This window comes from Antennarius striatus, chromosome 22 (genome assembly GCF_040054535.1).
Source record: "Antennarius striatus isolate MH-2024 chromosome 22, ASM4005453v1, whole genome shotgun sequence".
NCBI classification, from domain to species: domain Eukaryota; kingdom Metazoa; phylum Chordata; class Actinopteri; order Lophiiformes; family Antennariidae; genus Antennarius; species Antennarius striatus.
The window spans coordinates 2,503,911-2,648,089 of NC_090797.1; the positions used below are offsets into that span (position 1 = coordinate 2,503,911).

At 44.5% G+C, this 144,179-nt stretch overlaps 1 protein-coding gene across 4 annotated transcripts; it reads left to right on the plus strand.

The window, feature by feature from the left end:
- Nucleotides 1-13,665: 13,665 nt before the first annotated feature.
- Nucleotides 13,666-84,401, plus strand: dock4b (dedicator of cytokinesis 4b). Of its 4 annotated transcripts, none has more exons than XM_068306503.1 (52): nucleotides 13,666-13,883; nucleotides 34,509-34,592; nucleotides 36,294-36,334; nucleotides 36,632-36,687; nucleotides 36,769-36,865; nucleotides 37,197-37,345; nucleotides 38,674-38,758; nucleotides 41,975-42,126; nucleotides 45,750-45,831; nucleotides 45,910-45,970; nucleotides 46,091-46,223; nucleotides 46,686-46,774; nucleotides 50,046-50,171; nucleotides 52,630-52,754; nucleotides 53,086-53,248; nucleotides 54,966-55,072; nucleotides 56,286-56,439; nucleotides 57,568-57,665; nucleotides 57,780-57,863; nucleotides 58,551-58,651; nucleotides 59,020-59,101; nucleotides 59,627-59,797; nucleotides 60,156-60,348; nucleotides 60,504-60,655; nucleotides 61,590-61,724; nucleotides 62,147-62,245; nucleotides 62,358-62,452; nucleotides 62,553-62,628; nucleotides 62,708-62,808; nucleotides 62,888-62,946; nucleotides 63,032-63,180; nucleotides 63,274-63,359; nucleotides 64,646-64,741; nucleotides 64,813-64,873; nucleotides 65,644-65,737; nucleotides 65,825-65,973; nucleotides 66,808-66,894; nucleotides 66,966-67,070; nucleotides 67,249-67,390; nucleotides 68,047-68,213; nucleotides 70,094-70,180; nucleotides 71,271-71,447; nucleotides 73,418-73,501; nucleotides 73,661-73,780; nucleotides 73,877-73,998; nucleotides 74,533-74,644; nucleotides 76,073-76,154; nucleotides 76,749-76,858; nucleotides 77,535-77,607; nucleotides 79,449-79,565; nucleotides 80,244-80,305; nucleotides 82,295-84,401. In XM_068306503.1, the coding sequence occupies exons 1-52, from the start codon at nucleotides 13,847-13,849 to the stop codon at nucleotides 82,748-82,750; spliced, it is 5,925 nt and encodes a 1,974-aa protein (XP_068162604.1). In that variant the 5' UTR covers nucleotides 13,666-13,846; the 3' UTR covers nucleotides 82,751-84,401. The 4 variants fall into 4 exon arrangements, with proteins under 4 accessions (XP_068162604.1, XP_068162605.1, XP_068162606.1 ...); XM_068306504.1 differs by having other exon boundaries at nucleotides 80,247-80,305; XM_068306505.1 differs by lacking the exon at nucleotides 79,449-79,565.
- Nucleotides 84,402-144,179: the final 59,778 nt, after the last annotated feature.

The following is a 144,179-nucleotide window of genomic DNA, read 5'->3' on the forward strand; positions in this document are numbered from 1 at the left end:
AAATGGTGATAACCAATGCAGGCTTTTATTGTATGATTGTTTCTACAGTTCTTATTTCTTTTCGGAGGTTTCACAGGATTTCTCAGGGCAAATATCCAATCAAAAGGATACTTTTTGCTTCACGTGCAAAGATTTAGTCACATTTTATGATTTCAGCTGGGAGTAGCAAGATGGAAAAAAATAATCTGACGTAGATCTGATTTTGCTCGGGAGAGTAGGGCTCAAACAAATCCCAAACTTAATTATCACAAAACAGAAAAAAGTTGAAATACATTCATGGTAATATTTTTGATATCCTGGACCAAATGTATTTTAAAGATGCAATTTAGTTTTTGACTTAAAACAACCAAATAACAAATCCAGATATAGCTCAGTGCTGCCACTGGGGGGCGCCATTCTGTTTGAAATTCAAAGGACACACTGCAGTACAACAAGTGAATTTCTCGGAGATGTTTTTGATGCATAATTTATGGAGTCAGTGAACTGTATTCACTTCCGACCTGCATCTCTGCTTTAAAGATTTAGTGGCCTGGAGCGTGGAATGCAAATAGCCAATGTGCAAAAAGCAGTTTCTCCCATATTGAGAAATTAAACCAATCATGTGTTGGTTTGGAGCTATTTAGGCCAACGTGTAGTAGAAGAAGAAGAAGAAGAAAACCACCTGCCAGCAAACTAGTGTGGGAGTACGGAGGAACAGAGCAGCCCAGTCCGGCCTCGCTCTGCATGCCCGACACGTTCCATCAATGGGCTCCAGCTCCAACGAACCCGATGCCACAGGAATACAGATCATTAGCAAAATAGCAGATAGCAATGCAGAGAGAGGGGAGAGATGACAGCAGTTAATAGAAAACGTCTGAATATTAATTTGGTGTGCAATGCTTCTGTTTTTAAATAATTCATAAAGACGTGGCCCAGAGCAATGTGAATGGGGTGAAGCCTGCAGGGGAGGAAACAGAAATGATCCCAGGTTGATGGAAACGTGATGTCAAAAGATCTGCAGAGGTCATCTTTCAAAAAAAATAGAAAAAGTGAAGAGTTCTCTGATTATTTATTATGAAAGGGCACCTGAGTACAAAATTTTAAACCCTGTTTACTGATATATTTTTTTATCATTTCAATCAAAGATTTTTTTTAAAAAGGCGAAAGAAACAAAGCAAAGCATGAAGGTTGGATCTACAACACATTAAATCATCGCCGTCTTTTCATCTTCACTTCAAATGTAATCTCAGCTGGAGCTCAGAGTCCTGGCGTCACAGCCTCTCCGAGTTCGCTCGTCTCTCATCCAATTAAACGCCTGCATGCGGTGTTTTATCTTTTTTAAACGCTGCAGCTCCGCCGCTGTAACAAGTCGCCTCTGTTTACTCTAAATGCTAATTTAAGGTGCGCCTTGTCTTGTAGCTTACATAAAAGATGTGATCATCAATAGGTTGAAGAATCTGAAGAAGAATCTGCGTTGAAAGCGTTTTCACGTTTCCAACATTATAGGCTTATCTGACTCCTGGGGAAAAATCTGCAGGCACACAGAAACACACACAAAGATGTCATCTGGCCTTCTGATGAAGTCGATTAAAAACACATTTAGGGGCCGGTTGTGGCTCCTGATGGTTTTAGCGTTGGGTGGTCGTAGGTGGCGGGGGCAAATGGATCTACTCTGGCCTCATTTCCTGCTGGTTGTTGACATTTTCCACCTAAAGTCAATGCATTGGTAGTAAACGTCGCAAACACCAGCATGACCAAACCGGCAAACTAGAGGCAGCGCTCTGGTTCAAGATCTTCATCTTGAAGATGTCCATTTCGTAGGTTTTTCGACTGACAGATGGAAGAAGAGCCCAGAGGGTTGAATCAATAGAGTGCTAGAGCTGCAAGACAGCTTGTTCAATTCCATTTCCTCAGAAAAGCTTTTTTCCTATCGTGGGGATTTCCTCTTATTTCCCACCTTCCTCCACTGAGCAGGAGATTGTGGAAATGCTTGGCAGGAAATTACCCGACATGGGTCCAGACGTCGGTTGGTGTGAGGAACGAGCCACCACACGATTGGACCGACTGAAGATACCTCAAGTTCAAAATCCCTGTTCTTATTTTTGCAAAGGATCTAAAGTGGACACTTCGCCCAGAGGATATTCAAACAGACAAGCGATTTGTTGGAAGTCTTTAGCGGTTGACTGCACCTCGTTTTTCTATCCTTGCCACCAACGTCAAGCGTGACATAAGCTCAGCTTGTCCGACCCGAGACAGGGTTTGTTGTGTGATTTCCTTTCCGTCCGGGTTCATGAGGGCTGCCTCTGTTTACCGTACAACACAGTATGAACGCACCTGCGCTCGCCTGTACAGAGGACGTCCAGTGTGGATTCAGTTTGAAGCCCCATAATCATCCATTTTAAAGGAGGTACAGTGAACGGTTTGTTCGGCGGCGGTGGAGCCCTGTGACCCAGTGCACATACAGATCATCAGGGTGTAATGGCAGCGAAGCCGTATTGAGATATTTGAAAAACATCGCAGACAGCCCCCTCATTCATGGCAGCTAAAGCGGAACTGGACCATCACCCAGAATTACAGGAAGCTATACGAGCCGCCGTCCAGAGGCTGAAATATGGCGTACAGAAATATGCATACCTGATAATTCAATTGGGGTTTTTATTTTCATAATTTCATGGCCATAGAGGGATTGATGAAAGAGACCATTTAGAGATGGTAGCTGTTGATTGGCAAGACAGGCAGGCTTACCTGATCCAGTGTGGTTCAAACAGGAGGAAGGACGTAACTAAGAGGGGTGTTGGAGGGTCTTGTGAGGTGTAGGATTGGAAAACATCTGAAAGTTTATATTGTCTTTCTTCTTAAATGGCCACAGTTTGAGGTTTTAGTGGTCAAACTCTGACGAGTTCAGAGATTGGATGATAAATTAGGGGCAACCAGACCTTGGAATCACAAGACTCAAGATATCGGGGCTCGCTTCATTGTCCCGATTTAGTGTTTTTATTAAGTAATAGGAGCTTTTTCTTTTGTTTTACCTCCATCGAGCTTCCAAAAAAGTATAGCTGGTAGTTAAAAAAGGTGTGAAAACATTGCAGACCACTGAGTTCCTACGGTAAACTTGTAACAGGCATCTTTTCCTTTTGTAGGCATTAGCAATTAGCATGGGCATTGCTTTTTGGGCCCTCTGTGGACCGGGGTTGATATGTCAGCTAAGAAAAAATGTATGACGATAAAAGTGTGCACACCTTTTTGGTGGAAAATGGTAGGATGGCCGAATAACACAAACTATCTCTTGACGTTTGCAGAAACTTTTCTTCAAATCTGAATCTAAAGTTCAATCTCAGTGCTTTTTGGACTCGATGATTCAGATTCACATTTTTTCTTCTTTCATCTGAAAAGAAAAATCTATATTTGTGGAAGTCATGTCTGTCTGACTAAGTTGACCGCACACCGGACGGAAACTCTTCTGTCTTTGCTTCTAGCTGATTCTGCACACCCAACAAGACTATATTGTTGAATACAAAATGCATGAATTACTAACAATCACTCATTCACTGCTCTCAGTCATCTTGCAGCTACTGAATCAAACAGATCGAGGGTCATATAATAGCTGACTCTGGCTCTGCCAGGCAGGAAAATACGACTCCAAAAAGACAAGACTCGAAGGCCGACAAGTCGAAGGTCCTTCAGCTGACAAGTCTATCCAGGAAGTGCGTTGGGAAACTCTAAGCTATCATCTGATGTCCAGTGAAGTTTCTGTTCTCTTTGCAGACTTCTCCTTTTGGTTAGCTGAAGTAAACACAGATAGCAGGGCTTCAGCTCGCTCAGCGGTGCAACAAACCACAGCGATAATTAACCGGATCGGGTTTTGTGAGCGGGTGCCACAAGAGGTTGCGAGGTTCCAGCTGGGCAGACGTTCTCGGAGTTACCTGGCAACCCCTCTCCAGCCACAGAGAGCGGGAAGTATGCGCCACTTGTTGTGAGGCTTTATGCAACTGCAGTTATGAGTGTGAAGAGAAAGAAATCATCCATCCCCACAGCCTGTTCTCTTTATAGTAACAGGGAAAACAAACATGACAGAAACACGCACCAGAGAGCTGCGCCTCTCCGCCGTCGCGTTATTATGCATTCAAACATGAATAAGTCTCTTTCACAACCCATCATCACATGCCCTCAAAAAAGATTTTGCTTTATCAACCTCTCAGATGGATTTAGTCTGACAAAAACCAACTTGTGCCTCTGCTTTTGTTTTTTTTATTCTTTGCTGCAGGCAAGTATTAACTCCGCGCTGCAGGGTGGCATCCAATGAAGCCATGTAAACCAACGGTAAAGGATTGTTGTGGGGCAAATATAGTCCTTTGGGTCCCCTGAGTTAGACCCATAAGCAGTATGGAAGATTATAATACCGGGTTAAGAGAGGGTAGAATGGCAACGAAAGACTGGCTGCAGGTAGAGATGATTCCCCCTCCCCCATCACTATGCTCTAATTCCCTTGTTGGCCCACTCTAGATACACAAAGATCCACATAACTCCCTTAGTAAGATATTTATATCTATTATCCTGATTCAATATATTGCTATTTGTATAAACAAGCTGCAATTTTTTGTCCGTTTTAGCTCCTTCAAGCTCATTGTTTTGGTTGCTCATATTAACTCCGGCAAAAGTGCACAAACGTGATTTTTACATCGAATTCGTTCAGCCAGAACAATTTAAAGAGACAAGAAATGGAATATGATTGGAATATCTCACCAACAGATGCCACAAAAACAGCAGGATTTTATATTTTTGGACTTGTGAGTGCAAAATATAAAAAAGAAATTAGACTGGACATGTATTATACATGTCCCTCAGCACGCATTCATCCAGTATTCAGTGGGTATGAACACCCAGGCCTCTGGACGGCATACTAATAGCCTTAGCTGACACAGCCCTCGCCATGATCTCTGCCAGGGGCTGCAAATAAAGATAAGTAAATCAGAGCTCCATGGCATCCTGGAAACTCACCCCTGACCTTGTGGGACCCAGACAACAGGTAAATTGCAAGAGGATGAGACCAAGGGCAGGAAAAACCAAACACAACGAAGATAGAATGAAATAATTATCGGAAGGTGAAGGAGCAACGCTGAGAATGCACAAATGAGTCGCTAAAAAGAAACAACGAGGAAGATGGCAGGAAGTATGAGGAGGTCAAGTGAGCAAAGCAGGGAAGAGCGATGGATAATGACAGACAGAGAAATATAGTAATGGCTGTGGGCGGTATTTAAATGGCACTATGTGGCTGGGCAGAGCACAGATTGACGCTGAATTATAACCGCTGTCTACTCATTGGAGCTGCCTGCCTCCTCGGCCAATGGGAGATCAGGAAATCCACGACCAGGTAATACATTACTAATTGTCTTTAGGGCGATGAATGGCTTTTATGTCATGTTACCCTCGTGGTGGACAGTCTCGAGTTGGTTTTAGCTTTGTATTGTGTCTCGTTGGGTTTTTGTCTACAGACTATTGCTTCTCCTGAATTCAGGTTGAAGAAGAATGGGTTTTATTTTTGATGTTGGGTAAACAGCTGACAGAAATTGGGTTTCTCTCCCCTGCTGGACTCTTTGTTGGTTGTCTGGCTGCTATCAACTGAGGGAAACTCCAACCAGTCCTGGCATGGAGTCAACGTGGCTTCCCTGTACAAACACTTAATTATGTGTATGTTTAAAGCTGAGCTGCCTCTCCCTATGAGTCTGCTATCTTTCTTTTACTAATTTATTCTGGTTTTTTGATGCTAACACAGTGTTTAAAGGTAGAATTAATTCCCGCTGTAGCAGGCAGTTGTTGGTTTGTGAGCTTTTGTGATACGTCTGGTTAAAAAAGAGAGAAGATACTCAAAGATGGCTGATGGTAATTTGTACCAATCTCTTTAGGGTGTTTTTTTCTACTTAACTCCCAGAGTGGTTCAGAAACATCCTGCTTTTTCGGCTATAAATACCACTTTACATAAATTGTCATACCATATAGTTCTTTTTTACTTCGTCTTCTAATTTTTAATCCAAAGAACGACTGTTGAAATACATTTTCCATTAAAAAAACGACAACCCCAGGTTCCATCCACCCCCAACCTGCCTCATGTATAATAAAGATTTAACGCTCTCTGGAGAATTAATAATTTTCCGTCTCTCTCCTTCTCCAAGGTGCTCTTACCGTAAAAACCCGCCCTGGTAATGAATGCAGCCGGCACAGAGATCAAAGATACACGGTTCACGTGTTAGTGTGTGCATTCCTACATGTATGTGAGCTGCTAACAGGCATGCGTGTGCATCATCAAAACCACCGTGACGAGGCCTGAGGCAAAAGGGCAAGCCATCCAGGTTTAGATGTCAGATGTTTCTCCAGCTTGGGCTGTCTTCATGGCTTTACATTAATGTGGAGCAGCAGGAAGGCGAATCATTCTGATGCCTTCAGTGACCTTAAGTAAATACAGAGCAGCATCTTGCAAGTCCTACTAAAGCTGCATAAATCTGGGTTAAAAATAAGCAGAAATACATAATTGATATGTTTAGATGAAGTTGTCATATGAAAAAATATGTTTTGCTTTCTTGTAAAAGACTACAGGAAATTGATGTTTCCTTTATCTGGTATGGATTTACTCCTGGTTAGCACTGATTAGCCAATCAAAACCTGGATCTGTAAAATAAATCTAATTGAAATTTAAGGTGTTATATCTGTGTGAAGTCCTAAAACAGCATCTTTTCCCTGGGTGTCCTGTTCCGAATGACTTTTATTTTCACCATTATCAGCAGCGTCTGTAAAAAGTCATCGTTCCCGCGCGAGAACTAGCACGTATACTAGCGCAAATTCCCTCTCCTGCCCTTGAATCATTTCAGTCCTCCTCTATGGGTTGTAATGGGAAGCGATAGCAATCTGGTAGTCTCTCTGACCCGTGGTGTTCCCCAAGGATCCGTTGTTGGCGCCTTGTTTTTTCCCCCCACAAATAATGGAACCAAAAGCAGGGCTTTGGGGAACACCACAGCTCAGATATACTCTTTAAATCTCTTTAAAAAGAACACCAGAGTCATGTTAAAGTGCAGCGTACCGTTTCCCATACTACACTGCACTCTTTTCCTCGATGTGATCTTTATTTTAGAATGCCATGCGTCAGGTTTGATTAAAACCAGAGTGGGATGAGCGCTCAGTGAGAAATCACAGCGGTTGTGTTCGGAACGGGAGCAGATGTCAGAAAACAAGCAAAAGGGCTTCTAAAGGTTACGTCATCGCTCATGACAGTCGGAGGAGAAAAGGAAAATCTGCTGAGACCAGCCTTCGTCCGCCAGGCCGGCGATGACGGAGGCAGATAAAGAGAACAAAGAATGTCTCACACGAGCAACAATCACGACAATAAAAGAACTGGAATTGTTGTTAGTTTTTTAAATCTCATGGAATAAAGGTCGGACTGTCACCCGCAGGAGAAGTCTTGTCTTTTTTTTTTAGAACTCCCCCCTCACTCGCCAAAACACAAAAGTCCAAACACTAAAAAAGAAATAAATTGAAGCTGTGATCAACAAACAACCGGCATGACGGACGCAATCTATTTACTACCGCCTCTATGGGATGTGAGAGCAGAGATTGGTCCGTCCAGATTAGACCAACGCTACCCGAGATGATAAATCACAGTCTGTATATATTTCTCTCGGCCCCCGTCTTTACGTCACATGTCTCATTCATCATGTCATCTACTAAGAAATGCTTTGCAGATACTCGCTCCTTCTTCGCCACTGTATGAAATATCAAACATAAAAAAACGCCAGTGTTTGCTTTGATTGCAGGAGGCACCTGACAGTCGAGTTTCAGGGCAGCACTCGCCCGAAACAGCTCTGATATCCAACAACCTGACATTTGGAGGAGAAGACCTTTTGATGTGGGAGGTGGGATGGAGCTCTTTGTTTGTCCTGTGTGTGTGTCTCTCTCTCTCCATCATAGTGACACACACACACACACACACACACACACACACACACACACACACACACACACACACACACACACACACCCTCTCCTGTTATTGGGTATTGATTTGTTTCCGTGGCATTTATTTACTATTGACAGGTGTTGATCTGTGTCGTTTTGGGAGCTGATTCAGCTCCGGGCTGAAACGGTAGAAAACCCGTTTACGGCTCAGATACCATCAAAACCTGATGCTGAATTTATCTCCTTCGTTAATTAGGATTGATTATATCACCAGGTTCACTTCCTGTCTACACACACAGTCTTTAAGGACGGTCTCTGTTTGTGTCCTATCCTCCCTGAAAAAGCCTTGAACGCAACCCTGCTCCTGCAGACTTGGATGGAGTATCGAACCGCTAAGATAAGGGTTCGGCCATTAGCAGATGATTTAAAGGAACAGGAAGCCGTCGGTCCTCCCATGAGCTCACCAGAATAACGATGATGGAGATAATAATGTTGGAAGCAGCAGATAACGCTCACCAGCCAAACGTAATTAAGTGAAGCTCCGACCTTGGGTCATCCGTCTAAATATAAAATCAAGATCAACAGTGGGGTTAAGGGAATAAATAAGAATTAAAATACAAAACACATGATTTCATGAGGCGAACAAGGAGCCAATCAGAGCGACTCGTCAAAAGAACAATGAGTGAGTGTGAATTGGAACGAGAGTCTCGGAATTAGAATAAAATAAGAAATAATAGAATAAGAACTGGCGTCATGATAACGATTATTATAAGGAATTATGAGAGTTAGAATTTGAATGGCGCACCTAAAACGCTTTCCTCATATATGTTTTCACACACCGTGCTACTTATTCAATTGTATCCCAGCGCCACACACGAATTTCTAAGATGTTGTGCATGAAAAGCGAGATGGAAAATCCCATTTCCCGTGGATATCGCTCCTGTTTTCTCCAGAAACTACCTGCTGACTTCCCGCCGCATCGAATCATTTTCGATTACAGCGTGTAATTCCAGCCGATAGCGCCGCACCTTGTCGCAGGTGTCACCGACTATAGTTAAATAAGTCAGCGTGTTTTTATGTCATTAGTGAGTGTAAACATGCAGTCATGGTAATCACAACCCTAGCAGGTGGTTTTTTGTTTTTTTTTTTGGCCCCCAAGGGCCCGATTGCACCAGGAAAGCAGAAATTATCAGCTCACCCTGCCAGCGAATCGTATACACCACCTCTTTATGTCGATTACAGGATGGAGGTGGGGAGGGACAGACTAATCTTCACACCGACGCCTACAGATCGACAGGACGGCCGCCAAAACCCCACCAGGAAAAAAAAAAAAAAGAGCAACATGGCGTTTAGCACGTATGAGTCAACGCAGGAATGGACCATCACGTGTTAGCGCAATGCTAAACTTGGAATGTCTTCAAATGAATCCATACAAGTGAATCAGATCTTTCATTGCCCTCATTGCACTTCAGATTACTATGTGTTGCGTCGCTACAGTGTCAGGTTTACTTCTCCATTCCAAATAGTCGAGTTTAGCTCAAAATTAGCTCACTTTCTGGTCAGTAAAGTGGGAAATCCACTGCTACCGAAGCTTCATGTCCTCAATTTCAGACATTGTTGCACAAAAGCAGCGTCCAATTTGTAGCTAGGTGCAGCGTACGTCTGTATTTTATAGGTTAAATCCTGCAAATAATAGCTTCTTTGCAGATGACGTTGTTCCGTTTGCGCGTATGTGTATCGGTCGATCAGATGAAACGTACGTGTGTGGGTGTCTGCAGGGGACACTTGTGCTTTCCACTCGCTTACAGATACAGTTATTTATGACAGCCATCTGTCCTGTGTGTGTGTGTGTGTGTGTGTGTGTGTGTGTGTGTGTGTGTGTGTGTGTGTGTGTGTGTGTGTGTGCGCACGCTAAGACCCAATGATTTGCTGGTGGGTGTCAAGGTCCAGGTGGCTGCAGGCTCTAATGTTGCACCAGCCGTAGCATCTTAGCGGTAGCTCTAAATTGTTTCGTTCTCGGGAATCAGGAGGAAGAAGCTTCAGCCACTTCCTTTAAGTCCACTTGTTGGTCCACGGTTCACGGGCGTTAAATATCTTGGGGAGTGAAACAGATGAAGCATCTCTTTCATAATGCTAAAAACACGGCTGGCGGTGGTTAAACTGGATCAGAAGGAACATGTTGGGGGAACGTCGCTCCTCTTTTAGTCGTTTGATTCCGACGCTTGCAGGTGACAGAATCTTTTCCTTTACCGCAAATCACATTTTGATGCTCCTGAGTACGGTTTTGCATATCAAAACCCATAAAATGAAATAAAAAAAGACTCGGCTGTGCGTTGCTAATGGATGCTCAGGAGGGAAGTCTATTTTTACATCCAGACAAAAGACGGCTTGAAGTTGGTGTCTGCACGATGGGAGGACTCATATTCACCCCTTCAGACAGAGATATCTCAACAATTATCGTGAAATGTTGTCCAGCTATTCGTGGTCCCATGAGGATGAACCCCCCTCAATCTGGTGACGTCTGGATTTTCCCCCCTAGGGCATTTCACGTTTGTAATATTTACAGAAATGTCTCCACAGTTAAAAGATGGTTTGGGTGGAAAATGTTGGTGCCCGTTCCTGTTCTCCTGAGGACGATCCTTTAACGCAGTCATCAGGTCAACATTCACCTTTATCTAATGCTTTGAGCTCTAAATATCAAGTCGCTGACTCTATGCTAGGGCTAATTAACAATTATTAGCAAGCTAAGCAGAGCTTGCTAAATATTATACCTGCTTTACCCACTTTTAACCTTTATTAGCATGTTAATAATATGAAATCCCAGAGTCTGCACATATATATTCATATTACATTTGAATATAAATGGGTTTTTATGGGCAGATTGTCACCCAAAAAGGCGTGACATACGATATATAAATTTAAAAAAAAAAAAAAGAGCAAATGACAGCTCCTTTTTGACATCCCGGCTGTGAAACCTTCAGGTGCATCGTGTTGTCTTTAAGGCTCAGCCTATTTTTCCCGTCTATATTTAGACTCCCCGTTTCCACTGGAGGTGAGAATAATAGCTCACTGTGCGTGATTTTTTGCGGAGGCATATGTTTTCCCCATCTGACCTACACTTCCTGGTGTGAATGAAATCAAAGCTGAGAAGAGGTGATAAGCCGGCGTCTCTCGAGACAAACTAGTTCCCGCTCCAAATCCGTGGGATGGTTGGAGTTGTCGTGGTGTCATCCCGTATTATTGGATTATTTAAAAAATTACAGCTCATTTTATGTAGGAAAAAGCCACCCTTCTTCTTCATCAACAGATGTTGCGTTTATTTGCGGCTACGGGCCGGAGATGAAACGAAGCTGGTGGCCGAGTGGTGGGAATGCCCAGCGGTATTCCCAGCCAAATCTGGGATGGTGGAAGTGTCTGCGGTTCAATCCCAACTGATGAAAAAGAAAATTCACAGATGCTGGGAACTAACAAGGAAGGAGAGGAAAGGGAAGGTCCTGATTTGACCTCTTCTTCCATGAAGCCCCTCCTCTACCTCTCCTTTACTTATTCACACTGATTTTTTATTTTTTTTATTTTTTAAAAAAGGTGTTAAATTGGCTTTCCGGCGTGTGATCTTCCGTATCTTGCTGTGCGACATCCTGGTTGCTGCTGCTACTTCACAGCAAGAAGGTTCTGGGCTCCATTCCCAACTTGGGACGTTTGCTTGGTCTCACAGCATCTACCTGGGTTCCCTTCAGGAGCTCCGGTTTCATCCAGAAAACCTGCTATAGAGATGGTAAACGGTCCATAGGTGTGAATGTGAGAATAAACGTTTGCTCGTCTGCTCTGTCGGGAATAAGTTCTACACGTCGACTTTCGCGGAACACACCCCACCTCCTGGCCTCGGCCTCCTGAATCCACTGGGTTTCCATCTTATTTTGCTCCCCGGCTTATGATTTATTCATATGTGGAGTAGAACAATTCCCCAGCCTTCACTTTACACCCACCAACACCCCCCCCCCCAACCTCTCCAATCAGAAGCATCCAAGAAGGAAAGGGAAACGTGGAAATACACTTAAAAATTAATCCGGTTCTTTCTGTTTAAATCTTTCTGATTACATTTATTATTCTGGGGTGTTTTTGTTCCGCATGAAGCCTGAATGTTGAGATCTTTTAGTGCATAGTTTAGGTTTTACCTACTCAGCCAGCAGTGAGCTCCGGGTTGCTTTCCCATTCAATAATTCACCACCCAAACTACAAAAGGTGGATGGGCAGAGGGGACGGATGAGGCTCGTTCGACAAGTCAAAGCATTTTAATGCTCTGCTTTTCCAACGAGGGGGATGAATGTGAGTTAGAATGGGTTTTAACAAAGATCCTTTGTACCCGAACGCATCACCAGCTACAACACAGAACAAATGATGAGAGCCGGACGGACGGAGGACGAGATGGATGAGATCAGGGGGAGAGCTCGTAAAAAAATAGGCATTCTCTCTCTCTCACACACAAACACACACACACACACACACACACACACACACACACACACACACACACACACACACACACACACACACACACACACTTGAGAGCTGTGCCCTTTCATTTCTGGCTGTGGACTTCCTCCAGTTTTCTTCTCATGTGGTTGTTTCATGTATTTTTCACGCACCAGTCGTCCCAGTAGAAGTTCTGGTTCATCCATCCTCCTCCAGTACGCTCTTAGTAAGAATACAGTAAATAAAACCCCTCCCTTCCTTCCTCCCTTCATTCCTTCCGTCCTTCCTTCATTCCTTCCTTCTTTCCTTCCTTCCTTGAAGTTTCATGTAATGAAAATTGTAAAATGTTCTAAATGTTCTAAATGTTAAATGTGAGGGGTTTTGTTTGCAAAAAAATCTTCTTCTGAAGCACTTTAGTGCTTCATCTAATGTAAAATTGCAAAATGTTTGAATGTGATTAAAGTGTTTTTGCAAAAAACGAAAAGAAATCCTTCCTTCTGCAGAGTTACACTACAAACCCCATGATGCATCGCTCCGATGCTCTGGCTGCCCCTGCTGATGTTGCTGCATTCAGGATCCCTCCGGATTTCTTATCTCTGTTTTCAAAATCAATTACCGTAGTTAGTTGTAATTTAAAACAAGGAAATCCGGGTTTAATAGTATTAGTTTAATTTGAATTGACGTCATGAATGAAGCTAGCAGCTAATTTCGGCTTCATAGCAAAATGAAGAGTTAAAATTTAAGTTCATTATTTGTACTATTTATAAATATTATTTTAATTATTATTAAAATAACGAATTTTGAATTTCTTTTTGGGGATTATTACAGTATATAAAATCAAAAAATAAAAATATAGACGAGCTTGTTTTGTCTTTAAAAGTTAAAGTAAATTAAAACGCGGTTCAGAAATAATTTTTAAAAAAAGGTGGAACAACATCTAAACAGATTCTTTTAATTGTAAGATTTTTGATTAAATCTAATTAATTCATCTGAATATCGTCATAACAGCGTCGAACTGCGTCACATCTCGGTGGATTCAGGTGCCGGTCCGGTTCACTGACGTCAGACAACCATCGTTTTGAGCAGACCAGATAATTAACAGTAAGTTCACACATATAAACTGACTTCTATCACACACGCCGTCTAAAATAGAAACACACCCTGGTGGGCTCCATGCTCTTGTAAACAAATTATCATATGAATCCAATCTTCACGCCCCCTGTTGACGCGCGGACCTGGTAATCCTCACATTTCCGACGGCGCGTGAAGGCAGCATCCCTCCGAGCGGCGGAGCGCAGCGGCAGCGGCGCTTTCTCTCCCTCCGTTACCCTAAACAATGCCTGCCGCCGCGGACCGGGGTAAAGCACCCCGTTAGAATGCGTTCCACCGCACCGGAACCCCGCATCTCGCCTCCGATCCGAACCGTGGCGTGAACGCGCCGACCGGAAACATGTGGATACCGACGGAACACGAGAAATACGGCGTCGGTAAGTTTATTGCCTTTATGTTTGCGTCCTCTGCGCTCACTCAGGCAGCTGTAGGGCATGTGTGGATGGGATGGCGCGGATAAAGTCTAGTTTTAATTTCATTGCATTTAATTTTTAATTTGAAGCAGCAGCATCTTTATTCCCAGCTGCTCCTTGATAGGAGCTTCGTTTTTTTTTTTTTTTCTGACTGGATTGGAAGGCATCGGGTTGTCGCTCTGACCCCCCCAATGGATTGGCCACATTCTCATTTTCTCTGTTTTATTTTATTTATTTTTATCCTTTAATTATTTTATTTTTTCTTCTTTGCCCTATTCCCCTTTGCTTTGTCCAAGAATAAACTCATCTTGAGCCAGCGGTGTTTTTGCAGCTCCCTTCGCCCCGCTGTGTGCGTCTAAATGAGGTGGAGGGGGGGGGGGGGGTTGGAGCAGGAGGAAGAGGAGGAAGAAGAGCCAGTAGCTGTCTGTGTAATTTCTCTCATCCTCTGCTGGTTCTTCGAAAGGAATATTAGAAATATTCCACCCGGATCGCTGCGGATCTGGAATAATAATAATAATAATAATAATAAATAAATGTGTGGATCCTTGAGCGCATTGTTCCATCCAGTCTGTGTGGTGGATGGAGGAGGAAGAGGAGGAGGAGGAAGAAGAGGGGGGTTCTGGATCAAAATGAAGTGAAACAAACAAACGCAAATGATGCCAAATGCATCCCCCCCCCAACACAGACTGTCCTGTTGGTGTGTTTGGAATTCCTTCTCCGAGGTGTGTGCGTGTATCTGTGTGTGTGTGTGTGTGTGTTTGTGTAGGGGGGGGGGGCGTTAAACGTCTCATAATTGAACCCCCCAGGGAGACGGCTCAGCTCCGTGTGTGACGCTCCCCTCCCTGCAGACCCAATAATCATTTTGTAATCTCTGCAGCGCTTCAAACCTCTTACAACTACCTGACTTGTAATGTGATATTACACAACCCCCCACCCCCCACCTTACCCTCACCCCCTTCCTTGTTTGCATAATGTAAATGTTGCTTACTGTCCCAAAAAAAAAAATAAAGGTGCAACCTTGAAATCCAGCCCAGCCATCCAGAAAGTGACCTTTGCCCCCTTCCTCGTGTCATACTCGCCGTTCCGGTTGCTTTCTCGCCCCCCCTTGCAGAAAATCTAAGCGTCCGTATTGTGTTCCACTTAATCCTGTTCAGGGTTCAGTCCCTCAGAGACTATATATTCTATATTTTCTTGGCTGGATTAAAGGGAAGGCTTTTATTTTGAAAGTTAAATACGCACCATTGTCCCCAAACTGCTAGAAGGGGTTGTAGCGGGGGTATTAATTGGATTAAGACTCTTTATTCCATTCACCACCCCCCCTCCCAATGACAACAGTAAGACTCACTTAATTGGCTGCAATTTATTTCTTGATACGTGGTTTGGCAGCAGTGCGCTGCTTTTTTTTAGTGTTTTTGAGGAAGGAACTTGATGTGTTCCTGTTGTGAAATTCACGTCACACAGTAAGAACACGTATGCAGACGCCTGAATTTATGGATTCATCGGTTTTTGTCGGTCTGGAGTTGAGACAGTTGGATTTGGGGTGGAACCTTGTAGAAATCCAAGACATTTGCGGGGGGGGTTCCTATATCAGAACGCTGAGAAAAAAGAGGCGCAGGCTGATGTGAGGAAGTGCTGTGGCATCATGGGAATTGTTGTCCTCTTTGTTAGACTATCAATGGCAAAAAAAATTCTGTCTGATGTGACTCAGGCGGAAATACTTGCACATTAGTCACATTCGCCGACTTCCTTCCTCAAACTTGAGCCATTTTTACTCGGCGGTCATGCGATGCTGCTGCCGCGGCGACAACCCCTCTCTACGCCGCCGTTGACTTAAATCAACCAATGGGGGCTCAACACCTTGGTTTTTTTTTTTTTGCGCTAACCTTAACTACTTCTCGGAGGTTCAGAATCTCCTGGAAGTCGGACAGTCTTTCTAGTTTGGAAGACATTTGATTGTTAGCATTAGCCCGTCTATGGCTAAGCATGGTTAAAAACTCCAGGGTCTTGATCGGGATCGTCTGCAGTAAACGGGACATTATTCCCGAACTCTTTGTCCCGGCAGTTATGGCGCCCGACGGACACCCAAATTTGGCATATTTCGAAGCTTCATCTCGATGCTAAACTGTCAGTCTTGATGTTGCTGAGACGTTTACTAAAACTTGTTAATTTTTCGTGAATGACAAAGCTAAATCTACCGTCGGCTAATCCTGCGGGGGGAAAAGGATAACTAAATGTTTGTCCTTGTTTCGGAATGGGCTCACACCAGTAATGACCTTTGATCCCCCAGATGGAAACGCTGCTTAAATTATTCATACCGGCAGGAACAGCTGCTTCCTGTCCCCAGGTCTCCTCTGTTTGTAATAAACCTCCACCTGAAATGGTTCTTGGTAGAACCACCAATCCGCTTCCGATCTTACTTTCCTGCTCGGCTCCGTCGGCTCTCCCCTGCCTTTCCCTGCTATTTCCAGGATATCTAAATATTGGTACTAATATTTTCTACCTCAGCAGTTTTCACTGAGATCTCCTCCAGGTGCTTTCAGCGAACATTTTATCCCAATTTGAAAGGGAGGCCTACCGATTAAAAGGCCCTGGAAATCCCTGGATTATCACAGGGACATTTGATCCGAGGCCAAATTGAGATAAGATCAGAACAACTCAGTGTTTAATTGGGAGGTTGCCTCGTTTGAAGTCGATCCGCCTCGCTGACGAAGCGCGGCCCTCGGAGGGATAGGGGCCACCGCCATTGATTAAATATGAATGGACTCTCTTTGCGTTGACGTTAAGGCACGCATTAGGCCACCGTTGGAGTGATGACGGGGCTTTAACCCGAAGCGAGAAGGTTGGGTGATTGATGAGATGATGGTAATGTGTGACTCCTAAATAGACCTGGGAGATCGGGGTGGGACGATGTTAGATTGAGCCGACAGGGTAGACATCAAAGTCTTGTTATAGAACACAAAGATGGGGTAGGGTGGCCATAAAAAATGATGAAACCAGACAAGATAGAGACAAGGAGATGATATTACCCAATCCTGGATGAAGCTACGACCTGCAAAACCCAGTCCGGACCGGGTTGAGGCAAGTCTGACGGGTATGGAGGGTCTTCTCATTAGAGCTGCCGATAGAGCTCATCATGATTCAGACACGTAATTAAACTGTTTTAACGAGCTGGTTCTGCATGCATTTGCCTGAAAACGTTTCCACCAATGGCTGTAGAGGATCTGCTTAACATGCGATGGGGTAATGATGTCACCGTGGAGAGTACTGGTGCTCGTCAAGGGTGGGCTTCCTTGTCGGGGAGCCGCCTCCCCAAAATCCACTCATCTCCCTTATGTTCGCACTCAACAAGGGGATTAGCAGGTTGTTCTGGGGGTCCCATCCCACCATTACATCCAATGATTCTCTAATGCCGCGAGTCCCATGGCGCGGGGGGGTTACATCGTTACCTCGTCTCCATCTGCAGAGGTAGCGCCCTTTTTTCCTCGTTTGTGCGTGCACACGCTCTTACTCTCACTTGTGCTCCCCAAGGATGGGGGGTGGAGTGGGGGGTGACTGTAACAGATGTAATATTTTTTAAAAAAACCCCCAAAACATCGAGAGCAAGCGGGTTTAACTAGTCAGCCTTCTACCGCTAGACGCAAGCTGTTCCCCGGTGTGTGTGTGCACAGCAGGGTTGAATAAATCTGCATGGACGTGTGACATATGATGGGCTCAGCGAGTGTTTTATTCATTGCTGATTCACCCCCCCCCCCAACCCACTCACAATAACTGCCTTTGTGCCACGAATCCAGAAAACTCCAGGTATTAGATCCTGCAACAACAGACTCAAATAACGACTTCTCCCAGGTCTTTGTCACGGCGCTCACATCGGAGACACCCCTCCTGGATCCATTTGGACACACAGTTTGCTTTAAATGCCTGTTCACATCTATAACGAGTGGCGGACAGCTGGGTTAAGGAGTGGGGGAGTCGACTACATTTCCACTCCAGTGGTCGTCTGCAGGGAGGTGATGCCTCCACCATGAGACTGGCCAGTGATTTTTATCAGAATGCACAATGGTCGTTATTCCACATTGGCTCGGAAAGCTAAAAAAGGTTTCCAAATGTCAGGATTGCACGTTTTTCTTGACATTTACTTTTTCTTCTCCAAATTTGTTGACTCACAGGTGGACAGAAAGAAGATGTTTGTACATCCCGTGATGAGATGACATTTAAAGATTTTTGGCATTTGATCAAAATCCTTCTCTTTCTAGCTGGCTTGTAAATACTACCGACTTAACATCAGGTCTGTTTGTGTTGCAGTGCGATTGGCTCCCTCTTCTCAATATCAATCCTTGATCCCCACATGGGAGGGGTTAATGGGATACGTCCCATTAGGAATTCCGCGGCTTAACTTATCAGCGGCGCTGCTGTAGCGTGGTGGAGATTGTTTGTCTGTTTTTGTCATCTGCTTGGGTACGGTGGGGGGGGGGGGTGACTGACACGCTATTTTCATAAACGAAGGGCGTCTGCCGGCAACGATCCCTGTGATTGGCGGGCGAGGAAAGCGGTGAACGCTTTGTTTTCACGCTCATTTACGGCAGGAAAATGATCGCCGCTCCCGCCGCTGCCGGTCCGGCATCGGTTCCCCCATACGCCTGTAATCCACACTGGCATGTATTGACCATAAAGGAAGTAAGTGTGCATTGATTTCAGCCTTGCTGACCCACGGTGTTGTAATGACGTCCCGTTTCCCCATAAACCCCTGCTTTAATAATAGCTACCTCAAGTTATTGAACTCAACATGCGTGATTCATTATTTACATGCTAATAAAAAGGGATAGTTATGATCAGTGCAGGATAAATTTTGTAACGTTAATGTATTATTGATGTCTAATAGAGTGTCAAGGCTCGCGTGAGGATGTATACATAATTTAAAGACTCCTTCGGTTACCCTGGTAATCCTTGAACGTGGAACCGGCGTCGAAGGTGCTAATTCAAACGGTCACGATGGCGTTGGAAAGCATGTCCTTGCTCGCAATAATCTAATATGTATCGACACCTGTATCTTGAAGTGTTGTTTGTTAGCATAGCCTGACCTTTGAAGAGTGTTCAAGGCCAATTTTGCCCTATTTGCGAAAACTTTTTAAACGTGGCCTGAATTCATTTCGATGTTGGGATACTCTGGACTAAATTATCCCTGAAAAGGTGCAGCTCATCTGTCACGAACACCAGCCAGTGAGGTTCGGGTCAATGAGGACGCCGTCAGGAGTTTATCAGCAGGGGCGGTGGTCGGGATTAATGTCGGCCAGAGAGACAGACGGTTGGAAGAGGCTGAAAGGTCTCGCTCGACCTTGACCGAGCTTTCATCCAAAGCGCCGTTGCTAAAGTCGTGTGCTCTCTCCCTCTCCTCCAGCGATACGTTTGTCTTGCAGGACGTTTAATTGGAAACGCTTTGGTATTGACTTACTTCCCCTTGCTTCCTGTTTTCTTCCCATTTGTATCGCAAGCTGTTTCCACGGACAAGAGGTCCCACTCTGACGACCCTTATCCCGCTTTCTGCCTTACCTTTTGCTCACTCAGTCCTTTTCTGTCTGCATTTTTTCTTCCAGTCTTATCTCTGCTGCAGTCTGCTCCACATTTGATCTCCCGTCCACATTTCCTTTCTCTCCATCCACGCTCACCTGTCCTGGATATCCCTAGATACTCTATGTTTGTGTCAGAGATTGTGTTTCAATACACACATGTGTGCTCGTGGCCGTTATGTCTGTCTGTTTGCAAAGTTGCAGATGCTTATATGTCGGATTTTGTGTGTGTTGAATTTCTGGGAGTCTGTTTGCAGCAGCCTCGGCGGACTGCGAAGTCTGAAGATGATGAAGCACTACAGATGCCCTGCAGGCTGTGGAGTAGAGCTGTAGCTACAGATGTTATACGTCTTTGTTGCGGTATACACTCCACTCCGCATGAAATCGTATCAAACCTCCATCCTTTGAATGGAAGTATATCAATCCAAAATGAGATTTAGAAGTTATGCTAATTGGGTTTTGGAGCTGGACACCCAGTAGCAGCTAGCATTATAAGCTTAGCATCCACTAAGGAGAGGGATTACCCAATCATAGCTTAGCAACTGGGGTGTGTATTTAAGGGTAGTGTCTTTTTTCATCAAAATGTCAATGATAGGTTTACGTGAAACGCCAAAGTTATCTTTCTTAAGCTACGTTAGCAAGCTAAAAGCACCAACAAATTAAGCCGCACGTGTCACCAGAAATAGATTCAGTCAGGATTGCTAAATTAATCAATTTGTTCCCATCCAGCGCTTCCTACCGTTCAATACATGAAGTCGTTCTTCTATTTCCATGTTGGCTACACGACTCATTAACTCCGTCATACCGACTCGTACGCCTGGATGCGATTGTCGTCTAGCTGTTCAGGTATAATTGTGTAGCCATCAGCATCGGGGTATTAAGATCCCTTTTCTTATTTTAAAAATGAAGCACAGTCAATGCTACGTCGCTAGAAACCAAATATCTCTTTAGTCCAGCGAGGCGAGGCTTAGCAGCTAAATGACGCAGAAATCTTTGCTTTGTGAAGACCTGTCCATCAAAAGTTTATGGTTTTGAAGGCATGCAGACAGACAGATGGTGTTTTCATGTTTCCCTGGGTTCCATCACCTTTAATGGAATCGCTGTATTAATTGAGGAGGCAGCTTTTTTTCACAATGCAGAAATGACCAACCCCTGCAACCTTGTCATTTATGCGGCGCCGTCAATGACTTCCGTCTCCAATGAAATTGCCGGTGTGAAATTTGCTTTCTTCTGTTTATCCACCTTTTTATTGGCCCCATTAAGGGTCCTTGTACTCGTCTTTGGAACTGGAGCACGTTTTAGCCGTGATCATTGAAGAATCGACTATGAAAGGGACAAACCCCAGGGGTGAACGGGGATGCGTAACACGCGCTGCAGGTACGCGACGGCAGCAGTGGATATTGATGCTGGCCTCAAGAGCTGTGTCAGTGACATTGATCGGTTTCTCAGTCTCCGTAATTGAACTGTTATCCAGTCGTCTTCACTCCCTCCTCTTCGACTCGCATCGGGAGGATCAACTGCTAGCTCTCTGACCTTGGCTTCCATTGGCCGCCTTACAACTCAGTGTGTGTGTGTACTCGCAGTACATCGGCGTATCTTGCGTTCGACCTTTGCCCTCTGTGAGTTTCCTGCCCTGTGATGGCTTTCTGCCCGTCTTCCTCGCCTCTCCCCCACTTCCTCCCCCTGCCTGCGCTCAGGAAAGCCAGTTAAATGTCAGGTTGACTTTCAGAAGGGTTTTTTGATGCGGTTCTTGTTTTTTTTAAAGTCAATTTGAGACCAAAGTGTTTAGACTGATTGCCATTGATTTTTTTGCAGCCGAAAGATTAGAGTAGCTCTATTTTATAATAGGAGAAGGTAAAGGATGAATAGGACTTCTATTTCTTTGCATTTATGTGAGAAAAGGAGTTACAGCTTTGAAAATGAGATGGAGTTTGATCTGTGTGACAAATCGCTAAAACTGATTGGTTTTAGCCAAATTGAACGTTTCTCATGAATTTCTAAATTAATTAGAGGGGTGTTGTAGCGCTCAGATAGTCTTTTAAATTCATCAGGTTGTCTAAACCTCCAACGGTGACCCAGTTCACTTCATACGTCTCCTCAACTTAAGGGACTCTTCGTATTTGGGATCTTTATCCTGTTAAGATGAAAGTCTTTAGTCAGTTGAAAGACAGAGAGAGTTTTCTTGGTTAAATACTCGTCTTGAGTCAAAAGTTGGAACTGCTGCATCATTGGAAGTCTTGTTTGTCTGACGAGGGGAAGACCAAGTATTTTCCCAAGTCTAGCAACTCACCGTTGACTGAATGGGGCCTTTTCAAGCTTTCTTCTAGCACATCCAAACATTGGCATCGCAGAGCATTGTAAGATTTGCTTGTTGGAAGTGGGACAGAGAATTCCTTTTAACCCAGTAGGCTGGGAATCCTTTTTTGCAAGGGATGCACACAATGTATTTGTTTTGCCACTAATGATATAACAGATAATTGCAAGATCCTGACTATAATGTTACATTTTATTCCTTTTATAAAGGCAGATCATGTAGTTTATGTACATCTGAAACGAATAATGTATTGAAAGAAAGATGGATGACTCCTTACTATTGTGTCAGTACATTTTATGCTCAGTCTGGTAATTCCGAAGCTTAGAATGAAGACATTTAATATTTGTTTGACGCACACTGGTGCAACTAACAAGAAAAGTCAGATTTTATGCTCAGCTAAGACGTATCGATGCGCTAACTCTTGTAGCATGAAGCGCTGAATAAGATCTCAGGGTCACTCCAGGCTTTGTAGTCTGTTTCCTCACACCAGGTGTGACTCAAAAGGAGCATTTAATCATCACTGACTTGAAGTGGCCATTTTTGCCCCCAGCTACACTCTGGTGGCGTCTACCTGGTGTCTTTATTTTGCTTTTTCCACTAGTCTCACCCTCAGGGGAGGGAGTGTGAACTAAAAGCTGAAAGTGGCCCTGCTAAAAGCGGTTGAAATTGATCCCTTTTGTGTGGGGGGCCGAGAAGGAAAGCCCCCCACCCGTCTGTCGAGAGCCTTTGTCGGAGGGTAAAGGCAATCGGCCCCAGCCATGGCGACTCATGGAACCCCCTCCGGTGGTTGGTTCAGTCCGACGGAGGAGTTGACAGGAATGAGGAATTATTGATTGTATGTATGCTGGGTATGTACAAACATGAGCACAAACCAGACCTTATGGCTACCCCCCCCCCAGTGCATGGTTCACATACCTTCAGAGGTCTCTATTTATTCTTGTTAATGGGCGTTTTGCGTTGGGCGAGGTAGAACTTCCACATGCTAGCGTCGTAGGAGTGAGAAATGCCCACATTTGCCGGTATTAACTTCAAAAGACCCCTTTGACAAGCATAGAGATTGATTCCATTTCATTCCCAAGGGCATCCGGGTTTTAAATATAGCATCACAACCCAATGGGAAGTATTTCCCATAGAGTAATCTCTGCTGTTAATGGATCAATAATGGAAATCTCTTTCCGGATCGTGTTTCCCCCCGCCCCCTACCTATTTATCTACTGGCTAATGACCTGCCACAGACTCCATTATGACCTCACTAGGCCATAACAAAGGTGAGCATCATATTCCAGACCTTTAGCAACTTTGAACAAAGATGCTTTCATGTCGTTTGAGTATTTAAACTTGAAAGAGTCGCGTGAGGGATAGTGTAGCTTTAGAGATCAGTGCCTCCTGTCGTCAATCCCATCTTCATAACTCCAGTGCACCGCTACAGCGGGTATTTTGTCGCCCTGCTACCCGTGAAAAATGAACTTAATTTGACTTGTGAAAAGCATAACACCTCCTTCACAGCTAGGACACGTGCGAGTCGTGTCGCCCGAGCTTATGCACAAGTTGCAGCTCAAAAGTGCATCTTCTCCCTTCTCCTTCCTCTCTTGGATCCTTTTGGACCGGCATTGGGATTCTGCTGTGCCATGCTAACATAATGAGTTGCTAAAAATACCCGAGTACGCCGCACTGCACACATTTATGACATATGTTTCGACTTCTGATGCAGAAAACATCTTTTGCACCAACCTGGACATCGCGTATTTATGCTTCATAAAGATTCCGACGTTACAGAATCACACCCGGTTCCTGCATTTCCTGCAGCGTGCATGGAGTTCAGAGGTCACTGTGGTAGTGGCAGTGACTGAACCAGGCCATTGATTTGTAGGGGAATGTTTCCAGGCATCATCAGTGGTGATGCATCACCCACCTCCCCGCTCCTGCCCACCCCCTTCCTGCCATCATCTGGAATGCAGCCATAATCCTCTTTACACAGGCTATCCCAATGCACCAGTAACCTGCTTCCATTAGTACAGACTGGATGACCCTGGTTGTAACTGGGCCTGTTGCGCAGTCGTATATATCGAATACCAACCTTATTTAATGCTTATTTTATTGAGAATTTAAACATCATATGAAAACATTTTGAACTGCGATGAAACTTCCATCGTTCTGTAGGCTATTTTGTGGACAGTGACGTATTTAAAAATGTTCCTAAAACTTCTTCAAACTCTTGCATGAGTTCAAAAATTAAGTATACAGTAATCCCTCGCGCGTTCGCGCATCAACACGCGCGACTTCACCTCATTGCGGAATTTTAGTAGGTAGTCAGGTGATACCGTGCACGCATGCTATTGGCTGACAGCATCAGGAAGTGCGCTGCCTATCGTGAGTCTCGGAACGCAGCGCACTTCGGTAGACACTGTACTCAACTTATAATGACTAAAAAGGCTAAATTCTGAATATTGTTTAGCTGCATGAGCAATGCTCGCGTACCGTGCTAGCAGAAAATGAATGAAAGTGGAATAAAAATGCAATTAATATAGGGTGAATGGAGGCAGAGATACAACAAAACATGGTGTGACTGGTTGCCGATTGACGGTCCGGGTGGAGTTCCTCCCCGGCGTCGAGCTGCCAAGCCTGGCGGAGCGCCATTCCGGTGCGCCTCCCTCTGCCCGTTGTGTTTCGGAGGACTCTCTGTAGCTCATTAGAATCTTTTTACTTCCTGTCCCGGGGGAGGCACCAAGCGTTGAACGGGCGCACAAATGAGGCTACCTTCCTGCTTGCAACCAGGGGAGGAGACAAAACAAAGATGGAATTAATCACCCCGGCCTCATCCCTCCCTTTTCTCTCATCCGTCAAGTGTGGACTTTTTTTAACAAGTGTTATTTAATTACAGGCAGCATTAGGGTGCACAAAACTGCCGTTGACCTAAATCAGGAAACTAGGGCACTTTTTTTCCCGCTCCATCCCTGCCACTTCTTACTCCACTCTATTGATTTGCCTGAGCGGACAACAAGCGCTAGCAAATTAGCCGAGCACAGCCATCATTTTGACACTTTCTCTCTCACAGAACAGCCTCCGCCTGGCCGCCGTGTCTGAACCAGCCTGGCCGAGCTCCCTCTCAATTTACTCTGAAGGATATGCAGGGGGAATTGGGACTCTCATCCATTGGGGGGGCCCCCCTGACAGAATCAAGAGTCATTCCAGAACAAATTAGAGAGGGTCCTCTTTGTTCTTGTGGGCATGATGATGCTGCAGCATATGAAGCAGCTCCTCAAGCCCAAGCACAATTCAAAGCAAGCACCAGGGATTTTCTTGTGCGACAGTGGAGTATCGGTTAATTATCTTCATGCCTTTATTGGCTACTCTCCTTCTGCCTGTCTTTCACTCTCTGTTGCTCTTGGACATGTCATTTTCCTCCCTGGTTTGCTCTGGAAAACACATTCCTGAAAGAATAAAGTGCTCCAAACCACCAAGGTTCTCTTTATTTTCCTCCATCTCTTCGGGCACCCAAAGGTCTTCGCCTCCGTGAGTAATCCTCCTTGATCTGCCAATGGCATGCAGGGCACAGGAAAATAGCCTCGACAACAGCTGAACCCCTTAGCCCTGCAGGAATGTCTGACCACGTGCACGAAAACACACAATGCAGAGATGTTCATTTTGAAAGCAAAGTCTTCCCGTGTCACCTCTTGGATTATTTTCACAAGGCTTTCTTTTCCTGACGGTATGCTCAACTTGAGTTAACAGGAAGGAACCCGTTTCCCACAGAAAGCCATTAGATGCAGCGATTACACCTTTTGTAAAATCAACTTTTCCTTGACTTGTGTGGCCCCAGAATTTGAACACATTTCAAACTTGTGTGTGTGTGTGTGTGTTTGTGTGTGGCATCCATTATTGATCCGCCTGACTGATAGCAGATGTCAAAAAAAGGACTGGCACGCTAACAAGCCGTGGAATCTGACCATTATTTTTCAGTTTTCAGTGTGTGAGGCTCTCTTTATAGGAAAGAATGACTATTGGTGCCAGTACAGACATGGAAACACGGACACACACTCATTCAATCTCCATGTACCACAAGAAAACCTTTTATTTTCATTCTGAGGCTTGGGCTACATGACAGATTCTGCTCTTGTCAGATTTTGAGGTTCAGTTGTCCCTGGCTGCTGTCGTTGTGTTGTCATTGTCGGAGCAACACTATTGTAGTCAACTAGCCTCCTCTCCTGTCTTTACTGAGCTCGGCAGGACTTTTAGAAGAGCTTACAAACTTTGGCCATTGCTTAGAATGGTCTGGTACCCGGTGGTACACTCTGTACTCAGAACACCCTGTTGAATGGCTCTTTGTTTGGAGGCATTTAAGAACCTCAACTGTGCTGCTTACAGATTTCCAGGTTAGGTTTTAGGTCAGTCTGTGAACTTTTAAAGCAACATTCCCATTGACAGAATTAGCTACACAGAAAGGGGTATGTTTCGTAAAAGATGTATGACGATGATTCTGATTGCACATCACTGCCAACAACTCATCCAGGAATCACAATGATTTGTTAGTACGAAGCAGAATCAGCGGTGTATCGGAGTTGTGATCACTTCCTTTGAGCACTTCAAATACCACTTTCCACTTCCTTGTCCTCAATTACCTCTCAGGATTTTCTCACTCTCTTGGGTGCCTTTTACTTTTATTTTACACCCTTCTCTCCTCCATTTAATAATGTTCTTGTACACGTTAAGAACTCCTAGTGCGAAACAGAAGAAGGGAATGAGTAGTGGTGTGAAAGGCAACGCATCCTTTCATAGTCTTCTTTCTTCAGCAATTCATCGACTGATTAGAGACCCTTATGTCGTGTTGTTGACGTTGAGTTTCTGGCTTTGCCGCTGTCTGTTTTCCTTTTCTATTAGCCTAGCCTCTCATCTTGTTTTAAGGCATATGGACATATTCAAACCTTCCCATTGTGGAGCGGTGAATCTCTTGCTGGCTGGCCGGTTTAAGCGATAATAAGCCATGCTCCGGTGGCTTGTATTTGTGCAGCACCTGCCATCTGCGTGCCCTTGAGTCGAGCCATTATGTCTGTTCGAGTGTGTTCCTCTGACTTACTCCAATTCTGCCACTTCCTCTGAAGTCATCGTCCCCCCCCCCCCACCACCACTGTTTTTGCTCCGCGGCTATCGCCGTCTGTCAGTGTACATGCCGAGCCAGGGCACCGTGTTCACACATGCCTCGTTCTAGTGACCGTGAGAGTTTAGGTTGAAGCTTCTTGGCCTCACGCAATGAATCCGAGGACACATCTCACATTGTAACCTCCTCTCGGTGGCCGTTGGGCTCAGTGGCGATGACCCACAGTGGTCTTTTCATTCACTGCGGTTCTTTTTATACACTCTCCCCGTGACTGGATTCACTCACCGATGCAGCTCTCGCCTCGTTGATGTGGTCTCTGCTTGTCACTGAGCTCTTTGTTTTAGCTCAGGGGAGATTGAAGGCTACTAGGTCAGGATGTAAAGGGAATTTATAGAACACGAACACAGCATTTGGTCTACTCCACCTCCGGCGGGATTGGCGCTTGCATTTCGTCTGCAATGAACTGGACTTATACGAGACTGTTTGTGATAAATGACAGAATTTCAGTAGATATGGGAACAGAAACCAGATTTGAAGTGTAAATGGGAAAAACTAAACTAAACTAAACAGGAAGCAACAAATTTTTGGTCGGCTCAGCCTATTTGCGGCAGCAGCACGAGGTCATCCCTACAGCTCTGCGTTTCACAGTGGAAGCTGTACATTAAACCAAGACTTATGATCTGCACCTCCTTTAGAAGTGAATGACTGCTGAGGTTTTCAATCAATATCGTCCCTTCTTCCTCATTTCATTTGTTCATCGACCTTAACCTCAGATAGGTCCTTCTCATTACCTCTCTCCTCTCTGCATGTGGTACACTAAAGTCCTCAGTTCTGCAGAAAGATGATGCCTAGATGTCCTCAACACACCTGACTGTGGTTTTTCACAGAAATTAAGGTGAAAAATGTCTTTTTTTTTGCTGTTCTGGGAGAGATCGAGCTCGACCCTTCGCTGCCCCTTTATTACCATGGATGCATCGTAGAATTACCTTTTGTAAAAACATCTCTGTGCTTGTCCCCTTGCAGTATCTCCAGAATTTTTTGAAAACTGAATAATACTATAGACTTGGGCTCGAAAAGCTGTATTTTGAGTTAATTACTTGGTGTAACTTCGTTTGCCATCTGTGGGCTTTAGTGTGACGGCTTGCAGCCCACAAACTAGAGAGCAGCAGTGATGTTGTGCCTTAAAACCCAACTGGCACTGAAAACAGCTGACTTGTTTGTCAGAATCCAGGAGGTTTGGCTAAAAGTGAAGTGTGATCCATCCTATCACAGTTCAGCGTAGGTGTGACATCACGCGTCAGGTGTTTGTGTGCGTCTTCATCCTTAGCAACCCATCATATGTGATGCTGCACGTGTGCCAATGCTTTTAATCAGAGATTGGTGGGGAAGTATTGTTTAATGAGGTGGTAAACACCAGCTGTCCAGTTTGATAAGAGTCAGTCTAATGGTTTCATTCCAGCGGATCAACACTGGGATGCTTCAGGCTGGAAAAAGTCCCGCCTAAAAGTTCTCCTGCAGTCATCAACCCAAACTTAAGGCAATATGCAGAAGCAGAGAGTTTCATAATGAAAATACACATCAGATTCAGCTCTAAGCCCTAATATTATATCTGAGCCACTGGATCGCCGGAGTCCTTCTCCCAAAGTCCTGCTATACCGTTTTTATTTCCTGCGGGATGAAGGAGCTCTCGACTGGATGCGGAGAGCAATTTTCTCTCATAAGCTGACACTCTGCAGAAAAGATGAGTATGTCAGAGAGACAGAGAGAGAGATCGCGGCGTCTTATTTATTGCTAGTTTCCAACGGCGTTTGCTTGCGTTGAGATTTTGGTGGCGGTTAAAGCCACTAGCGTCCATCCAGGCCAGAGCGGGACAATGTGCATTTCCTGATTCTCCAATGAAGATTTCAATTGTGTGTTTCAGAAACTTCTAAAGTTTTGCGCCTTTTCCAGAAGGAAGAAGTGTATCCTCCTTGAGTTGACATCCAGCAGTAGCTGATTCTCTCCCTTTTGCTTTCCTATTGTCTTTCTCCACCCCATCGTTTGCCTCCTCCCTGATCTCCTCCTTCATCTGTCCTTCACCTCCTCTCCTGTCTTTACCCAGACTCGTCTCCTTTCCTCCCCAGTCAGCAGAAATCTCTCCTCCGGCTGCACTGACACAAATAAATATCTAAACCGAGACATCTTAGCGTTGTCTTCCCTGCTCTTTTATTTATTCAATGCCACACCTTTGCTGCTTTGATGGGTTTAGTTTCATCACTCTGTCATCGTACGTGCTTCTGAACGTGAGCTCCTGTCCAGAGTAATTTGATTTAAATGAGCATAAAGTGAGGATAGAGGTCAATCGTATCTCTTCTACTAGTGCATTAGAGAGGAAGTGGAGAGGTCGGGTGACTCAGACTGAGAACGAGGCGCGTTGATGCTGCAGGTTTCACGTGGCACTCCCTCTTTCATCGGTTCTACCTGCAGGAAGTGAAGCAGATGGTTATCCGCTCGTTGTTCTTCTTTTTTTCTTTCTGCTTCATCAGGAGGACGTTCTCTCCTTTATCATCTCTGTCTGAGCGACTCTCTCTCTCTGCGACGCTTCTCTAAGTCGTTTGCATGCGCGGTATTCATGCGTCTTCCTCCACATCGTTATATTTTAGCAGGTTCTTACTCCACTCGTCGACCACGCTTTCTGCAGCGTGGGCGGATGTGGAGGCACCGGTTGTTGGTGTGACTTTGTCGGCCACTGAAAATCAAATCAACACTCTCTAAAGGAAAGCAGCGCCCATGATATTTGTGTGTAGTTCATGTCATCAAGTGTTTTTATTTGAACAGTTTGAAGAAGAAAAGATTCACACCCTGAATTCTCGTCTGACTCTCTAGACATCTTTCAGCTCTTCGCAGCGCTTTAGCGTCTTTCAGCTCATTGTTTTGGTTTAGGTCCAAAAAATCCGCCCTACGCTACCTTCCTTTACCCAACAGCAGGCAGATAAACGTCGGACTAGCATGCTAATGCTGCTCTGTATCTGCTGGATGTGTGAATAAACATCTTGCTAACACAAGAGGGACTGTTTGTTATTTATCTGAAGCGGTGCTTTGCCGGCGGTGATGTCGTTAACCTTCTCCGAAGCCCTTTGGACCTCCCCAGCGCCGTACAAAAACTGGATTTCTCTACATCTGCAGCATGTGTAGGTGGTATTTATCGAGCGACAGGAAAACGGCATCGAGGGAGGGAACGTTTTCACCGTAACAGCTGATTTCTTAAACAGAATCCTCCCAACTAGTATTATCACACCAACTGTGAACCTCCTACCACACCAAAGCAGTAATTAATAAACCTACATACGACTAGGAAAGCAACAGGCGTTCAAATGGTCATAAATTACTTGGAAATTAATCCTAGAGTGAAAAATACCTTCTTTATTACCTATATTACTGCTTTACGACAAATAATCCCGTTGGCGTGTTGATGATAGATTCTCTTTCACGCGTATTCGGGTTATTTTTGAGCGTTTACTCGAGCATTAAGCACCAAGTTGGGTGTTTCCTTGTTATTGAAAAGAAGTCCATTCAGCTGAGTCACGGGAACCCGACCCTCATGTTTCACGCGTGTCACCGGCTGTGACCGTGGTATTATAAAAAGAGATTAACCGCCGCAAAAGTGAGACAGTATTAGACGGAGGTTCTTTAACATGATGCTCAAAACCCGGTGGAATAATTCAGTCGTCGCGTTATAGAGACGTCTCATCGACATAAAGAGGAGTAACGGCTTCATGCTCCGCCGATAAATACTCATTTGCACAGGTGAGATTAATTCTCGTAAGAGGATTATCACAATCACCTCATCTCAACTTTGGCATCAGTGGGCTATCTAATGCATGCACTCAGCTGGGCGTGACACACACACACACACACACTGAAAATAAAGCCTGGGAACAAGGTGAGCTTTTAACTCGGTGACCTATATTACTATTTAATCCGACTCATTTATGATTTCTTACGCTCAGGCCGGTTGGACGGAGCGAATGAGGCTTTTATTTTTTTGCGCGTCTGTTTTCCCTCCTTTTTACAGCTCCGACTAAAAGCTGATTAGCTAATCGTGCTAATCGTACTAATCTTGTTTTTACTCGTCATCCATGTTAAAATCCCTTTCACACTGTCAGAATGCAGAATTTGCCATCGGCCTCGCTGTCACGGATGCGTTTGCTAATAATTTCAGAAGCTGCACATCCTGCTTTATTTTCGGGATCCCTTCACGCGTCTGCAGACGACATCTCGATTCAAAGCGATGCTGAAATGAAACCGAGCCGCCGGCTTTTTTGCACTACTCTTCTGAATACATTCCTCACACACGACTCTGCTTTCCTTGAAAGCCCGGCATGATTGGAGCGAAAGGTTATTGTTGCTCCAGAGGTTTTTTTTTGGTGACGGTCGTTGCTATCTCCGCTCTCACAGAGGTGATGAAAGGAAACCTGGCGATGCATCAGCAAGTAAAAAAGAAAGCGCCGTTCCTCTTGGGTGATTCCACCGGTACATCTTTTGTCCGCAGCGCGATTCATACCTCTTTGTCTGAACACGCGTGCCAGATTTAGTCCGTTTTTTGGAGGCCGACTTCAACCTTTGAATTTGCATCCAACCTGGATGAATTTACATCATTTTTTGACGCGACTTGCCGGCATCTTGAAGACGCACGGTTGAAGCCTTTCAGAAGGAAGGCCGGGTTCACGCAGTTGGCTGAGACTAAACATAGCTGAGCTGGTTTTGGTCAGAGTAGGAATGTTTTAGTCACATTGCTGGAATCAAAGGCTCTATTGGTTTGGCAGCTCTTTGCTTTTGGATGGTGAACCTACAGAGAGCTGAATGTGCAGCGGACAGAATTATTGGTGCAGTTAACATTTAGATCTGTTTATTAGGTGCCTGCTTTTCCAGAAACAGCATGAAAACCAGCATCGTTCCCCAATTTGGATTTCAATCTTCCTCCTCTTAAGACTTAGCAACCTTTTTTTCCCCCTTTGTGCATCCATGCAAATGTGTTTATTTGGTAAATTGAACTTATATTCCCACACAAGGCAATGAAATATTCATGATCCATACATTTGGCAGCAGCTACCGGAGCACCACCAGTTGCGGTGCTGTTTTAAATTAGCATATTAATGATATAAACGCCGTGTAATGAACACGTGGGGGTGGACTATTCTCTGGAATCATTGTCAGATCAGTCAGGGAGAAGAAAGGGGCAGACTAATGAGGTTAAAAGCCACTCTAACGAGTGCTTTAAGTGGAATTTGCAAAGTGATTTAGCTCAAACGGTAATCGACGGTGTCTTCACGGTTTTTGCTTGCATGGTGAAATCTGTAAAATCAAGCGTAGCAGCAACATAACGTCGAGCTTTGATCCCTGGTGGCGTTCAGTCGACCCTTATTTTGAAAGAAGTGTTGTTTTTAAAAAAAATATTGTTTCTTTACTCGGGGGCCCGTGGCGGCGTTTGCTCTTCTAAGAGTCTCCGACGGAGTGACAAGCAAACCGAATGTAACGCGGTTTGACAGGCCGCGACTTGAAACACGAGCCAGTCTGAAGCGGGCTGCTGGCTTTCTGGGGATGTCAGATCAGCAGAATGGACTTGAAAGCAGCGCAGAAATGAAGTCTCGATGAAGGAAGGTGAATCGCAGCGACGATGTCCTCACGCAACCTCTGATTTCAGCTTCGTCGGATCAAGATAGGCGAGGCAGCGCTGCAGAGGCAGCGCTGCAGATCGTAATCGTTTTCTTTGTTAATAAATCTATAGACGGTTCCAAGAATAAAATTTAAAGTGTGGTTAATTTGTCTGGCGGTCGGTTTAACAGAACAAAACAATTCTGCAGCGTGTGAAAAGCCAAAGTAGACTGAGGTCGAGCTAGCGGTGCAAGCTCGGCTAGCCCCGTTGCGACCTTCGCTTTCGCGGTGAAGTCTTGACAGCGCGTCAACAGGCTGACACAGCGCATCAGCGTAAACCCGCCGCTCACGCTTCCTCTGGAGGATGAGTCCGTATTGTTACCCCCCACCCAGTTAGTGCCTGGCTCTTCCAGGCTAACGTCTGCGTAGCGTCTGGATAGCCTGGCTCCACCCCAGCCGTCCCGGTGTCACACAGGATCAAACTCAAAGCATTTTTTTGGGGGTGTCTTGAGGTATCAGAGTTTTCTTTTTGATGACGTCTAGAAACTTTGTCCTCAAAGGATACCAATGACTTTTTGGGGGGACCGGAGGGTGGCCGGTTCAAGACTGGCATGGGCCAAAAATTGGAAACTGGAGTTGGAAAGGCACCATTTCCCCTCCTGAGCACTGCTGAGGTTCCTTTGAGCAAGGCACCGACCTCCAAAAGCTGCCTGTTGGACGCCATACTATGTGTCGCCATAGTGTTTCTTCTTCTTAAACATTGTTTGTTAGCATAAATGGATTTCTAGCAGTTTATTGCCCTGCCCATTCCTGTTTCCTGTTGCACCCTACAAAGCAATGCTGGGACAAATGAGGGCTTCATTCGGCGGTCGGGTTGTCAGACGGATACCCGGGCGATGGGCAGTCTTACACGGGCAGCAGGTGGCGGGCGGATTGACGTTTGTCTCGCAGCAGAAAGCAAACACGGCAGCTCAAGACTGAATAATTTAGTCGGCTGCAGCTGGGAAAGTCACTTGGATAATTCATGCATTGGGCACAGAGTGTGAGTGTTAAATGTGTGTGTGCTGCGATTGCCTTGGTGTCGGTGTGTGTTTGTGAGTGATTGGCCTTTGGATGAAGTACAAAGTCAGATGTGCGCTCGTGACAAATCCCTTGTAAAGATTGCGTTTCCCGGCTCCTGTAGGAAACGGAATAAAACGCAGATCCAGTTTCAGACGGTCCAGGGAGTCTGGATGCTATTGTCACCGTCAGCATGATGGAGTGGGTGGAAGGAATTTCATTTATAACCTCTGTCGGGATGTGGGCTGCTCTGATGCGAAGAAACTCCCTTTTTTCTAACTGTTTAACTTTAAATAACAAGTTTTAATACATGAATTTTGACATTTATCTATGATTTATGAAAATCAATCCATTTATCCTTCTTTTTATTTTGTAAAATTAACTCCAAGACAGCTTTTCTGCCTCACAGGACGCCGATCAAAATAGAATTTTGTCAGTTTTTGGATTTATTGAACAAAAACGTGAGTCAGGTCTCCTGATGTTAGTCGCCGTGTCTTAAAAATTGAGCTGGATTATATTTAAGCTGGGGTTTAAATCCTCTCAGTGCTGTTTGGAACGGTGCGTTCAGGTGCATCGGACGAGCCCTGCAGGCAGAAGGAATTAAATTCTTTAGCTGCAGTGGGATTCTTCTCCGTTCTGGATGACAGTGTTGTTACTCTTCCATCCTCCATGTCTCACACAAGCTACATCTTTAGCGTTAGCAGGATGCTAAATGTGTTTTATGTAAGTCCAGCTTCTGCGTTACTATTTTGAGCTTTTTTGCAGGGATATTTTTCCACCTTTGATTTTATTTCACCTACACAGATTATCGACCGCACCTCCTCTCCGGCTTCTGTTTTCTTGTTTGCTCGGGACCTTTGCATAACTAATGTCAAAACTAACCGAGCATGTGTGTGTGTGTGTGTGTGTCCTTTTTGTCGTAGTGCTGGCCAGTTTCCGAGGGACCGTCCAGCATGGCCTCCCGTTGGAAATCGGAGACACGGTGCAGATCCTGGAGAAGTGTGAAGGTATGATGCTGCCGGGGAAAGTTGTCTCCTTGAAGGATTTTGTGGTGCAGCTTTTGCACAAAAAGAGCAAAATGTTTGCTGTTTCCTGCACCACAGACTGGCGGCTTTTCGCCTTCCTGCCCACGCCGAGTCTGTTTTTCTCCTCTGGTTGCTCTCTTTCTTTTGCCGTCTGTCTCTCCAATCAGGGCCTGCATGCTTTTTCTTCAAAAAAACCCCTTTTATTTCCTGCATTCTTTCCCCTCTCTTGTATTTTCTTTTCTTTTTTCCCGCATCATTTGAAATCACCCAACCTCAGCAGGCCTCATTCACACCTTGACCACAAATATGTATCCGTGCACAAAGGCGTGCCGTCTCACTTCCCCTTCAAGAGATGGAAGGCGTTGCTCATAACAAAAAGAATCATCCGGTCGAGCGGTCGGTCGGTCGTGCAGCCGGAGGGACGAGGGTGAGAGATCGCTGACAGGAAATAGACGATAACTCAGTCAGAGGAAAGTTTGATGCACAACGGAGGAATGAAATCAACATCCTGCAAGCAGAGGAGTCAGACTAATTGCTGATGCCGTTGACACTTCCTGTGTTAAAGTATTGTGACTGACGTGTGGCTCCTGTCTGTTAAGGCTAATTGCTGGCGAAAAAAAATCAGGCTGTAGAGTTAAACTGATGTAAAACTTTAGTTAAATACTTTAAGCTAGCTGTTTGTGCTGCTTGTCCTTTACAATAAGTTATCTATTTAATCCATCGTTGACTTGGCTAACTATTTTAACTATCCATTACTTTTAGCACATTTTTACAGTCTATAGATTACTAGACAGAGAAAGGGCAACCATGCACCGTCCTGTGAGCACCGTGTGGGGTTCAGTGCCTTGCTCAAGGGCACCTTTCCAACTAGCTACCTTTGACCCCAAGTCAGCCTGTACCTGCTTCTCCTCTAGGTTTGACATCCCAGTGGGTTTTTTTTTTTTTACGGCTGCGTTGCTATAGCTAACAGTTATGTCTTATTATAACTCATTTTTGAAAATGAGTTATATAATAAAACAATAACACTGATGTAATTAATATTACATCGGCGTTCTCTTTGGAAGTACCTGAGTCATGGATGCTCAGATTAAACCCACCAAACACTAAATCTAATAAATTTACACTTTAGCTGTTTAGCTAATGCTATGATCTGAAGGAGCTTCAATTGACTGTTTGGTAAACACATCCAGTATAATTTTAAAAATCATTCTGATCAACGTTGGGGTTTGTGAGAGCACTCATCTCGTGCTAATTTGGAGCTAGCGCCGATTAGTGTTTGCATATTCAGCTTTGCAACCTTTTTTTGGTCACATCTGTTTCTTTGCAGCTGCTGGAACGTTTGTGGTGACAATTGTTGGGTTTTTGTCTTCCTGTGTCATTGGTTTCACTTTGTTGTGCATGAAGCTGTGGTCACTGCAAGAGAAAAAGTCTACAGAGTCTACAATGACGTTGACATTTTAAACTTCGGCGTCAATCAGAGTGAAAGGATTGTCAATTCCTCACTGAATTGGAATGAAAATCCAAAGTTTTGCTTCACTTTCACTAAAACCTACGTAACACAAGCATCTTTCTCTATATCATCGAGTTGTTTCCAAGACTATATTTCCATATATTTCTCTACCTGTGTCTAAACAGTAGATGAAGTCAAAGTGAACATTCTAATGATGCTTTTCGTCTCTGCAGGTTGGTACCGAGGATTCATCCTGAAGAACCCAAACGTCAAGGTGATTTATTTGCCTTTTTCTGTTGATAACTTATTGACAGCCTCATTTAAGCATAGCAATCCCCTCCATAATGATGCAAGTTTTGCCTTTAAATGCTATTGACTGACAGATAATGCATGGACAGCATCTGCTAAAGGTCTGACTCACCTGTGGCCAATCCTCGCCTTCATTTTGCCTCTTTCTGTTCAGATCGATTGCCTTTTGCTTCACAAATATCCACTTAGCCCTGATAACCACATGCTTACAGTGAATGCTAACAGAAATGAAGGACCCACCTGTGTTATCTTCTTCCCAAAGGGGATCTTCCCATCGAGCTACATCCACCTGAAGAATGCCCACGTCAAGAATAAAGGGTAATTCTTCTTCTTGGTGGGCGAATGGAACTGTTGGATGTTTGGATTTTACTCTTAAGGCCTGGTTGCGTCTTTTTACAGGCAATTTGAGACGGTCATCCCTGTGGAAGACTCCGTCATTACGGAGATGACGTCGACGTTACGGGACTGGGGCGCCATGTGGAAGCAGCTGTATGTGGTAAGAAAGGACCATCAGTCCAACAGACGTGAAGCCGGCGGTTCAAACGATCAGGCATTCGTTAGCTAGATTGATTGAACGGATGGAAGCGCTGCAAAAAAGCAGCAGGATGCTACGGCTAATTTGAACAAATCCTTTTTATGTTCCTCAGTCTTCGTCTTTCAGCGTTTGACTCTTAATGCCCCTTCTTTTCCTTCATTTATTTGGTACAACTGGGTCGCTCTTTCGTTTTCCTGTCAATCTTTCCTTCTTGTTGATTTCTCTTTCATTCGTTGCCTCAGACCGACTCTCAATTCCTTTTCCTTTCCCCAACCGTTTCCTCCTTTCACAGAAGAACGAGGGGGATTTGTTCCACCGACTTTGGCACGTGATGAATGAAATCCTGGACCTGAGGAGGCAGGTGTTGGTGGGCCACCTCACCCATGACCGCATGAGGGACGTTAAGCAGCACATCACGGCCCGATTGGACTGGGGGAACGAGTAAGTACCAGGATGACCTCTCTTCTTCTTATTTAAAAGTCTAGCAATGCCTTCTGGGACAGTTTTTGCAGTTTTAAGTCAAAAAGATTCTATCTGTGTTGTTAGGGTCGTTTTTCAGGTCATTCATTATTCATCAGTTTAACTTTGCTGCTACTTTTTGGATTGATTTTTCTGCCCCTTGTTCTGCCGCTGGATTCAACTCACTCTACATTTTATGAAATCCAATAACCAGTGATTAGAGGTTTACTCAAGAGCAGAAATCCATCTCAGGGAACATTCAGATGGCTTTATTATTTTTTTGTAAAAGTCGTCTTCTTGCTGCACGGTAACACAGTTGTACACCAGAAACATTTACTTTTTATTGCCCTGATAAAAAAAGATCCAAGAAGATTGATTTCAGATGTCATGACCAGACTCCTTTCCCCATGTTGGTTTTCTTCTGTCAATTTTTATCTTTCCAAGGACGGCAGGACGGACTGAAATTTAATCCTTGTCGAGATAAGACAAATGTTGGACTCTTAACATAGTTTTCATGCTTTTATTGTAAATAAAAGTCAATCTCTGGTGCCTTCTGACCCAACAACAATTGAGTTGTTGGGTTTGCAGTTGTTGAAAGGGCATAAAACACAAACAGCCATCATCGTTGACTTCCTGCTGCCTGAACCCCACCCACACTCCTTCTCACCTGTCTCCCCCGGCGCTAACCGGACCCCAACGACTTTCAGCAACCAATTTCGGCTTCTTCTGTCCATCCCTCTCAGACTCTTTCTCTACCTCCGCTGTCTTTGGTCGTCTCTTGCCGCTGTCCTTGTAGACGAACTCCTAACTCAATCAAGAGTCTTCCCTCCTTGTCCTGGAAACACCCTCCATTCCCTTTCCTCTCCGTGCCGTTGGGGCAAAAAAAAAACGTCGGTTCAGTTGACTCGCCATCTTCTCTCTGTTCACCCTCTTCCGAGCTAGGGGAAGGAGGACAGTCTCTTGCTGGGGTATGGCCGACCAGGCCTGTCTGTTATTGCTGACAAGGGGACAAGGGGTCATCCATAAGGGGAATAAGAAGAAGATGAATTGGAGAGAGGGGTGGGGGTGAGGATAGGAAGAGATGGAGGAGAGCAGGAATGATGGGAAAGATAAAGTCTAGCAGGAGGTAAAGGGAGAGAGATTTTTACCTTAATCTCTGTCCAGTTGATTCAGTCGGACCACATGTGGGGGGGTCCTACAGGTCTGGTTGGAGTGTAAATGTCACTAGTGGGTGGGAACCACCTTGAAGAGTGATTTTGCAGTTGTTCCATATGATCCGTCTGATCCCTGCATGTTAATCTGTTTTCCAGGCAGCTCTGCTTGGACCTGGTCCCCAGGCGAGAGTTCAGCATGGTGGACCCGGATGAAATCAGCGTCACGGAGCTCTACAGACTGGTGAGCGCTTCAGGCTTTATCCTTGTTCCCTCTTGAACCCACCCTCAGGTAGAACGTCTGCTCCTCCGGTGCTGCTGATGGGGAACAGGATAAGTGGTGGTAGACACAGGACGGAGGACACGATACAATTCGTTAAAAAAAAAATTACTTTTTCAGTCTTGCAGCTGCTGCTCGCTTTGAGCGAACTGTTTTAAACAGCCCTTCAAGCGATCGCAGCAGACAGCTGGAGGATATCTGTTCTCCTTCTGATCCACTCGTCCTCTCGAGTGATATGAGAAGCTGTTCGACATCGCTAGCGAGTCTTAAGAGTTCTTCCTCTAAGCTGTCGCGTGGCAGAGCGATTCCTCTGCGACAAAATAAACATGTTCGTTTCGAACGAGTTGTCCATCGAAGTCCCCGACCCTCTGCAGCGACCTTTAAGGCCCTTAAATCAATCACTTTTTCTTTTACATCGCGTTTGCAGACATTTGTCATGTCCTGCTTGATTTGTCGCTACACTGCCCCCGATGGTTTGCGACAGTACTGCACCGGTGTGGACAAACTTACCTTCAGGATGACGAAATAAGCAGAATTATCTTGTAGTCAAGATTCCTTACAGATACCAAGGGAACCTTTAGAATTCTTTGGAATTTCCACTTGCAAGGAAGACTTTAAGAATTTCTCCTCCATGTTTAAAAATGCACAAAAGTTTGGATTAAAATTTAAAGGTTTATTCCGTACTTTGAAAATGCCAATTGGCGAAACTGTTAAGCAGATATTCTTTCAATCCTGCTGTGTTAATGTCAAAGTTTGTACATAAATATACATAAATATTAGATAAAAACAGGATATTTTAATAGCTGATGGGTCGTGACATCATATAATAAAAAAAAAACCCCAACTCTAGTTATTAAACGTCTGAATCTTTCCCTTCGTTCTTCTCCAGTCTCATCCTGCTTATTTCCTCTCCTTCCTTGCTCCTTGCCTCTTCCCAGTTTCTTCAGGTCCCAACCGCTGTTACCGTGGCAACCACTTCTCTGCCCTGATACAATGCAGGGAAAATTGTATCACACACACACACACACACACACACACACACACACACATTGTGGCGGCTTTAGCTTTCCAGGGGTAATTGAAGCTCTTAATCCGTCTGTTTCTTCCTTTTTTTTTTTTTTTTGTCTTTGTTTTTTTTTTTTATCAGACGAAACAAAAGCAGGCGTAATGTTCCACAAATTGAGCAAATGAAAGCGATCGTCCCACACCGAGGCGGGATAAAGGGAGCGGCGTTCGCTCCTGTCATCCATCCGCACAAACACACAACACCCCGTCACACCGAGCCCAAATTACATCAGTGTTTTCTCTCAGGTCTTTGTGTGTGAGAGCAGCGTCCTTGTTTTCGTCTTTGCGCTGCCGTGTTGTGGCTCAATTAAATTGAGATGGGGATTACCTAGTGTGTGTGTGTGTGTGTGTGTGTGTGTGTGTGTGATGAAACGGCAGTGTGGGAAAATTTAGTGTTCCTTCTACGTCATGTTAAAGAATGGATAAAGGAGAAAGAAGGATGGAGGCAAGATGAGAAATATACAGCAAATCAAACAGGAAGTTGTATTTCAAAATAAAATGATTGCTCTAAAATATGGCAATTTGTCTCCTATTGGTTGAGCCATATTCCAGCAAATCCGGCCTGGAGGAATTCTACGATTTTCCAGTTCCATCCTTTATTTGTTTCTACCTTTAAAATCCATTGGTCTCCCTCCCATGAGATTAAAAAGAGAGGAAACAGTGAGTGATGAAAGGGAGGGAGGACTTCCTCCTCGGTCTCCATTTGACCTCTAACTCCTTTTAATGTGTTTGACGGCGGAACAATGAGGCGGTCGGAGCGAGCGTCTCTCACTCTCTAAACCTCTTTGCCGTCGTTCTGTCGTTTCTATCCTTTGTGTGCGGTTAGTTTTATAACCAGACATCTAAAATGACACACTGGCAGTAACACCGCATTAAAGTCCCACGCTATAAATTACGCCTCCTCGGACGTCGTCATGCTGTCAGGAACCGGGAGACGGATCTTGCAGATGCTTTTTTTTCAAGTATATTACAGCGTTTTGACGCGTTTCTTACCCCAAACCTTCAATGAGACGGTGTAGCTTAGCATTTTGTTGGCCTAGCAGGCGCTGTCTGACCCCCGTCATGTCGTTTTTGTGGGTGTCTGTGTTTACAGTCCCTCCAGACGGCAGTGATCTTGGGATATCGCTAATGTGTCTCATTATTTCTGAGCGTTTCGGCCAAATTGGGAAATGCGTGCCCATTTATTTTAATAACTGCAATTTTCGACGCTACAAACTCAGATCCAGCACCAAGAATTGGAGCCCAGGGTAGAAATCAATCGTCAGCAGGGAGGTCGTGACCTCTGGGGTGTTACGTGTCCCAAAAAAAGTGGTGCTAAAAGAGAAAAAAAAGGAAAATAAGAATTTTATTTTTATTTTTTATTTCATTTTCTAACAAATTCTGCTCAAAACTAAAAGCTTCCAGTCTTCCTGATGCGCTAGGCTAACTGTCTGCTCGCTCCTGTCGTCCTCCTCATCTCTTTCCATCCCATTACAGAAGTGAATGTGGAGCACAATTTGGCAGCAGATCTACCAGCCATCTGGTGCTCTATATATATGTGTGTGTGCGTGTGTGTGTGTGTGTGTGTGTGTCCTTGTGTTTTGGATGCTGACAGCAGATTAGGACGATGCGTTCGTGAACAGAGCTGTAGTTCACGTGTTGTTTTGGATCCAGACTCTGAGACTTTATTGATCTTTTTTTTTTTGTTTTGTGTGTGTGTGTGTGTCGGTTTATTTTAGCGTCCGATATTAAACACAAAAATGAAGCCGAATCAAAATTTTAAAGCTCTGATTTCCCTTTTTAATTCTCTCATCTTGATTGATAATTTAAAAAAAGAAATTTTTCCTTCTGTTGTTTAAAGATAGATGCTTTATTTTAAAACGTTAACAAAGCTCCTCTCTGCCGGCGGGAGGTCTCACAGCCTCTTTATTTAACACTGACTGTAAATAAACCGTATTAAAAGAGATGCATCCACATGTTGGTATTATCTGTACTTTACAACCATTTGATGATCTTATAGGATTTGGAGCTCATGGATTACACAGTTTTTTATTTTTTAAACCTTTCCAACGCGTAACGTAAATGTTGCGATGGAAGGAGTCGGTGCTGATGCTGCCGATGCTCCCTTCTCTGCAGATGGAGCACCGGCATCGTAAGAAGGAGACGCCGGCGCCCGTCAGCACCCATCACCTGTTTGTCCACATGAAGAGCCTGATGAGCGCCAACCTGGGGGAGGAGCTAGAGGTGTTCTTCCACATCTACGACGGGCGGGAGAACAAACCACTCAGGTAAGATGATCGTCTGGTTAACTTTTTGCTTCCTTTTACTCGAAATATTTGTTTGCCTTTTATGGATCTCGTCGTCACGCCTCCCGCTCTAATTATATTCCTGATTTATGAAATGAAGCAGGTTATAAAAGCAGACGAGGTCGTATTTCGCCCCATAAAAAGTGTCCTGCTGCCCACATAACAGATCTTAATACCCTTGAAGTGAACATCGTCTCTGTCTCTGCTCACACATTCCGCGTCGCTGACGTTTGGGCGCCGGCCAAAATACAAGACTTGTGTTTAAATTCCCCGGATTCATAGTTCAAAGCGACATAATTTCCATCTCGCCTCACAAAACAAGTGGATTTCTTCTGGAGGGAGAAAAAAACCCGAGTGGGTTGAAAAATGAGCGCGGCGACAACTGAAGCTTCTTTTGATAAGTCATGCTTGTTTGACGCCCCTCCCCGGCCCCTTGGGGGTGAGGGGGGCACGCATCGGAGGAAACAAGGGCGACATTGACGTGACTCGTTTTCCTCCGGCAGTCGGAAGCTCAGCGCGCTGGACCCCGCCTTTTTTTGGATGTTGCAGAGGGAAAGATCCGCCCTTTTTTTTTAAGCAAGCGGAGTAAAATGTTTATACCATAATTAAAGTGGATTTTTGTACATTAATTATTATTTATTCTGTCTTGATGTGGCTCATTAGCATCCAGTGGTGTCATCTTACGATCATTCTTTCATTATCTCTATATCCTTCTTCTCGCCTGCGTTCCTCGATTTGTTTGCCTTTTGTTTGCCTTTTCTTGTCTCACGGCTAACAGGAATTAACCCTCACACTTTACGTCATTCCTTTGGATTTACAGCTTAGAATCTTGAGAACATCGGCGAATGACGCGTTTAGAAGATGACGAAACATTCCCCTGCCCCCCGATTTGGTCTTGTTTTCCTTGAATCAGCTGATTCCCGCCCGTTCTTGCAGGGGCGAAGGCGATCTGAGGCCTTCGCCGTTGCGCCTCAGCGGATCCGTCTTTCAGGAAAAATCTCAAACATGGCAGCTCGCCAATGTTGTCTCTCGCTCTCGGATCGCACGCGTAAACAGACACACACACACACACACACACACAAACACACACACACACAGATTTACACGAGATGCCTGGCACCGAGCCATTTCGATGCTTCCCTCCCGTGCTTGGTAGTTTCTCTTGTGTGTGTGTGTGTGTGTGTGTGTGTGTGTGTGTGTGTGTGTGTGTGTGCATGTGTGTGTGTGTGTGTGTGTGCGTGCCTTTGCCAGGGACCAGATGGGGGTCCAACCCGTCGCCTCAGTACCATGCCAACACCAGCAGTCCCAGGGCGTCATGGCAGCTTCTTTGTGTTCAATACAAGCTCCTTGTCTGTCTATCCAGCATGACACACACACACACACACACACACACACACACACACACACACACACACACACACACACACACACACACACACACACACACACACACACACATGGTCCTGTTGTGTTCCAGCTCAAATATTTCTGACAACAATGTGGAGACCCTTCGCTGTGTTTTTGCTCACTCCACTTCCCCCGCTCGCTGTAAACTCATCCTGAAGCAGGTTGCCCACGGATGACTGGCCGCATTCCTTTTTTTTTTTTTTGCCTCCGCGTTTTAATCCTAGAATTTTACATCAGATTTGGCGTGGCGGTCGTAATCCGTTGCGTCCTTCCTTTCGTCCTCGACGTGACAGGTCGTCGTCCCGACCTCCTTGAGTTTGCAGCGTTGGGCTGGAACCCGGCGATCATGACATGGTCAAGAAATCACTCAACTTCACGCGTGTTTTATAAATTATCGTTGCGTCAACCCTCTCGGGGTGGAGGTGAGCTGGTGGCCGCGGCAACGGTGGGAGGGGTGGCTTACGAGAGTGTGTGTGTGTGTGTGTGTGTGTGCGTCTGTGTTTGCAGGAGTGGCTGCTAATTGGAGGTTGGGGTTCTACAGTAAACCTCTAATTAGGGTGCAGGAAAACGTGCACAAATCTAAACGCCTGATGTGTCGGAATCCGTCTCCATATGGTCGGATAAAATGTTCCCGGAAAAAAAGTTGGGAGGGAGCGGGAGCAAGAGATGCTAAATTAAAAAAAACCAAAAAAAAACAAAAAACGGGTCTTGGCGATGGGAAAAAAAATGGATAAATGTCATAAAAATCACTTGGATAATTAATAATCAGGAGTTTAATTAATTAAAACGTGAGCGCCAGCTGTCCTACATACCCCCAACGCTAAATTACAGAACCTTTATTTACACCAGAGTGAGTTTTAGCGTGTAGGAGGAGCTTTTAATAGCTTATACTGGTGTAAAACATGCTAATCTATCCTCGCTGCATAAACTCCAGTTGTGTAGGATCTGTTTTGGCGTGTTCACGTTGGGTTTGTGCCGTTACGGCGCCCCCACCCCCACCCACACCCCCCACCATTGCTAGCCGTTCCACAGACTCGGCTCATTGTCAGACGTTGGTGCATTACAAGGTTTTTCCTCTCTGCTTATCGGCCGACTGTGAAAGTCACCTAACTGGATTAGCCCTTAGCTTCGGCAGCCAGGATGAGACAGGGGGGTGGGGGGTGGGGGTGGGGGGGCAGCAGGGAGCGTTTGTTCCAGATAGAGAAAGCGAGAGAAAAGGCGAAGTACAAAGAGAACGAAAATGCGAAGCTCGTTTCCGTCCCCGACATCGTTTTCCCGCCTACGCCGAGAGGAGGACGTTTGAGGCCGGAGTTTTTTATTCCGAGACGGTTCATCCGGTTCATCCTCTGTGAACTTGTGGGATTTTAAAGCGAGACTTTATCCAACGGGTGTTTGTCGGCTACGTGAAAAAATGTCGGGACCGTCATTCATGTTCGATTGTATCCACTTCCTGTATGCATCCATCACGATTCCCTCAGGCTGAATTGAAATATTTTTTTAGATTAGCCCCCCCGTCAGGTCAATATTTAAGGTTAGCCTCTGGCTAATGCTTTAAATGCAGGAGGTGAACCTTTATACCCATGGCTAATGACAGGAAGTAGATTAAAAGTGCTAATGGGGAATGATTTCCAGGTGGGAGTCACTGCACGCTCAGCAATGGTGAACGTCTTTGCTAGCCTTAAACATTAGCATATTAGCATGTAGATGCGTTAGCCGTTAGCTCGGTTGCACGACATTTCCAAATGATTGCATGATTGCGTTTTCTCTGGTATCGAGGACAGTTTGGTCTTCACCCTCTAAACGACACCTTTTGACCTTTGACATTTTCCCGTGACATTTAGCGGCTTTTAGCCGCTTCGTTTTCTCGTTCTCGTTCGCCCCGGCGGATAATGGCCTCATTGTCACGAGCAGTTTTATGTAACCCAGTTTGGGAGTCTTGACAGATTGTATGTTTTTGTAATGGAAGCTCGTCGACGGAGTCTCAAAAGTATCAGAGAGACAAACATGAATATTTTATATCCTCCTCCTCCTCTTCCTGACAGCTTTAGTTTGTAGATCCGACTTCCCACCGCCCGGCTTTTCCCCCGTTTGACGTTCCCGACGCCGTGTCTGATCTTTATCCCCGATCCCGTTGGATGTGGTCGACCCCGACTTGCACTTCCGACCTAAATTCTTTTCCTCTCTCTCCTCTTCCACAGCGAACGATTCTTCGTCAAGCTGAACAAGAGCGGCTTGCCCAAGTCGCCGGAGAAGACGGAAAGACAATGCACGCTTTTCGTGGTGAGTTTGGGAAGCGTCGTAAAAGCTTTGATCGTACGGAAAAGTCTCTTTCTGAAATACGTTTTCCCGTCCCGTCAGGATTTGGGGAGCAGCGATCTGAGGAAAGACGTCTACATCGTCGTACACATCATCAGAATAGGTAGGAGTTGCGTCTTCGTCTTTGTTCCGCTGAGCGCTACATCACTTTTTTTTGTTTTACCTCTCTGGTGCTTTTCGCCGCTCTGACTCCCGATTCGTCTTTGCGCGATCGCGTTCACAGGGAGGATGGGAGCCGGCGAGAAGAAGAACCTGTGCAGCGTTCAGTACCGGAGGCCGTTCGGCTGCGCCGTGGTCAGCATCGCCGACCTCCTCACCGCCGACTCCAAGGACGACCACCTGCTCAAAGTCTACGCGTGAGTCCTTCCTGCCAAATACTGAGCCGCGCCGCTGCTGTAAAGGGAGTATTTGAACACTTCAACGGCTGATAAACATCCTGTTTGGTCAATTTGTGCGAAGACCAAAGTGTAAAGTCAACGCTAACAGGCGTGTGGAGCTTCTTATCTCTTTTCTGAATCATTGCGGTGGCTGGTTGTCTAGCGGTAACTCAGGCACTTCCTTTAACTCAGAGGAAATGAAAAGACTTTGTTGTTGCTGAACTTGAGGGAAAGAAAGAAACGTCTACCGACAGAAGCGACATGAAAGCGCTTTTTGTTGAAACGAGTAAAGAGACTGTCAGATGAATGATTTGAGACATCTACGCACTAAATAAGACTAAATACTGTTGGTTTTAGTCCCATTCAGGGGTATTAATTGTTTCTCGAACCTGTGATTCATGTAATGTGATGTTGCTCACACGTATCTGTGTATTATCTCAGGTGTAACACAGAAAGCGAGTGGTCTCAAATCCACGAGAACATCATCAAAAAGGCCAATTCCAGATACAACCTGTCGGGATCCAACACCGGTAAGAACGTCCTTTTTTTTTTTTTTTTGCGGGGGGGGGGGGGGGGGTCGCTTCTCGTACGATTTGTTCAGATGAATTATTTTATAAATAGCCGCCTTCACATCACCACGAACAACAGCATCGACAGTTTCCCATGGCAACAAGTCGGCGGAGACTCGGAACATCCAGTTCTTCAAACGTCAAACAAACGTCCTTTGACTTCTTCTCTTTTTTTTTTGGTATTACTTTGATGTCTAAACTTCAAACGACGTAAAGATGCCGCTATTATTTGTTCCTGACGCCGTTATGCTTGCAAATTGAGGATGATGGCTCAGCTGATGGATGCAACAAGTGGAAACCCACACAAACGTTCAGTCAGCGAAACACATCGACCAAAGGACTCATTTTCCTCATCCCTTTCGTTTTCAGAGTGCGATTCTGTCACAAATAACTTTCAAATTCGCTCCGAAATGACCTTTTCTGACCGTTTTTTTTTTTCTTTCTTGAAGTCGACATTGATTTTACCGAGAGCGATACCTTCATTACAAACAGAGTGGCAACCTTTTTAATTTCCAAATAATGAGCAGCAACATTAGGCTTCACTCAGGTGTTATGAGATCCATTCGTCTGTCGGATCCAAATGAACTCATAAGAATCGTATTTCCTCTGACAGTTCAATTTTCTTCTGCCCTCCTTTTTCCCCCCTTCTTGACTTCTTTAATTACATGTCACACACACACAACACACACACACTCTTTAATAGCCTTGGCGACACAAATTGTACAATAAGAAAATCACTCGAGATGCAAAATTCTTACGTTGCATCTTTAGATTCCTGTTTGCTGGAGATTCAGGATGACTTCACGTGGCTTAAATGCCTTAAACGATCCGGCTGTGGGATAAAAAAAGCTCGAGATGTTCGGAGAACGTTTACGCCTGGAACAAACAGGCCGTCGTCTCCTCCTGTAAAGTCAACCGAGAAGACGATTTAAAGAAGAGGAGGACAATTAGAAGAAGGGGGCATGCGTGCATCCAACTCTTCCTGGGTGGTTTTCCTCTAAAGCAGACCTGACCGTGTTCCAGAAGTCTCTTGTTAGCAGTAAATTAGCAACGGAGAGAAAAGAAGTCTGGCCTCGCTGGGTGGCGAAGAGGCCGAGAGACCATCCACGCAGGGAGACGTTTTATTCCGCAAGAATCCAAACCGACGTGAGTTGGATTAGGTGGATAATTCAGCTCCCACGTCCACGCCAGCGTAGGTAGCGACAAAAGAGGTTTTTTTTACAACGATGACACACTTTTGTTAGTGTTTTGTTGTGTTTCTGAAGAGGGAGTTCAAGTTGGATGAGGTCAACGGTAGGCAGAATAGTAATGAAGCTGATTGAAGGTCCAATTGTTGCCTGACGGTGGCTTTTCCAGCCTGTTAGTGTGTGTGTGTGTGTGTGTGTGTGTGTGTGTGTGTGTGTGTGTGTGTGTGTGTCGGTGTGTGTGTGTGTGTTCCTTTGTTTGTTAAAATGCCAATGACAAGCAAGACTAGACTCAGACAGAACAAAACAACATCTCTGGAGAACCTAATAGGGTCGTGTGTGCGATGGAAGACTCCACTGACAGCGGCTTGAGAATTATTTCATCCAATTTGCCAATATTTCATTTATTGGGTATAAATTTGGTTTAAAGTCAGATATCTCAAAATCACGAATGCTTTTTAAAAGCGTGTTTTATAATTATAGGTTTGCAAGAATTAAAGTGACTCCAGGAGGAACCAGAGGATGGCTTGAGCCAAACCATGTGACCAAACTGACTTTAACTGATATTTATTTCTACTCCTACCGACACCCCCGGACAGATCACCCATGAAATGTAGAAACGATTGCCAAAAACGAGGGAGAATCAGGGTTTTATTTGTTCAAAACAACTCAGAGATACGTATCTTGTTTGTTCACTCTGAACGATACGAGGGTTTGGTTTACCTTCCCTCAGCCTCAGATCCAAGGATAAAGGCTTATACTTTGTGTTGTACTGCCTGTGTTGTACTGCCTGTTGTACTGCCTGTGTTGTCCTGCCTGTGTTGTACTGCCTGTGTTGTACTGCCTGTATTGTACTGCCTGTTGTACTGCCTGTGTTGTCCTGCCTGTGTTGTCCTGCCTGTGTTGTACTGCCTGTGTTGTACTGCCTGTTGTACTGCCTGTATTGTACTGCCTGTGTTGTACTGCCTGTATTGTACTGCCTGTGTTGTACTGCCTGTATTGTACTGCCTGTTGTACTGCCTGTGTTGTCCTGCCTGTGTTGTACTGCCTGTGTTGTACTGTCTGTGTTGTACTGCCTGTGTTGTCCTGCCTGTGTTGTACTGCCTGTGTTGTACTGCCTGTATTGTACTGCCTGTTGTACTGCCTGTGTTGTCCTGCCTGTGTTGTCCTGCCTGTGTTGTACTGCCTGTGTTGTACTGCCTGTTGTACTGCCTGTATTGTACTGCCTGTGTTGTACTGCCTGTATTGTACTGCCTGTGTTGTACTGCCTGTATTGTACTGCCTGTTGTACTGCCTGTGTTGTCCTGCCTGTGTTGTACTGCCTGTGTTGTACTGTCTGTGTTGTACTGCCTGTGTTGTCCTGCCTGTTGTACTGCCTGTATTGTACTGCCTGTGTTGTACTGCCTGTTGTACTGCCTGTATTGTACTGCCTGTTGTACTGCCTGTTCACCCTGGGTCAGAGAGGACTGTAATTTCATCTGTGCCGTATGTCGTGTATATATGGTACACTTGACAATAAAGCTGACTTTGACTTTGACTAAAGACTTCCAAACGCTGTTGGGTCACCCCAATTTCAAGACACTTCCCTTTGCTTTTCTTCTTCGGATTAGCCGCTAACGCTAGCAGCTGTAGAAGCCTTCCGCCTTTCCGCCTGACATTCGTGTCGGCGTCGGTGCTGCACAGACGCTGTGACGAACAGTGTCTGTCGAACCGGTCTCGGCTCGACAGGTTTGCAAACAAGTCACGTCTCCGGCGACTGAAGCCTCTCACAGATAATGAACGATTTCAGCGCCGCCTCCCATCATTTCCTGGAGAACATCCCCAATAATAATAATAATCCCCCTCATCAGCTTCATCGGACATCAAGCAGACGCATTTTTCTCTTGATTAATATACGTCGGCTTTTTATTGTTGATTGATGAAGTTATTGATTTGTCCTGATATCGGAGGTTCGTTCCAGTTGAGTTCACGCTGTAATAAAACTGAAAACACTCCCGTTTGACTTCCTGTTATGACATGTTTTTAACGTTTTGTTTTTTTTTCTTCAGGTCTGGCGGTGGCTCTCCAGCTCCTCCACGGAGACATCGAGCAGCTGAGGCGGGAATACATGGTCCTGTTCACCCGGGGGGTGTCCATCACCAGGAAACTGGGCTTCTCTGACGTCATCATGCCGGGTAAGACGGCGAGGTCTCATCTTTGGGGTTTCGAATCACTGGCGGCGTCTTACGATCATGGAAGCGACAGAGTTAGTCGTTCCAGATCCAGGTCATCCCATTTATCTCCGGGTTAAGGTCTTCCTATTCCCGTTGAAAACATAAAACATTCTATTTTCCACGTCGTTACGATCTTATCGGGGGGACCAGGCGTGAAGGCGACATCGTAAACTGGAGTTTCAGACGTCGCCGCAGACGTAATAAATCTAACAAAAAGACCGCCGTGCTTTTAAGGTTAGAAACATTTCTGCGTCGACAGCTTTGACCTTCATTATATGATGCACCGCGGGCGCCATGGAAACACTTTGCGTCCCTTCCCGCTGCGTGAATTCCACCTCAGAGCGTCCTCAGAAAGATGAAACGGCTTCTTCAGGAGGGACGCCGTCCGTCAGATGAACCGCGCCGCCAAATTACACACACCACCGCCGAGAACCCCCCGGGGTTCGGCTGTGTGGTTGCCACGGTAACGCGTCCTCCATCGCTAGGAGGTACGTGCATGTAAAAAGAAGGCGAGGTCGCGTCGGGACTGGTGCTTCCAGACTTTGTGGGACTTTTATTTTGAAATAAGTGTGTCGTCTGGGCGGGCAGGTAGACGGCGGTTCCCCCGGCGCCTCACTAACACAGATTCACGCTCAGCGCCTCGTTCTTTGTCTCCGTCTGAGGACAAACCCTCAGCGCTGAACCCCCCCGCCCCAACCTCAGAGGAAACTAACTCACTTTTTTTTTTTTTTTATGTCTTTCTTTTCTGGATTTGTATCGCCCGCATCATCACTCATTTCCTCTCTGCTCACCCGTCCTACTTCCTCTTTTTCCTATTGTACACTGAGAACCTACCTGTGTGTGTGTGTGTGTGTGTGTGTGTGTATATGAGATGCCTTCCCGACCCCTATGCGAAGCGAATGTACAGTAAGGCTGTTTATTGCTTCGTGTCGCCATGGTTACTTTTGTTAAAAGCAATAAAGAAAATCAATGCTGATTCTAGAGATGGAGATATCACGAGCACACACACACACACACACACACACACACACACACACACACACACACACACACGAGGCGTCCGACCAGAGAAGGCGTTCCGCTGCGCTCCGTCTTCCCCCCTGCAGGAGGAAGTCGACGTGTGCCTTCCTCACCCGGCCGCTGTGGATTCAGCTGCGCTGCAAACAAAAACAGATCCGTTCGTTCGGCTTCCTGGGATTATTTTCACTTCAGTGTTTTGGCAGATGGCGGCGGCGCTCTGAAGAAAAAGGCCCGAGTTGAGGTTGTTTTTTTTACGACTCCCACAAACACTCGGCTCATTGTCGGCCCGCGAGCACGACTCAGTTCACTCACCACGTGTCAGTCGTGACGTGAAGTGATGCCTGTTGTTATTCAAGTGTGTGTTTTTTTACAGTTGCTGTTTCCATGGTAACAGATAAGATTTAGGCCTATTGTTTTAGCAAGGCCGCCCCCTTTTGTAGGCTGGTCTCAAAGCCAGATAAATGTGGATGGTTGTGGCAGGAAGGGAATCCAGCATAAAAAACTTTGCCAAACAGATATGAGCCTTCATTTAAAATGGAAAAAGGATGACACGCTGTGGTGACCCCTAGTGCGACAAGAAGAAAAGAAGTTTATTTGTTTATTATTTTATTAATTATTTTATTGTATTATCATTAATTAATTAATTAATTTGTTTATTTATTTATTTTTATTTTATTTCATTTCCATGTTTACAGTTGCATTCAGGCTCAATCTTTGTGTGGGAATTGTCTTGTTTTTATTTATACTGGGAAGATAATATCAAATGTTTTGGCAATTCAAAGCATTTAAAAGCAGTTTAAGTGAAATAGAGCAGAACAATTTCAATTAACAGGAACATTTTAACAATTTAAATTTAAATATTCTGTATTATAATCGCTGAAATACCCAGATTTCATCTAAAAAAGGTACTCCTGTAAACCCGCTGTCATTGCATGAATATGTGAGTGTGGCTTAAATGTAAATTAATGTGGATAGCCACGCCCATTCCATGAGTGGGTGTGGCTTGTGTTTTGCATCCATGCCTTATGACATCATAATTGACCAAAAATCTGAACGATGCATCGCAGGAAAATATTTTCTGAAAGGCGGAGAAAACAAAAGGCTGCATTTCCTTGTTTTGAGAGGTTTCAAGTGAAACACTTCCTTTTAATCAGGCTTTATTAAAATGACTCTGTCAAACTGACGTGTGTACAAGACAATAGATATTCCCTTCCAGTGGAATATTTCCCGCCTTGCTCTCCGGTGGTCATTAAATGTTATTAATGTAAATGATGTCCCCCCCTGTCAGGAGGAGTTATGCTGAGAATTATCACCGGGCGCCCCAGTTCATTAATAATAATGCCCTCTTGTATGCATAATCAATGCCTCTCCCCTCGTTTCCCCCGTCCTGTCCTCGCAGGAGAGATGAGGAACGACCTTTACGTCACCCTGGAGAAGGGCGAGTTCGAGAAGGGCGGGAAGAGCGTCGCCCGGAACGTGGAGATCACCGTCTACGTCCTGGATGTGGACGGACAGGTCCTCAAGGTAAACGCCGTTGCCGTTGCTTGGGAAATATGTCTCCGTTTAAGGACGCAACCTTTTCTTTGGGGATACGCTTCATGCTCTTATTTTGGCGGTGCGCTCTTCATTTAAATATCGTTGACCCAGATGAGCGCCCCTCCAGAGTGTCGCCCGTATCTGTGACAGTCTGCCTCTGTGGTTTCCTGCCTGCCTAGAACAGAAAATAGACTGTTACGTGGCGACGGCGGCCTGTAACACACACAAACCCTCCTCTAGCTCATTTCCTGTCTTCACTTCCTGGTCTTTCTTTCATTCATTATTTGCCCCCGGCCCCCCTCACTGCTTTTGTCTTCAGGGTCACGTGGCTGCCGGGGCAGGAGAACCGGGGGCAGACGAGTACCACTCCCTGGTGCTGTACCACAACAACAGCCCCCGCTGGGCGGAGCAGATCAAGCTGCCCATCCCGGTGGACATGTTCCGGGGGTCGCACGTCCGCTTCGAGTTCCGACACTGCTCCAGTAAGATCAGTGAATCATTCGCTGAGTGTTTGTGTTGGTTTCCATGGTTACAAGTTGAGCTTAGGTGAACGATTTTGGTGCACAATTTAAAAAAAACCCACACAAATAAAACCAAAGCAGCATCGTAGCAGGGCCTCTCTTGTTGTGTTTTCTTTTGTTTCCATGGTTACGTGACGTGGGCTTGGGTGGGTTTTTCGAGGTGCAACAAAAAAAAATTGTTGTTTTTTTCAAAATAGATTTATTTTAATGCTGAACGTTGTCATTGTTTCTTAGAGTTTACTTCCGGGGTGTTTGGATCCAGACTCGTTTATTCAGAAAGACTTTTTCCGGGCTGCCTCTGGGCGCCGTTTCTGTTCAGATTATAATCCGGGTGGATTTTAATAGATTATTATTTCAGAGGAGCGGGGATAGAGAAGAACAATAACCCTTCGCTTTCCTGTCTGCTCCAATCCTCCAACCCCCACAGGCCTCCAGCCTGGAGGCTGGCAGCCGCCGCCCGAGTCGACGCCGTTCTCTCTTCTGTGCATTTCCTTAATGAGACCCGTTTGTCCAAACGTCTCACCTCCTAATGAGACAAAACTTTAACTCCGGCCAAAATATTGCTTTCACTCTCCTGCAGATCCAGATATTATTGTGCTTTTTTTTTTTTTTCCCCTGCTGCCGAGCCGGGAGGCTGAGCGTCTGCTGGCAGCAGATATAGAAGCATTATTATCACTGCCATTGCTCACACTGCTGCCCATAAAGAGCCCAATTTAAACCTGTAGTGACACCAAACTGAGGAGACGTGCTATTAGGGCTCCCAAACCCCGGGGGGGCGACCTGCCTGAAGAAGCGCGATTAGCAGCTGGTAGTTAATGCCCCCCCTAGACAGCTTAATTTTTACGAATATGCTTTTTTTTTGTTTTTCTCTATTAATTGTTAATCTACTCGCAGGGAGTCCGGCATTCTGGGTAATTATTTGTATTGTATTTGATCACTTAGAATAAGTGCGTTAATATTCACGGCGCTACTGCTGCTCCCTTGTTCACAGCTTCAGACACCCCAAAAAGTCTGGACGAGCTTCCCAGACAATTAAAACTTCGTCGTGGCTTCGAGATACGATCCACATCAATCTCTACCCGGTCCGCCACGCTCAGATTAACACCCCAGCAACACTTAATCTCTCTTAATCTGCCGGCGCCCGAAGCTGCAGAAAAGGTGCACGAAAAAAAAAAAAGCTGCAGAAACTTGTACCGCCTGGAAAAAGTCCCCCCCCCGGGTTTGAAACGTAAGCACAGAAAAGAAAAAGAGTGCAATTACTGATTAAAAAATAACCCAGATGAAGCTCTCGTTACCCCCCGCTGCGCTTTTACTGCCGAAGCTGAGCGTGAATCGGATTAAACGTGTTCACGATTCAAATTACGCCCACAGCTTCTTTTAAAAAAAATAAAAACAGGAGCCCACTTTAATTTATTTTCCTGCCTCTTCTGTCAATAACTCGACTCGCACTTCCTCTCGCATGAGTTTGATTTCTTTTTAAAGCCCCGGATTGTTTGCATCCCCCTCGTTTTCCTTCTCTCTCTCTTCGACAGCGATACCAATTTGAGTTTCGGTAGAAATCACACATTTGTTTTCCGATGCGTAACCGGGGTTTTTGGGTGATCTAATCCTTTTGTTTGCCTGCCGGTACGTTTTTTTTGGGCTCGGCGTCACGTCCTTGTGTTCTTTTGTTTGACAGCTAAAGACAAGGGAGAGAAGAAACTGTTTGGCTACTCCTTCGTGCCGCTGATGCAGGAGGACGGCAGGACTCTGCCAGATGGAACCCATGAGCTCATTATCCATAAGGTAATAATTGCACAACGCCAGAGCGAAGCTTCTCTTTTCTTTTCTTGCATCTGAATCCAGTTTAAATTCTATCTACTTTTAAAAAAAAAATTAATAAAGCAATAATTTTTCAAATTTTTAAATTAATTTAAATTAATTAAATAATAATTTAAATAATAAATAATAATTTAATTTAATCAATAATTTAATTAAACAATAAAGAAGATGGGGGGGGGGGAAAGAAGCACCGCTTTCTGCTTATTGGTACCTTGGCGTTCGCAGATTGTCTTAACCCACTTGTTTGGCTTCCCACTGGTGTTGCCATGGCGACGCCGGACGGGATCACTTTACTGTATATGATTATGTGACTCATCGGCCATGAATCAACTTGAACGCGGTCGCCCTGTTATCACGCCGTTGTGCGTTCACGGATCCGACAGACGGCTCACGAGGAGTCCCAGCGTAAATGTGGTGAAACTACAGACGCACGCTGTCTAAACTTTCATTTTAAAGCCTGCCCTGCGTTTAGCGTGACCTTTACATCCGCTTCAATGCCTTTTGCAGACTTTTTTTTTTTTTTTTCGCACAATCTGGTTTTCACCACATCTAAAAGCTCCTACCAAATAAAAATGACCTGCACCCCCACCCCCACCCCCCAACCCCCACTTCCCTGGGATAAAAAGCTGCTGTGAAACCATCTCGGGTGTAATTCCCAATAATTGAAGGGTGCAGGCTTTTCCTCAGCTGCAGCCAAAGGGTGTGTTGCAGAAACGTCAGGCTTTTTGTGGCGACATTTCGTACGTTTTATTCACCAGCCTTGCGACCAGAATTCCGATGATTTATTTTACTCTCCGTTTAGTTTAGTTTCTCCTTTATTTTTCTTTTGTCATCATTTCCTGTCAGGCTTGCTAGATTTAGTCCGACCAGACCGTCTTAATGTGACGCTGCCGGTTTCGGGTTAGGAGACCGGATGAAGCCCCGCTCCAACAGCAGATGGAAGTCGCTTAAAAAACTCAATCAAACCGGCGTGGCCTAGTTCCTCCCCCCCCAGACTCAAAATAGCCCGAGTGGAACGGGTCCAAACCGTGTGGCGACTTCAGCGCTGGCCTCAGGTGTTCATTAAGGCTCAACACGAAACCCCTAAAAATAACAAGACTTCTGCGATTACTGTGACATTTACCGACGATAAAACGGTAGATAACAGCAAATCAAATCTTTCCTTTTACCCCCTCAGTGCGAGGAGAACGCCAGCCTGGCCGACTGCTCGCGCTACCTGAGGCTCCCGTTCTCCAAGGCCAACCTCCCGTCCAACAACCAGACCCTGAAAGGCACCAAGGAGTCCTTCTGGATCACCAGCTTCCTCTGCTCCACCAAGCTGACGCAGAACGGTAAAATAAAAAAGACTCCGGGATGGACGCGTTGGCCGCTCGCCTCCCATCGCTACGCTCGAATTAGCGTCACATTGAAAAGAGGAGCTAGCCTTGCAGCACGGCGAGAGGCTAACAAGCTGCTTTAAATGCCAGCTAAAAAAGAGAAAGAAAGAAAGAAAGAAGAAAGATGGGTAAAAAACTCTGTGAATCTGCAGGGTGGTGGGATTAGCTTCCAGTTTTGCGGCGCTAATGAGCTAAAGCATCCATAAATCCACAGCAGGATTAGCGCGTCGCTGCATTTGCCCCTCGTTTCTACTGAAAACACAAGCAACAATCACCGGAAAGTGTTGCAGCGGCTAATGATGCGTTCCAGACGCGACGCCGTTTCACAGGACGGCGTTACATCGAGTTCGTTACGTAGATGGATGGAGCGACGGCCGGCGTTGTGGTGGGCTGTGTTGATTCAAAGCCACACACACACACACAAAAAAAAAAAGTTCACGAAATCCCATTGAGGTTGAATCCAAACAGACTGTTTAAAAAACTTTTGAGGCTCATGTTTTATTCATGCGTACATCTGGAGAACCTGCACAGGAAAATAAACTTTTTATCTCCTTGACGACGCCGCACATAAAAAATGTCATCATTAGTTTGGATTTGGAGTTTTTTTTAGTGGGTAGAAGTGACTCCATCATAACTCCAAACGAACAAACAAAAAGTTTGGATCCCTTTCCCACACTGCCATTGTTTACCGTGCTGCTATCTATCTATCTATCTATCTATCTATCTATCTATCTATCTATCTATCTATCTATCTATCTATCTATCTATCTATCTATCTATCTATCTATCTATCTATCTATCTATCTATCTATCTATCTATCTATCTATCTATCTATCTATCTATCTATCTATCTATCTATCTATCTACGTAGCTAACACCTCCACCTTTTTGGTATTTCCTTTACCAATCAGAGTCTGGGTCCTGTCCGCAGTTTCTTCCTCAGTGAAGGAATTTTTCCCCCTTGCTCTGGAGAGTTCTGTTGCGTTTCTCTGTCTGTTAAAGTGCTTTGAAATGTCTGCTGATGTGATTAAGTGCTCTATAAATAAAGTTTGATCGATGGATTGATTGATGATCGATCTCAGGCGACATGCTGGACCTGTTGAAGTGGCGAGCCCACCCCGAAAGGATCAACGACAGCCTCTCGAAACTGAAGGAGATCGACGGGTCAGAGATCGTCAAGGTGAGTCCATCGGGGGAATTTGAGCAAAAACCAAAAGCAGGATGTTTTAAACCCTTCGCCCCGTCCCACCCCCCCCTGTCCAGAAGTCAAACCCTCCTTCTGATCTCTTCCCAGTTTCTTCAAGACACCCTGGACACCCTGTTCGGTATCCTGGACGAGAGTTCTCAGAGATACGGACTAAAGGTGTTCGATTCGCTGGTAAGTCAACGAGATTGTCGCGCTTGTGTTTTTTGTTTCTCGGGTGAGAAAACACAAGCGTCTTTCAAGATGTCTGTCGGGTGGGGGTGGGGGTGGGGGTGGGGGTGTAACGCCGCAGAGCCCCGTGATCCAATCTGGTCTTGGTTCCGGTGGATGATGCCGATTGAGCGAATGATCGATCGTTTTTCACTCCCGACACGTGAACGCTCTCCTTTCGGTGAGGCAATATCGCAGATGTGAAGGGTTGGGGGGGGAGACGGGTCGGTCATCAAGTTTCCTTTTCTAGGTTAGGATGTCAATCAGAGTCTGAACTCGTCTATCGCTGGGGGACAAATTGGATGTGACTCACAACAACCTGCGAAACAAGAAAACAGGAGTAACGAGTGCGGCTGACGTCCACATGGGTCACCTTTCTGAGTCTTTTCCTTTTAATTGACGTGTTCATCGACATCCTTTATGTTTTGTACCTTTAATTTACTTAGTTGAATGTCTCCTTGATATTTATCACCTGTTGTTAACGCTATGCTAACGGTTGTTGGGGATTGAATTCAGGAAAGTCCATAAAATGAAGCTTTAGAAGATCCGTTTGACGGACAGGAACCTCAGAAAACGGTTTTTCTTCAAGGGATAAAGGACTGACTAAATTCTAAGGCATGACAAAAGACCCATTTGTGTATTTCCTTCCAGGTCCACATCATCAACCTCCTCCAGGACAGCAAGTTCCAGCACTTCAAACCCGTCATGGACACCTACATCGAGAGCCACTTCGCCGGAGCGTTGTCCTACAGGCAGGTTTCCGACCTTCTCTTTAATAATAATATTCTTATTCATGCTTTTTGTTTCCACATCCTGTCTCATGTGGGCGGGCGGTAGGAGAACCAACGCTGATTTTAACCCCGGAGGCGCTGAGATCGAGTCTCCAGATGCGTGAATGAAAAGCGTCTGGCGCCCCCTGGAGGAGGAAGAGCGGAATATGGAAATAAACTGACCTCCTTGTTGTTTTCTCCTCTCACGTTCACACACATCGATTTCTCACAAACATTCGCGACCTGCCCGCCTCCTTCACACCCCGCCCACCTGCTGCCACACCTGGTAGTCTCACATGTGTGTTTGTGTGTGTGTGTTGGTGTGTGTGTGTGTGTCTCTCCCCCCTCAGGGACCTGATCAAAGTGCTGAAATGGTACGTGGACCGCATTGTCGACGCCGAGCATCAGGATCACATCCAGCAGGTGCTGAAGGTGAGGCGTTCGCTGAACACCGACACAAACAAACAAACAAACAAACAAAAACAAACTAATAGATTCCTCCTCCCACCGCATCCTCCCATCAGTAGTGAAAACATGACCTTGCCGTTTATTACCCTCCTCCTCCTCATCTATTACGCCACATGCAATTCTAATCAACGGAAACGCGCCTTCTCCGGCGCCTAGGACCGCATCACGTTACTCTAATGACGCACATCAGACAAACGTCTTCGCCGTTCGCTGGATGCGTCCAACGCCAGCTGGTTTCTGCTTGCACCTTTTCTTTGCTCAACGAGTTTTCATTTTCAAGGAACATGAATGATTTTCTTGCGTCTTTCTGAACTCATGTAGGAAAATCTTTACGTACGAAAACCAACCAGCAAATCCTGACATTCGAGAAGCTAGAAAAAAGCTAATATTTACTATTCTGGCTTCAGAAACCACAATTTCTACCTGAACCTGAAGTCTGTCTGGCACAATGACGATGAACGACGGTTGTTCTCTCTCTCTCTCCTCCAGGCCAGCGAGTACATCTTCAAGTACATCATCCAGTCTCGCCGGCTCTTCTCATTGGCCACTGGGGGCCAGAACGAAGAGGAGTTCCGCGTCTGCATCCACGAGCTCTTCATGTCCATCCGCTTCTTCCTGTCGCAGGAAAGCAAAGGCACCAGTCCCGTCGGGCAGACGCAGGTGAGCGACGACGCCTTTTCGTGGTTTTATTTCTCCAGGACTCCTTTTTAATGCAGCTGAGACTTCTGGGAAATTGTCTGTAATTGAATTTCACGCTGCCACTGGGGTTTGGACTCGGAGTCCAAACCCCAGTGGCAGCTTTTTGTCTGAAGCGTTTGTCTGAGTGGCCGCCTTTGCCGATTCAAAAAACAAAAGGCTAAAACAAATCAGCTTTATTCCCGCGTTTTCAAACTGCTCCTTCGACCTCTACGATTCTTTCATAATTCATTCGCCGTTTGTTCGCCTCGCCCGTGAATCCGGAGCGCGTGTTTCGTTCTTGCATTCAGGCAAACACAAAGTCCTTCCTGGTCCTTCACAGGCTGTGTTCCTGCGGGCGTTCCCGGCGGTTTACGGCGAGCTGCTGAAGATCTTCACGGTGAGGGAGGTGGCCGGCTTTGTCAGGGAGACGCTGGGCAGTCTGCCGTCCGTCGTCCAACCGGACTGCCCTCTGGACGCGGTGAAACTCCAGTGCATCGCCAAGACGGTGGAGAGCCAGCTATACATCAACCCAGGTAAACACAATCTATGTAAGTGCTGACGTTGGCACATCATTCCCTGCCTGTAGACACGGGGAAAATCTCGCCGGGGACGAATTCGCGGACAAATAACAGATGTAGAATGCGCAGATTATGAGCAATCAGGAAGTCAACGGTGTCTCCGGTTGCAGAGTCCCGGTGTATCCTGTTGCCGGTGGTTCTGAGGGTCTTGCAAAACCACATGCAGGAGCAGAGAGATCTGGTCATGTGCGCCCGCATCCTCACCAGCATGCTGTCGCTCATCAAGAAGGAGGAGAACGGGACGGCGGTGAACAACCCAACGGTAACTTTGATCACTTTTCGTGAAAAAGATAGTCTTCTGCAACTTTCAATTTCAAGGTCGCTGACTTTTTGGGTCGATAAAGGGACGACAATCACAGGAAACTCTCCTCTAATAAGTGGAAAACCATTGAAGAATTCAACACTAGAAGGAGTTCGGTAGCGTTTTTGCGTAAAGGTGGTCAGATAGTCTTGGTGTCCGGTAATGAGAGCCATCAACTCAGCGATGGCCACCACCGCGTTGAGGTGTGTGAGTGTTTGTGTTGGTGAAGTTTTTAAGTGATGAATCCCAGGATTGAACCGTTGGATGTCGGAGGTTCAGCTGGTGTCAAAAGACACACACACACACACACACACACACACACACACACACACACACACACACACACATACATACACACTGACAGGCACAGCATCTAAAGGGAAGTGACAGCAGCGACAGCTGATGTTCCAGGCTGGAGCTCCTTCTCATTATCGCTCTGTCCAAGACCTGCCTGTCACGTCAGGGATGGAGGGAAACACACACACACACACACATACACACACACACACACACACACACACACACACACACACACACACACACACACACACACACACACACACACACACACACAAGCTTCTTAATGCCACCTCATCTTCAATGTGTTTCGTTTAAAGGTTGACCTGAATTCTGATTTGAGTAAATATTCTAAATTTACCCCATTAGTCCAAACTGAGTGAAGACAACAACTCCCATAATCCTATCTTAGATTGCTGCACCCAAAGACTGCATCTTATTTTAAAGCAGGAGCCCCCTAGTGGCGACAATAACACACTGCATGTTTTCAATAACAAAAGCTTCGCTCTTTGCTCCATCAATTTATTCATGTTTTCTATTATGCTAATATAAAGTTGAATTAAAGAACCATTTCCTGTAACTTTTATCTGATGTTTAGGAGCCCGTCGTCTCAGAGGAGGTGGAGCTAATTGTCGAAAGCCTGCTGGGAGTTTTGCTGAGGACCATCCTGGAAATTAGCAACCGGCCTCAGCCTGCCGGGCCCACCATGAGACTCCAGTTCCAGGATGTCACCGTACGTGTGTGTGTGTGTGTGTGTGTGTGTGTGTGTGTGTGTGTGTGTGTGTGTGTGTGTGTGTGTGTGTGTGTGTGTGTGTGTGTGTACATACCAGGATAAATTGTTTTGGGATTTAACAAAATGTGTGAAAGTAATTATAAATTTTAATGGAGTGGCTGCTGTGACTGTGATTCCATGAACATTATTAACGTTAATGACAATAATTAACGTTTATAACGCGACGCAACACTAAGGGAGGGGGGTGCGTTATAATGACATCATCATTGGAGGGGTGTGGCTAAGAAAAGTCAACGCCAAATTCATATGTAAGAGTGGAGATAGCTTGATTAATCTGGTAACCATGACAACCTGAGGATCCTGGCTCCACTGACTCTCGTGTTCTTTATCCCCGCCCCTCCGTGCCCGTGTCGTCCAATCAGGGGGAGTTTGTGGCGTGTCTGCTGGCCCTCCTGCGTCAGATGAGCGACAGACACTACCAGCAGCTGCTGCAGGCCTTCAGCAGCAAAGACAACCTGAGGGTGAGACGCCTGATCCAACCCGATCACATTGATAGATAGAGGGGGGGGGTGGATTCCGTGGCTCAGGGAGGGGGGAGGTTGCTGACCCCTCCTGCGTTTTTTTGTGTTTCAGGACTTCCTCCTCCAGATCTTCACGGTTTTCCGGATCCTGATCCGACCGGAGATGTTCCCTAAAGACTGGACCGTCATGCGGTTGGTCACAAACAAGTAAGATCGCACACCCATCAATCAATCAATCGATCAATCAATCACTCCGATCGGATCGATGCAGACGCGGAACCTGTATGTGCTTCCTCTTCTCCTTCAGCGTCATCATCACCACCGTCCTCTACCTTTCCGAGGCTTTGAGGAAAAACTTCCTCAACGACAAGTTTGACTTCAAGGTCAGTGAAATTAGATTGGATCGGAATGTGGCCAGGTAGGGGTGGGACGACCTTTGACCTGACGCTCCTTTGTCTTCAGGTGTGGGACCTGTACTTCTACTTGTCGGTCATATTCATCAACCAGCCGTGTCTCCAGCTGGAATCCTTCTCTCCCTCCAAGAGGAAGAAGACGCTGGAAAAGTGAGATGCGTTAGCTTAGCTTCTTCCGTTAGCGCCTCCCGGTGACTTCCTGTTCTGACCGTGACTCCTGACGCCGCAGGTACGGAGACATGAGGGTGATGATGGGATGCGAGATCTTCAGCATGTGGCAGAATTTAGGTAAGACGACGGAATCCCGATGAATCTGGATCAAACAAATTGATCCAAACCTCCGTGGACGTCTCCGTCTTTTCTTTTCCTCCAGGCGAGCACAAGCTGAACTTCATCCCGGCGATGATCGGACCGTTCCTGGAGGTGACGCTGGTTCCGCAGCCCGACCTGAGGAACGTCATGATCCCCATCTTCCACGACATGATGGACTGGGAGCAGAGGCGAAGCGGCAACTTCAAACAGGTGAGGAGGTTCCAGCGCTTCTTTTGTTCCCCGAACTCCAGTTAGCCATAAAATCAGATGAGATCACAGCCGCGGCTGTAACTGTCGTCTCAGGTGGAGGCCAAGCTGATCGACAAGCTGGACAGCCTGATGTCGGACGGGAAAGGAGACGAGACGTACCGGGAGCTCTTCAACAGCATGTGAGTAGGAGGGGAACGGTCGCAGGAGGAGAAACGACGCCGAGCGGCTTCTTCTTCATTAAAAACCTGTCGGAAAAAACTGATCTGATGAGCTTGAATGTGATTTTTGTTTGTTTTTTTCAATTTTAGCAGTTATCCGTATCGTTTTTGGCTTTTTAAATAAAGTTTTTTCCTGTAGCTGAGTCTTTATTGTACTGATTAAATTTTAAAAAAAGTAAAGTAAAAATGAACGGTAAGTTATCGGTATCTGACTCCTCTCACCTTCATCTTCATTCTGTGGTCACTCTTCCTCCTTTTCCTCCTCTTCCTCCACTCCTGCATGCTTTACAGTGTGTGTGTGTGTGTGTGTGTGTGTGTGTCTGTGTTTATTTTAGCTGATTAGCATTAGCACTGTGCTTTTTTTAAAAAAAATTAGAATTAAAGTGAAGCGTTGATAGATTGTCGTGTTATTGTCTGCTTTGTCCTTCGTCATCATCACACATCCCAGAAAGCATCACTGCACATTATTCAGATTTTATATTTAATTTATTCGATATTAAATCAGACTGAATTTACTGATAATGGTGATTTAATTTTCTTCTTAATTGTTTAACGTACTTTCCTCCTACTAACTCCACTAACCCCTGAACTAACCTGTGTGTGTGTGTGTGTGTGTGTGCTAAAATTAATTGTATTAATATTAATTTATTCCGCCTATGCTTCCCGCCTGGAGTAGAATTCCTCTGTTTGGTCCGTACCCTAGGTAAGACGCTCTCCTCTTTGTTCCTCTCTTTGTCCACTGTGTGTGTGTGGGGGGGTGCGACGGCGTCAGCTGCACGCTAACGGCTACATGCTAAATGAAAATTCAAGCGTTCTATTTAATGGTTTTGACTTTCTCTTGCAGTACAGCGTTTTTACGACTATAAGGCGCACCTAAAAGCCTTTTGTTTTCTCAAAAACTGAGAGTGCGTCTTATAATCCAGTACGCCTTACATATGATTTTCTTTAATATTATTATTATTATTATTATTGTTATTTTTATTATTATTATTATTATTTTTATTTTTATTTTTATTATTATTTGTATCATTGTTATTATTTTTATTATTATTACTGTTATTTTTATTATTATTATTATTATTTTTGAAATACGTCATTCTTTAAAGGTGCGCCTTATAATCAGTGCGCCTTATAATGCGGAAAATACTGTAATTTCTCTCCCCCCTCCCTCCACCCCTCCCCCACCATGTTGTTCTTTTTCCACTTCCTGTCGTCCGTCTCCTCATCTCTCCATCCTCGTCCTCCAGCCTGCTGAAGAAGATCGAGAGGGAGACGTGGAGGGAGAGCGGCATCTCTCTGATCGCCACCGTCACTCGCCTGATGGAGAGGCTGCTGGACTACAGGTGAGGCCAGAGGCCACGCCCACTCACAGGATGCCACTTCCTCATTGATCCTCATCGTCGTTTCTCCGCAGGGACTGTATGAAGCTGGGAGAGGTGGACGGAAAAAAGATCGGCTGTACCGTCAGTCTATTGGTGAGTCGCAGTCGACCAATCACAGGCTTTCGCTTTTAAAACTGCATTAGAAGCTCTTGGTTTCACATCATTTTCCATTTTTAGCTTTAAAATAAAACAGATTTCAAGAAAGAAAATTGCGTTTTGACCTTAAGAATGTCCATCAGCTGTTATGAGTCGGTTTAAATGAATAAATGAGCAATAAACACTAAATCAAACTCGAATAATCAAATAATTTTCTCTCGCCCTACTTATTTGTGCAACAATTAACTTAATTACATCTAACATGAACTTAATGTAATGTGATTACGTTAAAAAAAAATATTTTTTTTAGCATATCTGTACAAGCCTTCTCTCTGATTCCACATTCGATGCTATGCTAAGCTCTTTTAGCCTCTTAGCATGAGCAGTAGCATTTTTACCACCTGCAGCCGTCACAAAAGGTAAAATATCATCTTTTTAAAAATTATTTCTCGACTTTATCACGCAAGAAACATTTTTCGTCTCAAATTAATGGTGCGGAAATATAAATTCATGTTTCAGCCTTTTTTTTTTTTCTGCATCTCCTTCCATCTCTGATGTAAATCTTCTTCTAGCCTCTCCTTCTAATAACTGCAGCCATCTGTCGTAGCACCTGGGCGCGTGGGCCGACGCATCCGAAAAAAAAATATCGTCGCACTTTTACCGCGAAACAATCTGTCTCTGTTATGGAATACTGTCCTCATTTGCATCTCCCCCATCTCTATTTTATAGTTTTTTTTTATAACCGACGTTTTTCTCTTTCCTGTCAGAACTTCTACAAGACGGAGTTGAACAAAGAGGAGATGTACATCCGCTACATCCACAAACTGTACGATTTGCACCTGAAGGCACAAAACTACACAGGTACTCCTTCGGGTGTGGTGGCGACGACGGCGGTGGATTGCGCAAGCCTACTTTTGTGTGTCTGATCCCCTTTCCTGTGTGCGGCAGAGGCGTCCTACACCCTGCTGCTGTACGACGAGCTGCTGGAATGGTCCGACCGGCCCCTCAGGGAGTTCCTCAACTACCCCATGCAGAGCGAGTGGCAAAGGAAAGAGTTCCTGCACCTCACCATCGTGCAGAACTTCGACAGGGGCAAGGTGAGCATGCACGACATCGGTTTCCTCATGCATATTTTAAAAAATGCGGCCTGATGAGCAGTGTAGGAATTAAATCAAATGAAATGAAATCCCCCCCCCCCCCTTCCTTGGAGGAGCTGTACAAGGAGAGGTGAAATTATTAAATCACCGCCAGGCAAATGTTTCATTTCTACCTGTTGAGCGGCGATGGCGGCGGCTGAGGTTCAAGCACCTCCCCTGGATTAATGAGATGAGTCGCCCCGGGCTGTAATTAAAACGCCATCCGTATCGTTTCGCCGTAGAGGCCACGGGGCGTGATGTCACGCCGTTAATATTCATGGAACGCTGGGTCTCCGGCGGTGACGTCAGCGCTCGGCCTCAGCGGCGGCGACCCGAGCCTTGTGGGTTTGATTTGACTTTAATGCCGCGGCGAAGAACAAACAGCCAACTTGGCAGCTCAAACAGCTGAGTCAGCATGTTTGTTTTCTTTATTTATTTTTTTATGGACGCTCGTACTTCTCTCCATAAATGTGCCTCTACAAATCATTCCGTTCACACTCAGGAAAACAAGAAAATATTTTGCGGGAAGCCTCCAGAAGCTAAACATAAATTACACATGAATATTTATATTAATAGAGGTGAGAATAAAATAGTCCAGCTCTATGGAATCACTCAAATTATCCAGCAGGATGGCGTTTGGACTCATCGCTGCTCCCTAGTGGCGAACCTGCAGCATAGCAACACCTGCAGAGCTGATTTTATGAGATTGTGTGTGTGTGTGTGTGCGTTTTTTTTATTCTCCTTGTTCGTGTGTGTCTGAACACGATGATGAAGGAGTGTGTTTTATGTCTCCAGTGTTGGGAGAACGGCATCATCCTGTGCAGAGAGCTGGCCGACCAATACGAGTCGTACTACGACTACAGGAACCTGAGCAAGATGAGGGTGAGTTATCAGAACCTTAGGGAATATTCTGTTGGTATATACTCTATCTTAATCTTTCTTTCCATTCCCAGATGATGGAGGCCTCTCTCTACGATAAGATCATGGACCAGCAGAGACTAGAACCCGAATTCTTCCGAGTGGGTTTCTACGGAAAGAAGTTCCCTTTCTTCTTACGGGTAAAAATATCCCCTCAAATGAACCTCGTGACTTCTAGAATCCTGATCTGAGCCACGTTAAGTCGTTTAATCATCGCCCTAAAAATGATGTAACCAGTCGAGGCTGCAGTTGCGAGATGCGACCACTAGATGTCAGGCTAACCCCACGCTGTCATCCTCTCTCTCTCTTTCTCTGCAGAACAAGGAGTTTGTGTGTCGCGGTCATGACTACGAGCGTCTGGAGGCGTTCCAGCAGCGGATGCTGAACGAGTTCCCCCACGCCATCGCCATGCAGCACGTCAACCAGCCCGACCAGACCATCTACCAGGCCGACGCGCAGTGTATCCTCAGCGCAAATGTCCTGCTGCATTAAAAACACACACACACACACACACACACACACACACACACACACACACATAAAGGATTTGGGTTTACATTTTCACAATTACCTGTAATGAATCTCTTTCGTTTGTCACCACAGAGGCCCATTTAGAGGAAAACACACCCTGTAGTGTGCTAACTTTATTTGTAGTACACAATAATACGATATACATGAATATACATTTGCCCAAATCCGATTTCCGCAGGGAGGAATCTCCCAGCTTCTGTTTTCAGCTCTTTAACGCGCTCAACATCATCCTCTCCAGCGTCACAATCAGCGAAGAGCACTTCTTCCTTTTTTATTTTTTTTATTTTTACGTTTTTACCCCGAGGCCTCGTCTGTCAAGCGCCCTCCTACCTGATTTGTGTCGGTTACGTCGGCGCCCAACGGGAAATCAGCGGATTCTATTATCGGAAATCAAACATCGGTCAAAGATGCGCATCTCGTTCTTCAGACGGCATCTGTCTGGCGACGCCAAGAAGGATGATGACATAAGTACGGCGCGGTGATTTACACGAGAGCTGAGATCAGCTGATTGAACGATAGAAAAATAAAGTTGTGCACATGCAGACGTTCTCTTCCCGGTTCCTTAACCCCCCCCGGCGCTCCCAGACCTGCAGATCTACGCCGTGACGCCGATCCCGGAGAGTCAGGACGTTCTGCAGCGCGACGGCGTCCCCGACAACATCAAGAGCTTCTACAAGTTCAATCACATCTGGAGGTTCAGATACGACCGGCCGTTTCACAAGGGCACCAAAGACAAGGAGAACGAGTTCAAGGTGTGTGTGTGTGTGTGTGGGGGGGACGCGAGGGGGGCCCACGACGCACGACGTACAAGCACACACTTTAATGTTCCTGCTGCATCTTTGTCGTTTATCCCTTTTTATATTTCTGTTTGAGATTTTGTAAAAGTTTCAAAGGGGTTTTTTTTTTTTTTTTTGCAGCTTGTGCATCTGAAACTTTTTATACTCATTTTGTACTGAAATTAATTTCCTGCAGGTTTTTTGTTCAATATCTAATTGTAGGTGCGTTATTTTTTTTTTATAGCTTCAGTATTTTTTATTCTGTTAAACACGCAGGAAAGATCGATTCTCACATACTTTAACCAGTTTATTCTTTGACATAAGCAAGCTGCAAAAAAGAGGAGATTAAACAAGAAATAAACACCGACTGAGGAGAAAACAGCTTATAGATATTTTAAAAATGTTGGTTCTAGGATAGAAATAAGTCGACTTGATGGAAAAAAGTAAATAACTTATAAAGCAAGATAATTAATCTCATCATCTTCTTTTCCTTGAGTATTTGAGGGTTTAAAATTATCATTCAGCTTTTATCATCAGCGCATCGTGACCTTTGACCCCTTGTGAAATGTCTCTATTTTGTGAGTAGCGCATGTTTTATTCATCGGCATTTATTCCACTCTTGATTACGCACTTCAAACACACTTACACACACACACACACACACACACACACACACACACTCGTGCGTGATAATCTCAGTTCCATCAAAGCCATTTGATCAAATTAATCACATTTCTATCACTGCTGATCATCTCTGCCCCTCGCTTGATAATAATGCATTTAGTTAACTTCTGCATGGTGGAAAAAGCTCGAGTGGAGAAGAAAATAAATTTCCAACGTCCAACTAAGACGTTTCAATCGGTAGAAATAAAAAAAATGCTAGCAGAACGGTCAACACCTATTTTTTGTGGTGTTTTCCTTTCAACTTCCTGTTCTCAAAACCGTAATACAAGTTTTTTGTTTTTTTTCCCCGAGACATGTTCAGGTGGTTTTCTTGGCCTTAAAAAAAATAAAAAATAAAAAAACAAATCAATGAAGGGCAGCGGGGTTGTGTAGCGAGTCGGAAGATCCTTCTTCAACCTGAGGATAGCGGATCGATGTCCGCACGTCGGCGCTCGTCGTCTCCGCTGGAGTCTCCTTGAGCAAAGACGCTTTTCCTTTCCAAAAGCAGGCTTACGATAAATGAAGACGCGCTCTACTTGCACCTCGAGGATCAACCCGGTCGCGCTAGGAAAAAAAAAAAACCCTCTCAAATCGATAAAAACGCAATTACATGAGAATCCTGACGGATTCTTGACGTTTACCGCTAATTAGCAACTGCGAGCTAATGCTCTTTTTTTTCTTCTTTTTTTTTTGACGTAAGAAAAGGCGGGCGAGTGGCCCCTTGAGTTCGAGAGGGTTTATTTTGCGCAACGAATTAAAAGTGAAAAATTGCTGGTATTTAAAAAAAAAAAGAAAAACCCAAACAAATAAAGAATCTAAACTCCACTTCCCATTCTTCTTTCCGTCATCGAGTGTTTATGAAGAGCCTGCTGGAGTATCCGTGGTATGTGTGTGTGTGTGTGTTTGTGTGTGTGTGTGTGTGTGTGTGTGTGTGTGTGTGTGTGTGTGTGTGCCATCGGCGTGACCTTGCTGGGATGTTGGCTTATTGACAAACATATTGGCTGATGGAGCATGAATGATGGCACGCGGTATGGGATGTGACATCTGACCTACACCTACAATACACCTATGCTAGTGTGTCGGTAATTAGATTTTGTGTGTGTGTGTGTGTGTGTGTGTGTGTGTGTGTGTGTGTGTGTGTGAGACACAAGGTCGTATGGATTTCTCTAAGTGTGTTTTGCGTGTTTTTGCAGAGCCTTTGGGTGGAGAGGACGACTCTGACGCTGGTCCAGAGCCTTCCGGGCATCTCCCGCTGGTTTGAGGTGGACAAGAGAGAGCTGGTGAGCGACACACACCGACACAAATCCATCACACACACACACAAACACACACACACACCAGGAGATGTGTGTATCGACCCCGATTGATTACCACCAGCAACAATAATGACCTCGGTCATGGATTCTGGTTTCATTGGACACGTTTTATTTAGTCTATGTGATAGATTTAGATCAATTTGATTGATCTCTTTGAATTTGACCCACGTTGTTGACCTGGAATCGACACGGCGGTATTTCACACAGGTTTATTGCAGCACAAAATCCCATCAAAAACGCTTCTGGCCTCAGATCTTTCCCATGCAGATCTCTGAAGAACAGGGAGGATTTTGTGTGCCAAAAAAAAACAACAAAAAAACACCAACAGCGTGTCCGTCTCTGCCGGGCCCTAAGCGCGTATTCTTTAGCGCGTAGCCGCAGAGCTAGGTGTGAAATCGCGGCTTGTAAACCTGCTGTTGTTGTGTGACGGTTATCTGCTGCAGGAGCGTATAGAATCCACACCGGCTGGAGCCCAGAGGATTAAGCTTCCTGTGGAATATAGGAAGAACAAGAAACAGAGTGTTTACGGCTCATCCTTAAACTGTAAAGCTGTTATCAGGAGGATTTTTTTATTAATAATGCTGTATATATTCAAAACGTGTCAGTCATTGCTAAGCGATAGCATATTTTAGCATATTCTAGCTACAGTATTATAAGGCGCACCTAAAAGCCTTTAATTTTCTCAAAAACCGACAGTACACCTCATATTCCACCGCGCCTTGTGGTGTGGAAATACTGCGATTGTTTTTGGTTTAATGGTGTCTAAACTTTAACGCCAACGGCGATGACTGCGCTAATTCGCATAATTTTGCAAAACATACCGCAAGCCAGAGAAAAGTTCGCAACTAGCGCGTGAAGCTAATGGAACGTAGCATCAGGGAACGTCGAAAAGGGGAATTTTAGTCTTTTATCCACATCTTTTGAGCTCTACTGTTGTAATAATCATCTCGTCCCGTTGATCTTCCAACAACCGTTTTCAGACTTTTTAAAAGCTGCACATGAAACATTTCCTTAAAACTCTTTCCACATCCTGCCCCCCCCCCCCACTTTACAGGTGGAAGTGAGCCCGCTGGAGAACGCCATCGAGGTGATCGAGAACAAGAACTTGCAGCTGCGTACGTTGATCACCCAGTGTCAGAGCCGGCAGATGCAGAACATCAACCCGCTCACCATGTGTCTCAACGGGGTCATCGACGCCGCCGTCAACGGCGGGCTGGCCCGCTACCAAGAGGTACGGACGGATGGATGGATGGATGGATGGATGGATGGATGGATGGATGGAGGGGGGGTTAGAGACGGAGGCAGAGGGTGAGCAGCGATGACATATGGATTGTCTAATGATGCATGAAGGTGGGTTTTAGCGCAGAGATCTATGGATGGATGGGGGAGGCAGGGGGGAGGTGGGGGTAGGAGGAGCAGATGGATGGATGGATGCGGGGACGGCGGCGGCGGCTTAACTGATATGGATGGATGGAGTGAATAGATGAACCCGGAGCGACGCGAGAGGAGGCAGGAAAAATGGGATGGAAGGGTGATGAAGGGATGGATGGATGGATGGATGGATGGATGGATGGGTCGGGTTTAAAAGATGATGGAGACGGATGGTTAATAACGGATGAGCGGACGGGTGAGACGCGCGGTCGGTTGATTGGACGGTGACCCCAGAGTGCGACTTTTTTCGACCAATCGGAGAAGAGGACGTCGGGTAAAAAATGTCCGGAAGACGTTTCTTCGCCCTCGGTAAACAAAAAAACAGGCTGTGCGACTTCTGCTCTGTTGCATAGCAACCACTCTCATCCACCGAGGGGAGCGCGGATGCGAGGGCGCGTATTTGTGTGTGTGTGTGTGTGTGTGTGTGTGTGTGTGTGTGTGTGTGTGTGTGTGCAGGAAAGCACACCCCTGGCTGAAGTAGTCTATTAAGGTTTGTGGGATACTTGAATGAGCCACAGAGGCGGGGGTCACTCTGTGCTCATCGCCATCATGTTTGAGGAACGACGGCCGACTTGAACTCGGTTCCTACATGTGTTCCTGTTTGCGTGAACGCATGAAGAAAACAATCGCGGAAGCGTTTTGGGCGGGGCTATTTTTTCCCCAAACATTTTTCTTCCCAGGTGGGGTATCGCACCCCCCCCCCCCTGCGGAAAGCCGCCGTAAATCTATTAATTTTCCCGCCCGTAACTCCGATTGACAGCCGCGGCGGTTTGCTTGGCTACAAATGGAGGAGAAATTGTCATTATTAATATTCAGATTTATTGCTTTTGTTTCCTAAAGGGGGGGGGGGGGGGGGATGCCGCCTGATTTATTTCCCCTCCCCTCGGCGTTCCGTCTCTAATTGGACTTTTCTAATGATTAACTGAGCCACTCCACGGCGAGGCCTCACTCCCCCGCCGCCCGGCGCGGAATTTCCATCATTCGTAGAAGATTATTGATTATTTTTGCTGCCTGTTCCGTCCCGGGTTTGAATTTCCTGCTGAAGGCAGCGGGGATTAATACCTCGGAGCCGCTGCATATGTACTTTACAGTGCATCAAATATAATAGAGCGGGATAATTTCATTTGTTCTACATCTGTGTTGCACGTTTTTAATAAAAGAGGAGGCCGATAACGGGTTTGATGGAGATTAGCATCGTGTTTGTCTGACAGAATAAGGATCCTCGTTTTATTGTTTGGGTATGGAGCTTCTCTTTATTCGCCTCCCGACTCCGTCTTGAAGGAGAAATCGCGATGATCTTTTCGCGAACTCTCTTTTCACCTTTTCTTCTTGTTTTTTTGTTTGTTTGTTTTTTGCATATCCGTCATTCAGAGAAATCTGCTTCTCTTATTTGCAGTTTTTTTTTTTTTGTTTTTTTTTTTGAAGAAAGCAAATAAAACTGCGCTACACTTAAAAAGTGCGCGAAACCATGAATTAAATTAAGAAAATGTTTAAAAAAAATTTGGAAAAATTGTTTAAAAATCTGCTGCTGAAATCACTCTTAAACAAAAGTTCCATCGCAATCCTTCAATTCCAGGAATATCCAGACTTAAACTCGAACTTCAAGTTAGTTTAAGTCCGTAAAACCCATCGATTGGAAGCGAATATTGCAGATGCTAATTTACTGTGTCAGGCCAGTGGGGGATTCAGGTAGGAAGCCCCCCCCCCGCCCCCCGCCTTCAAGCTCCTGGTGTGTGCATAACAGATGTTCTGCATTTTGTCTCGGCGCAGGCCTTTTTTGTGAAGGACTACATTATGAATCACCCCGAGGACGGCGAGAAGATCGGCCGGCTGAGAGAACTCATGTTTGAGCAGGTTCGTAAATGAGAGATAAAAATAACCCCCGAAAAAACCTTGGAAACACCTTGGAAACGGAATTCAGAAACACGTGAAGCAACGGTTTAATCTGTGGTTTAATCTCTAGTCCTAATTTTTGGACATTTTTCACTTATCGATTTTTTTTTTTTTTTGCAGGCGCACATTCTGGAGTACGGTCTCGCCGTTCACGAGAAGTTCGTTCCGCAGGACATGAGGCCTCTGCACAAGAAGCTGGTGGACCAGTTCCACCTGATGAAGTCCAGTTTGGGCATACAGGTGGGGGCCGGCGAGGCGAGACGTGACCCCCCCCAAAAGAAGGTTAAAAGCCCCATTAATCCAGGGTTTTTTTTCCCCCTCCTCAAACACTCCCAGGAGTTTCCGGGTTACGTTCGCGCCAGTCCGGTTCACTTCACCAACGGGAGCCCGCGGACCTGCAGGAACTCCGTTCCCAACATCATCAGCCCGGACAGCGGCAGGGGCGTGGCCAGACGGAGGTGCGACCCGATTGGTCTTTTAATTTATTTTTTTTTAGCGTCTTTTCGTTTCCAGACGCCTCGGATTGTTTTCCTTGACTTCCTTCCTTCGCCGTCACGCTTGCGTACCTGTTTGGTGTGTGTGTGTGTGTGTGTGTGTGTGTTTGTGTGTGTGATGTGTTCACTGACCCCACCACCCTGTCGGCCCGCGACATTCTGCCTGGACGGTCCAATCCCGTGGGGAGATTGACATTTTATTGACTCCCCTCTCTGTTTGGAAGCACAACCCGGGTTATCTTTACCCGTTAAAAGTCTTTCCTTCAAAATAAAACCCGTTGCGTTCCCCTCCAGCCGTTTCCCTCCGGCGGGTCGAATCGATCATCTTCCTCATCTGACATTTTCTCTTGTCTCTTTTTTTTTTCCTCCCTCCTTCTCCATCCTTCCCGCGCCTCCTGATGGATTTCCGGTGAGTCAAACCTCCGAAAGCGAAATGAGACGACGGAACGCGGCGCCGCTCGCTTGAATCCTTCATCTTTTCTCCTTCAGCCTCCTCAGCTACCCGGCGGTGAACCGCTACTCCTCTTCCTCGCTGTCGTCTCAGGCCTCCAATGAAGTCAGCAACATCACCGGGCAGTCGGAGAGTTCGGATGAAGTGTTCAACATGCAGGTAATCCCTCTTTCTTTCCTTCTCCACATCCCGTCACCCCTCCCTCCCTCTCGATAGTCGTCCTCTCTGCGTGTTCTGGGTTTTATCCGGCCGAGAAAATTGTCGTGATTATATCAAACGAGGGCGCGGCGCTTTGTGAGGCCCTCGCCGGGGCCCGGCCGGTAATCTAAACTAGATTTGGCCAATTTTGAAGAAGCCGCTGACAGCTCCTGGCAAAGACGTCCGACGTGCCCGGCGGGCGCCGAGGCGGGTGAAAAAGGTCGGTGTCGCGGATTCCGACTGAAGAGATTAGGATGTTGTTTTTTGACTCCGAAGACAGAAGCGCGGCGCGTTACGCCTCCTGGAGACGCGCCGTTTAAAGCTAACGTTTGGTAAAACTAACGCTCCATTTATAAAAAGATTAACATCCTGCAAATAAAGGAATTCACATATTCCATCATAAGAAGCCTTAGGTCCCATAAAACCCTTTTATTAAATGATAGTAAAATGCATATATTATTTAATGTATTAAATATATCCATATTTCACATGCTGAGCACAGAGCGTGTGAAGACGAGGACGTCGGAGCGGATTCCGTTATTTTATTTTTTTTGGGGAAACTTTCCGCACAACAACAAACAGATCGCTGAAGCTGCTGCTTCTTTTTTGGGCCGCTTGTGAGCTTTTAGCGTTTTTGTGTTTTTATATTTGCTGTTCCCATGGTTACAGCTTGAACCTCGTACGAGTGGGCGTGGGATTCGTCTCCGATGAGGATTTCCAGGGCAATAAAACATAAACTGACACAAACGGGAAACTTTCTCCGTGAACAGTTCAAGCACGATGTTATGATTGCTTTTATTTTGAAAATCTTTTTTTATTTTTTAAAATTTTTTTATAGATGTGCGATTAACAAGAATCGCAGTAACCTTTTATTTACCGTTCAGCGACTATTTCACGCTTGTTGACCTTGAGACCACAACCGATTGGGCTGAAACTGTTATTTTATTCCCCGCATTACTTTTATGATTTCATGTTATTTTTTTCCGTCGGACTCGGTAATAAATGAAACGATAACCTCCCGACACGGCCCGGGCGCGTTGGGAACACGCTTATCGAGTCTGACGATAAGATGGAACGTCTCATCTCTGCAGCAGCAGCAGCAGCAGCAGCGGCGGCAGCAGCCATTTTCGCTCAGCGCTGTCATCGCTGTGGGGTTGCTAGGCAACAGGCTCCGACTCCACAAAGTCGCCGCTTCTGGCCAAGAAAAGTTCAGCAGATAACCTCGAGTTAAACCGCAGAGAGATGTTTGTTGTTCTTTTGTTGTTTTTGTGTGTGTGTGCAGATTTAACATTTAATGTTTTAAAGGTGGAACGTACCCCTGGACGGATGAAACGGGGGGGGGTGTTCGTATTCCTATGACGTTTGTCTTTCTTGTCGTCCCGCCTCCAGCCCAGTCCATCTACCTCGAGCCTCAGCTCCAACCATTCCGCCTCGCCGAACGTGACAAGCTCCGCCCCCTCCAGTGCCAGAGGTGAGTGCTGCTGCTCGGGTGAACAATGGGTCAAAGGTCAAGTTGATGACTTTTTCGGTTCTACAATGTTCCCGTTCGGCGAGGTTAGCGCTGCTCGATGTTTAAGACGCTGGGGGAGGAGGTGAGGTTAAAAAAAAAAAAAAAAAAATACAGTTGAGCAGAGATGAAAAATACGCCGCTTTCCTTCCTGGGTGGGGTCAAACCTCCTGGACGCTGGGGTGCGACTGTCAAGCGCTCCCTCTGGCTGCGCTCAAACGTCGTAAAAACGGAGAATATATGGAGACGTTTACGGCGGCGCACACACTCCCCTCTGGTGAGCTGCAAACGGTGCCCCCCCCACCCTTATAAAAACGGCCTCTGTCGACCAATAAAAGCAGAGGAGAATTATTACTGGTGTGTTATCTGGACGCCGCCTCACACCCCTGTGATTGGCTTCCAAATGGTTCCACATCCACTAATGGATCCAGATCCGCTGAGAAAATAGTGCCAGTGTGTGTGTGTGTGTGTGTGTGTGTGTGTGTGTGTGTGTGTGTGTGTGTGTGTATGTGTGTGTGTGTGTGTTGCTGTTCTAATATATGACATCATCCGTTCCAGGTTCACCCCAGATGGCAGAGAAACACAAGCATTCCAGAGAAAACACATGTCTGTCTCCACGAGAGCGACCGGTCAGCGCCATCTTCCCCAACCCTCTGGACCCAGCGCAGGTTAACACACACACACACACACACACACACACACACACACACACACACACACACACACATATACACAAATGCACAATGACCCACGAATCTATTTCCCCAGCTCAAATAAAAATGTCATTCCATGTCAGGGTCGTGGGGTCCAGTTCGACCTTTAGCCGCGAATCGCACACGCATAACCGTTAAAATAGGCTAACAGGAGCTAACAGGAACTAGCGCGGCGTCTTCCTCGTAGCTCAAGGTCGTTCAATCACAGACGCTGCGTTTAACAGAAAAATAATGTTTCCTTTGTCTCTCCGCCGATGCTTCTGGCGCGATCGACTTTTTTTTTTTTCCTGTCTGGCACCATTTGCATTGCATCAGTTTTAAGAGGCTTTGCTATTAGCCGCTAATGGATTATTGATTATTAGACGTTTCGATCACTTAAGGGGGGGAAAGGAGAAGCTATCTTTTTTTTTTTAAACATATATTTTTACAGATGGAGGGTGATCACCTCCATAAATATCCACCCGCACATAAAAACGTGATTCAGCTCTCCGTCTTCTGTCTGTGGAGGGATAAAGGTTTTCACACCTCCAAATTTGTGTGCGTTGTGCTAAATCCGATTATTCCTCGATGTGTTACGCCTGATTTATCTGTTTCATGCAGTAACTTCTTCTTCTTTTTCTTCTTCATGCAGAGAGTTCCTCCTCATCAGATCGGCGACGCCACTTTACCGAGGAGCGACCCCAACCTGTCGGCGCCAGACAAAGGTATAAACGTTAAGCATCCTTCTCCTTCTCGTACGGAACGCCGCGGGGATTCCCTCCCTGGCGGGACGAGGACAATAAAGTTCTATAAAACCTCATCCGAGGTTTTTTCTTTAACATGTTTATTATTTGGTACGCTGCCTTGTGTTTAAAAAGAGCGTTTATTCGACACACCTCAGCGTGCGATCGATGCCGAACCCGCCTGCGGTGGCGGTCGTCTGTCCTCGTGTGTGTGTGTATATGTGTGTGTGTGTGTGTGTGTGACTGCAGGCATCAGTTTTCACACAGCTGCTTCAGGGAACTCCTCCAAATAGATACACACACATTCCAAAACACACACACACACACACATGCCAGCCTCAGTTTGCGTCCGGCTCCTAACCAGACTCGTTTCGTCCTCCTTCATCCTGGAAGGATATTGAAGCGGCAGGTAATACGTCTGCCGGACGCCGCCCACATCCATATGTATGAATGCATATGTTTTAGCGCCTCCTCCTGTTTGCTCATCGTCTGGGCGAGATGCATATTTCTTGAACGTTTCCCCCCGAATTCAGCCTCAAAGGTGACGTGTAATAAAAACACCAAAAAAATTGAGTTGGATTGCTTTTTTCTCTTTTTTTTCTGAACTTCTGCAAAACCAAACAGATTTGTCACCTTCAGCCACCAGGGAAGAAGAAGACAAAAAAAGGATGCAAATGAAGACACGTTTAAAAATAAAGGCTTCCTCGTGACTCCCCACGCAAACCCTCACCTTTCCCTCCGACGCCAGCCGAATCCGTAAATCACGCGGCGACAGGTTAGATGAGACGCGGCAATATGGTGAGATGACACCTTTATGCGCACAACAATGAAGGATAGGCGCCAAAGCTTACACAAAAGTTGTGATGGCGTGAAAGCAGTGTCATTACATCATCCGTCTGGAATGTGAAATCATAACTCCAGGTGATAAATACCGTCGTTCAGACGACTGGAACTTTATTTATAACAGACGTGAAATGATGACTTCATAAATATAGATTTAAACTTTCAAAACTACATTTAAAATCGAATAAAAGAAAGGAATTACGTTTACATTTGGATTTTTAGCATCGTTTTTAGCATCTTTGACTCTTGTGGAGGGGGTGTGGCTTATCCACAGTAATACATGCGAGTTAAGAACAAAGTCTGTCAGTAAAGCGCATTTGTATGCTATCATGCTGTCTGTTTTCACGCCAAATGTGCAAGTGTGACATCTCTCGGCATAATTATTTCTCTTATTTTTCTGTTCATCTCCAAAAAACAACACGGGAGAAAAAACAAAACTGCTTTGAAAACTATGATGAAACGCGTTGTAATTTTTTTTTTAACACAAAAATCCAGCAGACAAATGAAAATATGAACTCATTATTTTTTTTTTAATGCGAAGTCAGTGACCTGCATGCGTCTGATGCCGCATGCTCCTAATTAGTTTAAAAAGCCCTCCTCCGCCGCCCACGGAGGTGTGAGCAACCGCTTGACCTCAATGTCGTTTTCCTGTGGGTGATGTTAGCGAGTGTTTCTGTTTGTGGGAAGGAGAGCAATAAAAACATTTATGCTTTAAAATCATCTGCGTTCTGCAAAGGTGAAAAAGGAAAATAAAACCTGACAAGAAACAGGACGGGATTATAAAAGAAAACAGACGAGGGAAGATGAAAACGGGCAATGCCAAAGCTACTGCTAAATCAGAGTCCAATGTATTATTATATATAATGATAAAGAGCCATCTTGATTTCCTGTTGTCCTACATCCATGTAATTTTGCCATGCTATCCGTGTTTCTGCAATCCCATTGGCTGCTGAGTGACTTGTCATGTTTCTGTTTACAAGTGAGAGCCACACCCAGTAGCTGGAGTCTCGACAGTGTCAAAGAGGGCTTACCTTCTTTCTCTGACTCTGTCGGCAAAATGCTATGCCCTCCCATACCCCCAAGGCCACAGTACTCAGGTAAACCGGCCGCTGACGTCGAGCTTCGCTGATGACGAATAGTACTAATCTTCCGCTCTGACTTGTAACACCTGGCGCTCCGACTCTTCCGATGCTGATATTTTCCAATCTGCGTCTCTCTAACCATCTCCCAAGTCGCCGTCTTTCACACACAGCACAGCGGCTTGTCTGTCACTAACTGGTGTGAAATGCTGATATTTTTCAGGTATGTTTGTACAGCTTCGAACAAGAGTTGGCCCGAAGTAGGTCCCGATTGAAATTACTTTCAATACCTGCGCTATCCCCCTGAGATATGCATGCCGTTACATCTCGAAACTGTTTTCTCCTCCATCCATTCATGGTTTTTTTACTTGTTTACGAACAGTATTTACAGATGCGGCAGACTTGACTTATTCCCCAGTGGTTTCTGATCTATTGTGCTGCCCGGCAGCGTAAGGAGCAGATGGATGGTTTTTCCCGCCCTCATTTTTCCTGTCCTCATTGCATAAAGCGATAGCAGCTGTTGGATGTGGAAACAGCTTAAGGCGGCCTCAAGGACCTGCAAAACATCAGCGACTGTTTGACTCATTAACTCTATAAGCCAGTGGCCTCCTCAGTTCAGTGTGTGTTTGAGGCGAATGGAAGGAGACGGTCCGCTAATTTGAATGTTCTCCCTCTTCTTTCTCATCTGGTTGTCAGCAGGCTCCGCTAAAAGCATGAGGTCACAGTCCCCCGTCTCCACGTCCAGATCGCCACAAAAGGTTGGTTCTGTTCCTGTCACTTTGAGGCTTTTTCTTTCAGATTTTCTTTCTTTTCCCTGAGACAGCCCGACCTTGCTTAGCAAAAGCCTCGGGGGGCCTTTATCCGCCACTGTTGGCGTCTTACCGGCCAGCTCCGGGGTCTTTATCCTACTCTGTGTCGACGCCAGGTCTGGGAGCTTTGTATTACTGCTCACTGAAGCTGCTAACTGCTCCAGCGCTGCTGATTTTGTAGTTTTTATGACACGGATGTCCCAGAGAGGACCCAAAACAGGAGTGGCTGGAGGGCATTTGTCACATTTGGCTAAATGTGCACCTGGTAGATGCCAACTGGTGTCCACTGTGTTTAATCCAACCTCTGGGAACATGTCACCTGGAAAACACGCAGAAACAGAAGGATGTATTTGATTTCGCTGCATGTAGTGGATTCATTTTTGACTGTGGTGCTTTTGTTAGGTTTTGATTTAGTTTCCCATCCTTCAGTCTCTCCATATTTATCTACAGCTAAACTGATTACCCTTTCTTTGTCTATTGGCTCTTACGTATTGTAAATCAGCCCAGATAGTAGGAGCAGGTCAACAAAAGTAAGCTACGGACAGTATGAGCTTTTAATGAGGGTAGAAAGTTGTTCACAAACCGAACCGAAGCTCGTCTCCTGCTGGCTTGTTATCTTTCGGTGTGCTTGTCACGAGCAGGGGTGCTAAGCTCCCGGCTTTATTGCAGGTATAATGTCGTCTTATATGTGACAACTACCGAGAGCAAGAGAGAGAACTCTCAAGAGACACACCGGCTCTGGAAAGTGTGAGTGACATCTTGGCGCTCAGTGTGCTCCGTCAATCAGAGTCTGTGTGTGCATTTTTTTGCCACGTTTGTGTGTGTTTGCGAGGCCTTGGCAATAGAAGATGGCCTGGTGCGAAAGTACCGAGCTGCCCATCACGGCACAGCCGGAGACTGCTGCTCCACGGAGGTCTAGCGGGCCCCATTATCCTGGAGCCGGAGCACACATCAGTCAGTGCAGCTAGGGGTCTATTAACGGGCCAAAAACCCCAGGACAGTCGTGAACCAGCAGAAATCACGTGGCGTCAGTCTGACAGGGCTGCACTTACTCATCTCTAGAGGTAGAAATAACATATAGTAGAAGCTTCTCTGTGGAGTTTAAGCTTCTTGTCATCACTGTGTTAAATATTCAGATTCCTGTCATCCTTGAAACGGTTTCTCCGGCCGACTGTGTCCAACGGATAGCCGTTTTCTGCTTACCTCCCGAAATATGAACGATACAACTTTACTGATCAATTGTATACTCCACTAGATCCAATTAAATTCTAGCAGATGTAATGGCAGCATGGTGTAATTGCTAAGGGAAACATTTTGTTGAGTGATCAGATTTTTATGGAGGGAAATGCGACATATTGTGGTTTTTTTTTTTCGTCTGGGTGCACAAGGGCCAGTTGATAGAGTGGAAAACCCCGAGGCCGCTGAATGGCTGCGTCAGCAAACGCATTGGTGAGGGCAGAATAGACCGTGAACACAATAGATATGTGATTACCATAACCGGCTCACTTTATTTAAACTCTGGAATTCACCATAATACAAAAAATAAATAAATAAAGAAACCAATTTAACTGCAGGATGTGGTTGGATGACCGGTTCCCACCGCCCAGCAGGTCCTGAAATTACTCCAAAGTTGTAGGAAATGCTTTTTTAGATTGGTAAAATTGGTTTATAGAAAGTTGTTTGATGCTGTTAGTTTGTTGGTTCTGGAAGTTCTTTGCCAGAACCAAATTTTGAGGTGTTGCCAAGTATCTTTGTGGATAGAGCTCAATGCTAAGATCCAGGGTAGCCAGAAGGTGTTGTATCTCCAAAAGGTACCAGATAATGTCACCAATACGAGTCCAGACTCTAGAGGCATAGTCAGGGAGTCAAAATTTTGATTGATACTATATTTAATCTTCCTGCAATCATCATTTTCTCCCGTCTTTTATCTACCTCCAGACCACAGTGCCACCCTTCACCCCTTCGCCCACCGAGTGCCAGTCCACCAGCCTGGTCTCCAACTCTCCCGTCCTCTCCGGCAGCTACAGCAGCGGCATCTCCTCCCTCAGCCGCTGCAGCGTGTCGGAAGCCTCGGGCACTGAGCTCCCTGCCAGCGACCACCCGCCCTACCCGATGCCGCCCCCCGCCACCCTGCCCAACTCCATCTCCAGCAGCTCGGACGAACCGATCCGCAGGGAGAACAAAACGCCGCCACCTTACAGCGTTTACGAGAGGAACAACCCCCGCCGGCCCGTCCCGCTGCCCCACAGCCTCTCCATCCCCCCGCAGACGGACCCTCCGGCGTTGCCCCCCAAGCCTCACCAGCTCCGCACAGGCAGCATGAAGCTGGAAGGGACATCCGACCCTCGGGTCCCTAGACCGAGACCTCTGCCCAGGAAGGTGTCCCAGCTATAGGTGCTGCTTGGGGGGGGGGGGGGGGCAGGGGCAGGACTGGAGCTTGAAGAAACACACTGGCGTATTTTGCACTTTTCTACTGGGCACTCCTTTTTTTTTTTTCCTTGGTGACGTTCAGTTTGGCATTCCTGAACTACACTCCAATAAAAGACACAAGTCTATAGATTAACAGGCAGTCAAAAAAACAAACAAAAAACAACTAGAAACCGTCAATGGAAATGTTCTTTTTGTATTTGCTCGAGGGCATTGACTTTGACTTTTCTGCACCTTTATCTCTAGCACATACAGCCGTTCACCATAAGTTTACCAGAACTATTCAGATAAACACAGTTTTTGATAGATGTCATAACCTGGAATATTTGTATATTGCTATATAGGAGAATTGTTTTTGCCTTAAGTATTGGAAAGAGAGTCTTTTATCCCCCTGAGTCTTGCACGTTTATTTAAAAACAGTTGTGTACATTTGTATAACTGTGTGGCTGGAAAGGTGCTAGAGGCCCGTTATGTAGTAGAGAAGACTGTGTTTCATAGTCATATCCACTGGCACAAAAAGCATTGAAGAGATGCTGACAATATTGTACAACTGAGTGAAAACAAACGCTGTGATAGCTGCATTTTTTATCTCGCCATCATTTCAAATTCTAACAAGGTGATTGTGATTTTTTTATGCAGTGATTTCAAACATTTTTGGGTGAAGGTTACCTCGGCACAGCGGCTCTGGGTTTTTTTTTTAACTTTACATGGTAATCCGGTTCTGAATGGGAGGATACAACTTTAACAAATGATCCTCCTACTCTTCACTTACCAAAAACTCACGCAATCATTAATCCTGGACCAAATGTGTTGCCAAACGCCGGTGCCACTAGACGCCCCAGCGTTTGCCTCCTGCATGATACAACGATCTTTAGGTGGGCGTCGCTAAGTGTTGTGCCAAAGGAGATTATAGAAGAAATTTTATTCTCTTTAACCCAGAATTAAAAAGAGTAGAAATGGTCTGCTGGGAAGACATTTTACATAAAGAAGTTTTAAACCCAATCAAACTCCACCGATTCAAGGCGACGCAAAACAAGCACAAAAACTTTACACTCGTTTACGAACCGTACTATTATTACAAACTCTTGACGAAGCAGTAACTTTACACCAGGACTGACACTGAAGAAATACGTAGAAGGTCACTTCTATTATCTGTACAATTCAGATTCAGCGTTTTTTAAAGTAGAGGAAATTCAACATAAGATTTTCAATCTTAAAAATAATCCGTGCCACATTTTTTGGGGGGTTGGGGGAAATTAGCTTTAGCATCGTTTGTACGTTTCATTTTTTGTATGGCTAATTTACTGATGGATTTGTTTGTGAATTTTTTGAGATTAAATATTCACATTAATCAGTACTTGAGAACCTGTAAATTATACAATGAGATTGATGTAAGTATGCCGATATGAAATCTGTGTATTGCAATTAATGTAAATACTGTGTTTTTAACAAAAAAATGTAGCTATAACGATTTACAGCTTTGAATGTAATGTTGAAGCAGCAAAATTATTATAAATGTTCAAACTTTAATTGTTTTGTGAGTGTAGAAAAATTAAGGTCATACATGATGACGTCTAACACATTTGCAAGTTCAATAAACTGCCCTATGTACTACAGATTGGACTCTCTGACATGTTTCAAAGTGTTGGTCACTTAATTATTAAAAAATAAATAAATAAATTTTAAATTAAAAAAAAAAAAATTAATTTAGTTTTTAACTTTAATTTTAAAAAAAAGTTGAAAAAAGTAATCCTCCCACAGGATAAACACACTTCCTGTTCTGAAAGGAAGAAGGAAGTACTTTAAGGAAGTGGCACCAGAAGAACCAGGTGATTCCTCAAGACATTTCTCTTTGGATTTTTTTGGAACAATCCAACAAGTTTGACCCACGGCGGAAGTAAGATCACTTATATTCTTGTTTTTCCTCTCTCTTCTGATTGGACATTACATCATTGGTCATCTCCTTTTAACACGATGAAGCTTTGTCAGGATGGGAAAACTACACGTTGGATCATCTTTGCAATGCTTTCAAATGTGTGTTGTTTTTTTTTGCTTGATGTGTAATTGGTTTCAGTTAATCTGTACTTCTTTCTCTTTTTTTGCCTTAATTGTGGCACTAATCAGATTTCTGTCCCAGCCTGTGTGAAAGCAAACAAATCAGATCTCCTCAAATCAGATTTGAATCGCTTTCATGTGCTTTCTCAGATACAGAATCGTGGGCGTCGGAACATTTTTTCTCTTGAGGATGAACGACAACAAACCTGGTAGATCAACAGCTGTCGACAATCTGCTCGTCGGGAAGTCGCGGAAGCGAATCCTTCATGGGATTAAACCTCCATTGCTCATGTCGATGTGATTCTGCAGGTTTAGACGCCGTGCAGGAAGTCCCCCCGTCCCCAATCATCCTCTCCTACACATCTGCATTCAAATGAGACGCAAACCATGCTTTTCTCTTTACAATCTGCAACAGCCTGATAACATGTCTGGAACACGCGTATATACGTTTGCAATGAAGAGAAGAAAATCCCGACGTTTGCATGCTTGCATTTTTTTTTTTAAATTGAAATGCAGGTCATTTTTGCATACAAACGCGACAAAAAACTGCTCATCGCCCCCTGTGAACATTCTCGGCGCGTTGGTGGTTGATTGCGAGGACGAGCACATCTCACCTGTCAGCATTCATCATAATTGTTGGTGTCTGGCTGTAATTTGACAGCAAATTATCACGGCGAGGATGAATGGGCCGACTAATCGCAGAGTCTCCTCGCAACAGAGGGCAACCAGGAGAGACGGGCCTCCGGCATTCAGTTCCATCCTTGGGGAGGATTGTCGTCCGTTACCGACCCCGACAGGCTTGTCGGTCTGCCCATTATTGAGACAAGAGCTGCATTCTGCTTGGGCTGTAGCTGCTGACAAAAGAGCATCCTGGTTAAAGGACAGGAGAGCTCTAAGCTGATCCCAGACTGATCCCAGCGACGGTTTCCAAGCAACAATGGGAACCTGTATCCGGGAGGCACAGATTCTGTAATAACATGTAAATATTATGAACCCTCGCCGTTCCCCTGTAATTGTAGGAATGTTCAGCACTTTTGTAAAAGCGGCAGCATTCATTATATCCAAAACGAGGGCCTACTTCGTTTACGGCGTTCGCGGGTGATGATACGTAATTATCAAGGGAGAGGCATTGCTAGGTATTAATTTGAATTTGCCTGGGGCAAATTTTTTGGAGAACACACAGCCGCCGAGAAACTCCAAGGTGTTTGTCTCACTCTGCAAATCTCCCCAGGGAGAGGAGGAAGAAGAAGCTGGAGCAGCTCTGCAGGGAGCAGAAGAAACCTCAATCTCTGAAACACACTGAAGAGAAGTTTCAAAGGGAAACTTTGCATGGAATAAATGCCGTGTTTTATCCTTTTTTTTGTGTTTTTTTTGCTCCACTCCTGTTATGTTCAGCAGCTTACGGAGGATTTTCACCTGACGACTTCAAATGCTTGTTTTTTTTTCAAGTGTAAGTTCTCGGACTTCCCGTCCTCCATTGAGGCCTCAACTCAAAAAGGGAGGAAGTTGCAGTTTGTATGGTGGAAATGAGGGTGTTGACTACATGATGCAGATTTGTGAACTTATTTTTCTACAACCACCTCAGGGAGGTGTAGCACAGAGTTCCGACTTTGTACTAACAATGCGAAGGGAAATGACTTCACTGTTTAAAGCATTCACTTCTTATCATACTTTTTCTACGGCAAATTTAATTTGACTGAGCAGTAAATGGATTGCTAAAAAAAAAAAAGAAAAGAAAAAAGGAGTCCGTGGTGGTGAATAATTCAGTTTTAACAGAAGTGACACCTTTTATAAATCCACAGAGAAAATTAGTTTTGAGGAGAAACAGAAGAAACAAAGTAAGACGATAAATAATGTATCCACAAAAAAAAAAAAACAACACCAAAAAAACACAACAACCATAAAATAGTCAGGATCTCCTTTTCTGAGTTTTTTTTTATATCAAAGACAGAAAGAATTTCTGTTCTGCTTCATTTTGAAAGATGAACGAACAATGTTTCTAACGGATGCATCATCGCCCCCTAGTGGCCTTTATAGTTATTATTTATTCTGCGCATATGATTGTAAAGTTTAATTTTCTGTTAGCAGATTTATTCTTCAAGTTAAAGGGTTAAGATTATTCTTGAAAGGATTCTTTATCAGTTGTTTGCTTCTAATTTTGCGATTGTGTAAAATATGCAAAACATTACCCAACATTCCATTGGTTAAATTTTACTTTCCTTGCTGTACAGGACCGGTTGGACCCCTTGAGACCTCATCATCCCGTCCCCCCATCGTTTCTAGTGAGTCGTCCTTCAGAGGTCAGCAATGGTGACCCCCTTTCTTCCCCACCGATTCCCGCCTGCTGACTTCCACGGCGGCCCCCGTGGTCGGGTTCGTCTGCACGGCGGGACCGAAGGGCAGCCGCTTCCAAACTTGCGCCGTTCCAGACGTGATTAAAGGTACTCCTCTGTCCTTATCTAACCTCTCGCTGTCAGCCGAGCCCGTCCTCAGTGGGGTGTATATTAAATTAAATTTTAGACTCTGTCCGTCTTTGCTCTCGTGGGAGATTGCCTTAGTTCTGCCTGGTTGAATGTGCAGAGGCCTTTCCTGTTTCTCCTACACACATGAATAAACATGAGGTCGGGTGACATTTTTGAAGTCTTGTCGCTGGATGGGTTTTCCGCCGGGTTAAAAAGCCAGGACAAGGGGTCGCTTCGGGACAGGGAGGGATAAAGTCGACTATTTTCCTTTGAATACAATTCTGGGAGATTAAAAGAGAGTTGCTCCAGCTGGATTTTAGACGCAACTGCAAGATTAAAATGTGGAGACGCACTATGATGGGATGGAGGTAGAATCTAGAATTTCCTTTGGTATTAGTTAAACATATTTGATTAATCTGAGATTGAGTGAGGAACTCGGACACCTGGGAGTCTGGTTAGGAGGCCTTATGGTTGCCTCTTATTGGAGGATTTTTGGGTACAGGGTGGACCCAGAAATTGCTGGAGAGCAAATGGGAGGTTTGACTGGTTGATTTTTTTTGTTTTTGCTGCATGAAATTTTCATCAAATCTCTAAGGAACGAGTCATTATTAATGCTATAGCTGAATCCGCTGAACTTCCCAGACCTCAAACAGAGAAACCACTGGGAGGAAAACTTTTCTGTAATACTTATATGGTGAAATCCATCCATGCTTGAGTAAGAGAACAATGACGAGAAGTAAAAACTGAGATGATCAGCATTCAGCCAGGAAAGATAAAGCGCCGGCACCACGAGGGAATACAAAATAATTTTAGAAGTTGCATGAAAAGGATGTCGGAAAAGTGAGCAAGAGTGGCATCATGGTTTAAAGGGGTTATATTTCAGATTCTATTTTGCAGGAACCACTGAATGTATCACTGGATGGAACTAAAATGCATCTTTTCTGCCGGGGATGCAGGTCGTTGCTCAAGATTATTTGTTATATATGTGCACCATCATCCAAAAAGGATAGTCAGACCCTGATATCTGAGCTTTAGCAGGAGGCTACAAACAAAATTCAAAAAAGTGGTGATGGCTTTTCTGTTCATCACACGCTGCTCACCGGGCGCCAAAAAAAAAAAAAAAGACCAGTAGAAAAACTCCTTTTTTTGGTTGGTTTCACTTGTTTTCACCTCCCCATCAAACTGTGAATCGTGTTTCAAAACAAAATACTGTCAGAATTTGGCGTCTAGGCATATGATGAAGGGACAACTCGAGGCTGTGGGGTGGATGGGGAGTGTTTGGGGATGAACCGCAGGAAGGATAATGCGCTGCCTGAACACGCATGGTTTGATTGCTGCGGGAGAATGGCTTTACGGGGCTATTACCGCCTCAGTTAGAAAGCAGAGAATTGTTCCTTTTGTTCTGGAAGTGAAGCTCTGAGGGGGTTTCTCACAATGAATTCCTATTGATTTTTCCGGTCATGTCATCAAATTGCATGCGGCTTGAATCGTGACTACTGTTTTCTCATCTGCTCCCCCGAGGTCGCTCTCCTATATTAACTTTTTATCCTATTTGGATGAGGCAAAACTAAACAAATGACAGTGAGGATGAAAGCTGGGTTTGAATGGGGGGAAAATAGGAGCAAATGCAATGTACCAAACCTTGCCCGTGTCGCTCGCTCAATAAAGTTCCAGAACTTTCAATGAATGCTAATCCACTTTTTATCCTTGTTTTATTAAATCTCCGACTCCACCATTGTTTGGATGCGTATTGTTAGGAGACGTGTCTTTATCCCGTGGAAGCACAGTCGCAGTCAAACAAAGAAAAGCCGCCGCACGACGCGTTTGCCTCGCGTCTTCGTGCTTTTTATTCTCAAAACGTTTTTGACATCAATGTCATTCCGTTCCGGCAAACGTCTGCAGGCGCCGCTAGCTTCCAGAACAGCCGTCCGCTGGTGCTCTAGCACGCCGACTACTCTTCCCTCTGTCTGCTGTGGCGCCGCCGCCATCTGTTAAAGCGCCACGGTCTTAATTACGTCCTCATCACGCTAAGTCAATGAGAGACGAGCCTGAGCCAACTGTAACACACCGCGTTGGGGGGTTTCTCCGATCAATAAAGTCCTCCCAGGGCTAGCGTAGCGCTCAAGCTAAGACTGACTTAGTCACTTCATTTTGTCGGAATTGGTTTTGGCCTTGTGTCTTGTTTGGGATGGTGTATTTATAGCCGGTTTTGGCGGTCAGTCACCTTAGCCCTGCCCATTTTAGGAACACTACTGTACAACCGTGCTCCTGTGCAAATAAAAACCCCGCCATTAGCGCCAGTTCTCCACAAGAGCTCTGTAAAGTGATTCATTCCACCAGCTGACCTCCTTGTATGATTTCGCACAGCTGTGTGCGACATTTTAATGAGTCCCCCAAATTGATGGCGGTGGCGTTTAAACATTTTCCGACAGAGGAAGTGCAAAGTGTTTTTTCTTTTTTTGGAGGTTGCGATGAAGTCGGCGCTAACTAGCATTAAACTCGCACTTAAAAATAACGAGCCAGCGTGGGCTGCCGGAGTGCAACAAAATAAGAAACCAACCACAAACACAAATTTACATGAGGTTATCTCACAAAAGAGATTCCGGCTCAACATGAAGCAGAGCTAATTTCCCTCAATGCGTGGCTCCTCACCACCACCCCCACCCCCACTAAAAAAAAAAGAGAGAATGATCTCATCAAACTGGCACCTGACCAGGTTTATTTTATATGCGGAATAAGATGCCTTCTATAACACAGCAGGTCTGCATGGAACATATAATAGCCCTTGCTGTAAATTGCGGTTTTCACGGCCAATCGTCTGCCATTTCATCCAAATATAAACATCTCTATCGCCGCGTGCAACCTGGATATTCTGGTACCTCATCAAACACAACATACAAGGATGCTATTACGTGCACGTGAGGCCGTGATGTACCCGTTCCATAATTCAGGCGCACATTCACCATCATCTCCTGGTTCAAAAGTTCACATGAAGTCACGCCTGCCGTGCTGAATGTTAGTTTCTCCCCGCCTCTCTCTCTCTCTCCCTCCCCCGGCGCTTCGTCGGAGGCTTGGCTCTAATCTGCCGGCTCGGGGGTGCGTTTCCTGCGTCGGGCCTGTGGCCCAATCCATCTGTCTTCATCAGTGAGCCGGGGGTGGCTGTGGGCTGGAGCCAGCAGGACCCCGCTAAGCACCAGCTGCTAGCTGCCGTTTACACTGATTCCCACCAAGCGGGACATATTTACCGTACACCCAGCAGCCCCGGTAAGATCGAAGGACCTTCCGGCACTCTTGGGTCTTTCCTTCTTTTCTCTTGTGGGTCTATAACCCTTTACAAAAAACCCCAATTTGGGCTTCATCTGATTATAAATCTGGTCGGGATTTGCATTTATTAGAAAAGACTTGCAACTCAAGAAAGATTTCAACTATTTGTCATTGAAATGATGTAAAATACCACCCGCTACCACTTCCTCTGCTCAGTCAGACGCGGAGGCAGATGGATGGATAGATAGATACTTTATTAATCCCGGAGTGACCGGATTGATTTTGGAGGGGATGCTACTTAGCATGGCAAGACACTAAGTTAATTACCTCCCTTATAAACACCAGCCTGGCCTTTAGCTCTTATTGAATAAGGCCATGGGCTCTGAACAATGAGACTGGGTTGAGAAGGCCTTGATGCCGGGGGTCCTTCCTATGGTAATCAATTTTGGTCTAAATGGCAAGGAGATTAGCACAGTAATGATCTAACGCTTTGATTTTCTTTTTTCCACCTCCCCAAATGCTCTATAAGCTTTTCTCAGAGGCTCTGGAGAATTGTCATGCGAGGAAATGCAGATGAAGCCGTGTGTCTTTATCAGACAGAAGGAATAGGGAAATGTCACTTGAAAGAGTACAAGCAAATCAGATTTTTCCTCTTCTTTTTCTTTTTTTTTTGTGGTGAGCGATGCCCGTGACATATTGCTCTCACCGTTGATCCATCCACCTCTTTAGTCTAGGCTGTAATATCTTGAAAGCAATTGGATGAGTTGCAATGACATTTAGTGCAGACTTTCATGTTCCTGTCTTGATGAATTGTAATAATTCTAAGAAGCCAACTGATGGCGGCGCTCCATGAATTCCAATTTATCTGCTTCTTTAGGTAATGACCAAATATCTGAAGAAATAACCAGCCTCAGGTGTAGTTTCTGTGCTTATTATGTTTCCCAATACATAAAATACACGGTGGCATGCATTCCAATATTCTAACTTTTAATTTAGCATTTATTTAACTATTTTTAGAAGGGATACCTGGACAGGAATAGCGGTAATGGAAAGTTTCAGTGCAAAATCACATGATAAATGAAACGCAGATGATTCGTTACAGCCCGGGTTCATTATAAAGTCATTATGAAGTCATTATGAAGTCATTCAGGGTCACCGAACTTTAGTTTTATCTTATCCACCGGTCTGGACGAACATGATTTCTCCCTTCGAGAAATACCCTGTTTCCTTTTGAAACAGGGCATGTCTGTATTTGCTGATATTATCGTATAGCACAGAAGTGCAAGACAATTGGTACAAGGATATCTTCTTCCAGCGAGGGGTTTCATTTTCCAGAGTTCAAGGCCGAGGACGAACTTGAAATTCTACAGAAACCGACCTGAAACCTTTAAGGAAGAAAATCCACATTCTGCTAAATGCACAGTTGTTGATTCTGGTTGGAGTTGGACGATGCTAAGCTGTGACGGACCGACTTGGGCAATGTTTGGAGATCCTGGTGCAAATGAAGCAATTGTCCCTGGGGCAACACCAAAAAGAACGATCCGAGAAGATGGGTTTCAAACACAAGACACAGTCGTTGCTACAACGACTATGCATGAAATACTTGACATCGAACGTTTCTGTAAAAAGATGGAGATTAAATGTCCTTTTTCTTTCGTGGCGCGAGAGAGAACCATGAATTCCACGCCTCTCCCGGGCTGAATGCGATCTCCGCTTTGAGAAAATCATGAAACGTACCTGCCGGCGAGCTTTCATGCGCCGGCCGGGTCTTGATGTTCTCCACGGCGAGGGATGAAGGTAATGCACTCCATCGTTGGCAGTGAAACCGCTATGTGCGACAACAACGGAGGTCCAATTGATACCGACGGCACAATGACATCTCTTGGCAGGCCAAGAAAAGAAAATGTCCTGCCCGCCATCGAGAGCGCTGCTCATCCTATAGAGGAGCGACATGATCCCATGAGATAGGTTGACTAGGAGCCCAGACTTGTGTGGTACAGTATGATACGATTGCGGAGCGTTCTCGTAATGCCGTTTGAGTGTAAATCTGCTCTCTTATTTCTTGTGCCAGCCACACAGCATGGAAGAGGCGTCACTTTTGCCCGTGAGGCACCGTGAAGCGACGGGTATTTTGTTGCTACCCCTGTGATCATGTTTCAAGCACATCAACTGAATCGAGTTGCAAGTGGGCAAACTTGTGAATGCACATGCGTTTTGCGGCAAAGTGCCTTCTTAACTATGATTTATTCAGGCTGCTGCGAACACGTTTAATATTTTATAGTTCCGTGTGTCAACGCGGACTTGGATGCAAATCCGAGGGAAGTTGTATCCCATACGTACGGGTTAGGGGAGAGGGAATAGTCGGGTTCGGGGGCCTGGAGCGGAACAAAAGGCAAGCGCTGCACCTCATGTCTCATTCTCGTACATCAGATATGAGATAGCACTTCACCTTCCCACCTGCCCATCACGGAATCTCAGGGGTTGCGTTGCGGCTACAGCGAGCAGCGTAGGCTAACCGTGCTGGGTCTACCCAGGCAGAAATCACACCATTTATTGGCATTTTTGGACAGCTGTATTTTTTTTTGTTATTTCAGGGCAATGACATGCAATCACAGAAGGATTGCAGATGGAGTTTTTCCCATTGTTGGACTCGCTCTAGTCTCCCCTGATTGACGTCTGCTGTCTTTGCTTGTTACCTACGTTAAAGCGCAGATGAAACGCCCCCTTCCTGCAGTACGTTACACCGTTTTTCATCATTTTCTCAACATCTTACCCTTTATTTTATTTCTCTCTGAAGGATAATCCCACAACTTCAAGCCCGTGATCCATGCTAACTACATCAAACTGCTAAGATCTCGACGCAACAGCAACAAAAGTGGAGTCGAATAGAGACTGTGCCGCGTTGACGACAACACGCATGTCGCTAACCCCTTTAAATGCTAATTGTCGTGCATTGTGCTTAATCATGGGGGAGAACCCATCCTCTAAATAAAGCCTGCTTCCTGTCCGTGCGCGCTCAGATAGAACGGGGTTGATTTATATTGCATAGTGATGACATTAAACACAACTCCCCGCAGAGCTCCGTTCATTCATTTTCAAGCCAATGTTGCGCTCAACTCGCAGCAGGAAGTGCCGTTTCCCGAGGCTGGTGTCAGAAAGCAGAATCAAGCAAAAAATCCAAAAACCAAACACAAAAGCCTTTTGTACATATCTGACGCAGTTTTTTTTTTTGTTCCCGTCTAAATTGCTGTATTTCTACACCTCCACCTCTCAATCCCGCTGCTATCCTCCTCCAAAACCTTACGCACCCCCCCCCCCCACCATCTCCACCTCCAATCCTCTCCCGCTCCATCTCTCCTCCAGCAGTTGATTTATTATGCCTATCATTCAGTGAAGGCATCATAGCGCCACTGAAAGCAGCATGCTGTTTGCAGAACACCAGCAGCGCCTTTGTCTGCGAGGCACGCTGCTACCAGCAGGCCTTTAGATGCTTGCTGCCGTTTCCACTTTGAAATTTGATTGCTGCGGAGAAACGAAACCTTTATCATAACACACCTCGCATGGGGTGCAGAAATGAATATTTCCCTTTCCTTTACTCACAGACTTGTTCGTCTACCTCCAATAAAACGGGGGGTGAGATACAATCAAGAGGTGACATCGGACAGAATTTGTCTCCCTTTTCAGGTCATGCTGTTAGCATTTATCATCGATGATGCCGATTTCACAGTACGCCCGATTTTGCTAGCCTGTGGATAACTTTTTTTTTACAACATCTAGCAGTGCATGCAACTTAAACACCGCTGATGTGTGACGAGTAGCTGTGGGTTTTTCTTCTTTTTTTCTCTGTTCTATTTGACAAAGAAATTGCAAATAAATTACAGCTCTGGTTTGGCAGACCTCGATTTTTCAGGCAGACGTTACAGCGTGGTGCCTGGCCTCGTTATCTTGGCACAGAAAATGGGGAAATATTTAACAAATGAAACCGAGTCATTTAGCACGGTGTCTGCATCAAAAAAAAAAAGGACCAGATTGCCCTGAATGCAGCATCCTGTTGTGATGCTTCTTATTCATAAACATCTCGTTATTGACAAAAAAAGGAGTGAAAAATCCAAATGAGTCACCGAATTCTAATACGTCTTCTATTTAGCATTGACTTGCTAAAGGCTAACAATGCAACAGGGTCTTTTTAAACCGTTTCACGTGCAAACGTGTTGCTAGTGAATACAAATCAAGTGTAAAGATGTGCCAGTTGTCAAAACACCAAGCATCAGGTTCAGCAGAGTCATCAGCCGCCACCACCACCAGCATCTACGTTGCATTAAACCTGGATCCGAGATTATTACCTGTGATGATAAAAATGATTTGGATCCGCGTCAGAATCTCCTGGATTGTTCCTCGGATTGTCCCATACCTCTCTAAAAAGTTATTTCAAAACCAGCTCATAGATTGTTGACGTATCCCACAAACAAACCAGCAAACTAAACTTTTTCCTCCACCGCTGTTTGCTTCTGGCGTTTTAACTTTGTAAAAATGAAATTTTCCAGCGTGCCCCACTCTAAAAATGAGCAGCAACTTATGACTATTGATGAACTGTTAACTTTTAATCTTCAAAGTGCGAACTGCTCGTTCCCATCCAGTCAGACAACATGGCGGAGTCGGGGAGCATTAAAATCATCAAAGTCATCTTGACGCCCAGAGGACTTAAACAAAATAACTTGATGTGGAGACATGTTGGGTTTCTTTTTTTTTTTTTTTTTTTTTGGCGACAGACTGACCCTGTCAAAAAAAAATAAAAAAATAAAACAACATCTTGTTTTTTTTTTCATTTCAGAAGCTTGTAGGACACACAGTCGACCACAAAAATGAAATGAGACAGTTTTGAAAATGCGAGAGCATGAATATATTAAAATTTTTAATTAATGAGGGAAAACAAACCTGCCTAATGTGATGCTGGGTTTTATTTTTTACGAGGCAGCAAATCCTCATAGACTCCATTGGTTTCTGGTAATGGGTAGCCAATTAAAGTTTGTGGCTGTGGACAAACACGCTGTTACTGTTTGTTGTGTAGATTTCTATTCGCTTAAATGAGTTAAATCTGTTGGAATTGCTTGACCTCTTTGAAATTAATTCACTGAGATCAACAACAAATCTCTTGCAGAGAAAGGAAAGTTTGCTTTGCACCAACAATCGTTGACGCGGTTGCGATAGAATTTATTTGAAGCCGGAGACGACTTAAGCATCCAGGGAATTAGTTGAGTTAAGCAGCGCTCGCACTCCTAGCGTTGGCTTCGCTGTGCAATACTTGCATGCATATTCATGATCGGTAAGTTTTCTACCACTCTGCAAGTGTTAAGTTGGTTTCTCACACCCCGACTCGCCCCTACAGGTGTTGTTTGGGGAGTCGGTTAATTAACTTGGTGCCAATCCCACGCCTTAAGGCTCGCTGTCAACGCTTCCTTTGCAGGAATAATCTAAATGACCTGGGAAGTCTTCAAGTTCACACTTGCGCAGGTGTGAGCAGTTGGTGTGTTTCTTGCGTGTGAAATGCATCATGTTGCACAAAGTCGTCAAAGAAAACACCCCCCCCCCACAAAAAAAATAAATAACAAAAAACCTCTGCTTTTAGCGAGAAAACAATTTGCACGTTGCCCGCTTCGGTGTGGGAACAGACTAGGGGACGCGTCGCTGATAAGCTGACCGAATCACTATTTAGCTGTCGCAGGTGTGAAATAGATATTTTAACGGCCGTCCATAAAGTCAGCGTTAAGCAGCGTTCTCAAGCCGCTGCGCCGGGCCGATAAATACCGCCGTTATAACCGGGGGTGACATCGACTCCGCTGTGCGTCGGGTCGCTTTGACCTTTAAATGGAATGGTCACGGCGAGAGTCGGAGGTGAGGAGGGGCTCGTCTTAATTTTGCAGCTCCCTGAACCTCTGTGGGGGTTTAATGGGTATGAATTTGGAAAAAGCAGCGTTGACTTTGTCTTCTTTAGCGGATTATAATTTCAGCCGCACGGACTCCATCATAAAAGTGATTATTTATAGAGTTTAATAGTCGAGCGTTTGGAAAAAGATGCATGTGTTGCTTTACTGCGTGGCCGTAGTTTTATGTCTTTTTTCAAATGTGTTCTGTTGAAAGGCTATAAATATAATATAAATGTGTCTCTGCTGCCTTTACTGCTGCAGGGGAAAACATGGAATGAATGTTCTCATTGGTCAAATTCATTCTAAAACTCCATCTACCATTGGAAATGGTCTCCAAATCAACATAGCTGTACATTTCTTACATATTTCAGACTCATTCTAGGGACTAAAGACATAATGTGTATTTAATAGATTTAATCTGCGACAGTGGTGCCTGAGTCTCACTCTTTTATGGCGTTTTTGGTGAATATTTTCTCTAAAAGATGCAGTTCTTCTGATTTAAACGATGCGTTCAAAGGGTTTCAACGTGGAAACGACGATCTGGGGACGTTGAAGATACCCCCTTTGGTCGTCGGATCACAGTCGGTAAAGTCTAGGCGAGTAGAAACTCCAGATTTTGCTGCAGTCCCATGAAGCGTGGCTTGGAACTGGCGTACTGTAATGTCTGGATGGAGCTCCGGAGGGACCAGCTTGGAGACAATCGCTGTGAAGTTCAGTCGTCAGAGGATGGATGGATGAGAGGAGACAGCTGGAGTGATGTGAACACACACACTCACACACACACACACATATAAGAGGGGTCCTCAGGGATTGTATGCACTGTGCCAGGTAGGACAAACACAAACTTCACACATGCGCTCACGCATCCACAAACAGCCCCCCCACTCCCCCCACCCTCAGGCTGACACACATAAATCCGGGGCTGGTTCAGCCGGAGATGATTGGCCGTCCATCCATCGGACGGACCGATGGATGGACGGCGTGGAGGCAGGCAGGCGGGCGAAGTTTCGGCGATATATGAAATCTAATATTAATTATTCCGATCAGCCGAGGTGTGTGTTGAATCCATCTACATTTACACACCCCCCCCCCCATGCATGAATGCATGCAGCATATGATTGGATCAGAATCAGACACTCCTCACTCATGCATTAATTCAATTAATTTTCATACCTGGTTGCCGCTATTCGAGGCGGCGTGATGGGTTAGCGGTGAGCGCCATGCACCCCTCGGGTCCAGATCCAGGACTTGAGGCCTTCCCTGTGTGCAGGTTGCATGCTCTGCACGGGTCTGCGTGGGTAGCCTCCAGCTCCCAACGGTCCAACAACGCACGATATGTGAGAAAATGTGACTCCAAATTGCATGTAGGTGGGAAATGTGAGCACCAACGGTTGTTTGCTTCTCTGTTTACCTGCCATGTGGTGAAGTAAGGGCTTGTGCGGGTGTTGACCGCCGCCTCCGGATAAAAACGAGGCACCCTGTTCAACCCTGGAATGTAGTCGCAAGGTAGAGAAAACGATTCGGACGGATAACGTTATTTAGAGTCGAAATGTTCCCATTTCTGGTGCGGAAATAGATGGTCTTTTAACTCGCAGCAAATTGTCAAGAACCATTTTCCTGACAGGGGGAAATAATGAGATGACTTTCAAGACGTCTGAAACATCCGTGTACGCATCTGTCTTCGCAGAATTCTCATCACGCAAGATCAGAAGCTGTTATTTCGCTCAGATATTCAATGGACCTCATTATGCAAACGAGGCAGCGGCGCGGGTTTTTTTTTTTCTATTCCATCTTCAAATGAAGGATATTCAATGGCTTCTTCTGCTCCTGGGAGCATTTATCCAATGGTCCTTTGCATCCCAGAAAACATCTTATAATTCTCTATATTTCTCTGGTATGGAGGTTAACTCAGGTTGAGCTCATGTAGGACACATCTCCTGATAGTAGCCGTTTCTGACATAGAACGATGCCAAAAAAGCAAACAGGCAAGTATTGAATTATTTTCATTGCTCTCAAACTGTCCCGACCATCTCACGCATCGGTGGACAGGCCAAGCGATGCTACACTTGCCTGAAAAATTGGACTATTTTTGCAGCATTTCATCCACTGTCGGTGACGGGGGGGTACAATACGAGGTCCTTTCTCGACGCGAGCGTATAGCCGAGCTGGTTTCGTCGTCATGATGTGTTTATTGCCGGCGTTTTGTCCTGTCAGAGGAAGCGGCAGGTCTGTCTGAGGAGACAAGACTAGACCTTCATTCCACAAATACACCCCAGCTAAGGGGGATTTCCTCTTAATTTGTTTTTTTCTTACATTTTTATACCTTTCGTGATGCAAACTCAACCTTTTAAGGGATGTGAAATGTTGTGTAGGATGTAAGATGGACTCCAAGGGAGGCGTTCAGTCTAGTACACCTGAGAGACCAGAGTAAATTCTGAATAGTTACGAGCTTCTTGTTCTGCAAACAGACTTTTTCGATCTTTTTTTTTTTTTTTTAATCAGGAAGATGCTGTATTAAACAACAAAACGTTCTAACAAGTCCCTTACTGCTGGGTCAGCTGCTCCCTACACCCTCGCATCAAACTCCAGTTTCGCTGATGAGCTGTTTTTGCTAACTCGAAGTGTGCAATTTTAAATTTAAAGATCCTGGTGTGAGTTTTGACCCTCGATCTGTCCTTTAACACCAAACTGGAATGTTTCCAGGGCATCAAAGTGCAGAAAAGAAAGAAACACATTAGCTTCACGCTAACGCTACAGTTTTGGCGCCAAAGCACAGCATATGAGAAAATGTTTAGTTTTGACCTGCTAACTCGTGTTTTAGCTGGAACCCTATCCATGTTGTCTCTCACCTCTTCCTCACCCCCCCTCTCTGTTCGCCTTCCATACTTACCTCGTTAGAAAGCGAGGGAAACCTCCCCCCAAAGTTGGCCTCTTTTCTGATCCTCCATTCTGTGTTGCTGTTCTCACTCTTCTTTTTGAAACATCTTTTCCCCGTCACCTCACGAGGTTTCGGCTGCAGATGAAGGATTTTCTTTTTGATAGAACGCTCCGAAACGCTGAGCCTCATGTCAAAGAGTGGGGAAAATCGCGGTTGCTGTGGATTACGTCGAGGTTTTCAGTTCAAATGATGCAGATTGAGGTAAACGTACGTGAACGCCCGTGAAATGAGGGTTGTTCTTTCGTAGCGTTGTGGAAATTTTTAACATATATTCAACAACTCAGGCAGAGGAAAGCTTGACGTGATCACTGTGTTCTCCCCCCACGCTACCAGCTCCAGGATCGCGTCCATGTTAGACAACAGCAAATAAATCTGAGATTTTCTATGCAAATTTTCTTCTTTTTCTTCTTTTGGGCTCATTTAATAAAACTTCTTATCCTCACTCCTTATTTTTTATTCATTTTAAACCCTAGGCAACAATGCAAGGTGGTCGGTTATACATGCCTGTTCATTCCTGCGCAAAAGAAAGAATTAAAATAACATCTGGCACATAATTACAAACAGATAATAGAAAAAAAATGACTCTCCTGACTAATAATCATTTTCACAACAAAATTAAATTGAACTTCAGACAGTTATAATTTCCTGTTTTGTGGATTTAATCAAGAAAGTGTCAGGCAATTGTTCAAAATGCTCTCCACAATTTAGTCCAAGATGAGTTCTCACAAATGACTTGTTTAGTTTGACAACAGTCCAAAACCCTCATAAATATTCAGTTTGCAGACACGTACAGGAAAACTAACTGAGAAACTGAAAGAAACAAATCTGAAGTTTTTTTTATCCATTCAAACATTGTCGACTGTTAATTATCTTCAAGGACGGCCGCTGGGTCATTTGTTAATTACGTGGTTATTATTTATTTTTCGTATAGATCTATTCCAATTTTCTTTAAATAGGAATAGAGCGATGAGCATCATGTTTGCAGGATATAATTTCTTTGATGCATCACAGGAGGTGCCCACCAGATTAAATCCATCTTGAAAGCTTCTCTTAAACCGTTGAAGGTATCTCACCTCCATCTCCAGCCCAGAGGGGGCACTGTGTCACCACCGAGGGGGGACTTGAAGCCCCGGGTCAGGGTGAAACTACAACATTTATCCGCTCTTGCATCACCTCTCATCCTGACAAAGTGCAGCGAGCACTTCAGCAGCATGCTAATTCAAGCCCGATGTGCGTTAGCGCTTCATATCTGCCATTCAATGCAGTCATTTACCAGTGAGGGTATTTAGCTCAAGACTCGGGGTAACTTCATCTTCATCAGATGGATATCGCTCTCTGTCATCATATCTGCAGGAATCCGTCTCGATGAAAAGGTTTTTTTGCGATGGATTCATGAGCGCTCTATAAACCGCAGTGGTTATTATACTTGCGAGCTTCCAGCTTATTTATCATAAAATTAATCATTATCTGAATTGACACCAGATGCACAAAGCAATCAGCAATAAGTGTTACCAATCAGAGCTCCAGGGATTTCATCTTTAATTTTTGTTTTGGGGGAGAAACTTGGGTTTTTGTTTTTTTTTTTGTGGGGGGGGTGAACGGGTACTTATTCCGCATTTAAATTTCAAATATGTTTATTTCCAGCGCGGCGCCTAATTCCCTCACATCATTCATATTCACACTTGAAAGCAAATAATTCAAGGAATAATTTGGATCCGCCGAGAAACGCCTCGCTCGCTGAATACCCTTCAATTTCAAGAAGGAGCCTCCGACTGAGAAAAATGCACCGTTGAAGGTCACTTCAGGGGCCCACATGTGGGGGGGGGGGGGTTGATCCCTCCCTCAAATTTTTTTGTCGTATGCACCGTTACGACCGTGACTTATATACGGCGTGCCGCTGTGGGCGCGGGCGTCCGCGAACCTGCGGACTAAAACTGATTTGCGCGAAGGATCATTTTCCATCTTGATGGTTCTATTTCCGTACGCTAAGAATGAGCGTTTGCAAAGAAATGTCAAATGAGATCTCATTTTCCACACGGATCCATCACACGCCGCAATCTGTTGTGCGTGATCATTACTGTGCATCAGCCATCCAATTTTAGTTATGTCTCTCCACCAACATACAAATTGAATCTTCTGCATCGCCGCGTGACGCCTCGTTCTCGGCGAGAGCTGTTTTTTCGGCGCATTTTTGCTCAGCGTCACGTCTGATGGACTTGTCACTGCGTTTGTTGCGTTGTTTTACGCATGAGCGACGCCGAACAAAAAGCAAAACAAACTTTGAAAGACAAGTCCGAGACAGGGGTAGTTAATTCAAGTTCCATTTGCCACCGTGGTGGCGTGCGAGCATCCTTCAAATGCGAAGCCCGGCGTCTCGACTTTTTTTTTTTTTTTTTTTTTGTCGTTTGTCGTCTTGAAGCTGTCGAAGCCCACATGCGACAAAAACAACAAAAAAAATAACCCACACCAAGATGTCTGGTTTATTTTCCTCTCTCAGTACATGACAGATGAAAAATGGAGGCAGAGAGAAAACATTCTAGGCAGCGGCGGCGACGGCTTTGAAACCGCGGAGGGCCCCGCCGCAACCAATCTCGGCTTCACAGGCGTGCAGCGGTGCGCCGTGGGAAGTCGGCGCGAACCCACTGTTGTGTTTCAGGAAGAGAGAGATCGAGTGGAATGAGAGAAAATGGCAGCAAACGAAAGCTGGCAGGGTGTGGATTATTGTTCCCTCCCTGCTCTCGGTAATGAACAGGCCTTTCCGAAGCAGACTTGGAGGAATTGGTCCCCGGCGGACCCGGAGCCTTCTCCTCCCCATCAGTCAGGCGCGTTCAGCGAATAACGGAAATGTGAAGAGACGCAATACCTGTGGACGCACCTCTTGGGCTTCGCTAGTCCGTTTTATCTCAGGATATTCAAGCCATACCTTCCTGTATTAGCGCTGATAAAAATGGCCGACTAGCTCCTTGATTTGACTCTTAAATATCCGTGTTAACGTCGGTATTTGATCCCCCCCCCTGAGGAGAATCTCGAGCAAACATGATTCCCCATTTTGTTTCTGATTCCACCGGGCAACAACCGTTTCGAACTTTCGTCTGCTTTATCTATTCATTTGTGTCAGAGCGAGAAAAATGAAATATTAATGGCGTGGCCGGTGCAGCATTTATTATGCAGGAGTAGAGAATTTAGTATGTTCTCTTCATCCCTCGTCTCTAACCGGGATAAAGTCCCACCGGTTCGGGTTTGACCCGTGTATCCCACACAGTTGGGGGTCATCGCGGATCATTAAACCAATATCCTGAATGTGTCAGCACTACTTGTAAGTTCCCATGCTGTGCCAGGTCAATAAGAGGTTAAATGGAAGTCTGATCTACTGACTAGCATTAGCAACCAGCGCTAAACAGGACATAGCTGGGGAGGGGCTTTGTCGTTTCTTAACCATTTTGATCAGATATCTCATTCCGTTAAAAGAGTTATCTTAAATTCAAGTCGCACCTGTTCACAAGTTTATTCCAGGAAGGACATTTTACTACCGGAGGTGAGGAAACCTTATTTCACGGAGGTTAGAAAAAGATCCGTCCAGGAGTAGAATACCCGACCTGTGGGAGCCAAGTTGCCTAGAATTAAAGCTAAAACAAGCTAATTCCTGTCCGAACGCACGCGGCGAGGGTTAATAGCTTCATTATGTTTTTAAAATATTTTTTTAAAAATGTATACACTGATTTCCCTCGCAGGGAAATTAGGGGCAGACTCTAGTTAATTCAAAGTTAATTCAAACCATGCATATGTATGTGTGTACAGGCCCTGAACACACAAAAACACACTTATTTCTTTATTATTATTTCTATATTATAATGTTATTTATTATATATTATTATTATTATATTTATGTATTATTATTTTTATTATTATTATTTATTATATTATATTTTATGTATTATTTATATGTTATGTATTATTTATATGTTATTCTGCAGCATCAAGAGGATATATAGATTCACCTGAATACAATGCGTGACAGTCGAAGCCTCGTGGAGATGGACTGTGTCTATGGCAACAACAACATAGCTAAGGAGAATGCTATTCGTGGAGGATTTAGCCACATCGATCTTGTAGTATTTTTTCGCGTATGTATGAAGGTTATAAAAGCTGCATTGAAAATTTAGCAAGGCTTTAGTTTTATTTAGTTAAATCTTGTACTTTTAGCCTTTGCTAATGATCGTTAGTGAAGGCTTAAAAAAATACAAAGCATGTTTTTTCCAAAGACGACCAGAATGACACTGAATCTTTACGGACTTTTACGCCGCAGTTTCTATTGAGGTGCTATCCCTTTGTTTGCTGGTTAATTTATCTTTCCAGTTTTGAAACACAATAAAAATGCTTTTTATCCCCTGGTATTAAGCTTTGATTGAGGATGAGAAAAGTCAGAGATGAATGCAAAGGTCTTGGTAATACGTTCCTGCGTTGTTATTCCCATTCTTCGGTATATTTTATTCGTGAGTATTAAAGCAATGAAAAGAAAATGTCAGCCTTGAGACTGACAATTATGACAGCGGAGGGATAAAGCCCACATCTCCCTTCTGTTTTGTCTCTTACGGCTGCAAACCCTCGGCTGGTTTTGTGCAAGAAAAAGAGTGAAATGAGAGATTAACGCCGGTTTTCTGTAACTGTGATTCTCGTAAGTGCCGTAATTAAATTGTCCAACGGAGGAATGAAAACTCTGCCTTCGCTTGTATCATCCGCCCCATCTTTAAGTCGTCTGGCTTCATTACAAACAAGGCCGGGGCCCTAATGTGTAGAAATGAACCGTTCTTCATGCTTGCCCTGACCTCTAAAGCTCGATCATCTCCGCGACGGGATGAACAGAATCAAAATACGACGTCTTTGCTTTGTATCTTTTTCTATCTCTTGACCTCCCCCCTTTTCCTCGTTTTCCTCATTTTCCTCGCCTTTCACCCGTCCAACTCCAGTCGCGATTACGCCGATGAAATATTTAGAGACCGGCCAGTGTGCAAACATCACAATTGATGACACGCGTGTCCCTGTTGCGTGTCGACTGATTATCTCGTGCTTCCCTGCGGCTGATATTGAAAGTTATTTCCGTGATGCAGCCAGAACATTTAAACTTTCATCTGTTAAAGATGTCAACATGTCAACAACACGCCTGGGGTGGTCAGCGTGCTAACAATACGGATACCGAAGAGGCGCGCCTGAACATATGGAATAAAACATGTAGAAAAACATGGAGATAATGAAGACATTTCCATCTCTATAACTTGACCTTTCCCACGTCTTGTCATAACGCTTTATAAGTGCAGTAAAACTGTAAGGAACGTTGCATAAAAAACCGTCAAAGTATGAGGCTTATTGTGTTTTACATATTGTGAAGTGAACAATAATGTATTCTCACTTGCGACTCCATCCATGGATTTATAACGCTCACAATCCACTTTTCAGGTATTGTTTCATCTTTTTGGCATTTAATCGCTGCTTGTATACCAGTTATAGACGCTACATAAGGCGACATGTAGCGTTGACTAGCACTAATGGTTAAAACGTCCTCACATTTGCGATCTATTGTTGTGAAACATCCTCATATCCAAGTATATAGACCAATAAACGCTCATATTGCCAACACTCTGACCTACAGTATATTTAATACCGGACTATACGGTTTACAAAGTCAGAGCAATTGACATTTTAAGAGGAACAAAGGCCTCATATAAAATATTGGAGCATATTCAAGTGGTAACGGGAACACATGGCTAGGGAGACAGCAAGCAATTTAGTAGCCAAGTTTAATTAAAGTGCTGCGGTGGATGCATTGCACCGCAATAAGTTAAAGAGGCAAACCAAAGCTGGTGCAGGGAGATAAGTCAGATTCGGGGATCAGATTCAGAAGAGTAATGGCTGTGGAAAGTGTGTGTGTGTGTGTGTGTGTCGGATAAAACCTGTCACTTGTATGTATGTGTTCAATGAGAGTGTCTACAAATGCAGATGAATAAAAAAAAAAAAGTGACAGACAAGAGAAAACGCTGACTGGGATGCAGACTGGGATGCAGATAGTAAATTGTCCAGCGAATAGGATTTAGGATGGTTGATGACATCACGGATAATAAGATGCACGGGTATTAAAAAGAACATCCCCAGATGTGTAATATTTTGTGCTATGACATGACGTAATGTTGACTTATTGCGTCTTTTAATTACATTTCATGTATTTGCAGCGCTGGCCCATCTTTCAGCACAATATAATATTAAAATTTAACATATAGTGATTTGAATAGGTGGATATTTTTAGTCTTGTTATGTTTCATAAATCAACTTTTACCCCAGGAGTCTGGAGGTGGATCCGATGCCGGTTGTGTTTTTGCAGTTTCGTCACCATAAACAAAAAGTTTTCTATAACTTCCTGAACAGAAAATAGGATTTTTTTTTTTTTTTGTATCCAGAGACACGAGGCATCTATTTTATTTATTTATTTATTTTTAGGGAAAAAAAAAAAAGATAATGGAGGGGAAGAACGCCTCTCGGGCTGAAATTGAAAATAAACTGCAGAGGACGGTGTGATATGAGGAGAAAGATCACCTGGCTTTAAGCAGCCAGACAGAATGGGCAAGGGGTGGGAGGGAAGGGGTGAATAAGCCAAACCATTTTAAACAGGCTTGACACCAGCACCCCCCCCCCCACAGGCCATCCACTCTCTGCCCCCCCTTCCCATCCACCGCCACCCACACAGACTGTAATGACCCTTTGAGCGCCCGATTCTCCACAGCGCCTACGTGAAAACCTACAGCAGACTCAAGCCAAGCAAGCCCTTACGCTAACGTCAAGCTAACCCTATCTACTTCATTTTCAAACGATTTGCTATTTTTTTAAATGTTGCCACGGTGATTTTATTTCGACTTTGATGGGAATAAGACCCAAAACCTCTATAACATTAGCTTTAGCAGCAGCCATGAGACAATGGGGCGTCTACATTGACGAATGGAGATCAAAAATTTGGGCGAAGAAGCGCCATTATTCCTCTTAATTTGTTTCACATCATTAGCTTGGTCCAGCTAATGACTAGCGCCACCAGAAAACAGCCAATTTGACTCCTCTCTGACCTTAACTTACGTTTTCAAAACAGCACGGAACGTCTGTGGATTCAAGTTTGGGTGCAGGTGGTGCGGAATAAGGATGGACTCATTTCAAGCGTGGCGAGGAGGGAAAAAAAAACATCTGTTTCTGTATGGAGGGCAGTTATGAAGATTGATCAGTCAATTTGCCATGACTGAACCCTATCTCCTCTGAAAAATTGCATCAAAGCATGTGGTCTTAAAACAAAAATTGCCTCTGAGTCGGAGCGTCTCTCCGGTTTTTGTGTGCAGGTGTTTCTCGTATGCGTCGACACTTTCTTTTGTTCTGTGTTTGCGGGCGTACGTGGACACAGGTGTGTTCCTCGTCTTTTGTGCGAAACACGCGTGCTCGGTCGTACACGGGAGCTGTCCTCCCCTGTCAGATCTCAGGTACTTATAAGTCTCGACAGAGGAAGACGGATCACCGGGCCTCAAGCTGTCTCGCATCCATCCTTCCAAGGGCTTCCAAAGACAGCCTTCAACATGCATTACTCACGGCCACGCCGCGGCTACTGTTGTACAAACCTAGCTGTCAGCTGCCTCCCATTGGTCCGTCCCCTCGCGCCGTGGATGTGCATCAGTGGGATGCAGAAGCATGGTGAAGTCTGTGTCTACAGAGGTACAACTTTGTTCTCTTTCAAATTCATGCCTTCCCCTCGCGGCACGTTTGACGACAAAAGTGTACGCTGCTAGCCGCCCGCTAGCTCCACGTGGCTTCGCCTGTGGATTTTTCTCCTTTATTTTATGTCAGTTTGTGGAAAAGCTCCAATAAAACATTGACTCCTAGCAGAACGTCGGCTCCTTGATCGCATCAAAGAGTCTGTAAATGGATGAAGAGCAACATGGCAGCGTCTCTGGGCCATAACCTTTGGTACTGGATTAGACTGGACCGTCTGTGAGTCATTAAGGGTCAGAAGAAAGAAGCAAGGAGCCGGGAAAATGAAGGATTATACATGTGCGCTTCTTTTCTGCCCTCTTGTTTTGTAGCTCTGAGTGGGAACACTTTAGAAACACTTATTGCGCCAAACCGAACCGAACCTCCGTGATACCGGCTTTGGCGTAGTCCTTGGTTTTGACAAAAACAATTTTACTTCAGCAAATGTCGGATGTTGAAGTGGCCACGAGCAAAGTACCTAATCCTGGACTGCTGCAGAAAAGTGGCTTAGAGGCAGGAGGTAGGAGACGATGCTTGTTACCCCAAGTCTCAGCCAATGATATTGGTGAGGATCACCTTGGCTTGCTCTGGGTCTTTATGTGCAATAAAGTTTTGGTGTTTTATGATGGAAAAAGTAGCATAATGCTGGTTTTGGCTTGTTTTTTTAAGACTACTTTTATGTCTAAAAGTAGAATCCCCTACCTACAGTGAAGCATTGTGGGGGCTCGGTGATGCTTCGAGGGGGAGTTTGCTTCTTGGTTCACCGGAATCCTGCGGCCTGTAGGGGGCCAGATGGATTCCATCAAGCATCAGGAATCCTAGAAGACAACATCTCCATCGGTGAGGGAGATGAAGACTGGAAGAAGATCGCAAGAAGACCGTCTGGGTCAACCAAGGGATTCCTGCATGATTCTAGAAAAAGATCTAGAAAAGACCGCCTGTTGCAGCAGACACACCAAGACTATTCCAGGACTGGAGGCCTTTAGCTGGTTGGGAATGAGCTAAGATTCCTTGGAAACCATTCCAGGAGCGGGAGTCTAGATCTGCAGTAAGTTTGGAACAGAGTCTTGGATGTCTTGAACGTACATATACACGTAGTTTTTTTGTTTCTGCTGTGTGCAGAATTCCAACTTTAATTTGACCTGAATTTCTTTGGTTTTACCATAAAATATTTATTCTCCTCAACACTTTCAGCTGCATGACGGTAAGAAACCAAACCGGTGTTTGTTAGCGCCATGTGGATCTCACTGATTCATGAGACAGGATTTCACTCTGATTCTCACAGGAACCAGATCCGGATTCCGATAAATCCTCTGAGATGCATAAATAGTTTTGTGCAAACGCCGAGAAGTTGCACCGCGTCGGCCGAGTAGGCGGATACGTTCCCCCACATACGTGAACACACACACCATAATTTTAACTGACCACAAGCGGGGGTTTTCAACCTGTATGATGGATTGTTTCCTTTATCCTCGTGCGGTTTTGGATCTTTATTTTTGGGTCTGCTCTACAAAAGGGAATAGCCACCAGAGACAACACTGCCTCCTCTAATCCAGCAAGTTCTAAATCTCCAGTATGATACCGGTCTCAAAGAACAATACACCCTGGAGCTTAGGGAGAACCGAGAGAGATATGGAGCGACGAGGGACGAGAGGAAGGGGAATAGAGAACGACTGACGGCGGTTGAGAAAACGAACTGAATCCTTTGTGAATAAGGAATGCTGTGGTTTACGGAGTTGGCATATTAAGGTTCAGAAGATGGACTTATCGGCTTGGAAGTGGAATTATATTTTACCAGTGACCGTTGTCTGCTGTCCTGCAGGGAGGAAATATTCTGCAATTGGTAAAAGTATGTAAAAACAGAGCTAAATTCAATTCGAGAAACATAAAAGCAATACGAGCATCTAAGAGGAAAGGTATGGGAGCAGGATGGAAACACAACCCCGGTGCTGGACGAGGAATCAGGACCGGAATCCCTTTAAACCCACCATCCCGCCAGGATCAAGCATGAACAGCTGAACTCCCAGCGGGATCACAGAGCGAGAGGGAATGATAAAAATAGGCCTTATTTCCTCTGACAAGGAAAAATGTCCTGGGTTCAAGTAAACCTCCGTTGAGAAGTCTTCGCTTCTGGGCAAAACCTGCCGGAGAACGGTGGGAAGAAATTCCAAGTTAAATGCCGTGTCCTTGACTCTGTGTCCTGATCATGCCTGAATTTATCCCTTTTTCAGGAAAAAAACCACTCTTAAACGTTTATTATTTAATCTAATTTTTGGTTCGTGAATTCAAATTTCACCCCAAGAGGAACTTTTCATGCAGCATTGTGGTGTCTTTGAACTCGTTATTTTGGTTCGAGGCCTGGAATATATCAAATTACAGATTTTGCTGCTATGCAGTGATCCAGTGTATTTATGCAGCACCGACTGAACACGAGGCAATTCAAAGTGCTTTGCAGAGAAGAATGAATTAAAAATAAGACATTAGGAACATTTAGAGGAAATAAAATATTAAGTGCGCAGGAGAATGTTAAAGTAAAGAACATCAGAATTCAGTCGATAAAAGACCGTAAAAATAAAATACAAAGATAACAAATAAATAGGGGGATAAATAAAAGATAAGAAGTCTTTTGAATTTATGGGGACGCCTCCATAAAAAATGAATGTGTTTTAAGAGCCGCTTTAAATGAGCTGACAGCAGAACTCAACTTACCCAAGTTTTTTTTTTGTCCCCCAGCTGTGAAGCGTAGAAATTAAAAGCGTCTCAGCTCACTTGGTTCTGATGCTTGGAGCACTAAGTAGCCCCATCCCAGCGGACAACCAGGGGTCTGAATGCCTCGTGATGTAATGGACTTATTAATGATGTTGGAGAAAAAGTACAGCCATTGTAGATCTAGAGTCTCTCTTTTTGGAGATGGCATAATGAACCTGGGGTCTTGCGTTTCCCACATGTCTTCTGTCGTGACGTTTCCCGCCGGAATCACAGGCCCAATGCTAACGGTAGCATGTAGCCACAGATCAGTCTATTTCCGAGTAAAAGCATGATATATTCCGCAAACTACCGGTAATTTAGCTCATTTTTTGTCAGGAATCGTAGAGGAAAGGGGCTACGTCGGAGTAACGATGCCTCGGCTTGCACTGTTTAGGCATCGGTATAAATTATTCAGTCTTTATACAACAGTAGAAATACAACAAACCTGCGCAGGCTTGGCAATAGGTCTTTAGAGCGATGCAGTTTGAGAGCCAGAATGGGGCGGCGATGCCATTATAATATCCTCACAGGAGCGTTTTTCCGAATCTGCAACGTTGAATAATGAAAATGCCTCCGCCCAACAGATCCATTCAGTCCTTAAACAGCAGGGAAATGTGCAGAGGAAGTGGAGTACCTGATGGTAATTCGAATTTTGCCATTGAATAAAAGGCGGCGACCGGCTGTGAAACACCTGGGCAGATCTGTTTTTTTTTTTTGTTTTTTTTTGTTCCTTTCATACTGCATTCTTGGGAATGTTCTGAATTTGCACCTGACAGGAGAAAATATCAATGCGCCGTTTGTGCGAGTTTCCGTGTGTGGTGTTTTTTTTTTTTTTTTTGAGACTTATTAAAGACTTCGCCGCAACTCTGCAATGAAAGTGAATAGTGGTGATTCTTTACTTAAGCATGCCCCCTTTTGGCCCCTGAAATGTGCGAGCCTATTTCCCCATAATGGCTATATCGCGTAGCCAGGTCCCGAGGGGACCCTGGTTGCTCGCCTCGCCGTTGCTTTCGTAACCCCCCTCCTTAACGGGAGCGCGAACGGCAAGACGACAAAGAGCGTGCTATATGCAGCGCTATGATGAGTGAGCGCTGATGAGGGACGTTGTTATTATGCAGAGCTTATTATTCTCCCTCTGCACTGGGGGGAATTGTCAGTAGCGGCCGCCGCTATTCATTAAACAGTGAAATATGACCCGGCCCTTGCTGTGTTGTATGTCCACGTTTGCCCATGGGCCACGCCAACGGATCTTCTCCACAGCTTTTGCATAAAACCAGAGCTTATGTTCATTTTTAAGGCTGCAAAACCTGCATATATTTACTTTGACTTCTTTTTAGTGCTTGTCAGCATCGCCTGGTTTTTATAGAGTCAGAGAAAGCACTCAAGAAACCGTTAAATTTACAATCGAGCCGTTACTTTTTAATGGTCGTAACGACGTAAGCGAATGGAAGACTTACAATCCCCAAACACTTTATTTTTAGAAAGCGTTAAATAAACCACAAGCAGATATATACCCCAACGGTCACTGCAATGCATTCATGTATTAAATACTCATTATCTCAGTCAACGCAATTATCACTGGACCTCACAGCACAGACAGCATTTAATGAAAGTTTAATGTCACAGACAGTCTCATCGTTACATCTTCGACTGAAGCTGTTCAACTTTACTTTGTCTTTTGATTGGTTGGAGCAGGTTCTGCTGCAAATCAAGTGGGTTGAAGAGCCTGGACTGCATTTCCCATGATTCACTTAGCTTTTTCTGTCCTTTTAAATGATTTGTAATAGTTTAAGATGTTCAAACAGGCTAAAGATTGAAATCCGACGTCGTGCACGCTGTTAAATTAATTTTATTGTTATCGCACACGTTATGGCGCCCTCTGCTGGCCGGTAACACCTGAAACGGTTCCTGATGGGTAGAAATTTGCTAGAAGGCATCGCATTGCTGTATTTTTCCAACGGCGTTCCAGACCTGCAGCTTTTCACACATCCGTGACACGAATGCGGCCGAGGAGAGACGGCGTGATGTAACCCGGTTGCTACATCGCCGTGGATCGTCTGACCTCACATCCCGCATTCCGTTATTGCTCGGGGGCTACAAGTCTGCTACCAGCCTGATCTGGCGAGCAATGAAAAATGCTTTTTTTTTTTTTTCCTGGGGCTGATGTGGGGAAAGAATAAAAAAAACCCCCTCAGATACTCTCATTATCTCCGTTGAGAATTACATCGATTAGAATCGTGAGGAAACCAGCGGTCACCGGCAACATTTGCATATCGGAGGCGATTGACTGATCGACCTTGGTGGAGGTCATGCCCTTGGGGGGCGGGGGGGGAGTTTGTCGCTACACGTGACGCCCTTCACTTTCACATATTTAGACGATCCGTCGCTAAAAATCCAGCTTCAAGTTGGAACAGATTAATAATCCTCTGCATTCGCGGAGAGACAGGAAGTTGATTCTCAGACGACACGACTGGTTTGCAAACACCTGTCTCTACGGATAATAAATGGTTTCATGATGAAGACGATGATGACCCAAGATGCTTCGTGATTTAATTGTCTTTAATACAAAAAAAATCTCCAGTATGATGCTGTATTCACCTTTTCTTCTCCGACCTGTGCAAAAGAAACAGGTCAAGGACGCTTAAACCCCACCCGACCTCCTAGACCTCCACCCGATCCTCATTACCCGTCACCTCTGCAGGTGATTTAGCAGCCGATCCCTCTCTTTCCCCGTTTTTCCCTTCCCACCTTCCATCATTTGGACCCTTCAGCCCTCACCTCCGTCCCCCCAGCCTCGACCTGCAGCCTGCTATCTGAGACCATCTTTGTGGTGATTAATGCGACGGGGATGCAGGGACCCCCGCTGCCGACCCATCTCCAAGATCCGTCTCAAATCTCTATCCTGCTGGGGGCGCGGGATGACAGGAAACTCGGGTTATTTTAGTCTCTCTGCACTTCTGTAATCTATACTTTTAAAGCGTGTCACGATCTGTTCCATCAAACACGAGGAAACACCTTTTGAACAGCGACGCCGCTTCGACGCGGAACTACTTCCTCACCGCCGCCACGTCACATTTAGGAAATCTGGTTCTTTATTCAATTTCATCTATGAAGTGCTTTTTATTGCTAATTTCCCAATCTTTCATTGGAGTTATTGCTTGCATCTACCTGTGGATTGCCACGTTTACCAAATACCATGAATGAAACTTAAAATTGCTTGACAATCAGTCTTCCTGTTGCGTTGTAAAAAATGACGCAGACGAGCTCAGAGGGGTAATTAACCAAAGTATTTGTCGAAGAGGCGACAAGCTTCAGACAAGAGAATTAAATTTATTTCACACTTTGGAGACCTCCTTATGAAAACCTTACCTGACAGCAGCGACAGCATCTGTTCGTCTTGGAGAGACCCTTCAACTGATTCCCCCTTAAGCAGCTTCAAATCTGTTGCCTCTTCCTGCCGACTCGACCGCCGTTTTCTCTCCGCGGCTTGTGTGGCGTTTGTGGATAATGAAAGCGACCAGGACAACTGCTGCCTTCCCAGCGGGGGGGTTTATTCTCTCAAAAGGCTGTGTCACACACTTCAACATGACCGCTTTTTCTGTATGCACACCAGTCCCCGGCGAGGCCCGCAGCCAAGTGGCCATATGGCTCTTGTGCCACTACATTTGCCGCGTTCAGTCGAACGCCAACGAAACCAAATGCAACTCATCGTCATTAGGTTGTAACCGTTATGACGTCTCTTTAAATGGCTGTTAAATGTTTAAAATATTAGTACGCATTGAATGACAGCAAGAATATAAACACAAAAACACAATAAGTTTATACGACAAGGTAAGAAAAGGGGGAAAGTCGTATTTGTGGAGTCGAGAGATCGGTGGTGGTGGTGGCGGCTGATGATGCTGCTGAGACTGAGAAATCTGGGAGTCCCAGGAAATTAGTGGTGCATGTTAAGAAAAGTCACCCATATGGAAATGGTGATACGACAATCTGTGTGTTTTTTCTTAGAACACGAAGAGTTTATATTGTAATTTTGCATTGTGTGATTTTTTTTCATATCTGACCACAGGTAGTCTTTTTCAACGACGGTCTTTGGTGGCCATTTTTCATGCGGTTGTTAGGGTAACGGCTTGAATCTGAGAGGCAGCGTAGGAGTGTGTGTGTGTACATAAGCACAAATACGTGTGCTTTTCTGCGTGATTATTTGAGGGTTTCCCAATGGCTCAAAACCTCTTGAAGGGGTACGAGCTGTATAATTTGTTTAAACAGTAAATCAATTGAATAAGAAGGTCAATGACTGAGTGTGTTTGGATTATGAGGATAATGATCGCGCCGACATAAAAACTGCCTAAAAGCAGCCGAGACGAGACTCCTGACCTGGCAACCGCATGTTCATTCGGCGTCATACGATTCCTTGAAATCATCGTGATTTGACGATCATGATCAATTTATCAGCGACCTTTTTTTTTTCATCTTTTTTTTTTTTTCCGAGAGTGCTCGCGTTTTACCCCGCAGGCGCTTGAAGAGAAATGCGATGCTTTAATTGGCGAGCCAGTGATTTTATGTTGTTGGCCCATTGATTTTTATTTGCATAGTTATTTGTTGATGGATGCCAAGCCGGTGGCGGTATATTGATCACGCTCAGAGAGGTGGCGCCAAGAAAAGATGATGGAGAAGAGAGCGGGATGAATGTTTTCGCTTAGAAATTGTAGATGATTATTACAGTACATGTTATAGTTTCGACATGTATATAATATTTACTTGTGCTCGATCCGTAGAGCATCAGGTCGTCTTAACGTTCTCCTCTTCGCGTTCGTCGCCTCGATTTGTCTCAATCCGTATCCAGATTAGTTTTGTTTAACAAGGTTTTCTGACGCCGACTTTCACACATCTCGCCGCCCTCGCTGGAAAATTTATCTTGCGAAAGGCGAGGCGGCTCTATCCCCGCTCAAACCCCCGTTTCACGCCGGCGCCAATGACAAATGCTCTAAATGGATTAGCGGAGGTGATTATTGCTGTTGTCACCAGTCGATAGCTTTTGTGTCCATGTTGTCTGGTGGGGTTTAAGGAGCACACGCTAGGCTGCCATGTTAACACCTAATGGAACGTCCTTGTAAGTGATTTTTAGGCTCCGCCCCCCCTCACCTGTCAGAAACATGTGGGGGAAAAAAAGGGCAAGAAAGGAAGGATGGGCGACCGCAAAGTGACATGGGTAAGAAGGAAGGGGTGACAGGAGGGAGGTGTGCAAGGTGAGAGCGATCCACTCTGCAAACGACATTAGAGACCGACCCCCCCCCCCACGCCAACCCCAACTGCAGAGACAGAAGGAAATTACCCAGAATGAAGATGGACCAGGAAAAGGGAGGGATGGTGGGGGGTAAGGTGGGGATTGTGGGGAGTCTTGGCCACAGATCAGTGAGTCAGGAGGATGGATGTTGGACGGGAACGAGAGAGGGAGCGCCGTGGGGGGGGGGGTTTGGAGGAGACAGATGGATCGAGGTGTGAGGGAGGCGGCGGGGTATCGACAGGGGAGGAATTGTGTTTCAGGAGCTCCCCTGCCAGAAATATGTTTCCATCATGCAGATATGAGGAGAACGGGGGAGGGAGGGGTGAGGAGGTGAGGGATGGAGGGGTGGGGGGGGCGAGCGGCAAGCAGCTATATATTGCATTGGATGGCAGGAAGGTTAGGGAAGGGTTAGAGAGTCAACTATAAATAGTGAGACCTTGCGGAAGATGATTTACTGCGGCTTTTAGCTCGCTTAGCATCGCCGGTTTAGGAATATGTTTAAAGCTGCTAAATGTCCTTTCAGCTCTTTAAAAACTAATCAGTCATAATCGATTATCGTAATCATAATCAATCGTATTGTAATATTTCGGCGCGCTCTTACAATTTCGCGCCAAGTTGATCTGTACTGGTGTCAGTTTCGTGGTTTCGTTACTCACCTCTCTACCACGGAAAGGGATTAGCTATTAGCATTAGGCTAACACAGAGCTAAGGCTAAGCTAAATCTGACCCGGGTTGGGTTCATTTCATTGAACGTAAGATTCTTAGAGGTGAGAGTAAGGTGTTCCTATCTTTTTTTTACATCATAAATGCGCTTTTTCCTCTCGTGAACAAAAAAAGACGTCCTTTCACAATAAAATGCACGAGAGCTAGAAACTAGAGCCGCGTCCTCAAGGCGAGGGGATGTAGTTTCCCCCACGACCCCGACACACATCACCACACAGCACATCTTTTCTTTCATGAATCTGAACATTGTTTACTGGGCAGTTATTGCTTTCTCCTGAATTCCCCCCTCGGAGGACCGACTGCAGCAAGTTGGGGTTGTAGGGGGGGGTAGCATTCCGGTGCAGCGGACCTCCTTTAGCATCACTTCTTTAAACAAGTGTCACCTGTTGCCGGGTAAATTAGGATTTGGGATACATTTAGATTTCCCGAATGCACGACTCGGGACGTATAAAATTAAAATGTTCAAGTCCGTCTGTCTAATTTAATAACAAATCGCGATACTTCGGGAGTTTTTGCAGTTGATACCGCGGTTGTCTCGTCTTTCTCGAGGATAAGATTTGATACCTGGAAATGGAGATTTAGCAAACTCGGAAACGCAAAGTGAATTTGAGGCGGCACCTGCTCCGCTGGCGCTGGCGGGCGAAGATAGATGAGACTTCAATCTCCTTAGCGTGGAGCGTTAACGGTCGAGTGGTTTTATATGACGGCAGGTGTTCGCTAGAAGCCCCCGATCACATTTGGTTGGGTGAATATTTCCCAACACCCCCCTGGAAATTGAGGTGTTGTAGTGCAATAAACATATTTAGCGAGTGCTGATAATTGCAGACAGAAATGATCAGAATTTGGGAGCTATTTACCAAGTTTTATATGTTTTCTAATTTATTTCTAGAATGTTTTATTACTTTATTGCTAACACTTCCACTAGCGCAGGTTGTATTTCTAATCTGGCTCTTTTAGCTGCTAAATGCTCACCAGCATTGATCATTGATTAGCTGAAAGGTCGTGCATATATGGTACACTCGACAATAAGGCTGACTTTGACTTATGTGTGGGTGGTTCCAGGGGAGGGTGGGACCACCATGCTACCTGATCTTATTGTTGAAAACAAATTGGACAATTTGAGAAAATTTTCAAATATCTCACATTTTTCTTTTGTCAATTTCTCTTGCTGTAAAATAAAGTTTGCAACCAGCATTAGCTTGCAAGCTAACATTAGCTGTGGCTCAAAAGGGTTAAAGTTATTCCACGTTTTGACTTTTACCCCCAGAGGTTACAGAAACCGCTCTGATAAATCGATTTAGCGCTTTATCGGAGAACGCTGAACATTTGGAGCATTTCCATAAAACTGTTGAATATATCTAAAAGCTGTTATTTATTCTGCTATTTTGTCATCATCCACAGGTTTAAATTGCTTCCCATTCTTGGGGTGGGGGGGGTTGCATTGTGATTTATTTGAATTTTTATCTATTTATTGTCGTATCATCTTCTCCCAAATCTCATTATGGAGCGAAAGTCTTTAAATGTGAACTCAAAACAGCTTAGAAAAGATTAGAACATGCCAGGCTAAGCCCTGCAAATGTCATTTTCAAAGGCAGTGTGAGTGCAATTTAGCATGAAGACAATTTCATACACCCGAGCAACATTTCTTTCAGCCAGCCTGAAAAGCTCTTGGCATGTTACCATTCTAATGCATTCACCGTTATAACTGTTAACAGGAAAACAATCCAGGCAAAATTATCCGTCAATGTTTGTCGCCCTGCCCCCCCCCCCCCTTTTTATTTTGTTCTGCTTTCAATCTGTCCGCCCTGTCGTTGCATCGTTTTTCATGTTTCTGTCTTTCTCCATCTTCCCTGTTATTACCTTCCTCCATCCATCCCGCCGCCACACGGAGCAATCATGAATGCTAGTTTCTCCAAAATGATGTGAACGCTTCGCCGGAGCCAGTTAGAGTTTGTGTGAGTTCAAACCCCCCCCCCCAACACCACCACCACCACCCTCCCCAGCGTGAGCTCCCTTTTGAGGCCAGTGCACGCAGATTACTTCTGGCCTTACTGTTCCACTTCATGGATCCGAGGTATACCTCCAAAAAATATAAGAGAGAACACACCCTATGAATAAAACAGTCCGTCGCCACAGCTTTTAAATATTGCTGGCATCTTTAGTAATTGCATTTCCCGGAGATCAATCAAGCGTTGGTAATGTGTGGCCAATTCCAATCTTTCTCTCAGCGTCAGAGATATTTGAATTTTTGATTCGGTTCAGTCACAGCAGTGCCTGCCGGAGCCCCTGCCAAACATCCCCGTTCCAATATTTATTTGAAGTAAAAAAAATGTTACACCCAGGGAATTTTTGAACCTTTTTTTAAAGATTCGCATATTTTCCTGGAAAGAAAAATCCACATTTCTGGAGCTTATGTAATCATTCATTTCTAACAATGTGAAATGTCTTTTTTGTTTTGGGTTTTTCTATTTCTGCAAAAGCTGATTCACATTCTAATTTTGTTCCCGAGGTTTAGAAACACCTTAAATACTTTACCAGGCAGACATTTTATATGTTTTATGAATAACATATTCATAAATTCCCCTGAATGATGGTTAATTTATGATCAATATTAGCTTAGCTTTGGAAAGATACCATTTTCCCTTAATGCAACAAAATCATCTGATGTTTTGTTTCGTATTTCTCTTGTTTTGAGCTCCATGCATAAAAATGACAAACTGTTTCACCTGTGTCTGCGAACGATGGTCGTTTCTTTGGCCTCGGCAGAACGAGGAGACGTTTAAGAGGGGGATCTGAAATGAAGCCTAACAACTAGTCGTAAAAACCGTATTGCCGAAGGGCGTTCGAACATCGGCGAGCTCAGAGAATACACAACTTGAACGCAACGCTGGTTTGCCCCAACAAACCAAACTCCAAAATGATCACCGTTGAAGGATCTGTTTCTTGATTTACAGTTCCGCCAAAAGCATCCCCTCTTCCTTTTGTTGGTAGTCGTGATGTTTCAAATCTAACAACGACGCGCTTTCAGACACACGCATCTCCTCTCCCACTCAAACACGAGTCAACCTGAGGTTCCCGTCATCGCCGCCTCGCTGATGATGGGATTTTCTACTCTATGCGAAGAGAGCGCGAGCCAAATTACGAATACTTTCCTTGCTTGTCAATTTCACGTAGCGCACAACAAATTTAATTGTTAAAAAATCGTCTTGAGAAAACGTTTTTGTTTTTTTGTTGGTGTTTTTTTCGTGATGACGCAAGTTGACAAGTGTGTCTGGGCTCTGTCCCGCCTTCATCTCGGGTCCCCCACCAGTACCAGATTTCTGAGCTGTCAGAGAGGATAACAACGCAAGGGAAGTTGTGCTTGGTGATGGTACCTGTCAGCCAGCCAATGCTTGCATCGCAGCAGAAATTTAATTAGCTCGAAACAGGGAGCGGGGAGAGAGCGAGGCGACATTAAAGGAATTGGACGATAACTAGCTCCTAATCCCATCCTGGCGAGAGAATAAAAGAAAAGAAGGGGGGTGTGGGGGGGGGGTGGAATCGTTGTCTATCGAGCAGTCGTGACTTTGACGGAGGTGGATTTCTTTTAAGGTGATACGCGGCGTAATTAGTAAAGCACATGTGTTTACAAGATAAATAAACCGCCTTCGCTTCCTTTTTGAAGTGTAATGGAAGAATGCTTGGAAATCATTGGCTGGCAGGAAGGGAGGATCGCTGAGGCAGCTATTTACAACATGTCCTGTTGGAGCCCAGCAGGAAGAACGTTTGATGTTGTTCCAAACGTAGTGGGATGCAATTGTATCCGTGTTTTAGGCTCTGTGTGATCAAATTGGTATAAAAGCAGTCTTGAAACGTAAGCCGCATTCAAGATTTTCAGGTTTTTCAGGCGCAAAATCCGAGAAAAAAAAACGTTTTCCACTCTCGAGCGAAGGGTTGTCAGACTCGAAGGACAAGAAAGTCCCGAAACGTCCAGGTTTTTGTTGGAAATATTACCCTGAACCTTCGGCGGAGAGTCATGTGATCACATTGACACGACCTTTACCTTCTCCTGCTTGGCCGTAGGAGTAAAGAGAAATTATTGCGTTGAAAATGAAAGCGGTTTTGTGAGACCTTGAAGTCTTTTCCAGTCGCATATCCAGTTAAATATATATTCTATATACCCAAGCGCGCTATCGCAACACAACAGCACATCAAAACCCTGAGTGAGCAGCATGAACTTTAACTGTTATCAATAGTTGGACTTGCAGCTCTGCATAAATCTCTGAAGTTGGCCTCTTTGGATCCATCGGCAAAGGATGATGGGTCGGAAGAATCATGTTATTAAAGCTACACTTAGCTCTGGAAGTTGTATTAATCCACAAATACAAAACAAAATTTCTTGTTGATTCCGAAGGCCTTTCAGTGTTATTAACCATTAAATCAAATCAATAATATTTATCTCTGGGCAGAGATAGCGCTAATGGTTTTTAACCATATTTCCCAGCACAACTTGTTAGCATTTATAATTTTTCTTTCGCTCAAGCTACACATTTTATAACGATTAGCTATCAGGTACATCGGCGCCACAGTATCAGAAGCTAATAAAGCTTTAAGGGGAATATTTTTAACTATAATTTTACACTAATGCATTATACAGCGCGTTAGCGCAGTGCTAACATTTTTTGATGTTAGGTATTTCAGTGCCCCTAATGTCTCAAATGGAGTTTTCTTACACAGTCAATGTAAAATCAATTGAATTTATTTCCAATCACCTGTGATTATATGTGAGAAGGGTCATTGATCCTCCCTCTTATTGCCGCTAATCACCGGATTCCGTTTACCGGTGCTGTTTTTAGCAATTTTCAAAAAAATTTTCCTCTCAAAAACTTTGTGAATCAACAAATAAACATATCCTTTTCCCGGTTCGTTAATTAAACTACAAAAGGAAGAGCCGCTGTTACACAACACACATTACTCACACAGCCGCTCACTGTCAGCGGGAACACAACACATTATGTAGTGTTGCTCGTTGTTTTGTGCATCGACCATTTAGGCCTCCTCTTTGTCTAAAATATTCCCTCTGAAGCACTTAGCCTAATTAGAGATCATTTATTCACAGAACTAATCAGACCAAATGTTTCTGCATCGTCTAAAATCATAACACGAGAGAGGGAACGCCGTGCCAAGCGAAGGTTTCGAAGGCCCACGCCGCGGGCTGATGCTGTGAGTTTGCGAGTGCACGCTTTTGTGTATGCAGATGATGATGATTTGATTAGCGGCGAGTGACCTACACACGGCTAGCAGTTATGATTGCATTATATCCAACACTCATGAGAATGTCTATTTACTGGAGTACATCTACTTAGTTACTTCCCACCACTTACAGTAATCCCTCGTTACTCACAGTTTATGCGTTCCGGGACCACCCGCAAAAAATACATTTCAGCGATGTAGAGATGAACTATTTATTTTATTATTTACGGTAATTTAAATGTTCTTTAATACACTTTAATACACTAATGCTGTCAGCCAATAGCATGCGCAGATGGTATTACGTGAATACCTACTAAAAATCTGCGATGTATCGAGGCTGTGCATCTTGAAGCGCGAATAAGCAAGGTAATACTGTACTTCCAATGTTTCCGAATAAAAATACTAACATTGTGCGACGCTTCGGAAACTTTGATGCGAAACATTCCCCCGATATTTCTTTCACCCTGTCGTGTCTGTTTAGGAAGTTTCTCATACTTACATTTCAAATCGCTTTTTGCGGCAAACGCCGAAATTGCAAAGTATATAAATGTGTGCACGCACACACACACACACTCTTGTCTAGTGGCAAATAGTGTGCAAATGAAATTCACATTACTGTAGGTCACTGAATTCATTTCTGAGATGGCAATTGGTATAATCTCCCGGGGGACTTGTTGTGAGTAGTGGGCCACATTTACCCAGTTACCCTTACACCCCGGTGTAGATTAAGAAATACATTTACCCACTATCACCCCATCAACTCCAGCCCATTTGTTCCCCTCAGATGCAGCAGATTGAACCGTTTGTGTCTGTAGTTAACGTTAACCGGGATGCACCCGGCTGTGAAATCCGCATCAGAGGTCGGGCCAAAAGCTTCTCTTTCTTTTCCCCAAAGAACAAACATCCTCTACTCTTATCATGTCTTTTTTTGTTTTATGAAATGCTCTCCTCTAGGCTAATTAAGAGCGCATCTGGCTTTTTCCAGCCTTATCCGCCGTGATCTGAAGCGGAGAGCTCAGTCGTGCAATTCAAAGTCAACCTTGATCTTGCAGGCCGGGCAATGTTTAAAACACATTAGAGAAGCTGTGCCAAGAATTAAGTTTTCTGTTGCGCTTAAAGGCTTCGGGTTCCACGGCTCTTGGATATTTATGAGTAGCTTCATCGAAACAAGACTCCGGGTTCTCTTTATTCCTTGAGAGAGACAATTCGCGGCTCGGCTTGGAATCGGACTCTCAGGACGACCTTGTCGAGTCGGCTCCCTTCCTTTTTAACCCGGACTTGCGGCGCCAGCTCAGCGCCGTCCTCTCTCACACCTTGTCCCCCATTGTTGCTGATCTTATCGTTCTGCCTATCGGAGCACTAATGACCCCGGCAATCGTTGCTGACCTGTCGAGGGGGTGGGGTGGGGGGCGCAGCTGCCAAAAGAGAAGGGAGGAGAGTCCATTAAAAGATTAATGTAAGGAAGTGGACACTGTCCTCCCTGGACCTGTGGAGCACCACAGCAGGGAAACCAGGGAATTTGATTTATCGCCGTCCCCTCCTCCTCACATGCTGAGTAGGCAGAGAAGGATGGTGAAGTAGGTTGCTTCGGGAACAAAAAAAACAACCCTTATACTCAGATGTCAATTCGGGATTTTTTTTTTTTTATGGGGTCACATTTCCTGAGGAGCATTTCCTGTTTTGTCCTGGCGTGACTTTGCGTCAGAGTACAATCAACCCCGAAGGTCTGACAGGCCAATTAACCCACGTTTTAAAGTAAACGCGCCGCCCTATTTATCATCCAACACTCGGCAATTAAGCATTCTGTAACTTCTGCAACCCCCAACGCTTAATTTGTCTGAGCTTTAGAGTGGCAGAAACCTGCCTCCATTAGTCAAGCACATTTTATAACGCTGCCATTTGTGCAGGGGGCAAAACAGGTTTCCTATTATATGCTTTTAGTAAAGATTTACTGTCAAGCTTGAGGAGGCTCGTTTCTTTCACCAAAGGCCTGAACTTTTATAATGGGCGCCAAACAATGACTTCTGCTGCTCCGCATGGGCTCAGAAAGATAAGACTCGCTGCCGAGAGACAAACAGAGGAAGGAAAATGATTCCTACCGTTTGATGGGCAGGCTGGTCTTTGCTTCGGCTGCGTGGACGCAGATTTTTTGAGGATTGGTTTGAGATCTTAGAGTATTCCGAAGAGCAAATCAGATTTGTTCAACTGTTTTTTAAGTCTGAAACTTTAAATATTGGGTTTTATCCCAGGTATAAAAGTAAATAAAGGCTTTATTTACCATTTGAGGATCCTGTTTTTGATTGGTTCCGACATAAAACGATGGCGAAAGAGTCTCTGCAATGTTTTCAAGTGGAGATTATTACTGGAAAGTTTGGAATAGGTATCCAAAGTGCAAGCAAATCTCGGTTTCCATCCACAATTCGTTCCGGAAGGCTGTTCGAATAGCGATTTGTTCGAACTCCAAATATTTTTCCCATTACAAATAATGTAAATGGTCTTAATCCATTCCAAGACGCGAGAAAACTACTATTTTTCAACATGTGTTATTTCATAATGTCATCTATATATCAAATTGTATAGTAATGAAACATCAAAGAAATGTAAAAGAAAGAAGCAAACACGAGAACTAAAGAAAAAAACCCAACGTAATCAGGTTAGCCTGAGGTAGGAGTTACCGTCGTCTTTTGGACAGAAGTTTACAGTACCGTAACTCGTACCAGAGGCAATGGAACGCAGATTAAGTGAAAAATTTTTGAATACAGTAAACTACAATAAAAAGCACATTACAGTTAAAGCATAAGAACAATAAGATAAGAATTTTTTACCTTTGTGGTCGTTCGAGTTGGCGTTCGACTTCCAAATTTCGTTCGACTTCTAAGAGAAAAAAATAATGAATTTTTTGGTCGAATTCCAATTTGTTCGATGTCTAAAGCGTTCGAAAACCAAGGTTTGCATGTGAAAGGAAATTCTACTAATTCCTTTTGGTGCATCTCATTGATTCAATCAACAGTTCTTTCTCCACGTCCTTCATAGAAAACGCTGGCAAGGGTAACCCACTTCCATTTTCTCCGCCAGAAGCAGTCTGGACTTGTATCCAGGTTAAATGTTAATTGGACAAAGAAATCCCAGGCGTCTTTCGTCTTAATGGCGACTCCTGTCGCTGCTGTAATGGTTGCATCGACTGTAGAGCTTGAGGGGTGATGGATGTGAGCGATTTCCCCGCAACGCAGCCTGGCTTAACTCTGCAAAGACTCACCGTCCACATCTCCCCCTCGATGGATCGTGACCGGCCTTGTAACCATTTGCAATGTTTGCACCATTAGCCGGTGATGACTTTGCATCTTCACCTGCCTGAGATGAGGTTGTCACTGACAATAAATGACCCATCGGAAGCCGAGTTGTCCTGGAGCCAGGGCCCGCCGTTTGAATATTACAATATCAGCAAGACGAAAGCGCTGCTAATTATGCGCCAACGAGTTAATTCTCAAGCACCTTGTCAGCGTTTTGAAATGCTTTGACGCCGGCTACTTGAGCCAGAGAGGCCGTGATTCCATCAAAATAACAGACTTCAGTTCCGCTGTGGTGGTTGTTACCATGATCCCATGCCACCTCCTCTTTTGTGTCATTTTTAACCCCTAAATCGGTACAAACGGAATACGTAAATGATTTTTTTAGCCGCCTGCAACACAAACAAGACGGTCAGTTCACAAGTTCTTCTTTTGTTTATGTTTTAAAAATAGCCAGTTGCATTTAGTAATAATAACTAGGAATATGTTCCTGAGAAAATGCATGTGAGAACATGAAGTATGTCGCTATGGCTACAGCGGCAGGTGAGCTTTTATGTCTGCTTGAGTGCAGCGAGGCTAAACCAGAGCAATTACACAATGTGCACACATGAAACCCAAAAAGACATAAACTGATTGAACAAGGGGAAGGTATCCATTCAAAATTTTAAAATATCTTGTTAGTTTAAATAGTTTTCCTTTCAGGAAAAATATTCAGAAAAGTGAGCAAGCATGGAAATTATCATAGAAATTATTCGACTGATTATGTCCGATGTAATTTTCCGCAGAAAGATGTGCGATCGGTTCAAACTGGAACGAATAATGACGACTCATTTTTCCATGCACACTGCTTACTTTAGCTTTTTCCTCGCCTTCAGATAATATTCAAATGGAGACAGAGGGGTCATCTCATTACACGAAAATGAAAATCAACAGTGCAAATGTCACTTTCCTTTGTCTTCCATCTGAAACTGGCTGACAGACGGCGCAGCCAACACCTGAGGCTGAAGTCATGGTGTCGGGGAAAAAAGTACGAGACTGAAAAATAAATGGTTTGTTTCCTTCATTTCCTGCAACGTCTCTGATATTATTGCACGAAATTGTCTTTGCACCAGCGACTCTAGGTCAGAGCAGACAGCTGCAAAAAGCCTCGGAGTTCTTTCTGTTACATAATTTCCTCAGAGTTATGTTCTTTGGTATTTATAGCTCCATTTTCTTTTTTTTCTTTTTTGACCCTCCAGCCAGAATGGTGAGCAGCTGCAGGAGGGAATGTCAGACATTCCAATTTGATCTGATAAAAAAAAAATCCTGCCTCTAAAATAGATCTTATAGTAATGACATCAAAATGACAGAAATAACTCGGGACAGGGATCAAAATCTCCCGAGATTTTTTAAAGCGATGAAATTTAAAAAAAAAAAAGAAGAAATATGCTTCCCGTTTTGACTTTTAATTTAAGTTTTGAGTTCGCTGAGCAATCATTAGACTTGGAAGTCTAGATGTTGACTCCAAAAGTTGAGGTTTGAGGTTCCTTTTAGCAATTTATTGTTGTCCTTCCATTACACTTGGGGACACACAATTAGACGGATTGAAATAATAAGTTAAAATTAAAGTCTCAGAGGCCGAGATTGTCCAACTTTTAATCCCTAATATGGCTAAAACCCTGCAAAATAGTAAATAATTACACCCATTATGAAACTCAATTATCGTTCAGTTGGCCATCGCTTTTGGCAAGCTCCAAAACAGGCTTTCTAAAATCCACTAAAAGAAGTCTAATGTTCAACATTAGATGACCTTGATGACTTCATGAGGGGGAAATATTCCAAAAGGCTGTTTAAGAAGGTTTTTGTTTCGGTAGAAATTCCATAAATTGTAATAATTTATAGTCATAGATCAAAATGTCCTGACTTTCGGGCCAATGGCGAGACAAAGGTAAGATTGCCTTCATCTGTATGGATATGCTATCAAAAATTGGGATAGGATTGCAGGAAGAACTTGTCTGGTCAAAAACGACCCTTACTTATCAGGTGGACATATTAAAACTCCCTCGTTGAGGACAGAAAAGTTGTTTCTGAGGCCAGGAGGGCAGAAGGAGATAAAAAGAGGAGCGTTGAAGAGCAGAGTGAACCGGACGAGGGGTCAAGGACTCGTTCCGGAGTGTGTTCAGACACACTAAAAGCTTCACGCCCTAACGGGATTGTTGGGAAGGAAACCTCAAACCTCCTCTGTGGCTCGTGCTGCTCGGAGCATTACCATCAGTTGGCGGGGGCATTTTATATGCAGCAGGGGTAATTAAATTGGCAATACTGTTCCGGAATCAATATGAGCCCGGCGATATAAAGCACTACCGCTGGACCGATGTGGGTATGAGCGTCCAAAAAGGCTAGAAGCCGGAGGTGTAGGGTCCATCAGAAGTGTGAAGTGAGGGTTCGGAGTGGGCGGCGCAAATTGCGAACAAAATTTTTATTATGACAGACGAGATGGGTACTTGGAATCCAGGCGAGGTCTTTCTGACTGGAGATGCCATTACAGGACACGGCTGCTTTAAATCTGGGTCACCTATCGACTTAACCTCACATCGGGCATCAGCGGGGCCTCATTACCGTGTAATTATGCCTGGAATAAATAGGGCACTTGGCTTGTGGCGCTACACCACATAGTGTCTGGTATAATGGACAGTGTGGAATCCATTTGTTCCTTTTCTGTTCTTTCCTAATCCCTCCTCTCAACCTCTATTAACTCCCTACATTTTTCGTTCCTTCCTCTGAGCCCCCTTTTCTACCCTCTGATTTCGGAGCCATCATTGTTTCACTCCTATCCCGTGTCCCGGTTTATCTTATTCCCCCCAATCTCTTTGAGGAGAAGTACAGGGGGGTAGACCGAGGGGAGACCCCCCACAGATGCCATGCTTTATATACTGTATATACAGCGGTACCTCTACTTATGAAATTAATTGGTTCTAGAAGAAATTTCGTAAGTAGAAAATTTCGTAAGTACAGACGCGTTTTCCATGCAAATGCCCCAATCAAAGAATCAAAACATGTAACAAATACATGTTACGATTAGATTGTTACACAATAAATGAGTTGTGCATAACGTAAAAAACAAAGAATAGAGTAAAGAATAAAAATGACGGTCATTTACCTTTTAACAGCTGTCCTCGTTGTTTGTTGCCCTCTTTGGTTCATGCGCTCCTATCTCACAATGCCGAACAACAGAGTGAATTCCAGTCCTCCTTTTGAACTTCTCCAACCACCCACGCGATGCCTTAAACTCCTTAAACTTCTTTTTGTTTTAATAACGTGGTGATTGTAGATGCATTATGGACATACGGTATTCTTTGGCGAGATCAACCAAACGCATCCCTTTATCATGCTTTTCCATGATCTCTTGCTTTGTTTGTACGGACAAAAAAACTCTTTTCTTCGTCTTTTCTTTTCCTCTTTTCTCCGTCACTTTCTTGGGGTCCATAGTGAATACTCTAAAAGTTAATATATTTATGTAAAACTATCAGAACACCTCATGGGTCGAGGCCCGAATGACGAGGACGCTGCATAGACTCCTATCAATCTACACACAGAGGTCCCTCTTAGCCAATGGGATGCCAGGATACTAGGTAATAGCCAATGACAGAGCAGCTATAAGAATGTTGTACCTTTCGTAACTCGAAATTTCCTTCATAACTAGAGGCAATATTTTCCTGTTGAGGCGTTTCGCAAGTAGAAAATTTTGTATGTAGAGATATTCGTAAGTAGAGGTACTACTGTATAAATAAATAAAAAAGTAAATAAATAAAATAAGGACTTGCTTGCGAAACACGGCTAGAACTGAAATGCAAGAGATGAGAGATTCAATTAAAGACAATCAGCACAATGTGAACTGAACCACAGAAGCCCAATTAGGGAGCATGGATATTCTCTCTTCACCAAAACCCGACTAGTTCTGAGGATATTTCGGGTGGCAATTTGTCTCCTTAAGGCTCGTTCAAACGGGATCCGAGTGCAGAGCGTTAACCGCCTGCAGAGGCAGTGCTTCTGGCGCTTCTGGCCACACAAGCGACTTGGAAAGAAAGAAAATAAAAGATCTAATGGGCCCTAAGCTACAGCGGCGTGCGCTCATGCTTGTGTATGCCTGCTTCCTTTCCTTTTTTTTTTTTTTTAATGCGTGTCTTCCTGTGAAGTGACCGACTCAGTAATTGGTCCTGGAGGCTTTTACCTGGCGGCGTCGACTGTCCATGTCAGCAACTTGACTTTTTCTTTCTCATCCATGTCTCCAAATGGCCTCATCGGCCGTGTAGAGCTCATTACCAATACTTTTTATAAACCGTTTAAACCGTCAGAAAATAGGAATGGGAGAGTGGTTTTTTTTTATCATTAATTAAAACCTAGACTTTTGTTACTGGAAATATGTGAGCTATTTTCATGCACATCACAAAGGGAACAGACGCTTGCTCTTTTTTGCCTTCATTAGAATGGATTCTGTACAACTTGGCTTTTATTAAAAACAACAGGGGTTCCAGTCCCCGCTTCTGCTTTCATTGTTGCTAATCTTTGCTAATTAATGTGAAGAGTTCCTGATTAAAATAATAGAACTGTCAGAGAAAACAGTCTCTAAAGCTTGTATGAATTCGGTGCAGCTGTTTGAACAGTATGTACAAGGGCTATTCAATAATTAAATGCTGCTGTGTCAGTCTGAGACCGTCTTGTTCTAAAGTCTATTGAAGTTTTATTTAATGTTCAAAACACTTGAATCGTCTCCAATGAGTTGACTGTGTCACATTATTTGCAGTAGATGTGATATTTTTTTGGAAGAATAACCAGATTTTTCAGGAACCCAACCGGAAACCTCAGTGACTATACATAACACTCTAATAGATAGTTAAAGACAACTGGATTACTAGTGTTACTTTTTCTTACTTTTTATATGATTGCGACGCATAAACACCTCATTTGTTCTCATCAAACGCCCACAAACTTCCATACGTCATTTTTTGTTGGCTTTGAGAGTACCACAGGAGGGCAGTGAAGAGTCAAGAGTTTTATAAACAACAAAATTGGCGACGATTGACCGAAGCTCTGATGAAGTTGCACTAAATTTAAAAATGAGGTGCATGGAAACTCGAGGATCCAACAAATCCCAATGGCGCTGCTCCATTTTGTTCATTTTATTTAGTTCAAGAAAAAATAATTCAAATATGTCAGATCGGACAATGCGTTTATAGTCGTATGCATCTTTTAGGAGCATAGAGGAGCCTTAACTTGAAAACCAAAGCCAAGAAATACCTGGACCATATAGTGATGGTGGATGAATAGTTGATAAGTGTCTTATAGAAGTTCTACTCACCATCTGCTTAACCTTTAAACCCTCCAAGTCTAGAGATTTGCAGCACAGCTTCGCCAAGCCTTTTTTGATCTGTGCATGCAGAAGAAATTAGAATCTCCCAGATTGCTTTTGTGTTTTTTATTGCCCACATAGGGAACATTTTGTACTTTTTATCTTGTGCCCCAGACCGCCATCAAAATTTTGTATCGGGTATAATAAAATGACTGATTGGAATGCCAGAGAAATGTTCACAAACAAAACACACAATGTTCCTTGTGGTATCTTTGAAGGATTAATCTTTATTAGGAACATTACGTTTAGGATTTAATTCCAGGAGTCTTCTCTCCTGGTCAGCGGGCTTGTTTCTTTTCTTCGCTCTAAACCGGCTGTTCCACTCTTCTACTTCCCATTCAACAAGAGTTCTCATCCCTGGTAGGCCAACCCAGAACCTGTATCAGAAAGTCTGCCAGTGCTCATCTCAGGCGGACAGCAGGTAGTCCCTCAAGCATTACCGTGGTTGACTGTGACTGATTTCTCGGAGGCAGGCGAGTCCACGGGAAGCTAAATGTTCTGCTTGGGCTTGACTGTTTTGATTTGCTCTCTATGTGGTGCTGTTTGTCGTCATGGCTTTTCAATTGTGCTGTCTTTGCAATGGTTGTTTGCACTCAATCAACACCAGCAAAGTCTGAAGGACCAGGTGATTGTGCTGCGAAATCATTATGAACAAAAAAATATTTTCAGATATGTGCCTTTAGTTGACCTTTCTCCATTTCCATTCCTATTTTCTCTAGCGGACTTTAGACAGTAGGTGGATTACACCCTGGAGTTGCCATTTGAAGACAAACTACCATTACATCCACATTTAATTTACTGTAACCAATTCTTCTCCTCCTTCCTTGGGGAGGGAGCCAGAGAACCCAAAGGGAACCAATGCAGACATGGGAAATACATGTAAACCGCCCACTGGAAAGTCCTTCAGTTGATATGTAAAAGAGGACCTCCGACAGCTCTCCTCCAAGCACCACCTACCTGTAGTTTTTCCTCATATTCAGGTATGTTTTCTTCACTATGCCCTAGTTGAGAATTGTGCGTCTGAAAAGAATCAGCATTCAGTTATTGACAACTTAATTATAGATGTGATGTGAAGCCTGCTTTGCTCTAAAAGCATATTAAAAGTCCATTCGCACAAATATCACCTCTTACGCAGATGGTTGACACATGGAACAGTTCCATAAATCCTCCTGAATGTGGGAACATACTCATTACATCCATTCTAACCCTGAAGTTCAGATATCAAGCCACTTCTTTCTCTTTTCCTATGATGACAGTGGTGGCACACTCAATGTTCCATACAAGACTTTTTGTCATGTTTGTGCACAAATATAAAACGATTCTAAGGGAGAAATAAAGTATTTCTTTCGCTCTATTATCAGCTAGAGATACAAGAGGATGACAGTGACAGCCTGCCAATAACAGAATAGACAGTCGGGCTTAGAGTAAGAATAGCTAGTGCTGGAGACCCTTATGTTGTGTTACGCCGCGGAACAGTTGCCAAGGCGATGGTATCACCCATTATCCATCATTGGAAGCAACAAATCCCGGCTCTGCTATTTATTCTGTTGTTTTCTAAGAAATAGAGGTGACAGATAGTGTGATGGCCAAAGAGAGTACATTATTGATCAACACAAGACCCGACTTGTTCCCTTGTTCGTTCTCTGATGGCAATCCCACAGGCCTTCCGCCGAACGGAGCGGTGGGCTATCTTGTTCGACGGTGGTTTATGGGGCCTGTCATTGGGATGTGGAGGAGCATGTTCCACACAGCCCAGAGCCGAGCCAAGATACTCCCCGGGGAGGGAGGAGATGTGTCGGGCCGGGTGTCAGAGGTCGCCGTCTGTGAATGCAACAATACAGGGCTTGGATTCAAGAGAGGAAGAAAGGGAGCGGTGGAGTTTGGTGCAAGTTGTCCTATGTGTGGTAATTGACGCACACTCCCACATACTAATGCTTTGAGCTGAGGATGAAAAGAAAAAGTGGGTCTGTCTGCGTCATAGACCTTAGGTTGGTATCCAAAAACTCGGAGAGACATGTTTACACCATTAGGACAAACATGCTGAGTGTATATTCTTTGAAATCAATCCTAGAGAAACCATCCAATTGAAGCAAAATATTCAGAACACAATAAGATGCTGCAAAAGCACAGTTTTATCTCTTTAATGCCATTTCAGTCAGGACAGATTAGTGGTTGAAGGAAAGTAGATTGTTTATTACAAGAGATTATACAATAATTAGTATGTCTGAAAGACTTTGGCATCAGAAAGTCTTGGGTGTCCAAAAGTCTTTGCCAAGTCTTTGATGTCAGCAGGTGTTTGGTGCTTTGACTCTTAGGGTAGATCAAAATTGGAGGATGTGTTTGTGTAGCAGCAAGATATATCCCCCTGTAAATCCAGAGAGCGTTGGTGGTGGTGGCCGATGATCCCGCCGAAGATGGATCTGTGAAGATGTGAAGTAACCAGAATGTACAAAAAAGAATCAAGCTTTCAGGAGAGCAGCTAGATGAACAATGTAGTTTTAAGGGATGTGAATGGCTAATATTTCAGTTGGTCCAACTGTTATAACAGGGAAATAAGCCGAAGCAGAAGAGCTTTGGATAAGAGAAATAAAGTATAGTCAGAGTGCAAAGGTTTAGCTTCGGAAAGGGATTAACGCAATGTGTAGCTTAGCTTTATTCTTTAACGTCACACTGAAATGAATATAGCTATTTTTAGAAGAATTTACTGTAAGATGGTCTAAAAGAAATTATTTGCAGTTCAAATTTTCTTAATATGAAAAGGGACAAGTTAGGTTTCAGTTCAATTCCCCACGTTTTAACCACAGAAAACCCCACCCTTGAAAAATAAGACCAATGCGATACTCCTTTTTCCATGACCGGCCAAAGATGGCCTTCCTCTGTTAGGAGAGATATATGAGATGGGAGATACAAAGCCAAGGCTGTTAATAAAAATCATCCATTTTTGTCAGAGTTGGCCAGGGAGAATTTGCTGCAGTATCAATAGACAGTTTTTTTTTAAGGTTTTTTTTTACCCCCCTTCCATCTATTTGCCTCATCCTGCTTTCCATCTTCGTTTTTCTCCCCCTTGTATGCTTTTGATGTGAAAGAACATCAGCAGAGAGAGAAAGAGGGCGAGCATCACCTCAACTGACACCGATACCTCCTAAATCATTGTGCCTCTGAAGGCTGACCTCACCGCTGTACACTTTCGGGCTATCAAGTGGAACTGAAAGTCACAATTATCACAAGGTAAGGGATGACAACCAGACGGCCATTTATTTCTTTCGAGTTCACCGCGATGGGAGTGCGTGGGTGTGATTGAATCCCCCCACCACCACCTCTCCCTGCCTGCACTTGGGCATTTAAGACCACTGTGGGAGAATTAAGTCGACTCTCAAAAAAACCCACACCATGCATTCCTCAAACCAGATTATTGTTATTTCCTCACATCCTGGGCAGAGGTTTATAGTCAATATACCCGCTATATGAAGAAAAATGTTGCATCGGCGGTCAAGCTGCCCCCACAATTTCAAATAATGCACCACTATTCTTGACAGTCTCTGAAACAGCCCCCTGTAAATGTTGAGTAAGTCCGTAGTGAGGATACCGGGGGGTTAATATGATAAGTGAACGCGTAAACACATCAGTCCTAGTTTTTTTTTTTTTTTTTATGTTTTGCGGAGGTAGCTGATATAACCCCCCCCGTAGGTGGCATTGTCATGCCAGGGGATGACGGCGCCACGTCTCTCCAGGAGAGCATGAAGCCATCGTCCAGCATGGCCATGCGCTTCACCCCCTCGCCATCAGGAGGGGCGGGACTTGAGTGCAAAGGTCAAAATACATAGGAAAGAAGTCAGCGGAGGAGCCAATACCATCTGGGATGTCTCACCTGCTTCATCTTTCCCCAAAAGGACCTCATCGCCCACGTCCTCCCCCCATCCTGAGCGGCGTTTCCTTCATCAGCAACCAGCGATTGCTTTTCTTCTTTCCGGCGCCCGCTTTAAAACGAGTCCCCGCCGTGAACGGCGTGCTATTTTCACAGAAGTGCAATCCAAATTGGAACGCATGTTAATTCAAATATGGCATCGCTCATGAGAGAGGGTCGACAGGATGGGGGGGGGGCACATCTGGCGTCGAGGCCCCGAATGTGTTTCCTGCCGGGCCGAATTAAAGGAAATGCATGTAATTTTTCTATCACTTGAACTGTTCTTGACTTTTAAGTAAGATTTTATTAATTATAAATAGATCAAATTGCACTTAATTGTGATGTCAGTGGAGTTGAGAGAAATTTGGCAAGACAGGGAAGCACAAAGGAGCAGAAAAAATGTATAAAATAAACGTAAAACAGATCAAAATGCATTGAAATCCATTAAAATCCCCCCAAAATGAGCACTTATTCTTATTTAACACACATCGTGTTCAGTAAAGATAAGATAGAGATCGGACACAAGGTTTTTTCCCGTGGTTCCATCCGCATTGATGAACATGTACATCCAATATGTTGCCCCATTGATTCTTCATTATTCCAGTTCCCAGGACTATTTTTTTCTGCGGCGCAACATCGAGATGTACACAGTTAATTTGCGCTTTCTATTAAAACCGACTCATTAAAAGCATGCTGCACAATTTATAATTAAAGTACGAACACAAGCGTAAGGTGAGAATCTCATTAGCATGGGCGTCGCGTTCTGTTTATTTCCATGACTAATTTGAACAGGCTTGAGCTGCGATGATTTATATACTTGTATTTATATACAGTTTGCGTTCATGGTTGAGTGTTTTTCCGAGACATATTTCTTTAAATAATAGCTGATAACCTCACGGTCAATGAAATGTGTATAAAAGCATGAAAGCTGGATTTTAGTCATTGAGTCATACAACCGGCTTTCAGCCCTTTAGGATGCAGTAATACTTTGATTTATGCTCACATTTCCTTAATGTCGCTTATTAGGAGATGCTAGCCTGGTAACGCACTCAACTGAATGGATGGAGATGCTAAAAATATCATCTAAATAACGATATAAAGTCGCATTTTCAATCCAAACATGTTCATGAACCGCTGAAACCAGACTTTATTATTAGCAAATGATCTCCGGCTTGATAAAACCTTCATTTTCGGCGTCATCAAAGTCACATTTTTTGCAGAGCGAGTGGCATTCCGAGAGGCGAAGCGGATGTTTTCCATCGGCGTATTTTTCCATCATCGATATCAGCTTTGAGTGTACACTTTTAACGGAGCGCAGATCTATGCACCCCGATAATGAGGCACAATTGATTAGCTTTGCTTCGTAAACGAGTCCCTCTCACGGAAATTGAAATAGCACACAGTCAAAGCGTGGAGACGTGATTAATGGTGTTTTCAGATGGAATTTGGTGGTATTTACATAATCAGCAGGTGAGAATTAGCAATTCGTATTGTGCGAACATCACCCCTGCACTTCTGCCAGCCTGATTGTGTCGTACACTCTTGGTTTTTTCGCAGGTTTGACAACCGTTGGACAGACAATTAATCGACTTTGGTAAGACGTTATAATTACCCACAATTAATATGTATTTATGTGATCAGGCTGGGGCGGTTAGCATTGTGTAGCAGAAAGACAGGCCTCTGTGTGGAGTTTACATGAAATATTGACCACACTTACTGGTTAGCATGTAGCATGTGCTAATGTCCCTTTATTATTCTTATTCTTATTCTTATTATTACTATTATTATTACTAATATTACTATTATTATTATTACTATTATTATTATTACTATTATTATTAGTATTGTTATTATTAGTAGTATTATTACTATTACTATTATTATTATTAATATTAGTATTATTACTATTACCATTATTAATATTATTGCTACAATTACTATTATTATTATTTATTGCCCCTTGGGGACTAATAAAGTTTTTTTTTAATTTAGATGTCATCAGGAAATTCTGAAATTTAAAGATTTTGAAATAATTTCCAGGAAAAAAAATCTGTCTTGTGCCACAATTAAGCAAAGAATTCAGAATTAAGTTCAACCTGGTGATTTTAGCCTCCTTGTGTCGCCGCATGTCCATGAATATAAAATGCAATAAACAAAAACAAAAAGGAAACAATAATTATAGCATTAGACAAACAAGCAAAGTGAAAAAGGGCCGAATGGCGACGGGTTTAGTTTAGCATGGTGTTAAAAATGCGAAATGTGCATCATCCGTAGCAACACGTGTGCACGCATCAATGAAACGTCAATCAGGAAAACGCCTGCAGCCAAAACCTTTGGTCCGGTTAACACGCATGAGCCACACACACACACACACATTCAAGAAGTTACCCCTAGCAAAGCCGCGGCGTGTCCTGTTTGTTCCTGCACAAAAAGGTCACTGCATGATTTATGCACCTGTTTTGTGAGTTAGATGGGAACTTGTGCTCGGGGGGGGGGCTCCTGACCGATTGAAACATGAAATATGAAAATGAAATTCTGCTGCTGAATTGATTTACAAGGTTGAGCAGGTAACGCGTCGCCCCAATCAGAAGCATGCTGGATAAAGGTACGGTAGGTTTTGCATGCGAGCACGGTAGCGTGTTTCTGTCACGTTCATGCAACCCGATTTCTGGATGATATTTGTATTGTGGGTCGCCAGAAAAATGAATGTTTTATCACCTTTTTCCTCAATCCCGCCATCTGATGCAAGGATATGCACTTGTGCATGTATTCTTTAACATGGCAGCTCACAGGAAAGAGGCACAGATGGGTTTTGACTCCCTAATGCTTCTGGTTGACGTTATTCCAGTCGACAAGCTGCTCCATATCTTCTGTAATCAAACCTCACCTGCGTGCACTTTGTCACAAAAACTTGAATTTTCTTTGTCGATGTTTAATTAATCAATTTACCGGTGGCCTACATTTAGAAAAAAAGGTGGGAGAAAAAATTGGTGGGATTCCCAAATGGGAATTGTGTTCCCATGTGAAACAAAACAGTAGAGGAGTACATTTTGAGAACTTTAATAAAACACGAGGAGTCTTTTATTTACTGTACCCTCCCCTGCAATCTGCGCCGGGGTCTTTTAGTGTCCTGTTGGATACATCAAGCGCACCTCTGCTCACGCATGCGTTCCCGCTCCTACAGAGCGTGTTCTACAAATACGCACAGCGTGTTTTTCTCATGCATTTTACTGAATGGCTGCACTTTGCATGAACGCAATTTATGGATCTCATTGAAACTTAGAGAATTAAATAAAACAAATGACTTTTGCACTCCAGAGCTTTTAATTAAGAGCACCAGGAAGTGCATTTGAGATAACGCATTCATGCCGAAAGGTAAATAGTAGCTACATGCATGCGCGAGCTTGTTTAGCACGTGAGCTAAAACATTGCTGCATTAAATCAAGCCCAATTACTGCCAGCTCATCGCCCGTAAACCCCGAGAGGTGTGTGACGCCATCGCGGATCCGCGCAATCCCCTCATCGTTTTTTTTTTGTGTGTGTGTGTTTTCTTTATAATATGCAAATGATAACTGGTTGGGACAGATGTTTATTTCAAAATGCATGAACTTAAAACATAATTCTCATTCAATTAAAGTTAGCAGTAACAGCTTCTCTGTCGCCGTGTCTCGGTGGTGGATTGTCATCGTGGCGTCGCTCAGGAATTGTTCGAGTGTGGCCTCCGGAGTGCTGATGTTGTTTTTATGTGCTGCTGGTGCTTTTTGTCACTTTAGAGGGTGAAACCGACGCGTTGTGATATCCGCTCCGGCACTTAGATGCACTATGTTTCGCTGATGGAAGAGGCTTTTTGGGGACGCCACCGCTGGGATTGGGTCTGAGTAGTAACCCCTGAAATGGAACGATATATACGTATATGTGTGCAGCGGCGGCGTTGAGAGTATGTTTGAAACAGAAAGTGGGACCGCAATGAATGACAGATGAATGGGTTGAGAGATGCACACACAAAGGCAGAAGCAATATTTAGAGAGAGAAACAAAGGAAGAGAATGGGGAAGAAATAGGTGGATGTCAGCTGAATGACGAGGAGAAGCGAGCGGAGGGCGATGCCAACACCTCTCTCTGCTGAGACAAACTGGAGGTGTCTGTCAGGTCAATTAGTACTACCGCGCTTACATTTTCCACCTGCCTTCCTTTGTTAGTGTTTTTGTCTGCAGCCGTGAGGCTCCTCCGTACGTCCTGTCACACTTCAGGCGTCGCGTTCACTCCTGGCGTGAAACACGACTTCTAAAAAAGTGCCGGCGGTTTGTCAAACGTCTGACCTTGGGGGATGTCGCGGCTGATCCCCGTAGCACGGGACATTAGCCGCGGTAGCTCTTTAGCTTTTCAAGTTTCAGACTGATGTTTGTTCTGGACTGATAATTTAATGCATTAGCATAACTAATAAGAATGCAGCTGTGCTTTTTGTCCGGAAAATGTACCCCATAATATTTTCTTTTCCTTGACCTTCAGCTTTAACAAATATCCCATCAGCCTCAGCCATAATTAATGTTTATCAAGGATTAACAAATGCTATCAAAATAAAATTACACAAGATATAGAAGAATGCGAAAATCAAACATTTTGGTATATAAATGGTCAATCTTTGTATATTTTGTATTGCGAGCATGTTAGCACGTTAATGCTAATGCAAGATTACCATCTTTCTAAGCACATGGAGCTTAGTGTATAGTATTCTCCATAATATAAGGCGCACTGGATTATAAACCGCACCTTTAAATGAATGGACTATTATATAAAAAAAAATTCATATTCATACATTCATACATAAAGTACACTGGATTATAAAACACATCTGAGAACTTATCTTCAATGAGTGGTCTATTTTAAAACTTTTTTCATTTTTTCATACATAAGGCACACTGGATTATAAGAAATTAAGAAAATTAAAGGCTTTTAGGTGCGCCTTATAGTGAGGGAAAATACTGTACATTAATAATGTAAAGGAGGCACCATATTCACTATATTTTTACATCTGAAATGTGGAAATAATTTCTTTTCACTGCAGAAATGCCTTTTACATTTAATATAAAATTATTCACAAACACATTTGAATACAGCTAGTTTCAAAAGGGTACATAAGCAAGGGGCCGGAAAACATGCATTGAATATTTATCCAAGGACTTTGCTTGGGATATAATGCCATTTAAAAGATATTCTGACTGCTGCTATGTCACATAAGGAGCGTATTGAGTTATTGAGCGCGGGACCTTGAAGAACATACTGCAGAAAACGTGGCATCGTAGATTCTGAACAAAGATCCGTGTGAAGGTCCACACATCCAGCACGCCCCGGCAGCTCATTATCAGAAGCATAATACATCAGTGAGCAAATTTAGCAGGAATATGTCCACATTCATCCATATTCTATCCTTTTATCGATCCTGTCTTGTGCGAGTTGCTGAATGATACTGGATTTGAGCAATTACGACCATTCCCAAAGGTCCACTTCAGCGGGATTCATATTTGAATGTCGTCCAGGGACGACGCGTCCCGTCACGGCGGATGAGTAACAAGCTGATATGCATAGATAGTATGTGAGCTGTCAGTGGAAGTCAATCAGCGGATGGATGTAAGCATTTTACGCCTCGAATCAACCAAATGAATGATCCCGTTGTCAAGCCGATAAAACTGATGCGCTGACGTTTGACAAATGAAATTCTTTGTCTATCTCTGCTTTCTTTATTTGTCTTTATTCGTGGGGCCGGGGTCGGATCTGACAAGATAAAGCAGCAAAAGTCAACTTTTATGAGACATTAATTTAGCGCCGACTCTCAGAAACCTGATATCGATTCCGCAATCCATTTATCGTCCGTCTCCTCTGCTCTTTCTTAAATGTAGAATTTAGAATCTTATTGTGACTTTACCCCCAAATGCAATGGGGCGTCTGGATCTGTCCATTTGTCTCCTACTTCCTGTGGACTCCTTTAAGGCCTTCACTGAGCCAATAAATCGCCGTCACACTCCTCAAAATGGTGTGATCGCCTGTCACAGCCCTTCACATCAGTTTGCTTTATTGGATGTGGCTCACGCCTCCAGATATTTATATCTTTCTACAGCCGTATACTGTAACAAAACAAAAAAAAAATGGAAAGAAAGCAGCAAGGGAAAAGAGGAAGGCAGGAAAAGCTCGGCAGGCGACTAGGCAAGTAATGGTGTGGAATACAGACGAGGGATGTGTGGAGCTTTGGCTGGGGACATCCTCTAGATCCATCTTCCCCTGCTTAAAGCCCCAGTGCCTGGGTAATAGCAGCACGGCGGGTGCTTTCAGAGGTTGCGGCACCGGAGATGAGGGATCTGGGAGTCTAGAGGCCAAACTGAGAGGTGATTTCCACAACAGAAGCCTCTTCATTTTGGGAGTACAGGAAGTGTCGGGATTGCCGCTGCCGCTGCTGCAACCCGGAGGAAGGCAAACAAATTGCTCCCCACAGGAATGTGGGGTGCAGGCAACAAGCTGGATCCAGCGCCGTAATACCCCTAGAGCGTTACCGGCTATCTCTCAACACATGCAACTTTGCATTCATCGACTGATCCATTTAACTTTCTATTATTGTCTTTCCATCCATCCACACCGAGCGTGCATCGGTCTTGCACGTGCATGCATACCTCCGTGGGGTAAAGAAAGAAACAAATATGCCACCGGGAGACAACAAAAGATAAATTGTCACCAACAAAATCTTCTGCAGCTCTGCACCCACTCATCTTATTGAGGTCACCACGCTGACGGGAATAAATAGAGTCCCAGGAACATGCTAAATGATACAGCCCCAACCGGTTGGCGGAAATATCTTACGGGTTTTGCATGAAAAATTGTTTGTTCCTTTGCGTTAGGTTGGGTTTTGAGCAGGAGAAATAACGGCGACACAATGGTGGTGATGCGCCATGACCAAAACAGGCAGTCTAGACCCAACCAAGTGGTCATCTTTGGACTGCGAACAGAGAAGCGGAATTAATTCTGATTTCTCCTTCCCGTTTCTACAAAGCAGCAATCATCGATAAATTACATTTTCTTTCAGGTTTCCAACATGATGTGGTCGTCCTCCCACCATCAAAACACTCGAGTAGGATTCAACCCTGTTTTACCTGAATCGACTCGAGCCACGTGTAATTTGTTAGTCTCCACTCCGACTTTGGAGGAAGGTAATTGAATTTAGCTCATTCTTCCTCCTAATTTCTCACGTTACCTAAAGGGTACTTCGGGGAAGAAATATGTTCTCTGAACACACACAAAAAAAGGCACTTTTCAATTCCTTGCTATGGCTGTGCATGAAAGGGAATTCGCAAGTGAGAAGGACGAGTAGAGCCAACGGAAAGATGTCTTGCCTTTTTCTTTTGCTTCACTCTTTCTATGCTGTTGGAGAGATTTGTAATATGAAGCTGTTCTTGGATGTCTAGCTCTCTATCTCTGAAGAAGTTCTACTTCATCACAATACAGGAATCCGGGCACTAAGCACTGCCTCATTTTCTAGACCCGTTAGCTAGATATCAGTCAGAGCTAAAGCTGGCAGATATTGATCTAAGTAAGAGACTATCACATTAATACTTGGATTGTTGGGTTCTTCGCACCTTCAAAGTTGAGAAGTAGCTTCTGTCACCTGTGAAAAGATGGCAAATTAAATCCTGAACCGTCAGTGGAGAAAACTTAGACGTGACACGGAGCTCGGAAACCGAACGCGAGTCCAAAACTAGTTGGACTCAAGCGATTGAGTCGGACTAGTTTACGTCTGGGTGTTTTAATGCTTTGTTTAACAGCTAGCATCAGTGCTAATACCACAGATTGAGACCATCCACCCCTGATCGGCCTGCTGCTGCCCCCCCCCCCCCCCCCCCAGGGATCAACACTCTTCATCAGCTTCCTGTCCACAAAGAACCCAGCAACATTAATCTGTAGTTTAATCCGTTCTGACTCAGAAGAAGAGGGTGGTCTTTTTTGCTCCTTGCTACTTTGGCGCTTTAAACATTTGTAGTTTTATTTTATTCTATTCCCACGTATGAAATTTTATTTTACTTTACTGGTGATTAACATGAACGGAACTTCCATGAAATCCACCAAAAAGCAGAGGATTCTTGGCATTTCATGCTCGTTTTCACTTTATTCTATTGAAACAGCTGCGGTACAGTTTACACGGTATAACTTATTACGTCTCTCTCCCCTATAAAATATACCACTAAACTCATTTGACCCCCTCCCAGAACATCCAGACCTATACATGCATCATTTATGCTTCATAACTTGGAACATTTAGCTATCTTTAATTGATGCCAATACACCAGAGGGACGTTTTAGGCTAAATTAGCCCGCTGAAAACTGGAATTACAATTCCAAACTGTGAAACCTACAATAAGAATCAGCGTGAGCCCTGGGCCCCCTTTAAACGTGTGAAATGAATATTATATAAAGGCATAAAGTAGACTTATTAGAGCAATAGGAAATTGAATTAGTAATAGAAACAGTAATAGATTTAAAGATACACCCGTTTCAAAGAGAGTGAGTCGTGTTTTTCTGCGACTGAAGTATTAAGAATAACGTCGGCTCACAAAGGGAAGTAAACTCTCCAAAAAGAGGCCAGCTCTTTGTTTGCAAACCGCCGTAACATTTTTGACATGCTTCTCAAAAACTGTTGACGCCTTCTAAATTAAGATCAGCGCTCCTCTCTTTCTCGCCGAGTAATACTTCGTTAGGTTTGATTGTTCATCCACACCGCAAACACAAAGGATTATTTTTCTGAGAAATAACAAAAGGGACCTCTTTCGCCTGAGAAACCGCCGAAGATGAAAAGAGTCGAGCCTTTGACAAATTAATGATTTAGTATGGATAAAATCAACAGTGCATGCGCGCCTTTGCCGAGTAAGTAAAATTCAATTATGAACTAGAAAGATGTGCAATCATGGAGAAATGCATTACGGCGTTGTGGAGATTTTTTAAAGATTTCCATCAATTTGTGTTGCAGGTCAGCTGTTGTGAGTGCTTCCACATTTCATCGTGCAGCACTTTGAGGAGAAATTAATGGATTTTGAACGGCAATTGTTGCTCAGAGGAGGGTTTCTGAGCATCCACTGACCTTTCCTTTAAAATCAGGAGGTTTATATTTGTGGCTATCTGTGGACGAATATCAAATGATTAGCCATTAGCTATATTAATTTGGCATTTGACATTCAAATTCTTCCCAGGATGAATATCTACGGATATTCAATATTTTATGATCAAGTAGATGCGAAACAAATGAAAATGACTTTCTTGTTCAATGCCAATTAGCTAACATGGTAAATACCACAGCTGTTAAACATCAGCTTGATGTCTGCGCACGCCGTACACCCGTGTTTTACGTCTGCACGCGTGTCACGTCTTCCATCTTCACACGCCGACGTGAATATTTAAAAACGCATCGGCTTTGGAGACGCGGAGGCGGCGGAGGTGTTCCTCCGTTGAAAGGGATTGAAGGCTTTCTGGAAACAGTATATCTCCCAGAATGCCACACCGCCGGGGGGATTTAATCAGCTCGTATCTGGATCCGCAAAGCCTTCGGCTTCCTGTACATCCCGTAATATCGGACGCGGAACTCCTAAGAATATGGTATAAGGATATAGAGTATAGTCGCAGCGTTGATGTATGTGTTGGGTAGGAGAGACCGGTGTTAGCCTGAATGGAGTTGACACCTTTCTGAATGGGTCAGGGCTATGTTGCTGTACGTCTCCCGCCGGGTGACGTTTAAGGCTTACATCAGCCCCGTAAAAAAGGGACGTATTGATTACAAGCGCTGACACCGTGTGCAGAGATTGCCTATATTTCACCTGACATTATAGCCGCTGTGTCGCAGCTCGCATTGATGCTCTTGAGTGACACTGGCGCCTTGTCCTTCCACACAGGCTGCAGGCAGATGGACACAGGCAGCCTGACAAGGCGACAGAGGGGTGGTGGTGGTGGTGGTGGTGGTGGTGTTGGTGTTGGAGAGAGAAAGCAGCCAAGGGTAAATCAGCAGCCATGGATGGCTACCATCAGACATCTCTCCAGGCAACATTTGTTTGCTTTTATCTCCAGGAGATTAATCACGTATAGCCGGCGAAGCCAGCGCTGGCTCAGAATCTGTCTATAACAGGGAAGGCTGTCACAAATTTTCCCTCGCTTCATCTCGGTTTCTTGCTTCTCTCGCTCAATCAGCCTCGCTGATGTTGTTGCACCGCCAAACAAAAAAAAAAAAAGATAGAAGAACTCCTATTGAGGCGGCTTCCTTATGTGCTGTACCTTCACTAGTTCATGTTCCCGCTAAAGAGAACGTGAGCGACCTAGACTAGCATTGTAGCTAAGCTAAGAGTTTTCTTTCCCTAGTTTGATTTATAGACGTGACAGTTAAAGTTCT

What these genes read in the sequence shown, in the direction of transcription:
- dock4b (XM_068306503.1), top strand. Translation starts at nt 13,847, where the DNA reads ATGTGGATACCGACGGAACACGAGAAATACGGCGTCG. An exon ending in ACGACAAGTTTGACTTCAAG is followed by an intron (nt 62,629 to 62,707) that starts GTCAGTGAAATT and finishes CTTTGTCTTCAG; the next exon opens with GTGTGGGACCTGTACTTCTA. An exon ending in AGTCCAGTTTGGGCATACAG is followed by an intron (nt 73,781 to 73,876) that starts GTGGGGGCCGGC and finishes AAACACTCCCAG; the next exon opens with GAGTTTCCGGGTTACGTTCG.